At 38.6% G+C, this 120001-nt stretch overlaps 6 protein-coding genes across 23 annotated transcripts; 2 read left to right on the top strand and 4 right to left on the bottom strand.

Annotated features, from left to right (window-relative positions):
• The first annotated feature begins 1045 nt into the window (after nucleotides 1-1045).
• FBXW2 (F-box and WD repeat domain containing 2) lies at nucleotides 1046-11014 on the top strand. 6 transcript variants are annotated; one of them, XM_039730700.1, is made up of 7 exons: nucleotides 1046-1182; nucleotides 2670-3179; nucleotides 4392-4586; nucleotides 5385-5518; nucleotides 6111-6197; nucleotides 6840-6939; nucleotides 8447-11014. In XM_039730700.1, the coding sequence occupies exons 2-7, from the start codon at nucleotides 2690-2692 to the stop codon at nucleotides 8536-8538; spliced, it is 1098 nt and encodes a 365-aa protein (XP_039586634.1). In that variant the 5' UTR covers nucleotides 1046-1182; nucleotides 2670-2689; the 3' UTR covers nucleotides 8539-11014. The 6 variants fall into 6 exon arrangements, with proteins under 6 accessions (XP_039586634.1, XP_039586630.1, XP_039586636.1 ...); XM_039730696.1 differs by having other exon boundaries at nucleotides 6840-7009; XM_039730702.1 differs by having other exon boundaries at nucleotides 1053-1182; nucleotides 2762-3179; nucleotides 6840-7009.
• LOC120512417 lies at nucleotides 9700-18708 on the bottom strand. 3 transcript variants are annotated; one of them, XM_039730704.1, is made up of 4 exons: nucleotides 18569-18708; nucleotides 17994-18254; nucleotides 14901-14980; nucleotides 9700-13117 (listed from the first exon to the last, which is right to left on the bottom strand). In XM_039730704.1, exon 4 carries the CDS (start codon nucleotides 13055-13057, stop codon nucleotides 11750-11752), a length of 1308 nt encoding a protein of 435 aa, XP_039586638.1. In that variant the 5' UTR covers nucleotides 13058-13117; nucleotides 14901-14980; nucleotides 17994-18254; nucleotides 18569-18708; the 3' UTR covers nucleotides 9700-11749. The 3 variants fall into 3 exon arrangements, with proteins under 3 accessions (XP_039586638.1, XP_039586637.1, XP_039586639.1); XM_039730703.1 differs by lacking the exon at nucleotides 14901-14980; XM_039730705.1 differs by lacking the exons at nucleotides 14901-14980; nucleotides 17994-18254 and having other exon boundaries at nucleotides 18569-18674.
• Nucleotides 18709-21416: 2708 nt separating this feature from the next.
• RALGPS1 (Ral GEF with PH domain and SH3 binding motif 1) lies at nucleotides 21417-85612 on the bottom strand. 6 transcript variants are annotated; one of them, XM_039730692.1, is made up of 23 exons: nucleotides 85487-85612; nucleotides 83309-83425; nucleotides 81160-81347; nucleotides 80752-80891; nucleotides 79253-79375; nucleotides 78771-78878; nucleotides 78334-78384; nucleotides 75302-75385; nucleotides 74728-74817; nucleotides 73055-73147; nucleotides 71096-71222; nucleotides 51136-51273; nucleotides 50304-50397; nucleotides 41735-41802; nucleotides 30110-30236; nucleotides 29402-29553; nucleotides 28163-28214; nucleotides 27808-27888; nucleotides 26915-27020; nucleotides 25754-25846; nucleotides 25474-25579; nucleotides 23999-24090; nucleotides 21417-23609 (listed from the first exon to the last, which is right to left on the bottom strand). In XM_039730692.1, exons 5-23 carry the CDS (start codon nucleotides 79307-79309, stop codon nucleotides 23580-23582), a joined length of 1749 nt encoding a protein of 582 aa, XP_039586626.1. In that variant the 5' UTR covers nucleotides 79310-79375; nucleotides 80752-80891; nucleotides 81160-81347; nucleotides 83309-83425; nucleotides 85487-85612; the 3' UTR covers nucleotides 21417-23579. The 6 variants fall into 6 exon arrangements, 4 of the variants coding, with proteins under 4 accessions (XP_039586626.1, XP_039586625.1, XP_039586628.1 ...); XR_005629999.1 differs by lacking the exon at nucleotides 80752-80891 and adding an exon at nucleotides 24698-24818 and having other exon boundaries at nucleotides 23562-23609; XM_039730691.1 differs by lacking the exon at nucleotides 80752-80891.
• ANGPTL2 (angiopoietin like 2) lies at nucleotides 58289-70430 on the top strand. Its single transcript, XM_039730695.1, has 5 exons — nucleotides 58289-58645; nucleotides 62540-63396; nucleotides 67629-67822; nucleotides 68059-68329; nucleotides 68840-70430. The coding sequence occupies exons 2-5, from the start codon at nucleotides 62589-62591 to the stop codon at nucleotides 69037-69039; spliced, it is 1473 nt and encodes a 490-aa protein (XP_039586629.1). The 5' UTR covers nucleotides 58289-58645; nucleotides 62540-62588; the 3' UTR covers nucleotides 69040-70430.
• A 3033-nt stretch (nucleotides 85613-88645) lies between the features above and the next one.
• ZBTB34 (zinc finger and BTB domain containing 34) lies at nucleotides 88646-102711 on the bottom strand. Of its 3 annotated transcripts, none has more exons than XM_039730824.1 (3): nucleotides 96508-101386; nucleotides 95446-95560; nucleotides 88646-94816 (listed from the first exon to the last, which is right to left on the bottom strand). In XM_039730824.1, exons 2-3 carry the CDS (start codon nucleotides 95484-95486, stop codon nucleotides 93295-93297), a joined length of 1563 nt encoding a protein of 520 aa, XP_039586758.1. In that variant the 5' UTR covers nucleotides 95487-95560; nucleotides 96508-101386; the 3' UTR covers nucleotides 88646-93294. The 3 variants fall into 3 exon arrangements, with proteins under 3 accessions (XP_039586758.1, XP_039586756.1, XP_039586755.1); XM_039730822.1 differs by having other exon boundaries at nucleotides 101284-101386; XM_039730821.1 differs by lacking the exon at nucleotides 95446-95560 and having other exon boundaries at nucleotides 101284-102711.
• A 139-nt stretch (nucleotides 102712-102850) lies between these two features.
• On the bottom strand, nucleotides 102851-111757 carry ZBTB43 (zinc finger and BTB domain containing 43). 4 transcript variants are annotated; one of them, XM_039730827.1, is made up of 2 exons: nucleotides 111642-111757; nucleotides 102851-109762 (listed from the first exon to the last, which is right to left on the bottom strand). In XM_039730827.1, the coding sequence occupies exon 2, from the start codon at nucleotides 109737-109739 to the stop codon at nucleotides 108345-108347; it is 1395 nt and encodes a 464-aa protein (XP_039586761.1). In that variant the 5' UTR covers nucleotides 109740-109762; nucleotides 111642-111757; the 3' UTR covers nucleotides 102851-108344. The 4 variants fall into 4 exon arrangements, with proteins under 4 accessions (XP_039586761.1, XP_039586760.1, XP_039586762.1 ...); XM_039730826.1 differs by lacking the exon at nucleotides 111642-111757 and adding an exon at nucleotides 111182-111611; XM_039730828.1 differs by lacking the exon at nucleotides 111642-111757 and adding an exon at nucleotides 111118-111140.
• Between the last annotated feature and the right edge of the window lie 8244 nt (nucleotides 111758-120001).

The raw sequence follows: 120001 nt of genomic DNA, 5'->3' as shown, positions 1-120001 counted from the left end.
CTTACTGTTTCCAAGACTTCGCAATTCCTTTTGAAAAAGCAATCATCTTTCCTGAAGTATTAGTGACATTCTTTTAAGAGCTACAACCCTTCTTGTGATTTAAATGTATTCTTAGCCACCTTGACAATAGGAAAAAAAACTTAAATCCATGAAAGTCAAGAATTCATCTCCATTTGGGATTAAGACAATTTTGTGGTCAGAATGAACAGAAATAACAGCCACACAAACATCAAATACTGCAGTCTGAAACTAACATTACCCAGGCTATGTTGTGCACCATAAGGAAAAGCAAGAAAATTTTATTTATTTATAAAATTAGATTTTATTTTACATCTTAGAAAAAAAAGATACTGACCCCAATACAATTAATATTCTCACATGGGCATTACAGTCAGTACACTAGGTTAAAAGAACACATGAACTGAAGAAATGAGTGCAATTCACGATGCTTACTATAAAATCCCGAAATTCTTTGGACCCAGGCAAAGGCAAAACCTGCAATTACAAGGTGAAGACAATAAATGCAAGTTAAGTAAGAAAAAGTAAATTATGTCCAGATTAATCAAGTAAGGGGGATGCAGTTTTCACGTTAGATTTGTGCATGGTTCCACCAACACCGTACCTCTGCCAGAAGGAGAGAGAATACTTGATTTTAAGTCAGTATGATAAACACTAGTGCATTTTTCATCATAATAACTACAGGAATATTCTTAACAAACAGAACTTGCTAAAACCTCGGGTACGAGTGGGAAGCGGCGGAACCCAGCAGGCAGCGGGATTCCTGTGCGAAGCGCCCGGCCCGTCCCCGGCGGCCTCTGGCCGGGCCGGCGGAAGCGGCGGGGCACGATGACGCTGGGGTGCGCCGGAAGCCGCCTGACCGTGAGAGCGACGCGTCGGGGAGCGCCTTCTCTCCGGTGCCGGCGGATCGCCCAGCGCGGGCTTGGCCCAGCCCTCCCTCCCTTCAGCGCCGAGCGGTCGTGAGGCCCTAGTCTCGTCTTGAGAGCGACCCTTCTGTCGTGGGTGCCTGGAGGTTGTGGCGCGGGCTGCGGAAGCGCTGAGAGCCGGTCCTGCCGTGGGAGCGATGGCCGCAGGGAAGCACCCGGCCGTGCTGGACTCCGGGAGTCCGCGCAAGCCGTGGCGACTGCCCGCCGACGGACACCCCGCAGCGGGCTGCTACCTGAGGTGAGCGACGCGGAGCTGCCGGCGGGAGCGGCGCTGAGTCTGCAGTCCTCGCCGTGCTCTTTGCGTGCGGAGGTATATTGGGAGCGGGCGGGGAGAGCGGATAGGGCTGGCTGCGTAGCACCTGGAAAAGAGGCTCGAGCACCGGCTTCAGCGGCCTCACAGCAGCCCTTGATTTCAGTAATAGCTTCACGTATTGAATACAGCAAATGCCTTGGGGCTCACGGAGTTTCTATTCGTAGCCGGCCTATTAGAATTTTTTACTTGCTTTAAAGAGAACACGTGCCTGTTTCAACAGCAACTGTATTCACTGCCATATGTGCTGAGGAAAGCCGGTAAGTGCTGTCTGCAGTAAAAGTTACTGTAATGAATCAACATAGTGATTTAATAGGAGCCGCTGCTTCTGTGCATTTGACATCCAGAATCTTCTTGTTTGTTTTATCAACAATTGCATGCCATGTGCAGCCTTTTACATTGGTGACTGTAATTTTCTGTACTCCTATGCCCTGTTAAGAGGTGTACTCTAAGATCTTCTATGATGGTAAAATGTCTGTATAGAAGTAAGCATGCTGTTGAGTCCCACTCAAATACCTCAGTTCTTTCAGTTTGGTAGTGCTGTGAAATTCAGACAGTTATCTAATGAATTAGACCTTCCAGAAAAAATAAATGTATGTTATTTTTTAACTGTTTACCTGATGTTTAACTTCTTAATCAATGTCCCAGGTCACTGAAGGAACTTGAGATGTCACAGGATAGTATAAGTGCTTTCAGGGAGTGGTATTCAATTTCACAGTTAAGTCTCAGTGGAAATAAACTGAGAAAATAGGAAAAAAAATACAACAACAGGATTTTTAAAATGCATTTAGGTCAAAGTGGTGCAGACTCATCAAAACTGATGCTACACCAGCACAAGTTCAGGTCTTTACCTGCGCCAAATAGAAAGATTAGAAAGACTAACGTATCCTCCAACGCAGTTTGTCAGACATCTCTGTATACTTTTTTAAAAACTAACTAGTTACCTGCTTTATATTTAAAATAGTTCAGGAGGAAGGTATGAGTAAATTATGTTAGCAACTAGCTTATCGCTCTGCTTATGTGTTTTGTTTTTTCCTTTTATCAGAATAATCCATGAGTGAACTCTAAGATAGTGTTTATTGGCTGTAATAGGTGTAAAATGTAAACTAACTCCTACCTTATTGGACTCAGAATTTGAAAGTGTTAATCTGAAACAAGAGATATGTTAACATTCATAATGAATGCTAACATTCACTAGCTACATACAATTTACTTGTAAGTCTGCTGTGGGACAAATGATAGTTCAGGGTGCATGCAAAGGCTGAGTCCTAACCTAAAGAATATTTTGAAAGGCATTTGGTCGCTTCAATCTGTGTGTTAACATGCCATTTGGAATACTTATGTACCAGTAATGAAGATGTGATTCATACCTTATTTTCTGAACGGAACTAATACAGTATTTTGATGTATCACAGGTAAATTTTTCCATAACCTTATGGAGAAAAAGGACTTTGAAGCATGGCTTGATAACATTTCTATTGCATTTCTTTCTCTGACGGACTTGCAGAAAAATGAAACTCTGGATCACCTGATTAGCTTGAGTGGAGCAGTCCAGCTCAGGCACCTCTCCAATAATCTAGAGATTCTACTCAAGAGGGATTTCCTCAAACTTCTTCCATTGGAACTTAGTTTTTATCTGTTAAAATGGCTTGATCCACAGACCTTACTCACATGTTGCCTCGTCTCTAAGCAGTGGAACAAGGTTATAAGTGCCTGTACAGAGGTGTGGCAGACTGCGTGTAAGAATTTGGGTTGGCAGATAGATGATTCTGTTCAGGATCCTCTACATTGGAAGAAGGTTTACCTAAAAGCTATTTTAAGGATGAAGCAACTGAAGGACCACGAAGCCTTTGAGACATCCTCTTTAATTGGACACAGTGCCAGAGTATATGCACTTTACTATAAAGATGGACTTCTGTGTACAGGTAGGAAGGACAGACAACTTGGAAGTCTTAAAATTCTTTGTTTTCTCTTCCCCCTCATAAGATTAATGACAATTTGCTTTTCTTTTACCAGACAAATTATTTTCATAGTGTGAATACAGATGATGATTCAAAATTACTTAATTTTTCTATTTTTTAAACATCTGGTGTACTAATAAACTCATTAGTCACTTTACTAAGAACACAAGGAGACCGATGTCTTTGTTGGATAAAGAAATAGTAACAGTAGGGATCATTGTCCCTGCCAATGGCACGGTGGTTGGAACTAAATGATTTTTAAGGGCCCTTCCAGATTGCTCTATGATTTTTATCATGCTGTTACTTTAAGTAAGCCCATTTGAGAAGTACGGGTATGTTAGCTGTCCTCTTAGACGATAGCTTTCAATTAAAAGGACTTCGGGCTGTGAGAGAACTTCCGTCTCCCAGAGCATGGAAGAAAAAGTCATGTCTTCTTTGAAACAAGGCTGTAAGCACTTTCAGTTCCTAACATAAGTGTTTTATGAAGTGCTGTAAAACTAGATTTAACCTTGCTAGTAGTCTGACTTGCACATAATTTCAGCTTCCTCCCTGAAGAGATTTCAATATTTCAGTTTAAACTTAAGTTACAGACAGAACATAAATGAAAGAATAATAACAGAGTTACAGTGAATCGCTGTCAGAGCATGTTCCAAGGATTTTCCAATCATTTGGTATGACAGTGTTATTCTCAATGTAAGTTGGGAATACTGACTTCAGTCGGTCATTTGCTGGTACATTAGGATTCTTACTAGAAGCCAACAACTAGATTCTAGCCAGTGTTTCACTTACCTACTCAGCAGTGAATGTTATACACAGAAAACAGCATTGTCAAAACTTTCTGACAACTTTTGTACTGAAATCCCCAGGAGAGGAAGCAGATGTAAGGAGTCCAGGGTTTTATTTTGCTCTCCAAAGCTAGCAGTTGAAAAAAGAGGAGCTTCAGGCAGAGAAAAGAAAGTGGCAGGATATGAGGCCTGGTATTCATCTATATTTCAAGGTTTGCTGGAACCCTTTCCTTCCTGGAAGAAACTAAAGTTTGCTGTATAGTCAGTGGCTCTGCAAACCTGAGTAATGTGTCACGTGAACTTCCATGCATCTGTTTCAGTAGACACTATCAGTAACAGGTAGTGCCAGAATCTACCAATCTTGCATTTATCCCATTGTTTTATATTCTAGGATCAGATGACTTGTCTGCAAAACTGTGGGATGTAAGCACAGGTCAGTGCATATATGGTATCCAGACACACACGTGTGCTGCAGTGAAGTTTGATGAACAGAAGCTTGTAACAGGATCTTTCGATAACACAGTAGCCTGTTGGGAATGGAGCTCTGGGGCAAAGACACAACATTTCAGAGGACATACTGGTGCAGGTATGTTGAAATTTGAAAATTGTAATTTCACCAGTGAAGTAAGATATATTGTCATCAAACAAAATATAATTTCAGTTAGCTTTTTGCACATTAGCTTTTTTGGTTTGTTCAGCCTCTGTTCTCTGTCACCTGAGTCCCCTCAGTTGCCATCGACAGGGAGTGACTAGAACAGATATACACTTGTCCTTGAATATGCTAAAGCTTAGCCATGTAGCATTTTGCAATTGCATGGGAGTAACAATAAATGCCATGGTTATTCAGTAGCTTCATGTCTCAAACAGGTGCAGATCTCAGGTAGCAGGGCATACATGGCCACGGCCATTTTTTCTGTTCCCACATTGGACATGAGCTTAAAACGAAGAGCAAAATAGGACCTGGGAATTTGTATTTGCATTGCCCTCATAATTAAATTATTTGTCATGTACTTAGAAATACTGTCAGCTCAGCTGTAGTTTGTTTTTTTTTTTTTCCTTGTCTTTATAAAATACACTAATCCTGTGGAATTGTCTTACTAAAACTCTGGAAATAGGAACCACCTTAAGTTACACTTTGCTACAATCCAGCCATAAAGGAAGCACTGATATACATGCTCTTAATTTGGGCAAAAAACCAGTAATTTCACAATGTAAACTTAGGCATCCAGAGCAATAATTCATTTATATAGTTCAAGAACAATTAAAGATGTAGTAGCATATGAATTTAGAAGCTGCTGAATTCATATAGATACTACTAGTGTCTCAGAGAAAAATGCATGCATAGAGACTGGTAGTCCTTATTTAGTTCCTTCTTTGCTTGAAGTTTTTAGCGTGGATTACAATGATGAACTTGATATTCTGGTCAGTGGCTCTGCAGACTTCACTGTGAAAGTGTGGGCCTTATCAACAGGAACGTGCCTGAATACCCTTACTGGACACACAGAATGGGTCACTAAGGTGGGAATATTGATTTATAATTAAATTTTCCACTAAATTTGTAACATGTTCTAAATTTTTATTTCCTAATCCTAATCCTGCATGTAAATTTAGAATCTGAAGAACATCTGGAAATACTACAAAATAACATTTCAACAGAAAAAATATTTAAGCTGTAATTGAACCTTTCAGACCATTGAAGGTATTTCAATTCCAAAGCTGCTGGGCTAATACTAGGAAGCAGTGTTTTGATTCAAAGACTGAATAAAAACTGGTTCTGAAAGAAGAACGGCTTTAAAAGTTTTGTAAAAAATTGGATTATCTTGATAACAAAAATCTGATCATGAAACAATATTTTTCCTCTGGTTATTTCAGAACTTGAAAGATGAAGGGTGTGACTGTAGAGGTGAAATATGTATGTTTGCTTATTAGTACAGTAAATTATCTCTAGTAGGAACAAGAGGAGTGTAAACTGTAGTTTTCCTTCAGTTGCTAAAAAGTATTTGTACTGCCTTTATACACTATGCAGGTGGTCAGTGAAATGAAAAATGCAAATGAAAATTTTGTTTATTTAACAGCATCAACATAAATCATTACTATCCTTCAATTACAGGTCGTTTTGCAGAAATGCAAAGTAAAATCTCTTATGCATAGTCCTGGGGATTATATTCTCCTAAGTGCAGATAAGTATGAAATCAAGGTATGTACCATATATCATGCATGTATTATTTGGTACATTGGGAAACAAAAAGCTTGAGTGATTTGCTAAAGTTTACAAACAATAGAAGGATTTAGTTTTTCCCCACATTTCCCGCTTTAGAGGCTGCATGCAGAACATGTAACTCTTTGGAAGCTAATTTTTCAATGCTAGCCTTAGCATTTAGTTTTAAATGATAGCTCTACAACAATGGTAATGCAGAGAATCTGTGCTTCCAGGTCATGTCAGTGAAGCAGGTAAATGCAAATACTGTTACTGTTGAGGACTTTGGGCTTGGAAAGTGCTGTAAGTTTGTGGCTATAGAAGTGCTTCATAACTGAAGCACTGTTACATTTGTGTCCCAGTTGGATGGTTGATTTTTTTTTCCCATTCTTTAAAGTACCCATTTTCACTGGGAATTTTTTTTGCTAGTAACATGTGCTGCACCAATACTGTAAGACAAGTCACTTGATGTTTGAGGAATTGATGTTCCTACATGAAAAACATAAATATTTCTGAAAAAAACTCATGCACACATTTACCTGATGCTTAAAAAAAGACTGTGAGGCTTGCTCTATTTATGTGACAGTTTTTATGGGTTATAATATGAAGTTTTTATGGTCTTAAACTGTGTTTTAATTGTAGATTTGGCCTATTGGAAGGGAAATAAACTGCAAATGCTTAAGAACACTGTCTGTTTCTGAAGACCGCAGCATCTCCCTACAGCCCAGGCTGCACTTTGATGGTAAATACATAGTGTGCAGTTCAGCACTAGGATTATACCAGTGGGACTTTGCCAGCTATGATATTCTCAGGTAAACTGTTCAGTTTAGGATCAGTCTTCATTAAATAAAAAAGAAGTAATTTACCAGTTTTAATTTACCTTAAATGTGGACCAAAAGCATCTTGAATAAAATCCTGTAAACATTTTGCTTTACACATATCGAGTGGTTTAATTCTAATCTTGTCATTTGATAATATGAATCATTTCATTGTTGTTTTGGTTTCTGGCCACATGCTAGTTCTCTTCCGTATTTTCATTCTGTAAGCTGAAGTGTTTCTGTATAGACTTAAACCAGACTGCAATACTGTAGTTGGGAATGTGGAAATGTAGTGATGCAGAGCTAATGTTACCATGGAGACTGCTATACAGAGAACCAAGCAGGAATTTCTGGGGGTACTTTGATGGGACAAGAAATTAAAAAGACTCTTTTTCCTTATAGTACTACTGATCTGTCACTTCTTCTAATGTTGTGGAATGACAGTGAAATCTATCAGACTGCAATAAGGGACCAAACATGATGGCATTCCATTTCCACATAAAGAATCAGGCTGTATGAGTTGGAAATGGTGGCATCAAAGATAGTTACTAACTAAAGAAAAAAAAAAGCATTTTAGAACTGCTAGCAGACTTCTTAATTCAAATAGCCTGAATAATTGTGGATATTTGAAAGATCTCCAGAAATGCTTCTTATGAGTAAGAATAACTGAGTAATTTCACCTCTTAGTTTACCCTCCCATCTTTCAAAACAGAAAGATGGTCTCTTACTGCTGAGAGCAGATTTTCATCCCCACACATTTTGCTGCCTCAGTTCTTTGCTTTATGGTATGATCAAACATGCAGGCAGTTGTGGAAGACTCAACTCTTCAGTTTCTGTTCCAAGTTTTATTTATTAAGGGAAGACATCATAAAGGTGTTGGGGAACTTAAAAATACTTTTATTTCTCCCCATGGTTAATTTAACATAAAACATCAGTAAAACAGCACTCTAAGGACCAGTCTTGGATGATTTATCTGACCTGCTTATCACAAGAAGGCGTGTCTATGTTTCACTTCTGCCTTTTACAGGGGTGATCAAAAGAATATTAACAGCTTTTACCTCTTAGTGTAAAGATACTGAGGCATGAAATCCCTATGGAAATTTACTGTAAAACACAAGTACATTTGCTCTTTCATTTGTATGTGGAAATGGCTGTTTTTTTCTTGAGCTCTGCAGAATAATCCGCTTCAAACCTTAGCTTTCACTTATGTTCAGATGGGTCTGTCCTGAATGCATAAAGTCAGAAGTGAAACCACAGGCCCTGACTGTGGCTAAGTGTTCAGTTGCTTAAGTTGAAAGATTTGCATACAGTTCTTTCTAAATTACTTCAGAATGATGAATTTAGACGCATTTTTTGTAGACACACAGGATTTGCTTTAGTAATTCAAGCTCATGACAAGGGAGATTCTAACACTGTTTTCTTGTCTTCTAGGGTTATCAAACCTCCAGACTTCTCAAATGTGTCGTTGCTGGGCTTTGGAGAGATATTTGCTCTACTGTTTGACAACAGATACCTGTACATAATGGACTTGAGGACAGAAAAACTGATAAGCCGCTGGCCTTTACCAGAATATAGAAAGTCAAAGAGAGGTTCAAGCTTCTTGGCTGGTGAAATGTCTTGGTTAAATGGACTAAATGGCCAAAATGATACGGGCTTGGTTTTTGCCACCAGTATGCCAGACCATAGTATCCATTTGGTGTTATGGAAAGAACATGGCTGAAAAGCTCACACATACAGAATCTTCAGGAATTGATGGCCTATCAGCAGTGTGTCCATAAAACAAGACTTTGCATGAACCAAAGTTGCACATCCAATGGTATCATCATGCAATGCACAATCATTTACTTTTATGTGGGCATTTGGGAATGGGTTGTTTTGGAAATAATGCAATGCAGCATGCTAACAGTATTCACCACAAATTTTTGTCTATATTCATGTTTAAATATACCTATTTGGGCTCTGAAGTATAGCTTGTAATGTTTAAACCATTCAAATCTACTACCAAGTCTGAAATCAAGTTGTGCTTGACCTGACTTCTGACCTTTTTTTTTGTTGTTGAAACAGAAGGTGAAGCTACTGTTTTAGAACCATAGGCTTTTGTACGTCTAACAGCAAATACTGGTTGCAGTGCATGGCTGCTTAACAAAAATGAGAAAACAGCAAACCCTCTCTCTCTCCAGAATCTTTGTCTTCAAAATGTTTTTCCATATGATAGCTTTAAATACTTAGCCTTTGACACAGAAGAATCAAACAAGTCCTTTAACAAATATTTTTCCACATTTTTGTGCTATTTGACATGTCGTTAAAAGTTGTATCTACATCACATGCTTTAGAAATGCTTTAGGTTGACCTACCTTCCTTCCTGCCTTCCCTCCCTCCCGCCTTAATGTCATTTGTTTTTTACACAACTTGAAAACATGGGTTTTCATGAAAATTGGTTCATGCCCTTGAAAAGACAAAATTGTCTAGCATTACTAGTGTGATTTTTTTCTTCCCATTATTCAAGGAGACCTGATTTCATACTTAATACTGAATGAAGGCCACAATTCCCAAATGTATGTGGTATTAATTACACCAGTGAAGGAGAGTTCTCATATGCAAGAATTAGGATTTGAGGATGCGATAGGAGTTGCTTAAAGTCACAGTGGAACAATCTCTTAAATACAAAGCCAGACTCTTAAGCATTCAGTTTTTCCACCTTTACTCACATCAATTTACGTTGAAAAATGTTGTCTGTACTCAAGAATTTTATCAAGCAGAAGCCAAATTCACAACTCCATTCAAACTGCACTGTGTGGGGCATAAATGATGAGCTCACAAAAGTGAGCTTTTTTTGTCTCACTCCTAAGTGAAGAAAGCCTCCGTGAAAAAGAATGTTTTCAGTAACTTAACTTCAATAATTTATCTTGAAACCCAGTTCTCATCATTCTTATTGTGGGAGTAACATTACAGTATCATTGTGATGTGTGCTTCTGAAGGAACCACCTATACAGCACTGCATTAACTTTGAAAGACTGAGGCATGCCAGAAATGTCCTTGTTTCCAAATCAGCAAATCAGAAAAACTTGGTTAACTACTTCTTTTAGTGACCTTGATTATACAGAGTCCACAGAGAGGTGGAGTGCAAGATGGCTGAGAAACAGACCTAAGCTGAGCCCTCCAGATGGGAAAATGGTGGGCATGGGATGGGGAGGCACTGCTACTGTCTCCAGCTAACTAGTAAATGATAAAGAAATCAGTGTCAGACTGATTTTGGCATCTTGCAGCAAGACAATGGTCAATGGTTCTTGTGACAAGAGGAATTCTCCACAGTGAGTTTATTTTAAGACTGAAACAGGTTGCTCAGCCTTCCTAGACAATGCCAGGGAGTTGGACTTTCAGATGCCCCTTCTAAACAATGAGTCTGAAATTTTACATGGACCTGTTGCCACACAAGATTGTATGACTGATAGCAGCAGGTATCTCATATCCTAACACAGCTGCCAGTTTGTTGATAAAGACTGGGAGATGCTACAGTCACTGTGCATCGAAGTAAAAGTTACCTTTGGACATAGATAAAGGAACGACAGCATGAAACTAATGTAGAAATTTTAAAAAGCATACTTGCTCTCACACACTTCTGTCTGACACCAGTGTCAGGCTATTGCTGCCTTCAGATGTACCTTCAGTAGGAAGGTATGAGTATATTGCCACAACACATGCAATGCATGTAGTTCTGGGGGCTTGTCAAACTGAAACTGAAACTGAAACTGTGAAACAGAAGTGAGCAAATGGCTCTTCTGTTTGCTTCGGTTTCCACCTAGCCCTTCAGCAAAAGTCACTACTTAGCACTATTTCCAGACAGAGGCTGGAAAAAATGCAGCTTCTATACCCTCACACCTACTAAGGAAGCAATATAAATCAACTTACCTATCACATAAAGGACTAAAATCCAACTTGTGTCTAAATTTCATATAACATTTTCTAATGAGGCTTCAAGATGCCAGAAAAAAAAAAAAACCCAACAAAATATTACATTTCATAAAAGTTGTTTGGCCATCTATTTTTTCCTCCTTGAAATAGGTTCTTTTTGGTTCACAAAATTATCTTTTTCATTAAGATGAATCTCTGTCCCTTTCCTCTACACAACTCAGCACTTACCGCTTCAGTAATTCAGAACAGGTGCAATCACTCTTCTCAAACTTACATGTCTCCAAAGCCCAGTAGAACAAGACATTTTTTATCAGCAAAACTCCAACTGCTGTGTTTAGTGTTACAATCCATCACATTTTTAACATACACTATTTCCAAGAATATAAGGGGTGGTTTTTTCACAATTGAAAGAAAGATTGTACTCAATTACTTGTCTACTTTTTACTCAAATTGACGCATACAAATTTAGTACACAGTGACATACAAACTGCAAGAATTAAGCAATGCTACCTTTAATACTAGTGATTGTATTTGTACTTTTTGTACATAGGTTGAAAATGGTATTGCATTATTTGAATCAGTTGACAAATACTGATTTTAATTATTTACTGAAAACAAATTGTACATTTCTCAGAAGAGGTATTGCAATCTGCATTGATCATTGGTATCATTAAATGATTCATGGCTTTGCTACAGATTCCCTAAATAATTGCAGAAAAATGTAGACTCCATGTGGAAATCAATGTCATGTGATTTTTAAATTATATCCTGTCTTCCCACAATACAGGTAGCCCTCCACTTTCACTCCCTATAACTGAAGTTTCAATTTTGAGTTTGCAGCATGGTTTGAGATAGAACCTTGTTAACATTCATGATTAATGATGAGTTATATCTCCACAGTGTTGTATCCCTGATGAGAGATTCTCGGGGAAGGTTTTCTTGAAGGCCCTTCCGACAGTGATAAATGAGGGCAACATCCATGGGAACATTCACACTGTTCCCATAAGCACGTAGGACAGAATGGACTGAAGTCTGAATCACCTTTCGTGGATCAACTATCATTTTCCTGGGATTGATTACATCTTTCCTGTCAGGCTCTCTGTATACATGCTGTAATATGTTAACACCTGGCAGAGTATTCCAAGATGAAATGTTGAACATGTGAGAAAATACAGTTTCTGGGAAGATATGGTTCTCAAAGAGGAAAACACTAGTCCCTGGGTTTTGCTCCTGAAGACTGTTCATCATTGTTTTCCAGTCTGGGTGTTTAAGGGGAAGAATTATTTCATCAGCATCATTAAGGACCACAAACTTGCTCTTTTCCATGTTACGGTATATACAGTCATTTAGAGCCGTGATTTGTCCATAGTAGCCAATGTGTGTCCCGTCCTGCATGTAGCGCCAATTAGAAGAAACCCTGAGGTGTGAGTTTATTGGCCAGGGAATTACCTCAACAGTTCCTTCTTCTATATAAAACTTCAAGACTTTCTCCATCAGATGGCTACAGTTGTTCTTATAGATCACCACTTTCTGTACTCCAAGAATCTTATACATTTCCATACTCTGTATAAACTGCAAGACATTGTTGTAGTTTCCAAACATGGCAGAAATGCACACGGTGAAGTCAACAGAAAAGGTCTCAGGCTCGCGATTCTTAATTTCAAACCTCGGCAGCTGGTCAATATTTCCATATGGAGACTGATGAATTGATACATGTGTTGGATCACAATTTTTAGGTTCCAAACAAACTATATCTGTTGCACCATAAGGGAATCCAAATCTGTCTGAGTGAACATCAATTTTTGCTTTTGATACATATATCTTTCCATTGCCCTGACAGCAGAACCAGCAGTACAGCTGTTTTACATCTTCATGGTGAACAATCCCAATCACACGAGTGACTTTGCTTTCTCTGTCATCAAAGTATGGGGATATAATAAAAGTTTTGTTACCTTCTAATGCTGTTATTGTGCTAATGGCAATTTTCCCTCTACATCTTCTACCTTCTTGAATTACTTTTGGCTGATGAGAAAGTCTCTGTAACTTCAGATAAGAAACTGCAAGCATTGAAGTTACAGTCATAATGCACACAGCTGCAGCAAAGTAAGATTTTTTCCCAGCACACAACATTTTGAACGTATCTAAATGTCCATGCAAATTTCGTTGTCCTTGTACTTTATGCTGCCTTATCTGCAGAAAAGAAAAGGCTGTATGAGATAATACTGACCCACGATCATTGCTCAAGAATTTCACAAACAAGATGGGGGTAAGTCTCTATCACAGTGCACTGACTTACTCAGAGACCCAGCTACTGTGTTTTTATAAAAAAACAGACAGAGAACATGCATTTAATGATATGTACGATATGTGACACTGAATGCCTCTATTTGTCAAATGTGTGGAGCAGTTTCTCTACATGGAGGGTTCTGTAGAAGAATATAACAGAGGTCTATATACAGCAATACAAGGAGTATTTTTTTTTTCAAGAAACCAAATTTTAGAGTATCCAATTTAATAACTAGGCAGTAATTCTTAAAGCAAAGCAAAACTTTTCTTTTTTTCCACCTACACTGTATGTATGTAAATTATGTTTAAAAAAACCAAACTCAACCAGACTTCTCATAGACAAGAATTAATCAAGTTCATAATAAATAGGCTAATTAGGAATTACATGATGGTCCAGATATAATCACAAATTTATGAATTCCCAAACTTTCAGATCACCACAGATGAGACCATACACACAGAGGAAAGTCAATTCATACAATCTAGCAAGGGCAGGTGAAATCAATGCAGGTGTAAAACTCAGTTTGCCACTCTACCCTACATAACCCTGTACGAGGCAGGAGCTGCAGGAAAGGTCATCTCATATTAATGCTTACTAGAGATCTGAGCCTCTTCACACTGGATCAATGCTGTCTCAGCTCCTGGCGTGATTTGGGGGTGAGGGCTTAAAACTCTTGCTGCTGCAGGAACAGGTAGGCAGTCCTGAGTGACTGGATAACCGAAGTCTTCAGCAGCATTTGTGCTAGCAAGTGCCAGCGCCTGAGTGGGAGTTTATGCCACTCTCAAGCACTAATTTCTGCAAGTGGAGCCTAGATAAAAGTTTTCTCTACAAATTCATCTTTAGGTACTCAGATATGATCCATAAACAGACAAGTCTCCTCAAAGGCCTGCTTGTACCACAGAGATTCTTGGGGAAAAAAGGTGTCCCAGATTAATTAAATTCATGTCAGATCAGAAAACTGCATTGGTAGAAGAGAGTTTCCCCAACTGCCAGCAGGAAGTGTGTAGTAAAATGCCAGGATGGAATGAACTGATGCTATTGCATAAGACGACAAAAATGTTTCTAGCAGGTGAAAAATAATTGCCTGTGCCCTCAAAATAATGTACCACATTTTCACAATTGCTATTTCATGAAAAAGTGAACTAGGAAGAACCACAGTTACAACACACTCCTGAAAATGTCCCATATGCCAAGGCTGAAGTGATTTACAGCAGCCTTTGCTAGCTACCAAGAAACTGCTTTTCAGAAGAGAATAGTCATAGGGGCACTGAAAATCTCACTACATCACACTAGGCACCAAGCAGAAAAGAAAGCACTGACTCTTCTATCTCTGAAATGGAGATAGTATCCCCATAAGGCCTTAAAATTGACAGCAGAACAGCAAATACATGGTAAGAATCTGCTACTGCCATACGACTTCCAGCTGGAGATTTGTGACTGAAAGCAACTCAAACATTTTAAGTCTTTTTATGATACGTTCTGAAGTACACGTTTCCCCCAAGCATTCTTATTCCAAGGTTGTTATATATTTTAGCGTTTTTACAAAGAGAAGGTCACTTTTAACATTCTTCCCCTTGGTTTCATCTATTTATGACTTAATATATTGATCTATCTTACAGAATAACTATTTTTAATTAAAGAAATATCAAAACACATCAACAGTAAATAACAAAATAAATGTATTACCTGTTCTTTCTTCTGCTTTTTCTAGCAATAAATAACAAGAAAAAAAAATATCTTTTCAATTGCATTTCGAACAGCAAACACTGGAAAGGAAAAAGTACCTTTTATAGTAGCAGAGTGGGGCTCTGTTTAGTCCTCCCTTCATTTTTTTTGCTAAGTTATTTTGCTAAAGTAATCTACTAATTGTTTATTTTAAACAGATAAAAACTTAAATACTTTTAAGGTAAATTGCAGTAATTGTTCAATACAGAACAATACTGTGAGGATAAAAACTGGCACAATACCTAAGATACTTCCTGGCACATTTTATTTCACATAGCTGTTGCTCTTTTAATGTCAGTAACAGCCACACCTACCAGAAAAACAAGTTTCCCTTCTCTTGAGCAAAGTACACACAGTTGTGTTGCAATAACTTAATGCAAGTTACAAATGAGTATGGAGATGTTGAAGAAAATCAAACATTTTTCATGGATTTTTTAAGGCTACTTAAGTTTTCTTCTGAAAATTAATCATGAATGTTGATATAAACCCAGTTCACACACATACTTAAAAAGAACTAGAAAAATAGACTATATATATCTGCATTTCTTGGACAAATATTTTTTTCATAACATGCTATAAGGCCTAGCTAGAACATGTAGATACAAATTCTGATTAGGAACTGTGAGAGTGCTGAAACAACAGTGAGTTCTAGAAGCTAAGAAAAAGAGCAAAATCAAGAGTTCAAAGACACACAGAGCACTGACTCTTAAAGAAAAGAAATATGTAGTTATTTGATGAATGAAATTCATGGTTTCCTCAACACAACTCATTAATTTTGCTCTCCTGAAATAAACAGCAGAAATATGCAGTCATAAAATACATTAAGTCAGTATAATTAAAAACATTACATTTATATTTCCTCACTATAGAAAGGGTAAAATGGCAAATTTTAACTTTAAAAGTATGCTTTCAGTATATTTAAATGCTCTTCTTTTATAGTAACAATTAATTTAGATTTTGCATTTTTTAATTCCAATTACTATACAAGTAAGCATGACACAAATTATGCAGATTTGCTTGAATACTAAATTTACCTAATGGTATCGATGGCTTCTTTGCAGCATTCCAAATAACTGTAAACAGACTTTCTTCCTCCCCACCGCCCTGACAGACTGCAGTAGTATTACCTCCTCATCTTCATGTTCATTACCTTTTGATTCAACACCATTGTTTCTTATGACATGGTTTTACCTTTCATTGAACTGTCTTCCTTCACCAACTGTTTCTCTGCAGTTGGCTCAGTTTCCATTACTCTCTAGTACAGGAGACTAGAAATGTCTGTACCTTATCCATTTGAGTGTGGCAAGTTAACAAGCCCTCATCATTGTTAGAAATTTTCCTTCTTAATGTGTGCTAGGATTACATTTTTTGGAGATGCAACATATTGCACAGATACATCTGAGCTTGTCATCAGCCTACAACTGATATATCTGCCCAGTCAGTCAGGCAAGTGCAGTTACACAATGTTTTCTTCTGCAGCAAGGTCATAATAAAGAGCTCTTGTCACGGTTAGAATCACAGAATGGCTTGGGTTGGACAGGACTTTAAAATATCTAGTCCAAATCCCCTTGCTGTAGGTGAGATCTTTTGCTAGACTGAGCTGCTCAAATTAATAATGTTTCTCCGTATTTTGTTGGTCACAGTCCTGCTAAAATGTACTCTAAAACCTTGTATGGGACCAAGAACACACTTTAAAACTTTCATATATTGAAATCATCTTTATTTCCCCATCCTAAACCAAGGAATCACTCATGCTCTAGCCACACTGTACCACTATGCTCACAACACATTTATTAATCTCCCATTACAGGTTCTTCCAATAGCTTGTCTTTTTAGAATTTTGAAATTCTTTTTTTTTTTTTTGTATCGCCTTCAAATTGGATGTTGCTATTACCTTTGCTGTCCAACTTCTATTTTCAGACCTTCCTTTCCAACATCTTTCTAAAACCCTCCACAACTAGCACTGTCCTTACTGAAAGCTGGTACCAATTGCTAATTTAGCTCAAGAATCATTCCTGAGAAATAATTAATCTCCCTCACATGCTCTATGCATTATGGCCTTCCTTTGTTTTGTTCGCATGGAGAAGGCTGCCAACTATTTATGCTGCTCATTTCAATATCTTGACAACGTTTACATTGTATTAAGTTTTTCATAACTCTCATCTTATTACTTTATCTCCCAATCTAGGGTAAGGATAGAGGGCAAGTAACAAGAGGTGACTGCAGTTTGAGTTGTTAATATGAAGTATTAGCTTTAGCAGTATAAGAACAATAAACAACCTAATCCTTGTTTATCCAGGGTCCAATTAAAAACCCCCCACCAGAAAAACAGGCTTACAAAACTTACCATTTTTGAAAAAATATTATTCTCTATAGTTTATGATTTTTGTCAAAGGCAAAACCACAGATCACTGTGTTATTAACACAGCGTTAATATTAACAAATATGAACAATAATTTACCATCTTTATCTCAACTGCCTGTTGTTAATCTTTTGATAGCTTACTTTTTTCAGAAAGGTTCTTTGACACACCAGGTGTCCTTCCTCTCTTATAAGATCCAAAGTCCAAAGCATATTGTTTGAAGGATTAAACTGAACGCAGTATTTTTCCACCAATAAAATACTATTCTAAAAAAATTAGTGTCTATTTATATTCTAAATACAAAGACAGTAAGCCAGAACAATATACAGTGTTGTCATACAACTGTCAACATACAGTTTTTTTACTTATTTTGTGCTATTAGAACTGACAAACGCCACACTTCCTGTATACTCAGAAACTTCCCCATTATAATCTGCTGTACATCCGTAAGCCAAACTCCTCCTATTGTAAACATTTAAACTTTGTGTCCTTTGAAAATCAAACACATTGGGCAAAACAAAAACTACATGACATTTCAAAGACTGTTATTTCAAATTTTTTCTTTCACACTCTGCTTTTTTAGCTGGGGCCGAGTTAACTTTCTTCCTAGTAGCTAGCAGGGTGCTGTGTTCTGAGACCAAAGCAAGTGCTTCAAACACACTGATGTTTAGCTATCACTGAATAGTACTTACACAGAGTCAAGGCCACCTCTGCTTCTCCTGTGGCTCCTGTCCCAGGAATTGGATGGCACAAGAAGTTTGCATGGAACACAGCCGGGACTTCTGAACCAACCAACCAAAGACCTATTCCACACCGCATGATGCCATGCTCAACCATCTAAGCTGGAGGAAGGAGAAAGGAGGAAACACACGACATGACGGCATAGGGCTTCCCGAGTCACTGCTAAACCGGATGAAGTCGTGCTTTCCTGGAAATGGCTAGAAACATGCCTGCTAAGAGGACACAATGGATAGATTACACATTCTATTTTACATGCTGCTTTGCTTTACCCTTTATCCTGTCTTTATCTCAGGGGAAACCCACAGGATTTCCCACGTCTGCCTTTCTGATTCTATCCCCATCCCACTGCAAGAGGAAGGGTGAGCCTTGAGCTGCCTGCCCGGATTAACTCACAACACACACTGGAACTATGCTTTGGAGGAGTTTTGCATTCTTCAAATCTAAAGTTAACCTCCACCCTCAGTACGAATTCAGACAGAGACTCAGAAAACCTGCTTTGGACAATTAATAGGTACCTTTAACTTACCGTTAAGCGGTTAACCCCACTACTGAAAAATAATGCTACAGCTGATCACCATCCTCCTATTTCTTGAGTGGAAATAAAAGCCCGAATCCGTCGCGCCTCTCCCGCGAGCGCTGCCAGCCACAGGACGCCGAGCAGGCGCCGCTGCCCGAGCTGCGCTTCGGCGGCGGCAGGTTCACCGCGCTCGCAGAGCCGGCAGCGCGCCGCTTCCCGTCCCGCGGGGCCCGCCCCTCCGGCGCGGGGCGTGGGCGGCGGCGCCGGAGCCCCGTGCGGAGCTGGCTCGGCGCCGTTGGAGCCCCTGTGTCTCGTACCTGGGTCCCTCTGCGGTACCGACAGCAGCACCCACAACACGGCTCCGCGGCCCGGTTGTGGCGGGAGCGCTGCGTCCTCTCACCTCTCACCCGGGAAGGCAGCGGCGGCCGTGGCCGCGGAGACCCCGGCCGTACCTCAGGTAGAGCCCCCGCCCGGCGTGGTCCGGGCGGGGCCGATCGCGCTTGGAGCGGCTTCTCGTCGCTTCGAACCGCGGTGGCGCCTCCGCGACTTGCTGTGCACCGTCGGTGGGCGAGCGGCCCCGCCGCAGCGCGGCTCCGGGGGTCTTGTTCGGCGAGCGACGGGGAGTCCGCCTCGGACGGAGGGATCCCCACTGGCGCGGGCGGCAGCCTCCCCCACCACGCCTCTGGCCTCTCCGCCACTCCCAGGTGCCCCGAGGCTTTGGTGACGGAGGCCCCCTGTAAGACCACGAATGGGGAACGCGGCGGCCCCTGGACGCTAATGCATCTTGGAGAGCAGAGCCTGCCCGTCCCGCCGCAGATCCGCACGCCAGCGGCTCCGGAGCGCTGATTACTCAGGTCCACAGGCTGTGCCCGGGGGGAACGCTCCCACACACCACATCCTGGAAATGAACGGCATAGGCGGCACAAGTGCAAAAGAAGAACATCAGCAGTGGTGCACTGTTCTCGAGGAGGTCTCTGGATTCGACCCCGACGCCTGTCAAATTAACTTTTATAAAATGCAGAAACACAAACTAGCCATTATATTTTCAAAATGCAAGTCAATTTTTAAAAAGTACAGGGAAATTGATAATTACACAATGATAAAAATCCAGTAGCTTACTGGAGTCCTGTCTGCTTTTAGAGATAGATGTGACAGCTGAATAATTTCTACAATAAAATACAAAGTTGGCATTCGTAGGAGCTCTGTGGTGGGATTTTCTTTTCTAGTGCCAAAGGCCATAAGGCCACAGACCTTTTTTCCAGTTATAGAGACCTCACACATAGAGTGTCTTTATTTCTGGGGAGAACACAGGAATAAAATGCTTACTACAATCAAATGCTTTAAATTTCATTATTACATTTAAAACTGTAGCATACCCAGCACAGCTCTCTTTCAGAGCCAAAGCTGTGTATCTCCCAAGGGATGGATCCTTGATAAGAGGTCTGTCACACCAGTTTCCTGCAAAGACCTGAACGGTGCTATTAGGCACTTCCCAACCAGCTGCAAATACCTGTAGAAAACAGCAGACTGAGGCCTCAACCATCCTATGTGGACCAAATAATTTTTTCCAATTTGAAAGAATATCTTTCCTAGATACATTGATCCAGTTCACAACAGGTTCACATCTTTCCTACCAAGGACTTGAGAGCTGGATGAAGCACTCCACGTGAGATCTCACGTGAGCTGAGTGGAGTGAGGGGCAGAATCACCTCTGTCACCTGCTGCCCACACTGCTTTTGATGCAGCCCAGGACATGGCTGGCTTCTGAGCTGCCAGCACACATGGCCAGGACATGTCCAGCCTCTCATACAACAGGACCCCCAAGTCCTTCTCAGCAGAGTTTCTCTTGATCTGTTCGTTAGAATTATGTCAGCCCAAGCCACTTATCAAGCTTGTCCAGACCCCAGTCGTCAGGTGTGGCAACTGTATCACTCAGTCTGGTGTCATCTGCAAACCTGCTGTGTTAAAATTTAAAGTGCAAAGAAATTTGTCTCTACTTTTTTTGACTTTCAAAATCTCACTTGAAAAAGCTGCAAATTTGTAGGCTTTTTCATTTTTATCCTAGAAAGGTTCATTCTGTTGTATTTATACTACTAAATGGCTAGACTCTGTGCTCCATAAAGTCTGTTCAATTATATTACCATTCATTCACAAATAAAACATGCATGCTGCCTTTGAGCTAAAACATTCCTTCTGTACCTCTGCTATTCTTTTTCATAATATTTTATTGTCAACAGCATACATACCCTGCACATTTTTAAACTTACCACCAATGCTATTACTGTTGTAGTAAACAAACTTTTTTTTACATTAAAGTATTTAATTAGCAAAACAATCATTATTATCAATGTAACAAACTGAAAAATGCAGCAACTCGATACAAGACTGAGGTAACAAAATTGCCAAAAACCTAGATTTCAACACCAGAGTTCTTACAGGTGAGACAGTTCACAAGAATTATAGAAAGAATCCTTTACACAAATGGCATGCAGTGGACTGCTGGAAAACACAGCCAAATTTAGTGCAACAGTTTCCACACAAAACAAACCAAAATTTTGAAATTGATTAACATTATAGTGTGACAAATCAGTCTCACTTTGAAAACTAGTTTCTTTGCCTCATTTTAGTGCTATTTGGAAAAACATGCATTTTGGCACTGAATGACATAAAAATTAATTAAATAAATAAAAATAAATAATGGTTAATTAAATAATAAAAATTAAAAATTAATTAATTAATACATTCAATAAACGAATAATATTACCTATAGTTATTATATCTTCACAATTCTGAAAATGGTAATTATGAGATAATGTTTACTTTTACATAACTATTGTAGTTGTTCTCTTTGATGGAGAAAAAACTTGTACGGCTTGTGATTTTTTTTTTTTGTGGATATGCTGTAACAATCAGTAGTGACAGGCAACCTATTATATTTCAATAGCAGCTTTCAATTAACCATAGAACTACCTGGTAATAGCAAATAGTACCAAATGGCATTGTTACACCTCTAATCAGCAGCTACAAACTGTTTAATACTTGAAGACTAATTTAAAATTGTTTTAAGATGTTTTACTAGTATTCTTTCACTGCCATCAATCCGAATTTCTCAATACTGTGCAGAAATTTCACAGTTGTGCTATACGGAAAAGATGTTTAATCTCATTGATGACTAATCACAAAAATCCACAGGTGCAGAACAATTCAGACTATATCATTGCCTAACAGTATGAAGTCATTCACTGCTGTCAGGATGTTACCACATTCAAAAGCTTCTACACCATCTCTAATGGTGTTCGATGCTCTGCCCTTGCAGATAACCATGTTTTCCCTAGTTCCAAGTTAAGTTAGCAAAGAAAGAGAAAAATAATACAAATATATATTTTAATTACCACTCTTTTCACACAGTTCCTCAGTTATCAAACAAATTTTATCAACTTTACATACACTTTCTCATGTCCCAGGATCTAAATGCAGTTGTCATCAGGAGCTGTTTTTCTTGAACACCTGGTATATATTAGGCTTTCAGGATTGTAACATGAACTCTTAAAAGAACAATAAATTTACTTTTGACCTACATTTAACAATACAGTTTTTTTTCTCCTTGTTGTTAGAGAAATTTCAAAATTAAAACAGAAAAAATCATGGAAGTCCACAGAATACATACTGCTAATGCCAGGGAGCTTGTTCTAGTAGAGGTTCTGTTCACTTAAACTGACTTTCATGGTGTTCCTGGTTTGTAAATTAGAGGCTGGCTTGCTAATTTCTCCTCTACGCAATCTTAGGAAAGTCAGAAGAGGTTCTCTGGTGATTGATGAAGTCGGAATAATGATACTATATGGCAACAGAGTTTCAAAAAGAAAAAGTGATGAATTTAACATACGAACAGAAAACGATTCTGACTGCAGGAGTGCCAGGGTACAGCAGGAATACAGCACAGAGAGAGTTCCTTCAGAGGAGAAGATGCAGTGACATTTCTTTTGTTTGTTTGCTTATTCTCTGCATATAGATGTGGAGTTGTACTTGCTCCACTGTTACACAGTCTTTCACTGCCATCACAATTTTATAATAGCAGTACTATCTACCAGTACTAATGTCCTGAAGTCACAACACATACTGGAATTGAGTGGAGCCAAGTCGTCCACAGAAGGACAGAACAGAAACAATGATATGGAGTCATTCTGAGGAGCCAGGACCATGTGATATAAAACACATGATTACCTGCTTCCCTGTGCTAAGGGATTTGAAATGAACAACCAAACACCAAATTTATAAGCAAGTATGCCATTGGTAAAAGAACAAAAGACAAACTTCAGTACAATATAAATTTTAACAGCCTTAAATCTATTACCAGTGTATTCCTGACCAAAATAACTGAATGAAAAAGAAAACCAACTGTCCTATGCCAAAACACTTTTTCCCAAATAGCTCAAATATGAACAGCATATTGTCCAGAGATTTGATAGAAAATTTGAGGCAGCCACATTGCTAAGCAACTCAGTGCACTTAGATTATAAAAATGTTGTTCCACAATTTTCTATTCTAATTGACACTTTGGAGCAAGTTAACACTGTCAATCATTCTGTGCATTAGAAAGAATTGAAACCCAACATGGGCCAAATATTCTTCAGTCACACAAAGCAGCTTAACAATAAAAAGAACCATTTGAAAAAGAACAGGCAGAAGATATAATGCTCAGTTTGCGGCCAAACACCATTTCATGCAGTCTCTGACCACAAATAGTTGAGGGCTCTAGAATCCTGCAGGAGTCAGGATTAATCTTCTGTCCATCTAACTTGTCTGTTTTCACTCAGTGCATGAGACTTTATCTGGTCCTAGGGATAACATTCACTTTCTGCTTTTAAAAGCTGTGTCAGAGTCACTTTCAAGTTACATAGGAAAGTGCTGAAATATCTGAGGCTGGCTCATGTCAGGAAAATCATTCTCCTCTTCCTCCTTAGAGAACAATAACCTGTTTCTTCAGTTTGGCACTTGAAGTCACACCAGGTAGGAGAGGAAATTATTCGAATGACATTAGATTAGCAGGTACCTGGAAGAGATTGTAAATTACTCATAGAATCATTACATTTGGGAAAGATCTCTAAGATCATTGAGTCCATCCTAGTATGGTTGCTTTCATTTTCCATGCAACAGTCCTTCTAAAGAAGAGACGAGGTTATCTTGCTTGAAGCAACTGAGAGTAGAGGTTATATGCTCTTAAGGTAACCAAGCCAATAGCTAGACCTGCACAAAACCTGATTCTCTAATTTTAAATAATCTTTCTTTCTGCTATTGAAAAAATGGATCAGTATACAGAATGAGGAATTATGTCTGTCCCAACAGGAATGCGTATGCACACAGATTGAAAGAGCTTTTCAAGTAAGGATTCTCTGGAAAATAGGAAAAATAAATAGGTAGAAATAGTTTTCACCACCTTACCTGAGGCTTGTTGCTTTTGCACGCGTCATCCAGATGTTTATGCCATAATATTGCATGAAACCTTGAACCAGTCTGAAACTTGTAAACATTGCCTACAAGAACAAGAAAATGAAAGACTCAGAATTTGCAGACAGACATGTAGTTTCAAAGGACTCTGATTTCTGTGCAGAAGCCAAAGTCCTGAAGTAAACTCTTACAGTAATTTGCACCTCAAATGCTCAAATTTGATGCTGCTAATATAACAGAGCCCATGTGAGGCATGTACCCAGCAGTTCTTGGGTGAAGCAAGTATGAGAACATATGTGGCCTCATAGGCAGAAAGGCTGAATTACAGCCACAGAAAAGACCATGTAGGTCGGTGTGTGGCAAGAAAACAAAGAACACTTAGTAATAAGAGAACAAAGCCTGCTTGGTTAAGAAGAACCAGAACTATTCAGTCAAGGCATGACAGATGTAACAAAGTTTCTAAAATGTAACAGACAGCAGAACCTCAGTAGTTGGCAGAAAAAAACTGTTATACAAGCACTGGATTTAAAGAAAAAATGCTGACGTGAATACTAGGAATGTGATCCCTTAAATTATTGGTTAGCAGACGCATGAACAGTTACAGTATTGGCTATCCAGGCGTGTGATATTCTAATCTGATACTGAAAATATTATAAAGCTATATACACTTTTAATAAATGTTTCTGGTTATACCACAACTGGGGACTCTGCATCATTCATACGCCGCAGGTCAGATCTAATTTAATCCTGGCTTTCTTCTCAGCAAGGCTTCTGTAAACTTAGTTTTCTTCAATGTCCTACTGCAAATTGTTTCCTGCAATCAAATATTTTGTGCATTTTAGTTAACACCCAGATGATGCACTTCACAGAATAGATGGGACTCCATATCCAGCACCAAAGCTGAAAACATGGAAACTGAAGAAAGCCTCAAGAACCTGTAAGCAGCCACTCAAAGTGCAAAATAACTCCAGGAGTTTTCTTATCTTTTGAAGTTTTGGAAGTTTAATCAAGGGAAATGAGTTATGGCATTGCAAAATTAATTATTAAAAAGTGATAATTACTTAGCAGACTTACTTTGGTAAATGGCTTGATATTTTAATTTGCCTCAGTGTAAGTCAAGATTTGATACTGACTGATTTTAAGGAAGCTATTCAGAGACTTGGAGATCAATGTATGGAGATATATGGACGTGCTGCAATCTCATATTAGCTGAGGAATTTCTGCGAAACTTACAGTAACTGTCAAAAGAAAGGAATCTCTGCAGGCAGCACAGAAGCACCACAGCATATTGTAGAAATACGTTCCATTTAATTTGTACGCTCCCTGGAAAATTCTGTATTGAAGAGCTCCCTCTTCAGTATTTATGAGTGCCATTGCAAGTTCTGTAATCTACAAGCTCATTAATAGACATTAATCTACTTCCTGTCACAGAAATGTAATGCAGACATTGTCCATCTTGCAATATCTACCTTTGTCAGGGTTATTTAGCTGGAAAATATCAGGATGCTCTGGGTCATCAGGCAGTGCCACCATCCAGCCTACAATGGAGACTTTTTTCCCAGGTGTAGATTTATACTGGAAAAGAAAGACAAATCAGTCATAGCTGAGACTGTAGTAGAGATTAACTTTTGACTGTAGAAGTTGTGCAGAAATATGGCTTAGTCTGGAACAGAAAGTACACTTTGGATGCCCTTCCAGATCTAGTTATGAGTATTCAATATTTGGTTTTAGAATAAATTTAAAACTTACATGTTTTCTTTCAGTGCCTCTTAAAGCTTTTGCTCCGAAGTACAAAAGAGTTGATCCTGAAAGCATAACCCAGTATCTAGTCCATGAGGAGAGCTGAATGAAAAAAGAAAAGAATTAGGAAAAACTCTGCATACCTCTGACATTTCAAAAATTTATTCACAGGCAAGTCCAAGTGGTACCAAAGTTAATTTCAGAAGCAAAGAATGGAGATAAAGAGTATCTCCTGATGTAAATCAGCCCAGCTACCTAAAGCTTGATGGCTGGCTGTGAATACAATCATTCTTTGTTGGGTATCTCATGGAAGTACCAGTACTGATTGTTTAGAGAAGAACAGTGTGCAGCCTTCTCCTATACAGATCTTAGGCTTTTGATTTAAAAAAAAAAATTGAGTTGACAACTCTGCAATTCTTCAAATCTTTTAGCTCTGTACTAAATCTTTAGAACTGTACTGGGTTGCATGAGAAATACATAAATCAACTCTACAGAAAATAAATAAATTATCAAATGCATAGGACAAGAACCATGTGAAACCCTTGAATTCAAATTAACTATGAATTGCCATGACTTTGGTGCTATGGGTGGCTGATCTGCAGCTGTTCCATTTTAATGTGATATCTCAAAAGCACCAAAATATATTGTAGAACTATGATCAATTGTATTTGTACCCTCCCTTGAAAATTCTGTATTGAAGAGCTCCCTCTTCAGTCTTTATGAGTGCCATTGCAAGTTCTGTAATCTACAAGCTCATGAATAGATATTAATCTACTTCCTGTCACAGAAATGTAATGCAGACATTGTCCATCTTGCAATATCTGCCTTTGTCAGGGTTATTTAGCTGGAAAGTATCAGGATGCTCTGGGTCATCAGGCAGTGCCGCAAGATTTATTTCTGCCCTCACAACACTGCTTGTTGGTTACACAATTGCTTCACTCCTGCTCTGCTGTCACAGTTAGAAACCTGACTTGCAAACTGCTGTATATCAAATGACACACAAAGGTTGCAACCTCCTTACAACCTGGTTATAACTTTGATCAGAAAATTACAACTGATAAAACCATTGTTTTGTGTGGTATCAAGCTGCAGGTTTAATATAATTCTGAAAATTAAACCAGCCACTAATGAATTAGGGCCATAGGAATAATTATAATTAGAATCACTTACAGTAGGTTTCTTGCCTTCTTTGAGCAGTGTTTTTCTTCTTAAAGGCCCTTCCATGGTAATGACTCCTGTGGAACCACCTGCTGTGCAGCTGCATGCACCTGTTAGGCTGGAGAGACAAAGCATTCCTCTACTTGAGCAGACAAATAAGGATGACAAGTAAGAAATATAATTTAGCTCTAAATATATCTTATCCTGCACTGCTTTATGTATATTGTATAAACTGAAATGTGACTCTAGAATATGTGTTTTCATAACCTAGGTATCAAATAGGAACCAAGATCTTTCAAAAAGGTTTCTATTCTGGGGGCTTAGACATGAAAAAATAAAACAGAATAAATACTGAAACCCAAAGTCAAAGTGAAAACAGGCACCACTTCTCAGTGACTAGCAACATTGTGAGCACCTACATATGGCTTGTGGATGTTCCCTCTCTTACTTGAGGTCCAAGGTCCAACCCTTTTACTGAACAAAATCAACACACTACACAGACATGGAAAGATATCATGGGTAGCTGTCTGGTAAATCAAGATTGTGGGAAAGGGTCAAGAAGGCATTCTTCTAACATCATCATTTGTAACAGGAGTCAAAGATGGCCTTCATGACAAACCTGCTTCCATAAAGGTTTCATAAAACCCCAAGTAAAGCCTAGTTTTCTGCAAAATGGGAGCCAGACATCATTAGTTAAATCAACAGCTAAACTGAATTTCATCTGAATGGGCCATAACCCTGCTTTATCATTAACAGGAATTCTTACAAGCAGGAGGGGGAAACTTCGTAAATTGTTATGGTCATACAAGGATATTTGGACACAAAATACATTACACTAGGAAAGCATAAAGACCCAAATTGAAGTTTAGCACCTTACAATGAAAGAAGCAGACCCTGAACTGTACCTGTAGACACAGCTTCGACTCCGAGGAGAATTCCTGATTGGTACCCTCCAGTTAGGTCCCAGTGTGGCATATAAACGACCCCTGTTTGTGAATGCAAATATCTGATGAGGGATATTCTAGTTTGAGACTTCAATAGTTAGGGTTTGGTAAACATGACAGAGATAGTTCCCAATCTTTTCAGGTCCAATACCTTTACAGTGCTTTATTTCAAAATGTTTGCCATTTTTTTCCTAACTAATCAATAATTTGATAAAAATAACTATTGATTTAGGGCTTACCTATGTATGGGATCATTTGTGAATGTCTTAGCTAAGTCTGTAGAGTGCTCAGTGAGTGTACATGAAGACTAACTCACCTTTCAAGCCCTGACGGCAGCTCCTCACTAAATTCTGAGCTTTCACTGCTATCTAGAAAGAGAGTAGTACAGAGAAGGAGTAAGAAAACCACCCATGTGAAAATACAAAGCCAATGTATGTGGATCACCAGAATACTCTTTTGTATAGTACCATGGACACCACTTACTCAAATCATGTTTTGAAGAAGTGTTTAGAGTTCATGGTAAAATCTTTAGTTGGAGGAGACCTACATGAGCCTCACCATTTATATTATCTCACTCTTAATTCATGTTATTGCTGTGTTTTAATACCATTACTTTAATTTTCATCATGCTTTTACTTCAGAAGCTGAGCACTTCACGTACATAAAATCCAGCTCCTTTGTAAGACAATATTTCTACCACAATATCCATAAGTGAATTGAAGTTATTAGGTATGGTATCATGGTTTATTTTCAAGAAGCAAACACACCTCTAATAGAGGATCTATCAGCTGTATGCTGCTGCTAGGAGTTAATAAAAAATATATATATATATATATATATATATATATATGATGGTATTCACAACTAAAGTTCCTATCTCTCCTTCAAGCCCATCACCTATCTGTCCCTTTTAATTTGCCCAGGACTGATCTTCTAATGCTCAGTTTTAATACAGTGAGCTGTTCCTGTATTTTCAGAAGTGCAAAGATCATCTCAGTGTCCAACTCTTGGTCAAGAAATGTGCTATCTTTTACAGTCAATTATTCTAGAAATTGCCCAAGTCTCTTAAAAGGTGGCTTTCTCTTGCTTAGAACACAGATTCTTCATCACTTTTTTGATATTATAATAATTGCTTTATTTATTGTAATATCATAATGTGTTCATTTTATGTTTCTTTGTAAGTCTTAGAGAGTACTACCAAACAAATCCCCTAGCTTCTAAAACATATAGTCAAAATTAAAGCTTTCTTTGTGTAAAGGTAGCTTTTAAAATACATATCCACTTTCCCTGTGGTAAAAGCTGACAAACGCTTTGTGTCACACACCGAGCATCTACAAAACCAAACTTCATGCCACTTTTACCAAAAGCATCAGTGGATAACCGAGGAAAGCTGATGTAACATTGACCAGGTAGCAGTTCTGGTCAACTTTCATCCATGAAAACAATCAGTCTTTGCAAGGGAACTAATAATCCGCCTAACTCTCTGCTTTCAGACAGTGAGTCTGCAGCGTCCTGGGGACAGGAGCGCGGCTGTCACTCCCCAGGCACACGGTACCTATGGAGAGGCCGTTGGCAAGGCGCGTGCCGGGCGTGTGGCCGCGCGCGGGGCTGTGACACTCCAGGACACTGTCATCCAGCAGGTGCCGCGGCCGCTCCGTCGGGAAGGTGGCGCTTTTGCTCTCCACGACGCTCAACTGACACATCATACTGGAACATGGAAGAAGAGAAAAGCATGAAAGCCCTCTTATGTCATCTAACAGCAACCCTTGGCTCACATTATTTCCACTCAGCCTCTGCCTCATCAGCAGGTTATTAAGGAGCAGGCAATTATACGCTACCATGTACTGTACATATGCTCCTTTACTACCAAAATGAGTTTCAGATTTTACTTCTCTTTGTCAGTAACAATTACTAAATTTCTGCAGCTGGGAAGTTGTAAATGTTTTAACTCCTCCATATAAAACCTGAACATCCTTGGTGGCAGCAAAAGCAGAAACCAAGAAAAAGGAGACATACCAGGAATCCACAGACCAAAGTGGATAAGCAGCTTTCAAGTATTGCCAGTGCCTGGCACTAGCAGAGAATAGAGTCAGCAAAACTAACAAAAGTGTAAAGAGAAAACCTAGAGAATACATAGTAGAGCCTGAAACATTTTTGCAATACAAGAATTTGAAAGGACAAATACTAGTACGTTCTCTGCTGCTATCTTAAATTTTTGTGACACACGTAACTGCCTGAGCATGAGACAGCTAAGATTACACACTTGTTTCCTAAGCTGTGACTCTTCCGGTGCCTTGGTACAGGAGGTGTAGGTAGACTTGCTGCTACTGAGGCATCAGGACATGTGGGTCTCCTGCTGAATTTCATAACTGCTGATATATCAGACGGACCTAAAAGACAGAGATATTTAATACTAGACTGATGCAAATTCCAGAAATTTCATTGGCTGGTGTGTTTAGGAACTGATTAAAATTAATTTTTACAGATAACCGAAAGGCACCATTTCTGAAGCACTGTTTCTTGCCCATTAGGGTTACGCCATCCATTTTTGTTATAAATTCATCTCCATAATCTTGAACTCCCTGGAGTAATTTTTTTAAAAGTTTTGCTCATACTTTTAACAATGAACTACAAAATCTCTCAGTATCCTTACAACAGCTGGATGTGCCAAAGCATAATATGCAGAGCCATAAAGTCAGTTTGTACTTCAGGTGTGAACAGGAATGTTCACGTGTGTTTTGAATTTTGTTCACAACTTCATGTTGTGAATAAACTGTAAACAATCTGCTCATGCTGACTCACAGCTTGAGCATGTAAGAAAAACCAAGGGCTCTTCATATACCTAATGGACAGACAGATGTATTACTTAAACATCTATGAGCTCTAGAGATGTCTCACTGCAATCATTCTTCCTCTCAATTTACAGGATTTATGAGGCCTCACATGAAACATGGACAAGCTGGTTTTGTTCCAGCTCCTTGATGCTGTTCACGAAAGGCAAGCAGTGACCTTTGTAATACAGTGGAAAACACGGACTATCATCATCTTTAGTAAATGCCAGGCTCTTCTTGGCTTCACAGCAAACAGTTGAGATTTCACTTTTAAACACTTAGTTATGGCATTGGTGTTTGTGATGAAAGTGGGAACAGTGGTCATGAAAGTCTCCATCTGCCCCATATCTTTCTCCTTGGGACAGTCCAGGTACTAGCAGAACAGATTTTCCTCTACATTACAAAAATCACTTCTTGGAGGTTCCAGCAACCTCAGCTTAGTCAGCTTCTGGACTCTTACCAAAACCCACTCATTAAGAGGTTGACACAAGAAGAAACTTTGTGATGTGAAAAGCCATGTACAATCATCATCAGAATCTTTACAAAAGTGTCTGGAATCAAATAAGTAATAAACTGAAAGAACAAAAAAAAAAACCCTCAAAACCAATCCAAAACACCAACATTCCACGGCACAGTTTGACAACAGGATGTGAACATGAACTTTTAACAGAAACAGTTCTGAGAGACAAGACTTCCCAGGGAAGTGGCCATGGCACCAAGCCTGTCAGAGCACAAGGTGAGTCTGGTTATATCACAACACTCTTAGTGATATAATGTAGTTTTATGTAGCCCTGCCAGGAGCAGGAAGTTGGACTCAATGATCCTTACAGGTCTCTCCTTATTTGAGACATTTTATTTGTTATACAGGCTGCTCCCTCTATCCTGACACACCCTGAAGGAAGGTATCAACTTCTTGATACTTGAAAGCCTTGCCTTGAACTGGGGATTCATGAGACACAAGAAGAAATAGGAGAAACAGTAATGAGTTTGTCTTCAAAAAGAGGACAAAAAAAAAAAAAAAAAAAAAAAAGAAAAAGGACAAAAAGTAAGAGGCAAAAAAACCCCAAATAAATGCAAGATGCTTTCCTGCCCATACTCACTCGGCAATATAGACTTAATCAAGTTGTAGGAAACATAGAAATTAATTCCAAATTATCTGTATTTTTATTTCGCCCTAGCCCAGACTCTGGAATCTCACTGTGAACTGGATTGTAACTAGGAAAAATTGCAAAGGGTTTTCCCTAGCAGTAAGGGGAAAGATTTAATCCACAGAGTATTCTGCACATTTGAGCAAACAGTTCATTATGTTGATTAATTAATAATGAAGGGAGCCCCAAGACAAGCAAAAAGACACAATTTCTTTTAGCAATACAGAGAGGAGGGACAAGTTTGTTAGAGGAACCATCAGTAGTATTATTCATCACACCATCAATTTAGTAGGAGAACAAAGACAAAACAGTTTCTAAGCATGTTTTCTGCCTCATTCATATATACCATCAGGACAGCATTTTTCCCTGCCCACCTTTGCTACCAACACACAACTGCAAATCTGTGAAACACAACAGTCATAGCATCAGTCACTGGCATATGCAGCTTCAGAGAAGGTCTTATACATAATGGCCACATGCAGTTTAAAAAAATGCACTTCAGTCATTACTTCATCCAGAGATTCACCTAAAGACACACATCTGGGATGTTGGAGAGGGCCCAGTACAACGTTCTTGCTGCACATGCAACTAAAATGTTGATGCATTTGGGCTGTAACACAACACAGGAAGCTTCTTCCCTAAAACCAAAGCAGTTCATCTTCCATTTCTGCCATGGAGTTGAAGCACAAATTAGGACAGAAAAAGTATGATTATGAATGCAATTATGTGTTGCCTAGTTTAATGTAAAAACTGTATGGATTCCTGGATTTCAGACCTATGGATTAGGTCTGAAAAATCTTATCTGCTGCATTAGTATCAAGAATATACATTTCACTAAAGTCTTTTACCATGGATTTTCATTACAAATTCAAATTTATGCAGAGACAAAACAAATGCCTTCAGAATTTTCAGAAATTTTTACAAGTTCTTTTTTTTACAAGTTTGAAAACCTCCAGTTCTTCTGATGAACTAGGTTCCCAAAAAGGAAGTTTGCTCTACATGCTCTCTTTGTAGTGCCTTTCCATCAGATATTTTTCATCTTGTGAACAGGAAAATACATAGGACTATTAAGATATTTATTACCTGCTAAGAAGTCTAAAATATATTGGAATTGAAACCCAGGATAAAAACAGTGGCAGCTAAAAAAGAATTTCCCTGAAAATTATGAGCATTTATCAGCAAGAGTTTAATCTGAAACTGAGCATAAACCTCAGTGTTAATATGCCTACTCTGAGGCTTGTCCCTTAATTTGTTGCAGGACTTGTTCATTTTTATATTGCTTCCTGCTGTGTCATTCAGGTGTTTCTGAGGCCAGTTCTCAATCCTGGTTTACATTAAGTTTTTTTCAAGTGGATGACATTAAGTTCTTTTAAGTTCACTGAATGCCACTGAAGTATTATTTTTAACAAGTTACTGAAACCACAGCCTGTGAAATAGTAGCAATCTTAAGGCATAGCCCTAGAGGATTATCAGTATAGTTCAGTGCTTTTTCACATAGACATTGAACCACATGTAGAAACACCTGTTAAATTTTGTAAACATAATAGTTTAATGGTTAAGTTTCTCACTGGGGAGAATCAGGGACCTGAAAGCAGTTTGATTAATTGTGTTCCAAAGCACTGATATGCAACAAAACAAAAGCATGAGACTGCATAAAAATTACTTTATCAGAAAGAACAGCAAAATAACAAGTCCACTGCTGACACAATCAAGTTATTACAAAATCAAAGCTGGCTGGATTTGACTCCAGGTAGGTTCAAATGTTACTATCAAAACCACAAAGAGTAAGAGACATTATCTAGCAAGAAATCATAGTTTGATACTTTTCACTCTACGCTCCCTTTTTTTCTCCCTCTCTTTAGGGAGTATGGACTGAAATTTACTCTCATATGATTGCAACACGAAACTATCTAAAGATTGATCATTATAAAGATGATAATTACTTGATTGAGGCAAGAGCTTTTATTTCCTGAACAGCTTTAGAACAGAAGAAGTTTGATAAACTGTCACCCTCCCCCTGAAACAAATTATGTAGCATGTCTAAAAGGACTCCACATTTCAGATTATAATATAATAATAGAGAATATTATGAATAATATAAAAATAATATTAGGGATTAAAATTTCAGTTGACATAAAAATATTGCCAGGCTTAAGGTGTGACATGTCAAGGGTGACAGTTTGTGGAAATAGGTGTAAGAGTCTTACAACTTAAGACAACAGTCCAACTTGGCTTCCTTGCTATTATATATGGCAATCACAATTGCTTGCACCAGTCCTGTCAAAGAAGGAAATGGATCTGGGTTGACAGACCACTGGAACAGGCTGCCTAGAGAGAGCTTGTGGAGCTTCCTTCATTGGAGGCATTCCAGAGCCATCTGACACAATCCTGTGCCATGTGCTGTAGGATGACCCTACTTGAGCAGGGAGCCTGGACTAGATGACCCACTGTGGTCTCTTCCAACTATGCTGTGATTCTGCAACTTATTCAAATTCCTAGTCAGTGAAGATTCTGATGGCAGAAAACAGAATGCTTGTGGGATCAGATGAAAACAGAAATATCATCTGTGCTGGTATTATTATGGTTGGACTGACCATTTTCAATGCAGTTCTGCATTCTCCTCCAAGGAGTGAAGGAAATCCATACAGTTTAGCTCTGTTAGCCCTGTGCTAAGGTAATAAGAACCTGAACTTAAACACCTTTACATAGTCTTTGTATCTGCTCTGCTGCCAAATGTCTATGAAGAAGAATGGTGAAGTTTATAGAGTTCTCCTCAGCTAGCTACACTTAGAAGCAAGAAATCTGGGGTACAGTGAGTGTCAGCATGAGTTATAAGGCATCGAGCAGATGACCTCATTTCTGTAAAGGAGTAAGAGACAAAGAGAGCCCATGTCAAGAAGGATGCCAAGAGGGTAAGCAGTGAGATACTGGTGACAACTGCACAGACCAAAGGGATGTTTATGGACATACCAGACTGCTGAGCAATTAGCTGGGGAAGTTATGCTTGATACTGCTGATAACAAAATTCCAATACTTAAATTCATTTGGGATTGAGTTATTTCGCCCCTTTTTTCCAATAAGTGAAGTCATCTGCTACTGCTAAATCTTGTCTTTACTCTTCTGGCTCCACTCCTAGTGCATACTGTTACCATGATTGCTATTCTGTTATTTTGCCTTTCATGGAGACAAAGCACTCTTAGCAGGATTTTCCAGTCAGCTGGCATGAACAAGGGTTAGTTTGGTTTTCATTATTTCTCAGCATCATTTTCAAGATTATGCTGACATGCACAGGAATGATGTATAAAAATATTAAAATGTTATTAAAAATGTGTTTGCATTAGGGAACGTGAGACAACTTCATCAGAGCAAGTCAAATGCTGTTCAGAGATCTGTGGCAAGAACATTTGGAAAAGTTTACACATATCCCAAAGGATCTCACTGTTTTTTCCTTTGCATAATTTTTCCATGAATAATCCTTCAAATGTTATAAATGAATGTTACTTTTGCAATCCTTCAGTAAAACATGTGAACATTTACAGTCTCCAGAGCTTTTAAAAAAAGCAGCAGGGTGAGGGAGTTACAGTTCACAATTTTTCTCCACTAAAAAGCTATCAATAAACCAGTACTAGATATCCAAACTAAAAACTGAAAATGTATTGCAGATTATATGATGAAGAACTGAGTGATTTTTCAGGAAAGTAGAACAGTCTCAACTATTCACTATTTTTTGGTGAGCAGTTAAGAAGTAAAACTTACCAGCTCTGTTTCTAAAAAATAAAGACATTCCAAACTACAGACTCTCTAGTTAAATTTTTACTGGAAATTTTTACTACTCTGTTTCCATTGTAACCAGTATGTGATAATTAAAACTTTCAAAGAGAAAGACCTAGAAACACGCAATAAATAACTTTAGATTAATTGTGTGCACAGAATCAAGAATGACAGAAAAAAATTACACCTAGAATGATGGCTATTATAAAAGAGCAGTTTTAATTTTCAGAGTATTGCTTTACAATTCAACAGAAGGTTACTAATGCATACAACATGTAAGAGACATTAGGTTATGGCTGCTTCTCAGACAAGAACAAACTAAAAACAAGAATCTGAGTTGTTGACTGCACTTCCCTGTGCTCCTCCAAGGTCCCTAAAAGCTGTCACACACACACACACACGTACTTCTGATTGCACAGTAAGCACACTTGAGTGTATTTCCTTCAAATGCTTCCTGTATAGAAGTGATATTTTCGATTTGAACTGTCACTTTTATGGAATCACTAATTGTCAGCATTTGTGTTATTTATTCTGTACCAGTGGAATGCGCAAACCCCAGACTTACACTTCAGCAAAAATGCTGACGTTTTTGCAGTTGGATCTACAAGGCAGTATATGGGCTTGGGTGACATCAAGATTGGCAATGAAGACATAGACATTGTGGGAGCACAGCCGCAGGGAGACTAAAGTTTGGATTCAACCAAATACATTAATCAATCAGTCAAAACAAACAACAACAACAAAAAAAACAAAACAACAAGATTTTACAGAAACTACTTCAGGTGACTGCTGTGAAAAAAAAGTCAAAACCAAAAGAACAAAACCAACTAAACTTCCAAAAAACAAGGCAGAAAAGCCCTTTGTCCTCTGGCTGGTCTATATTTGCAACATTCCTCAGGATAATAGCTTGGTAGTTAAAATAAGCATCAATGAACTAGGACATTAGACTTGTTTGGTAAGGAAGTCACAGAAAGTAATAGAAAGCGAGGAAGTTAAAAACTGAGCACAATCATTCTCTCCATGGAAAATTCATATTTGTTTTGACAGAATATTCTTCTGCAATTTTTGTGAAGCTTTGGTATGTTAAGAAAAAACCCACAGTACACTAATTCCAGCTGGATTTAGTGGCTGATAACGTGAATCCACAGATTTGTCTGGTATTGATTTGTTTCAAAAATACTCCAGTGAGTTGTAAAAGTTTTTCAGGAAAGTATCACAGACTAAGAGAATGTAAACCAAAGAGTAAAGTTTTCTGGACAGTCTGTAAATTTATATGAAGAAAACTTAGTTCTTCCATTTCTACCCTAAGTCCTGTGTAAGAAAAGCAGACATGGTGCACATGAAGCAATGACCAAGAACTTTCACAAGGATTAGACAATCCTCATTTCCACAGAATGACTGGCTGCTAAAGCACTTAGCACAAACTATTTATTAGTTGCCAAAGCAACCAGTAAAACAAATGGCAAAACTAAATGTCAAACTCAGTGTTTACATGGAAAATGATAGTGTGGGGTATTTTTATTATAAAATGCTGTAACTGCTGCAGAGATATCACGAATGTAGTACAGTTAGTTCAGAGGGTTACAAATGTGCAAACATCCCCAGTCTTTCCTCCTTCTGTTTCTAGATTTTCAATTCCTATATATCACATATTCTACATCCAATAATTGATCTCTTCTAATTAATTAAAATATATACTCTAAGTTTGTTATGAGCTAGCTCTCAAAGCTGAATGGACTTGGCAATATGGGTTGAATTTTACCCCAGTAACAAAGAAGAGAATATACCTGTTTCAGATTAATTATTCCACATTCCTGGTATGATGGTAACAGAAAACCTCTGGTCTAATTATTTTCCCCTCAAGAATTACACCAAGACCTACTTGGGGGAAAAAACAAAAAGGAAAAAAAAAACAAAAGGAGAGGTGAAGGTCCATCTCTGACTACTGCATAACAAATCCCCCAAAATAAGGGCTACCCACAGCAGAGGCCTGTCTGCTGCTAAATTTTAATGCTAGGTGTTAATTTTAATGAAAGGGTTAATTACAAATCACAGAATTGTTAAGACCAGTCTTTGAGTCACTTAGTATTAGATATAATTTTCTGGATATGGTAATTATTTTACCATTATTTTAACTTTTTATATTGTTTTTCAAGACAGAGCAAATATGCTATATTCCAGAGAACAAGTAACCACTTTGTATGTTCTGCTTAGCACTGCACCCTGAACTTTTCCAAATAACATGATGAGAAAGAGTATGCATAAGAGAACATTTCTCTACTGAGCTACACTTGGTGTGCAAATTCTGAGGAACTTCAGTTGCTTAGAAGGGTTACATTTACCATATATTGCATTAAATCTTTTCCTTTGTTGTGGGAAAATTTATTGAGTTACACCTTCCAAAACAACCTAACAGCCATACCATAAATGACAAGCACCTTTCAGCTAACACTGCAGGAACAGAGATGTCTTTTACAGCTAATTCAACTAGAAACTGTGAACAGTTAGCATACTATAAGCCCTCCAGCTACATTCTCTCTCTCTCTCTCTCAAACCACAGCAAGGCAGAATGAACAGACGTAAGTTGCTGCCAAGGAAGTTGTGTGAATCACACGGTTCCCAAAAGCATTCAACTGAACTGCTTAAAGCTCCTTCTTAAATTATACTTGCGAGGGACAAGAATCTCTGCAGCATTATGGAAGACATTAAATCTTCCTGTGAAAGCACTATTCACAATTATATATGCATTTGGTAATTAAATGAGACCCTCTTAGCCACTAATATACAAAACATAGCTTGTTGTGAGACAGTCACTTTAATCAGATGCCTGCCTCCTGTTTGAATTTACTGGAAAACTAGTTGGCAAAAGAAGTGGAAAATGGACACATGGTTTTCTCCAGCACTTTGCAAATAGAAATGCTGCAGAACTTAACTGTTTTCATTGAGCCTCACACTCATAAAGATATTTCAAGGGGAAAAAAGAAACCCACAATGTCTCTGGCTACAGTAAACTGTTAATATTTTTTTGAAAGAGAGAAAACTGGGTAGAAGATAAATTCACAGTGCTGGCAAGTAAAATCCATTTCCGTCATCAATGCATGCAATTATATTTTAGAACACAAAGATGACACTAATCCCTGCACTTAATCCCATTATAGGCTTTGGAATTATTACCAATGACATTGAACTTTTTTTGTGTCTCTGGAAACACATGCTGATCTCTAAGGAGGCAGCATGTCACAGGCAAAACTCAACTAGACTTATTGCTATTAGTAATGTATTAACCTTTGTACTATCGGGACAACTGAACTGATGACTGGCCTTATGGGCTAAGAACTTTTAACTTTAAATCACTATTATCAGACTCCCATGCCTTAAACCATTAACTAGAACATTAAACTACTGCCCAAAGTATTATCATCTATTATCATTGTAGCTTACTGCCTGCAAAGGACTTACTTCTGGTATACAATGTCCAAAGTGGAATTAATTTCAAGGTGTAATTTGGATCCAAATAAAATTGAGAGCAATACCTGTAAATGTGCTATTTTTAATTCTCCATGTTCAAATATCTCCTTACTAATATTTGAGTATTTTTGTCCAGAATTATTCAAAACTAACATATGGCAATACTCCTATTTATTAATGTTGTGAAATAAACAATAAATTATTGCCTTCATGCTTAGTTAGATTTCTATTTAAATTCATGCTAACTAATAAACCTTCTCCAGGAATAAAGTTTTCAGTAAAACTTATTTTCAGTAAAATGTACTGGATTCCATTTAGTAGCATTTTTCCAGCCACACAGGTGCAGCTCACTGAAAAATTCCCGTGGGTATTACAAAATGCCGATGGCATTCATTGTCTAACTGGCAGTAAGTGAGAACTCTCTAGCTGAGCAAGAAATAAATACAGCAATCCACAAAAGGGTCAAGCTTTCGAAGGAAATACTAACAGAATAATGGAGCAATAGGAATGACTCAGCACTTGGTTTCTAGTCATCACATTAATTTTCACTCTGAGTAAAGCAACCTTACATAGCACTGAAGGGCACTGCAGATTCAGAAGGGAAAATTCACCCTAATACTACCAGATACTATAGGATGACATATTCAATGAAGTAGGTACTACTGAACATTGTCCAAATCATTTTTTGTGGACCCCAGCTGAGCTCACTGCAGTATCATGCTGTATGCCTTGCCTAGATCAGACAAGTTCAAAATTCTTGTTTCCAGCTTAGGAACTGTATTTTTAATTGCCTTCCATTAGAGTTCTAATAAGGTCTCAGCCATTGATTAAGACTTACAGAGTACTGGTGATGATCATATGCCATGCTGCTATGACTGAAATTGTATTCCTTAATCATACAAATGAAGTGCTTCAACATCAAAGTTCAAGAGTTGAACATGCAGACGTGAGTAATACAAAGTAAAAGCCAGAAAACAAAAAGAGTTTACTTCTCTGGTTTATATATGTAAGAAAGATGTAATCAAATGAGAGGCAATGACTTCATTTCAAGTCTCTAGTATGAAAAATCAAATCCACACAAAAGCAGAAGAAAATGAGGCATGATGCAGTCAGTTGACTTTCATGGGCTGTCAGTACCCCCCATCCTTCCCAGGACAAGGTGAAGAAAATAAGATACAAAACCTTTGTGGGCTGAGATAAAGGCAAATTAATTTTAAAAAGCAACAACTGTGTGCAGAAGCAAAAGAAATCAAAAGAAAAATTTATCGTCTACTTCCCATCAGCGGGCAATAAGAAGCTACGGCCTAACCCAAGCATTGTAGCACATACTTAGGAAGATAAACACCTTAATAATAAATGCCTCACTCCCCCCTTTTTCTTAGCTTTTATTGATGAGTGTATCATATAGTATAGAATATCTCTTTGGGCAGCTTAAATCAGCTGTCCTGGCTATGTACCCTCCCAACCTCTTGCCCGTCCCCAGCCCACTGGCCTTTTTGGCAGGGGGTTGGGTTTGGAGAGATAGCCTTAATGCAGTGGGCACTGCTTAGCAGAAGCCTGGTAACTTATCAACACCTTTCCAGACACAGATACAGAGAGCAACACTGTGATGGCTCCTGTGGGGAAGTAAACTTCCAAATGCATTTCTGTATGAAGAAAGTATTCATTACGAACTATTATTGAACTCATCTAATAACAAACCAAAATATCCTGTGAACCATTCCTTTATGCAGCAATGAATAATACTGAGCATTAAGCAGGGAAAGGAAAAGCACCTTCCTAAAGAAACTGAAGACCATGTCAAATGTTTTTCTGACTCTGGACATAGCAATCACAAAACAAGGACAAACAACAGGTTCCCTATAAATAACAGGTCATTTGACAGCAGCCAACATAAAGAGCTGGGAGGCAGAAGAAAAACACATGAAATTTTTCCTTGTTTTATATTTATCATGTTCCTTTTTCTTTTTCTCAGTTACTGTGCCTTTCATTGGTGAGAAAAAAAGACAGTTTGAACGTCAATTAATGTCAGATGTGGTCTGGACTCCTTGGGGTTTTTACATTCACACACGTTTCACATAATGAGACAGAAAATTGACCATTCAGGTTCAAGAGATTAAAACGGAACAGCTTTTGATATAATGGCTCATATAGCAGGAAGTACATTTCACATAGCCTGATGTTTGTTTAGTCTGGTCATAGCAATAAACAGCAGATTAGCATTTGTCAACTTATGGATGGTACTCTAGTTTTCCTGATATTGCTAGAAGCTACTGTTGCTACAAATCTTTTGTCCTCTTGCTGTCCACAATGAAATTGTCTCAAATGTATGTGATCACACAGAGACCTGAAGGAAGAATTTCCTGTGTTATTCACTGCATTGTTTGTTGTTTTTTTTTTTAAATACTGCAAGAGGGCTCTTTTTCTTCACTTATTAAATAATGATGAAAACACAAGCATTGTAAAAAAATCCCATAATCTGACACCTGTTCTAACACTAGCAAACACTCTGTGACGTCCCTTGAACTGGAACTGCTTTTATACAAGTCAGCAATCTTTCTTGTTGATTCATGCTACTGATGTACCTCTGGGTTTTCCCATATACTACAGTAGAGGATTTCTGTAATTAAAATTATTTCCTTACTCAAATTTTCAAATGATGTTTTATACCTGCAAGATCTTCTTTGGAGGAAACCAGTCGAGGAGAGCTGTTACCTGGCTCAATTCTTAAAGATAATCTGGAAAAACAAGTTTTTAGAGAAATTAACAAAAAAAAAATTCTCAATAAAAGTTGAAAGAAATTGAAGAAGTAATTATTTTGGCAGTGCTAACTAAGAATTTTACCTTCTTGGAAGTGTAGTTATTTATTCTATGATGTAACAAAACAATTATTTTTTTGAAGTAAATCACTACCTGTCAGAACCAAGAAAGAAACTCTGAGGGAAGTCTATGAAAGCAGAAAGAGAAATCATTATTTAATTCTCCCTCTCAATTCAAAAACGTAATCCAGTCTTTTGCCTTGGGAAAAAAAAAACCAAACTAAAAAAGTTATTAATTTAGATATAAACCGAACATTTTATTCCCTCTAAACATGAAAGCAAATTTACTGTTACCATGTCAAAATGTACACACAGAAATAGCTATTTTGTTACTGTGATTTATAGAAAAGAAGCTTAATACTTAATAATACACTTAATAATAAAGAAAGTAATTAGAAGAAAGTATTATATGCCACGCTGCCTCACTCCATGTGTTTTATTATGTACTCACTCTTGTGCTCTCAGCACTCCAACAAATCTCAATGTCCCAATGCACATCACTTCTGCAATTTCTCAAGTTTAGGCAGTCTTAACTTGACATTCATGGGTCCTTTGCTCTGTACCAGTCTAACAAAAAGGTATGAAGGACTACAATGTTAAGTAAATTTTAACGGAATAGGCATAAATCCAAAGGAAATAACTGCTGTCATTGCCCAGCAGTGAACACACACAAAAGCTGGGAAGTTTCCAGCTGCAGCACCCTGCTGTGCACCCCAAGGAAAGGCTTTCTAACTTCAGATAAAAACATGCAACAGGGTGGAGGGAGAAACCTATGACAGCATTTCAAAATATCATGTATGGCTCAGCCATCACCCTCCTTATTACTCTTTATCGGGAATACCTTTCAGTTCCTTCTCTACAGTATTCCAACATTGTCAATTACATTTTAGTGTGAAGTCAGTTAACAAAGCCACAGTTCTTTTCATGTTTTTGAATTTCTATTCTTCTGACAGTACTAGATTCTTTTAACTACTCAAAAGTAATGTATTTCAAGTAGGTAATGAATCATTCCTTTCCAGACTACTTTTCTTTCTGTCCACTTGATTTCTGCAACCAGGGAGCAGTAACATAACACTCCTAGAGAGTTACAACAATACAAGTCAGTGCACGATTCAAATGTTGATCACATGGGAATATGGAAAAAAGGCAAAATAATTAAGTTCTTAATGAAGATTTAAGGCAAGTGCATTCTTACACCTTCTTTAGTGACAAAAGCAAGCAGGATCAACTTCCATGCAACTACTTGCACTATACTATTTCTCTCTCTGTCTAAAATTATTCTTGTGAGGAAGAAAAGAGGAACACAACAGCAGGAACAAAAGCTTAATATATTTATGCTTTTAACAAGGTTTTAGAAAGAGCTATGCTATGATTACACCCCCTAGAAAGCACGCGTGTTGTGTTGCTGCACTTAGAAATTTACTAAGAGAGCAACAAATGAGTCTCCAGTGCTATCAAATGAGATTACATCACTCTCCACTGGTCATCTCCCCAGAATATGTGAGGTTAGATAATGCTGGTTATCTGTTTGGTTATGTTAAACTGTACTCTGAATCTTAGCCCTTTCTAAGTTTCTGACAGCTTGGATGTCAACTTCCATGATGCCAGAATTCTGCAATGTTTCCAGAAAAACTAGAATGCAATTCATCTACTTTCAACCACCCAAATTAAATTTTGCAATTCCTGTGACATTCCATTTTCCATGGAACAGCACAAGTTCCACACAAGCACACACATGCTCAGTGTTTCCCAAAGAGGACTCCTAGAGCCACTCTCTGTGGCCCCTGAGAGGCTTAGTGTGATACTTTCAATAGATCAGTGCATGGAGACCTGAAGCGCTTACCACCAACAAGCATCATCCATATCCTCACACACCTAACGACATTCTCAGAGCTGAATGTTCAATGTCAATCACTAGCATTACTTTAAGTAAAAAACTACCTTGGTTCCAGCATGCCTAACAATCCACTCATAAGGCATAAAGACACTTTGTTTTGTGTTTGCCCCTGCGTATCATCAGAAATTCATCTCGGAAGTCACTATATTCATCCAATATCACAGTATTGTTAGGATTTATTTTTGTTTCAGGAAACCTTTTCAAAAAACAAATCTTTGTTTTACCATGGTAAGGAAGCCTAGTTTTAGTGCATGGTCTAAATGTCGACATATGAAATTCCAACATTCCAAATTTATACTGCAAGAGCTCAGCTAAGAGACACATCAGCATAAATCCTAGCTATCAGCCTCAGAAACTGCCCACAAGAAACTGAAACTTCAAAACTGAGGAGTTAGTATTAATAATCTAAGGTCAAACAAGAATTGAAAGTAAAATCTCTAGGAAAAAAATCAGCATAGGGATTCGCTGAATTAACAAATACCAACCCACCATTGGAAATTAAGACAAAGTTTCTACAGTAACAGGCACAGGAAGAGTATCTGAAGGCTTTGTTCTTGGATTGTAGCAAGATGGCTGAACAATTTCTGGTTGTTTAAGCCTGATACTCAAAATATTTTCTGGAACATGTTAGAGCAGGTATGCTCTGGAAAGTAAGATGGACAGAGTTCTATTTCAACCTAGTTTTAAATAACACTTTGCTACTGGGCCATACAGCTCATTTTAGAGTAACCTTCCTAGCAAGCAGGAAAAGAGGAACCTAACATAACGCAGAAAATAAAACAGGGAGTCAGTCTTGAACATAGTTCTTTCTCATGGGAGTATGCTCTCCAGTACAGGATGGAACTACTGCTAGGACAGTACAGGCACTGTAACTCAATTTTTCTTGTATCAAGCAAGTGAATGAAGACAAAGAATAGTCTTTCACAGAAGTTTAGCTGCTCCAGGAGGAGGCTGAACAAAACTTATTAATCTTTGGTGAAACAAGGATGATGTTAGTTGCACCAAAGCAGTGCAGTCCTCAAAGCTGTCCCTTAAGGCATTTCTGACCATTACTTGTGTACCAAACAAGATGGGTCTGGCAGATCTGGAACATTCTGAGCTGCCAGTCTAGCATTTAAACACTAGGTCCTGTGACAGTAGGTCAAGCAACAGTAGGTTGCTGGGACCTTCTGCTGGAAGGATACCGTCCCCAAGTATCCCCCAATTTTCTCCTGGAGAGGCTGCAGCCCATGGCTTGGACAAGTGGACTCTTCACTGGGAAACACCTGGTTGGATGACTCGGCCTAGAGAGTGGTGGGGAATGGTGCCACATCCAGTTGGGGCCAGTCCCTAATGGGGTTCCCCATGGCTCAGTCTTGGGCACGGTCCTATTTAATATCATTGTTGATGATCTGGACAAGAAGTTTGAGTGCACTCTTGGTAAGTTCATGGATGACAGTAAGCTGGGTGGGAGTGTTGATGTGTTGGAGGGTAGGAATGCTCTGCAGAAGGATCTGGACAGGCTGGACTGATGGGCTGAGATCAATGATATGAGGTTCAACAAGATGAAATGCTAGTTCCTGCAATTCAGTTACAACAACCCCATGCATTGCTACAGGATGGGAAAGAGTGGCTGGAGAGTGCTCCAGGAGAAAGGGACCTAGGGATGCTGATCAACAACAGCTGAGCATAAGCTCATGTATGCCCAGGTGGGCAAGAAGGCCAATGGCATCCTGGCCTGTATCAAAAGTACTATGGCCAGCAGGTCTAGGGAAGTGATTGTCCCTCTGTACTGGTGAGGCCAAAACTTGAATCCTGGATTCAGCTCTGGGAACCTTGCTGCAGGAAAGACATTGACGCACTGGAGCATGCCCAGAGAAGGGCAACAAAGCTGAGAAAGGACCTAAAAGGATAAGGCATTTGAGGAGCAGCTCATGGAGATGGTGCAGCCTAGCCTGGGTAAAAAGAGGCACGGGGGGACTTTCTCTGCAATTGCCTGACTGGAGGGTACAGCCAGCTGGGGGGTCAGCCTCTTCTCCCAGGCAACCAGCAACAGGTCAAGAAGCAATAGTCTCAAACTGTGCCAGGGGAGGTTCAGGACGGACATCAGGAAGAATTTCTCCACAGAACGGGTTGTCAGGCATTGGGAAAGGGCTGACCAGGCAGGTAGTGAAATTATCCCTGGAACTGTTCAAGAAACAACTGGATGTGGCACTCAGTTTACCTAGTGTAGTTGACAAGGCGGTGATCAGTCAAAGGTTGAACTTGATGATCTTGGAGGTCTTTTCCAACCTTAGTGATTCCATGCTTCTGTGATTCTATTTTGTCTATAATAGTCCTGTGGAAGGGGGCAGTCAAACCACAATTACAGCTACTGAACCATATGGCCACTGGATCCCTATGAATCTCAGACTAACAGTGAAGGTTTTCTCCACCCCACCTTTCACCACAATTCTTGATGGAAAAGATCCAGAGAATATAGCTGCCTGGGAGGCTTACTGAAGACAAACTGCAACAAAGGTTCACTGCTGCAAGTACTAATTTAAGTACTAATACTTACTATAAGTACTAAGCACCTGGCATTTAATACTTATTCCCTTAGGACTGGAACTAACACAGTACAGCTAGGACTTCTATAGCACCATCATTGCTAGGAATCAGTATAGCCTTTTAATTGCCGATCAATTTCTCTTGAATGTTTTCCCATAGCATCTTGCCTATCTGAACCTAAATTTGAACTGATTTTTCTGTAAGTCATCTTATTACAATATTGCCTAATATGCACTGAAAAACCAAACCCCCGTCCACACTAATAATAGTATAATACAAATAACAGTCTTCACACTGGTTCCACTCAAAAAACAACTGTGAGAATACAAGGCCTGACCTAACGATGTCAAAAGGTCAGGAAAAAATTTATAGGAATGGCTGCAAGGTATGTCTGGTCAGGAGATGATGTAGCATTGCGCCACAATGCTACATACTGTTAAAACTGAGCAGCTTCTGCAGAAAACAGTATTTGGGCTGACCAAGAAAGATCTGTTATTTTTAGGATATGACATCATTGTCAGGGGTTTTCTGGAGCATTCCTACTTGCTGACAAGCACAAACCTAAAGGAAGCAATTGGACTGGCACAAAAAAATTGTAGAGAAAAGCTTTGTTTATATAAAGTGGCTGCCATATTTTCCTTTCCAGTGTAATTGAGGTTCTCATTTGGCAAAACACGTGCTGGGATTCTGCCAATACATTTTAGGACAACTATCTAAGCGTCTCTCCCTGACAGCCTGGTACTGAGATAGTTCTGTTCTTCATGCCAAAGGTGACACACACTTCTCTGCAGAGAGCACTAATGCTGTCCCTGGCTCAAAAAGAGCAGTCACTGCAAAGAAAAAGACAGAAGAGATTCTTACCCACTCTAAAAACTTAGTACTCCCTGCATTTTTAAAGCTTACAGTTTCCTCTGGCAGGAGACCAAAAAATGCTATGAAACTAAAGGGAAACTAAGAGGAAAATGTGAAATCACTCAAAACAAAATCCAAAAACTTCTTACCCAGTGTAAAAATGGAAGAGGAAGGAGAGTTTTCTTTAAGGGTAGATCTGACAAGTTTTGATGAATTAATTAAATTAATTATTTTAAAAATTAAAGTTTTATTCTGATGGTAGAAAAAGATCAAAGTTCTCCAATGTATATAAGCTGTAGCAAATTTCCTGTGGTAAGAATCAAATCTTTCCCTCTTTTCAATACCTTTTGTGACTTTAGTCCAGTTTTTCCTTGCCACAGTGGAAGCCTGGCAAGAAAACCACTAATCTGGATTGAATTAATCTCACAAATAACTAATTTTTTTTAAAAGGATTAAATTATCTTTAAGATATATCAAATACCTTTAAGCCTTATTAGTAAGGTTGCTACTAAAGTTACAATAATATTCAAATTTAAAATGGAATTACTTCTAGTTTTTACAAATATTATATTATGGTATCATATGTTTGTGGAAAACACTTGTTTAATTAATTTTTTTCTGAAATAGTACAGGTCATGAAAGCTGTTGTATACATGGTGTTAACACTGTTGCACCATCAGGAAACTCCATCTAAAAATCAATTGAACAATATGAAGTTTCTTTAATCCAATCCAGGGGTTGTAAAGCCTCTCCTAACTACAGTTCTTCACCTTTACTAATGACTGCTTAGTTTAATTTTTCTGTCTTCACAACTTTAACGAAGCACAGAAGCATGTGTGAAATTAGTAAGAATTTACACATTCAACCATAGTACTCTGGCAGGAATTCTCATTCTGTGGAGCAGATACATTTTGCTATCAGAACAATAAACACTTTCTTTTTTTTTCCAAATTATTTTCCTAGAGAAAAATCACTATTCTTAGTTTCTGTGGTCAACCAGACACAAAAGCACAAACATCTCAAATCATCATCAAGCACAGGCTTTTGAAGTGAATGACCCAATGGTCTTTCAGCTTCTTTTTGAAGTGAATGACCCAGTGCCCAGCTTCGTTTGCAGAAGTTTAGCCTAAGCAAGGGGACAAATTTTAGACATTTTATCTCTATTTGAAGTATGATAATACTGATAATACTTTGAGAAGTTCCAAAAGAACACCTTATCTGAATGCTTTTACTTTTAGAACTGTTCTCTCAGGGAAAGCAAAGTTCCACGCAAATTAATCACAAGAATTCCTATCAGATCTGGTCAAGGTATAGTCCTGCATGCGCTGTGGCTGGAGCCAGAGCTCAGAGGAACAGCTGGAGTTACCACCAACTGCAGCTCTATTCAAAATTGAAAATACAAACTGTCTGAATCATGTTATGCTAAAACATGGGTTGTTTTGTCTCTGTTATGATGACACCTTTTCTTCCATCTCAGTAGGAGGTTGCATCTGTATGCCAGCAGCGTCAGCAGTAATTGCAGCAAAATGTACATGGTTGGTGTAAGTCACTCTTCACATGCATGTGTACATGACTCCACACAGTAATGCAGTCTTCTGATTACTGAATATGCTCTTCTCTTCTCACAAACACTAAATGGTAGCCTTCACTTCATTAACTGATCAGGTTTCAACTTAAAATTATTTTATTATTTGTCTCACTACTCCAAATAAGAAGAGGTTCGAGAATTCCATTACCCTGATAGTTACAAACCACATTTCAACATTTAGCTTCTACAAATTTTCTATGTGTTTTATCTTTGTGATGTCATTACAATTTCATTTAAATTTCTTTCTGGCCTCTCCATTTTCTTCCAGCTGTGTTTATACATAGTGATTCCCTTACCTAAGCTTCTTCTTTCCCAGGTTAAGGCCCAACCTAGTTCTTTACATCTAGGATTAGAAGATACATTTTATTCACCTGATTGCACCATAATTTACTTAAACCCTCAAGCATGCAAGCATAGATGGCCAGAACTGCACACATGCTCCATGTAAGCTCTCACCAGCTCCTTCTGAAGTAGTATAAACAACTCTATTTTTTCACAGAAACACTATATTTGATAAGCAATAGGGATGAATACTTTCATGGCTGTAGCTCACTCGTGATAGCTTTCTACAGATCAACACCGTAAACTAATGTTAGAATAATTACATAACATTCTGGGGTTGGTGGCACTATCATTTTAGTCATCAAATTCATTATTTGTGATATCCAAACCACGTTCTATTTCAATGAACCCTTCCATCACTGTTTTATTAGCACACAGTTTAAGTACACATAAATTCTGAGAGAAAATTCTTAAATTAAGTATTTCACAAAACTGGTAACAAGACTGGTTTTAAGAAAGTTCATTACCAACCCTGCTCTCTAAAACATATGCTAAAATATTTTATACTAGCATTGTATGATTGAACATATGTTTGCTTTGAATACTTCAAATTCTGCTCACCTAAATAGTTCCTCTATTTGTCAATAGCTAATTGTATAGCATTGCAACTAGCTTGGTTGAGCTATTTAAAACCTTCGTTCCTTAGCCTATGACTTAATTTGCTAGCTCTCTCAGAATTACTGGCCAGGGATTATCACTTCTTTTAACTAGAGTACATTCACATATTGACTAATGTGCTCTGCTTCAAACCTCTGTGTGGGTTAACTCTTCTCCAGGTCTTTTGTAAATATTGTTTTAATACACTCAAACCCCCAAAACTTAAACCCCCAAATCATAAGTATTAACTTATTAAAACTAATAACTTGAAATTAGTATATATTCTCAATGTATTATTCATAATACTATAGAGTCAATGCTGGACATCTTGGAGATTACTTTAGTGTTACTGAACAAAATTCTCAGAACACAATCATCCTGTGATAGAATAAAGACTAGATTTTCATCTACTCTAAACTGTTACTTTTCACTAGTGTATTTCACTTTGTAAATTTGCTTACAGTCAAAGAAAGACAGTCATTCTGGATTTTACTTAGCAAAAACACCCTAAAACATCTTCAGCCAAGAGCTTTTTGCTCAGCTCTTAATAAAACTAAGGACTAAGTAATCTTTCTGTTACATTTCCCAATGCCTGAAGAAAACAGCAGTACTTACTTGTAATTGTCATCTTCTACAAACTTCTGAAGTTCTTCAATGTAACGGACAGACTTCAAATACTTTTGTACATGGGGAAGTGTTGTGAGATGATCTGTGGAGTGTTCAAACAAACAAACAAAATGTCAACCAAAATTATAATTTTTTCAGGTTTTTTTTTCTGGTTCTTATGATACCTTCATGGAAACAGAATTTGAACCTCCCTAAAAAATAAACTGGGCAGAAATATTACTCTGACTCTAAAAAGGTGTTAAAGACTTGACTGAGCAAAAGTGATGCTCTCAGTTGTTAAAGAAAACACAGATGCATTTCATCATCATGAAACCTGGTGGATTTTATTAGGTGCTATCTTACAGGTGGAAAAAAATTATCTGCTGCAAAACTGCTTGAATTTTTCGTTCATTGTTCTGGGGAAAATCAAAGCCTGTAGCTATAGGTATTAGTGGTTCTCATATGTCCAAGAACTGAAGAGACTTAAAAGTTATTAAATAGCTAATTAAGAATTACAATATCAGGAATGAAAGACACTAAGTTCAGAATGACAGAAAAACCTCTTGACACATGGTGCATGGACAGGAACATGCCTTTTAGTACCTAATAGGTAACAGGAAACTCTACACAACCTCTGTTATAGCTCTTACAATTTCAAATACATGCTTATTTGCCCAATTTACTGGTAAGACTGAAGCTACACAGAAGTGGAAGCTACATCACTTACTAGTGTTCAACTCTACCAACATTTGCCTCTTGTGTTCTCTCAAAATCTGCTTCCACAATTTCACACTAAAGAAATTTTAGTTAAGGCTTGATAGGCATAACAAAATTTACCAACCATAGTTGCAGGATACTTGCAGATCAGCTATTATTCGGAGAATATTGTTCATTTGATTGGATCTTTGTTCATTCTCCATTATGCTGTCTGAAGCAGGATATGCAGAATCTATGTAGATTAAATCCAAGAGATAAATTCCTGAAACAAACAAATCAATCAACCAATTGATCTAGTGTTTCAAACAGAAACAGTTGCAATTTTTAATGAATATAGCAGCCAGAAGCTGTTTATCCACCCTGTGCTCTGTAAAATTAAGTTTTATGATTTTTATTTTAATCTTGGCAGTGATGTTTTAAACTGTTCTATATATATGATGTGATAGTAGGCATAGATAAGAAGCAGTTCATTTTGCACAGAGGAATGACAAAATTATTCCCTTCAGCAAAAGACTTCAAGACCCGTTTCTCAAAGGAAAGCCTCAGGGCTGCCCCATGCCAAAGCAAACACACAGCACTAGCTTTTCAAACTTTGGCTCACATTTGTGCTACTGTGCACTGAAAAAAACTAGGATGTGAGGCCACCGGGATATTTTCCAGAGGGTGAGCTCATGGGCAGCTTCTTCCACAGGCAAGCATCATTTTCCACTGATACTCACTTTTCTCTATTGTCACCAGAACTAATTTTTCAGCTGGATATTGTATGCAGACAACAGTGTTCACTAGTTTATGGTCCCATGGAAGTAATAACACATGCTGAGGAAAAGCACAGCCAAATAATCCAGGACTACATTTATTAATGAAAATCACTCTGTGTAAAGGGGACAAATAATTTTTACGTTGGTAAAAAAAACCCCAGACCTGTAATACCAAGCTTTTAATCTTCTACTGGAGAATTCAAACAAAGAAGCAATATTAGTAACAGTTTAAAGACAGGAAAACATTAATACGGCAAAAAAGTGAACTTCAAATGTAGCAGTCAATGCCACCCGGTTAGCACATTTTGAATCCTCCATCCACCAGACAACAATTTCCAAGGATAAATTTTACTGAAAAAAATATTTATGGAGAACTGCAGTGTCCAGCAGCATGCAAACCTAGGTCTGTATACTTGTGTCTTGATTTACAGTTAAGCTTCTCCTATTATTTTCTTTATTCAATACTCAAGGCTTCTGAGAAAGTAGCACTGAGGCAGATAATAAATAAGCATACTTTGGAGTTGATGGGTACTAACAAAAAGATCCCAATAAAAATACTCCCAAGCCCTTGAAAAATCAGTGACTATTCAGCTTCACTCAGTTCTGAAGAACCTGAATTGGAGAATGTACGCTTTAAAATGTTCATGAACAACTATGGTGCGCAGTTTTTTCCTCGTTATGAAAGACTGACATAACATGCTATGAAAGACAAAACACTTTCAGTCAAGTAAACCACATGTACAAATTTATACTAATGAGAAAAGCTGAGCAGGTATTACTTTAAATAGCAGTAACAGAAACAAAGAGAAATTGGTTTTTTTTAAGGCATTTTCCTGCAAATTAAAAAGTTTTCTGTTCTGCCACAGATTTCTTTTACCTGAGCAGCACTATTTATTCTTAACAATTCAGAATTTGGGGGGTTTATGACAATTTGAAGGCATGAGGTGTAATCCAAAACTTACAGCACCTAAAATTGTTTCACAAATATACACTGTTGCAAAACTGATCATAAAAAACATCTGTGCAGATAAAGACTGAAAACCTGCATAATTATCAAATTATTATAAAACTGTACTGAAAGATAGTAGGGCTACACACAACCAAAAATTAGGTGGTTAAACCACACCACTACTGCATACTTGATGTATACTTTCATGCATAGTGCTCTGTTAAGGGTCTGCCCAATTCTGCAAGTGCAAGTAAGCTAGGAAACAGCCGATGTATGATATTTTTGTCAGTCAGACATTCCCTACTTTGCAACAAAAAATAATTAGCTGATAGAGAAGTATTTCACACAAACCTGAGGACTCCAATGTATTATTCTTAGGTAACATTTTGATCAAGTACTATAATTAAACCATTACAGTTATTTGGTAAATTGTACTATTACTGTGAAAACCACAAACACATGCTGTAAAAGGAAGTAAAAAAAAAAAAGTTAAATGTTTTAATGAACAATTTAGTTCCCTACTTACAATCATGTACACTTCTAAAGATATTCACAGCCCCTAAATGCACATATGCTGCTGTGTAACACAGATGTCTGGGCATAGAGCATTCCTCCAGTACAGGAAGCAGAGTCTGCAAGACACGCAGTAGCTGGCACACATAACAGAAGAGAATCTTTGGAAAGTAATTATTTTCCATTTTTGCTCCTCACAAATTGAATAGTGACACTGGTGTGACTGGAGGGCCAGAAGAGACAAGGATGTATATCCAATTTGTAGTCAACTATATTTATGAAAGCATTTTCCTACATACAGTAGTGTGGTTGTATCACACTAAACAGAGCAGAGGACAGAGGGACAGTAACTTATCAATTAGCTATGTGGTAGAAAGTCCAAACTACTACAGTCAGCAGTTTGTAAAACCAAAGACACCATTGTTAGGAGATTAGCTCATAGGCAAAAAAGCCAACTGTTTTGTGGTATTGCTGGTTTCAAGAAGACTGGATATTTTCCAAGGATTAAGGGCTGGAAAAATTTTCTACAAAACCAAATGTATATACTGGTTAACCTTGGTAGGATTTGGAATAGTCTAAAAAAATCTGAAGACAAACCTTTGTTAAGGCAACACCATGTGATTTGTAACACACAGAAATGTATTCATCATAAAATGTCTCAAGAGAGACTTTACACATTTATGACATGGTCCCATGGACGGCCGTCAAAGTGATTACAGGATTGGAAAGCTTGCCATATGAAAAAAGGCTAAAGGAATTGGGTTTGCTCAGCTTAGAGAAGTGAAGGGGCAGGAAGGAAACCTAACAGCTCTTCCAGTACACACAGAGCAGTCACAGGGAAGATGGAAATCCACTCTCCAGAGTGATAGCAACGGGTCAAGAAGTGATGGGGAGCATTCTATCTGCATATAAGCAAATTTCTTCTCTGTGAATACACTTAAATATTGAAATAGGTTTCCCAGAGGAGGACAGCAATTTCCCTTGCTGGAAATACTCAAGATATGGCTTGACTGGACACTGGGTAACCTAATTTATGGCCCTGCTTTCCACAGAAGGTAGACCAGATAATCTCTAGGGGTCTCTTCAAGCCACAACTGTACTGTTCTATGACAAGTTTGAAAAAAATGTGCTGGCCTATACCTGCATATCTATTATTGAAGGGGATTTTGAAGTACAGCAGTTACATGGACTAATTTGCAGCAGCAGGAAGGCTCTGTATGTACAAGCAGACAATGGATCCTGATTTTAACTCTGAATAAAGCGAGTACTTCAAGCAATCTCTTTTATCATGTGATATAAGCAAAATTTACCTTATAAAAATGTAGAGCTAGAGAGGGCACATTATTTTGGTTCAATCTGTCTCAGCAACATCAACTAACAAAATTAAAATTTGATGTTGATCCCATGGTCTTTCCTGAGTAATCTCACCATATTCAACCCTGGGAATTAATCATCCCACATTTGCCACCACAGAGATGAAGCTTAATATAAAAAAAAAAAACAAAAACAGATCAATCAGTGCAACAAAACCCAAGGAACTTTCAAACTAAGATACCAGTTGGTGAAAGAAAATGTTACCAAGAACTCAACTAGAATTACATTCAAGAAGCTGTACTGTGAATCATCTCTGACTGGTGTAAATCATTTTGTTATCTTCTGAAACAGGCTAAAAAATTCTGAAGCTGTCTGGAGCTTTCTACCAAAGCTTTCCCCCTAAACAAATCAGATTTTCTCCAGAATACTGTCTTTTTTTTTTTTTTTCATTTTCCCCCAAAACCCAGCTATTTCCTAATACTTTTCCCATGAATCAGGAAAAATACATTACAGAAGATTAAACTCTTTAAGAGTGATGCATTTTAATATTTTTAAACATACGTCATCCTATGTCAGAAAGCAGAAAATGCTTCAAAAACGACTATAGGAAAAAGGCAAAGGTACAATAGCTGTTTTCCAGATGTTGCTTCCTGTCAGCAGCAAGTGGTGGTTAGGGACTTCCTGAGACAGATCTTACATAAACACTTTCGGGTTTAAGTCTGGGTGGTCATTTTTCTTTACAATGTTTTTTCTCTGGATCTATCAATTTTTTCTTTTTCCTGCTATTCCTACAAGACGACTTATCCTTTTTTAACTTTTGGGTTTGAAAGATCTTGTGGCAAATGAATCTGGCAATTGAACTGCACCCTGCCTGGAAAAACAATGTTTGATTTCTCAAAGTTTACCTTTTTAAGATTGGCATATTCTTATCTCTTTCTGCTTGTCTTGAAATTCTGGTCACTGACTCAAAGTTAATTTCTATGACCAGATGTTTTATAGTATTTTCACTCATTCTCAAAGCCAAGTCTTTCAAAGCACTCCTCGCCAACTGTATTACATTGCTGAAGACAACTGTCAGACTTCACAGCCAGAAATAACTGGATGTTAGTACCTTTCTGCTAGTAGGGTGTTTTATTCTTTAATCATAGACTTTAATACAAGCTCATCACCGAGATTCTCAGGATGAAGGACAAATCAACTATGAAATCTTTTGCAAATCACATCACTCAGCCTAAAGCCTCTTAAAAAAAACAGTGAACTGCACTTCACAGCATTACAAAAAGTATGTCCATTTGGTCCAAGCAGAATGCCCACACAAAGGCAAATCCTGTTTTTTCTCTTCAGTCCTTCCAAAGGAGGAAACAACTATTGTTATCCAAACAATTCAGTTATGTTACAAACACCTGGCACATCCAAATAAAAGCTCCCTTTATCAAGTTGGCACAACTTCTCTTTTACCCTGTAGACAAAACTGCAACAGGTTGAAGAAATAAGCTTTGTCATGTGCTATTTGGAATAACCCATACACAAAAGCTTACAGGTTATTTAGAGAGCTTTTAAAAGACAAATAAAGCACTCAGTACTTAATCAAAAGGTTGATCTGTGTAAAAATATGTTTCTTGTTCAACAAAGAGGACAGTCAAAGAAACAGAGTTTGGCTAATTTTGATTTTTCAAGTATTTTATTTATAACATATAAGAGAACACTGTAAGAGAACACTAATGACTAAAAAAAAACACCACAAGAGAAGTCTCTAGGCTCCTTCAATGAGTAAAAATTTTAGGTATTTAACTGCATTTATTTAAGTGCCCTAAAGTCAATGCACCTAAACTATATGTTAAAGAGCTTAGAAGTATTTATGGATACTTTATAAATATAGGCCTAAATCAACAACCTCATCATTAGGAATAGTTTTTTTCAAAAACCTTGGTGCTGCGGGGCATAACTTCAAGTTAGAAACGGGTATTTTCCTACAAAAGCGAAGAATCTAAAACTATTAATTTTTAAATGAAAACTAAATACTCCACCCAAGTAGTAATCTAGCTAGAGAATCACTTACAAGTAATTAGGAACTGTAGAAACTGATCAGGAAACGACGACAGGAAACAATCACTCTAATATCCTGACAAACACTCATGACAACCCACTCCCTTCGCCCTTCCTGCTCCCACTTCCCTCCCTTGAGCAGCTCTGTCTATCCTGGGCTGAAAAAGCACCTTGGGAAGGAAGGAGTGTGAATCATACACATGTTGAAAGAAAGTTTAATGGGAATATTGCTAAATTGGTCAAAAATTAACAGAATTATCACTTTCTTGTTCCAGCTTTTTCAGTATAAAACTGGTACACTGGAAAAACTTTGGGCTGCTTTAATCCCAAGCATCCAGACTATGCTCCTAACTAGCACTGAAAGGGCCACTCCAGTCAGTGGTGCTCTCTCTTTAGAATAGAAATAACCTTCTGAGTTAAAACAGAAAATAATTAACAATAGTAAGTTAAAGTAATCACAGGCCATATAGGAAAGGAAATAAGGAAAAACTTTAAAAGCCTAAAGCATATTGAATAGTGTATTGTTAGTGTATTGATAGCATATTGATAGTGTAATATAGTTAGACATGGGGTTTTTTCTGACATTCACTTTTACAATGGAAATAATTTATCATTATAATAACAACTACTTGTTCATGTTTTAACTTCAACAGAACTAGTTTTAATACAGTATCTTTAAATCTCTTTATTTGTCCTCTGGTTAACTCAATGCCCTCATATTGGTTTTGTCCAATTCTACAAAACCCAAATCTCTTCAAAACTGACAAATTGCAAACAAGCCCATTATTACAATACTATACAGCTTTCCTATGATGTCAATGATATACAGCAACTGAAACAACCATTTGGTTTCCTAAACTGCAATAAAAAAAAAAAATTATGTTGCAAAGTTTCACTTTTAATTTTGCTCATTTCTTTGCAGGATCCCCAGCAAGTTATCAAGGCAGATTTTAAATTCATTCATTCATTTGACAAATCTTTTTTAAACCCAGAGATAACAGCTAATAACCAAAAACATTCTACACACACAGAGTTCCATAATAGCAAATTTTCAGAGGTTCTAGGAAAGTTGCAGGAATTCCCATCATTCAAATGAGAAACAAGCTTTAGATTACCAGGACAAGTATGAAGAATCATTCAAAATGCACGGAGGTTCAGCCAAACAATGAATTCTCAATCTGCATTAGAATGCTTTAAGAGCTTGCTTGGACAATTTTCTTGTCCATTATTTCTGTTTTCGAGCTGTTGCCTGACAAAGACGACCTAGGAAGTACTAAGAAAGGAGCCCCTCAGCGCTACGCTGAGCGTGTCTGCTGGCTCCGCTGGCGCCCGCCCGAGCGCCTGGGATGAGCATCCAACCCTGCATCCCCGAGCACGCCGTGCCGAGCGCCGAGGGCAGGAAGTGTCCCCCGGCCCCCGACATTTTGGGGCCGAGTCCCATGCAGTCAGCCACCCTCACCGCCGCTAGAGCCAACAGAGCGTTCCTCGCGGCCCCCCCAGCTGCCCCTCAACCCCGGCATTAGCGTTGTTTGGCGACTGGAACTCGGCTTCCCCCGAGGCCGGGTCCCGCAGCCCCCGCCGGGCTGGCCGAGGCACGAAGCTCCTCCCGGCAGCGCCGCTGCCGCGGCCCGGGGGCGGAGGCAGCTCGCCCGTCCAACCAGCGCCCGGCAGCTCGCCGCTGCTTTGCCTTCTCTCCCCCTTCCCAGCCAGGACAAGCCTGCCACAAAGAGCAGGGGTTCAAATGAGGCAGCTCCGGGCCGCCTGAAGGGACGGCCGGGAGCGCCGCGCGCCCCGCGGAACGTGCCTCTTCGGACGTGGGACGCAGCCCAGAACGCTCTTGAGCAAGAAAAACGCAGGAGAGGAAAAGAATTGTGCCTCTCGCCCCAGCACGTCCCGTCTGGTCCCAGCACGACACACGCGGACCCCGGGTCGCCGAGGCGATGTCACCGCGGTCGGGCCGCGGCGGCAGCTGCTGAGGGAGCGGCCGGGGAGCCGAGCAGCCGCGTAAGCACGGGCACTGCCGGGGAGCGCAGCGGAGGAGCCGAGCAGCCGCGGTAAGCACGGGCACTGCCGGACGGGCGCGGCGGGTTCCGCACGCGCGGCTCCGAGCTCCCGCTGCACGGAGCTACCCAGCCAAGGCGAGCTTAGCCGAGTAGGGCTGCTCCCTAGGACAGAGCAGCAAGCCTGCTTTCTGACTTCAAAAGAACAAAAAATATCCCCGACCCCAAACAAAAATCCGCCACATATTAAAATAAAAGTTGTAAAGATAGCTGAGACATTACGTGCCAGGCAGCAAAAGCCTTGGTATTATTTTCAAGAATACGATTTTATTTTTTTAAAAAATCTTACTTATTTTTGCACGCAACTTTAATATTCACACTTCCTTAAACTTGCCATCCAAGAATTTTTCTAGGACATACTATTTTCTAAGGGACGATCTGTCTTAATTTTATGTCTTAATTTTATGAAACCTCCATTCAGTCTTTTTTACACTCATGTCTGATTAGGGAGATAGAAAACTTTCTGATACTTTAACAGTCTATAACATAAATTTTTAAAGTATTTTTAAAAAACTTAATTTTAAAAAGAAACTAGCATTATGAGTACATTCATGTAGGCATCAAAGTATTACATGGTCTAACTGCTATTTTTCATGGGTAAAATGAGTCACATTTATTAAAATACGACTCTTTAAAGGCTGTTATGGACAATGTGCATGCACATTATGAGCACACACAGTATGAGCGCTTTCTGGTAGTGATTGGATTAAGTGAAAATAAGGTGAGGCCGCTGTTAAGGGAAGCAACAACAAAAGCAGTGCTTTCTTTCAGTAATTACATTCCACATGTATGACAGAACTTTAGTAAAGCACAAAGAACAATCCACAAACAACTAAAATTCTTGGTAATCAAGAAGAAAATTTGTATTTCTGGTAACTAAAGTTTTTGCCAAAACTTTTAAGAAAGCTACATGGCAACAAAAGATACATAAACTTCTGCAGTTTCTTGCAGCAACTGACAGTATTTCAAAACAAAAGTTCTCCAAGACCTCATGAAGACACTCTCGTTCTGATGTGTTGCTTAATCATCCATTTCCGTCATTAGAAAAAGCATTACCTTTCAAGAAAACTGAACTTGTGCTTGAACTAAAATTTCACTTTAAAGTGGGCAGAAAATCTGACAAGAGAATGTATTCTAACACAAGTATCTTAAAGGAATTAATTGGTTAATGCCAGTGTGGCACTTTTTACAATGGAAGTAAGTAACTAGTGGCAAAACTGCAAAAGTGATTCCCTTCGTAAGTTTGGAGTTAAATTTTTCAATTCAGTTTAGTATCATGTTTTCATAACTAGCACTGCATGCTACTATGTGTCAGCCCTTTCCTATGTATTTACTTTAAAACTTATAGCCCAACTTTAAAGTTTTTTTTAATGCATGTGGTCTACATATTACTGTGCTGTATTATCACTGTGAACTGCTGTTTCCTTTTACAAAACAAAACCAAAAAACATCACTATATAGATTTTTCACAGCAATGCTTTTCATCTAAAAGTTAAGACGTGAGTTCATTCTAAAAGAAATCCTGCAGCAGTGGAAGTCCCTTCTCTTAGAAAAGAGCAAACTTCACATGAAGTTTGAAGATTACTTTTGAGAGGTAAAAATTGACAGGCTAATTTAACATAATTCCATGGAAGAAAATATGTGAAGGAGTAAAAAACAGAGCATGAGCTCTAAGACGAGGGACAGGGAGTAGGAAAGCAAATTCAAGCACATTCAAAAAATTCATGCTTGTCTGTCTTATCACAATGGTGTTGTGAAATCCAGATCATATTACTGGCTTGGTGCCTGGAACATGCCAGCTAACTGTAAGTCCACAAACACGGGCTATCAAAGGGTTCTGTAGAAGCAAAAACCCAAATTTTTTTTAAAAAATGCAAAACCAAGCCTTCTGATATTTTCATAGCAGGATTTTACATTTTCAACACCCTTGCTTCATTTGTTTTTATAATGCAATAAAAATGTAAAAGTGCACTAACATAAAAATAACTTTCATTATCAAAGACAAAAGTGTTAAACAGTGAAGATGTGTTGCTAGCTGTTCCTGTTTCTTCTTTAAAATGCAAAGCTATCAAATTAAGTATGAATTCACAATAAAATACAGCAGTTTATCTTCTAGAGAATAAATGCTGTCTTAGCTAACACTATGCCTTTTGTGAACATGCTTTCCTTTATATGCCTCAGTGCCTGAGGACTCTGCACAGGAGATGGCATATCAGAGGTACAGAGGAAAAGACAGCCCATCATAAGGACTCCTGGCCTCATTTTATTAAATATGACCAGCACAAAAAACAGTGATTAACAGTGGTTTAGCATAGCTGAATGAGCTCATTTGTATCTACAGTATCATTTTTTATTCATAGTCAAAGCAACCATTTCAGAAAATATGAGTGTTATGCAAAAGGGTGCGTGTGTTGTCCTTTTTATATATGTGTTTTCACCTATCTGGGCATTATAAAAGGCTTTGATGTGTGAGAGTAATTACAGTGCATTCAGTTCTGGCACATTGGACCTACATGAACTCCTAACAATCCAGCCTCTAGACTGTAAGCCCTTCCTCAATCAGAACAATTTGTAGAGATAGAAATAAATGCTGAGTGTTGGATCTTGCCTATCCACTCTTTAATTAAGTGGCAGTCACCTATTACAAAAAAAACCCAACCCACACCACAGAAATAAAACCCTGCACAGAAAATGGAGTGAAATAGTAAAAGAAATTAACCCCCACAATCCTGAAATTAACTTCTGAGATATACTCTGGGAGCCTTTTTAGGGAGGCTGAGTGACAATGATTATTGTAAAAACAACAGTTGTTATCCCAAAGATGCACGACTTAAATGGAGAATCCTGTTTTAGTTTAACAGCTTCTGATCATTCTGCTTGAGTAAGTCACATAGGAAACCTACCGCATCATAGCCCAGGAAATTTAATGCCTCCTTAGTTCCTCAGCTGCAGCATTCAAGCCACTAAAAATATTTTCTAAGTTGTTCAAGTTTGCTGCTGTCTGCTTCATATGAAGCAGGTTCTCACTATCAGTTCCACAAACCAAACAGGTAATGTTTGTTATTATCTTTGCAGTAAACTCAATTATACTGCAATCCAAATAGCTCCTCAAGTCCCCCGAAAATGCACTGACAGCCTGCCATATGCAGCCATTGGTCAAACCCAAGAACAGGCTTTCTAGAGAGGGGTCACTCATATGCTCAGGCAGTGGGACTAGATAATTGTTAAGATGATACATTATAATGAGGCTGACGAACTCTGGCCCATTGTTTTTTGAGAGATTGTGAAGGCTTCAGCTGTCCACCTTGAATATGAATCTGCATGGAGAACTAAGTTAGGACAATTTCACCAAAGGGCAACTGTTGCAGTATGTCAGTAGACAGTAGCAGCTGATTTAAATCACCAGGCATTATCACTGTCCACCATGCACATATGCAGCTATTTTTCCCCTTTCAAGAACGGACTCTGAAGTGAGATGACTAGGCTGAGTGTAGAGACAGTGTCTCCAGTGAGAGTCACAGTAAATGTTTCAGTTATAAGTTCTACAAGTCTAGAAAAGTAGATTTTACTGCCTATAATGTCTGAGTAGTAGAGTTTTTAACTTAGTTATTAAGGACCAATGTAAAATAAGTTTTTTCTTTTTTAAGCAATGGAGGTTCTTATGGTTCTTGGCAGGCTTTAGATGAACTAGCAACTAGTAACTACAGTTCTGACCATAGAAAGATACAACTATTCCCCATTATGTCCCCTTTAATCAACAAAAGTTGATGCTGGGCCTCATTTGTACATGTACTTACTATGTACTGTTTTATAAGTTTTAGAAGAGTTGACAATTTGTAAATCCACACTGATTTCCTACTCATTACTGTTAAATTTATTTTAAAACAGATTTTACGAAGTTCTTTGCAGAAGACTATTTGACGGGAACTAGAGGATCATGATGACAACAAGATTCATCTGTTTAATACTACTGACTGTTGTGGGAGTTACTGCAAGTGAAACACAGGAATTGGAAGGCAATGACAAGGAAAAAGCTCAAGAATTCATTTATATGAATAGATATAAGCGTTCCAGTGACACACAGGACAAATGCACTTACACCTTTATTGTACCTCAGCAGAGAGTGACAGGTGCCATTTGTGTTAATTCTAAGGAGCCTGAAGTTCTGCTTGAAAACAGGGTAAATAAACAAGAATTACAGTTACTTAACAATGAACTTCTTAAACAAAAGAGACAAATAGAAACTCTCCAGCAACTGGTAGAGGTGGATGGTGGAATTGTTAATGAAGTTAAACTCTTAAGAAAAGAGAGCAGAAATATGAATTCTCGTGTCACACAACTCTACATGCAGCTATTACATGAAATTATCCGAAAACGCGATAACGCCTTAGAACTTTCTCAACTTGAAAATAAGATTTTGAACCAAACTGCAGACATGTTGCAGCTTGCAAACAAATACAAAGACTTAGAGCACAAGTATCAACATTTGATGTCAATTGCTAATAATCAGACAATAATAATTGCCCAGCTGGAAGAACATTGTCAAAGAATGCCATCCATAAAGCCACTGCCACAAACTCCACAACCACCAATTAAAGTGTACCAGCCTCCTACTTACAATCGCATTAATAACCAGATATCTACTAATGAGATTCAAAGTGATCAGAACTTAAAGGTTCTGCCACCTACCTTACCAACCATGCCTGCAGTTACTAGTATTCCAACTTCAACTGATAAACCATCTGGTAAGTAATATTATTGATACATTTACATTAGTTTATGCTCATATGCAGAGGGCAACATTTTGATTGTAATATCAAAAATGCAGTCAGAATTTATTTAGCTAGTGAATTTTACATACATGCCATAACAGAAACACAAAGAAAAAAACAAAACAACTGTGACTGTCTAAGACAGACACACTAGCCCCACATATTTTTCTCCAGTTACTTTGCTAAGACAAACCCATAATTTATATTACATGTATGAGATACAGGACTTTCAGAAGAATCTTACAATTCAAGTCATTTAAATTTTATTTACCTTTGATCAAGACTGAACTGCTCCAATTCATGTCATCTGAAGGAGTTTGACACTGTGCAAACATGAAATTATTACACGTTTTTTTGATCTAGCATCTGTTAATGTGCTTGTGTGATTAAAAAAGGAGTATCTGCTCTGTACCTTACATGGGGCACCTGTGCTGTAGACAGGAGCAAAAGGAAGCAAGTGGAGGAATAGTAACAGGATATTATACAGCCTTATTAAGAGTCTTAGAAGTTCTGCCACAAGCATGATTTGATGGTGTGAAATCACATTAGAAATCAACTGATCTACGTGATAACAAAAATAACAGGTGAAGAACTCAGTTTCACCTATGGTCCCACATTTGGGAAAAAAAACCAAAAAAAAACCAAAACAAAAAAAACCACCACCAAAGCAGTTCAGGTATGTGTTCCATACTACTCTTCACTGTGTGGACAACACATACTTTCTTCAGAAAAAATATAGAGAGTCACAGATCTCTGAACTCAGAACTAACTGAAATACAGTGCAGGGAAACTGCACTCAATATATTTCATGGCTATTTGCAAAATATTCCAAAGGACATCAACAAACTTTTTAGGATTATCCAATAATGTAACTGCCACATGTTAAAAACTCAACAACCCCTGTATTATTTCTCCATGGAAATACTCACAATGAAAGAAACTTGAGCAAGTACACACTGAGTCTCTTAAGTCTATAAGTCTCTAAAACATTTTGCTACAAAGCAGTATTTTCACAGAATTGCCAAAGATAGTGCACCAAAGCCTGCTTTGTGGCATGCAAAACCTCTGCCAGAAATATCATGATGCTGATGTACTATGTAAGGAAAAATTCTCAGAAGAAAATCATGTCTACTACAACTCTTTTGGAGCAATAAACCATGGCCTCTCTAATAATTACATTTTTACTGCAATCTCAAAGTAGGTTCAAGCTTGGAACAGTATTCCCCCATCTTTCGGGAAGTGAAATACCTTTCCCCTTCATTCCCTTACACTCTTTAAAAATGTGTTAATTAGTCCACATTCTCCTTGTGCTTTCTAGTCCTTAAACTGGAGCCGAGGATTCACTATCAAACAGCAGAACAGAAAAGTTACTTCCAGTCCACAGTACTTTTGCTGATCTAGCCTCATATGTTTTCCTGCTTTTGAAAAGTAAAACGCTCATTCCAAACTAGTTTGCAACCCTGTAGAACTCCCAGATCTTCACCTGAGGAAATGCTGGTTATCCAGCAATTTTTCACATTGATCTCCAGAGGTTCCTTTGGCAGTCCACAATTCTAAGATAGATTTCACATCTGTTTCTTCTCCCTGGATCACCTCACTTATCAGAAAAAGAAGTTTCATGTTTCTTCTGCACAAATTGATTATAATAGTCTCTCATTTTCTCACTTGCAGCTTTTTATTTGTTCAAGTGAGTTTCCAACCACTGAAGTTAAACTAATTAAGCTTTTATTTCCAGGGTATCCTCCTTCCCCTCTCCTCACGTTTCTTTTCAGTCAAGAAACATTTCATACCTTTTCCTCATCCTCCAGAATGTTCTCCATTCATGAACCACATCTCAAACAAAACCCCTCCTTAAAATTAATGCCATACATGATACTTTAGTCAGATGTCTGGAGGGAACTAGAAAAAGCCTGCAAAAAGACACCCATAAACAACATCCTACAAAACAAACAAAACCCACCACCACAACTGCCCAGCCAGAGGGAAAAATCCACCCATACTTTATCCAGTCCTTTCCATACTATATGTTGAGTTCTTATCCAAAACTCCTGGCTGAACTAACCATGTGATCACAGCCAACCTGTGCAATGAAAACAGAAGCAAAATACAAGAAAAATAGTAAATGTCTTCTATTAACCTGTTGACAGTCTCCCTTTCTCAAAAAGTAGTAGACTACTATTCTCTCTTCATCACAGACTTACTACAGTCTTTCTAGTCTCAGTAGCTTCACTATTAACTTTGTCCACACTGTTTGTTTTCTGGTTGTGGTTTTTTTGGTAGGTGCCCCATTCCTGGAAGTGTCAAAGACCAGGCTGGATGGGGCTTGGAGCAACCTGGTCTAGTGGAAGATGTCCACTGTGCCTGTGGAAAGGAGGTGGACTAAAACAAACTTTAAGATCCCTTCCAACCAAGTCTTTCTGTGATTCTGCAGCTCCCTAGAGACAGTTTTATCAAAACTACCTACCTTAAAAGTCAGGGTGCTCTCGCTTTTTCAAGAGAAAATATCCTGGTTAAACTTTTCAAAAGTTACTATCTGACAAAAAAGCACTTGTCACAAAAAAGTAGCAGCAAATTCTACTTTGATGTACTTCTAATAGTTCATCTTAAATCACTTTCAGAAAAAAGAATCATGTGTTGTAGAGCACTGCTACCATGTGCCATAAAAGAAACTGCAAGATTAGACCAGTGTAAATACTACATTGCATGCTGCTATATATTGTTTTACAAAGACAAGCTCAAAGCTGTTTGACTGTTTTAGAACTTCTTCAATAATGACTTTTTTTATTTTTAGTAAGTGCCACTACATACATATTGTGATAAAATAAACCAGAGCAATTTAAATTATTAGTGCTCATTAACATTTTTTCCCATCTCTCAATGAGCCATGCAATGGTGTAACAAGAGCATGGCATCTGTATCTTATCTGCCAGAAATCTAAACAGTTAGCCTCAAAAGAAATGGAGACGAGGCTTATAAGCACAGCTCCAGGTACAGTCTCTGATTGTGACTGAGGCAACAAGAACACAGCATCCACAGAACAAAGACTTGGATTGCCTCTTTGTACACTGACTTGCTGATTAAAATAGTTAAAAATACCAAAACCTCAGTGTTTTAATCTCCAAAACACTGAGATTATTTCTATAAAACTAATTTATTTGCATTTGCTGAGTACCTTTAGTAGTGTTTGACAATGAATTATGACAAACCATAGGACGGAAATAATTTAAAACATAAATTACTTTGACAGCAGTATATGCTTCAGTAAGGCTCCTACTCAGAAGATCTGACATGCCTTGCTCCTTCAGTGGGGAGGGAAAATCAATCCAGGGGCTCTAATCTCTAATCCTGAGGATTCTTGTTGACTTCACTCTGCTGCTGCGGAAGCAAAGCAGCTGGGGGAGCATGTCTGCAGATATCAACAAAAGCCTATAAATCATTTCTATCCGAATTTATAAATAATTTATTTCTGAATAGCTCAGATTCTGTTTTAATGAAACTATCTTACCACTGGAGAAAATTTCTTGAAAAAACAGGAATACAGGATACCTTCAAAAAGCGTAAGTTCTTTATGGACTCTGTTGAACTGAAGGAAAAAAAATGCATTCTCCTTCTGAAAACAAGACTGTGTTAACTGCAATTTCTTTGATTTCAAAGTATATTAACAGCCCTCTCATTTATGTAAAGTTTCTCTCACAAGCACCTTATGTTAAATTCGTAATTTCTGTGTTATGTTGTAATTTATTAAGGTGGCAGCAGTAAAACCTACAATCGGAATTTATGTTGTTGCTTCCACTGTTAATGCCCATGCCAATGACACGTTTGGGGACCTAAAAAGCTGAATTTCTCAAAGATAGAATCAAGGTCAAACTTACTGTTTTGTTTTCTAAAGGAAATTCTTATTTATCTATGGAGTCAATTGAAATACATAATTGTTGGTAAAAGTACCAGTACAGCTGCCTTAAAAAAAACTGTTTCCAAAAGCTACCTTTACCAATAACTCATTGTGAAATGTTCCAGAAATAAAGTTACAATAAATAGATCTGTTTGAAAACACCTGGTGGATACTCATCCTTTAATAAAAGGAAAAACAAATATGCTACTCAGTGAAACCAAACTAGTACAAAAAGCTACCAACTCAAATACTGCCCTGCATTAAAGAAATGCTCAGCAGCAGTTTGATGCAGAGCCTTTCTGTTTTGGCACAGGGCCCTGGAGAGACTGCCTACAAGCATTAGAAGACGGCCATGATACAAGCTCCATCTATCTTGTAAAACCAGAAAACACAAACCAGCTTATGCAGGTCTGGTGTGACCAACGGCATGACCCTGGTGGCTGGACTGTCATTCAGAGACGGCTGGACGGCTCTGTCAACTTTTTCAGGAACTGGGAGACATACAAGGTTAGGACAAGAGAGCTGATTTATGTTTTCCACCCTCTAGAACCTACTGATAAAGTTAAAGGGTGCTTTTAGAGTTTGGCCAAGAGCCTACTTGAACAAGAACTTGCGTGTTTACCCTTCCAGAAGAGGAAGTCTCTATAAAATAAGTTACTGCGGTTTTCTACTTAAGAATACACTCAGATTTACCACTAACACAGATGCAGGATATTAATATGCTTCTCTTGCTTCCTTTACAGCAAGGATTTGGTAATATAGATGGAGAATACTGGCTTGGATTAGAAAACATTTATTGGTTAACAAATCAAGGCAACTACAAACTGCTCATAACAATGGAAGACTGGTCAGGTCGAAAAGTATTTGCTGAGTATGCCAGCTTCAGACTGGAGCCAGAGAGTGAGTACTACAAGCTGAGACTGGGACGCTACAACGGCAACGCAGGAGATTCTTTCACGTGGCACAATGGCAAACAGTTCACCACGCTAGACCGGGACCACGACGTATACACAGGTAGGTCCCTCTCAGCTGCCTTGCCATTTTTGCCTTTACATCCCCATCCCCACCTTTTTTACCTCTTTCTTTTGAAAAAGGAAAAATACTTATGGTCATACATTAAAAAAAAAAAATTCTACTTGCAAAGGGATTTGTCAATTAGCACCTTATGAAATACAAACTGATGTGTCAACCCTTATATACTAACACCAAAATTAAAAGTTTTTACACTATACAACGGTCTGTAAAAGATACTAAGAAGGGTTATTTGAGACAGTAACACTCAATGATTTTCAGGCAAGAGAAAGAAAAAAACCAAAAAGGATTCTATCTGTAGAACCTAACTACTTAGCTGGTTCCTGAAGAAGCCTAAGTTCACTTTGTACCACAGGATATTTACATGTTAAACATACAGTTACCAAAAAAAAAAAAGCCCAGAACAACCAACCAATGAAGTTTTGTACTTTGGTTGCTCGCTTTAAGATTTTTCATTTACTTCTCAGCCTGAACTGGAGCTTTCTTTTGCAGGTAACTGTGCTCATTACCAGAAGGGAGGATGGTGGTACAATGCATGTGCTCACTCAAATCTCAATGGAGTCTGGTATCGTGGAGGACACTACCGCAGTCGATATCAGGATGGTGTTTACTGGGCTGAATTCCGGGGAGGATCGTATTCACTAAAGAAAGTTGTTATGATGATAAGACCTAACCCTAACACATTTCATTGAAATAACTCTTCTCTTGGTTTGCTTTGTTGTTCTAAATAAAAATCACATAAAGCTATGATTTTATTACCTGAAATTATCTTTTCAGAAATGAGGAATGTAAGATACTGTACATTTATTGGTAAGGTATGAGAGCTTGTATATTATATTTTCAAGAATCATCCCAGGAAAAAGAGCTGAAGAAAAGGAACTGTAATAACATTCAGAACACCTCTTGGTCCTATTAGAACTTGCAGTTTAGATGAAAACCGTAGATAAACTCCCTGGTTTTTATTCCCTGTAAATTAAGTTTGGATGATAAAAAATATTGCCACCACATTTAAGTATTTTTGTATGTTATGTATAAATATTCTCAAATACAGGAAATATTACAAACTGTACAGCAAGAGTTTTATTATTGTTATGGTTATTATAAGCAATCATTTGACACAGGAATCATATCCTTTGAAATATGTAGCTGGTATATGTACATTAGTGTGATGATTATGTACTCTTTGTTAACTACCATGAATAAAGTTAGCACTATATAATGCTGTTTTGGGAGCAGATACTCAAACCATTACTGTCCTGGTAAATCTGGCCTTTTCCCTTCACTAAGTGCATTTAAACAATCTGCTCCTATAAATGCTCACCATTAATTAAAATATTTTAGATTAAAAACATGAATTATTTTTTACCAAAATGAAGTAGCTACTTGCATATGGAAATTAATCCAGATTCATAATAGGTATTATGTGCTCTATAGCCAACATGTTATACTACACAATTGTTACCATATTTTGTACCTGACTTCAGTGATTACCTGCTGTGTAGCCTCTATAATCAGAAATGGCTGGATATAAGTTAAAGGGTCTATCCAACTTTGCAGGCAAATGATGGATACCAATTTATAAGCTATTTAATAGCCTTTAGCTAAAAAAATTATATAGAGAACTTATCAGTAGCAAAAAAGTTATTTTAAACATATTTCACAATTATTACTGTCAAATTACTAAACAGATTTACTCATTTATATTTAGAGGTCAGTCACACTTATGAAATACAGACTGGCATAACTCTAATACTCTTCTGAGATAGGTTTCTATAACAGACTGTTAACACACCCATTACAAACAAACTACTACAAAAATACAAGTTAAAGAATGCATCAAAGAGGCAGAGTGAAAACCTCTAGAAGTTCAACATATTTTTTGGTCAGCCTGTATGACACTTGAGTGTTTGTGTGTGTGTGTTTGCATACTTTTCCCTTATTACCTCATCACATCTTTACCACAGTATGGTGTGTGATGTAGCATGTGCTGTATATAACTGAAAGTAGGGTTTTTAATATATTAGATCACCCCTGTAATACTGTAACCCTTAATAAAGTACCAAATATTATTTTGATATGTTGAGATTTCATCTTGTTGTAGTTCAGATTACTGATTACTACACAACAGTCTGCATCTGATTCAAACAAATTCTGATATGCAACCACTGTTGATGTGCGTGAAGTGTGGAAATATTATAACACAAAAAAGCAAAACAGTTTTCAGATTAAAACAATACAGAATTTCCACACAGGCCAAGGAGGAACAACTTTTTGTAAGTTATATGAAACACCCACATTTTTCAAACAGTATTCAACCTTTATCTTCCATGGGGTTATCTACTGAATTCTAGAAAATATTTGTATTTTACATTAGAAATATTAAATGTACCTACTGGCCCTAAAGCCTGGCTGCAGTACTCTTACAATTAGTAGCATTAAGGCTACTTCATGCTTGGCTTGAGGAAAGAACACAGAACATCCAGTATCCATCGTGCAGATCTCAAGAATGAGGCATTCCCTAGAAAAGCTATTAGCAGTTGCTCTTCTGTAGCTGGAGATATGGCTGGAAATACATCTTTATAGTACATACACATAATAGGCTTTAAACCCATGTTCAAGCTGACAGTCTTTTGTTAAAATAATCATGTTTCTTAGCCTTTTTGCCTAAAAGGTGAGTCATTTACCTAGATACATTAGCACTTGTCTGTCAATGAGCTACAGATAAATAAGGTAATTGTTCACACTCACCTAAATATGGAATTGTAGGAACCATTTTTAAGCTTCTGATGTACTCTCGTGTCCTTTTATAATTATCTTCCTTAGACAGCAAATAGTCTAACTTCTCAAAGGTGGTCTTGTCTTTCCGATTCAAAAGCTACAGAGGAAAGGGAGATCATAAAATTTTCAAAGACAAATCCACACAAAATTAACAGTCAGTAACTTCTTGAATTGCCCTGAGTAAAGGAGAGCATAGTCTAGTTAATATTACATTTAATCATCATCATCCAAAGCAGCACAATGTTTGAAAACATGCTACCTGTTTAAAAAAAAAAGGCCATTTAGTGTAGGTTTTAAGCTATGAAAAATCATGACCACTATTTCTGACTAATTTGTCAGTGATTCTCACATCGCTAAGTTAGTTTTGAATAACCTCAGCAATATTACATTTTTAGAGAAAAAGTATGTTATAATACAGTCACCAATATTCTCATAACTTAGCAGAGTTGCTAAAAATCCTCTAAACTTAAAAGTACAAACAGCAATGGAAATGCTCTAAATAAATGCAAATTGTGCTATTTTAACAGTACCTTATTAAAAGTATGACTTTTCAGAAAAAAGTATATCATTGTGATATTAAATCCATGTTTTCTACTTATTATACTTATTACAGAAATCTAGAAAAAACATTTCGGAATGCAAAAATCCTAGACACAGGACGCTGAAAAGTAAACATAAAATATACAACTGTAGCTAAAAGAACACATTTTCTGTTTCATCTCTTTTAAGAAACCCCAGCAATATTTTTAGATGGTCTTAAAAGCCAATTGAGCTGGGAGTGAGTGGAGGAGAATGATGCCACTGTACACTGGCTTCTTGCATGTGTCCTTTCTGACAACAGACAACTGCTCCATAGCACATTCTTTCATACACATTTTTCCTCTGGAAAATTCCAGATCTTGTACTGCTTAGCTTTTAAGTCTAGTTGTGGATAAAAAAATTAGCAAGGATAGAAATGAATATATCAGAATAATTTTGCTGTTTTCTTTTTAGCAGCACTGAGAATGGCTTGAGGCCCTCCCACTACAATGTATTGTACTTTTGAACTACTGTGCCTACAAAGAGCCTGGCACCTCTTTAGGTCTAAGTCAAATTAGTCACATACTTCATTTCACACATGAGCAATTCTCCCTATTTATTTCCAGCTTCATCGAGCTGCTCAAAACATCAGGCACTTACTTTTTTATTATATTTTAACCTCATTCTGACCAATTAAATAATAAAATAGTTGCAAGCATTTTAAAAGCTTGATAAACCTAAGACTTAAGTATAGCCATCTTTACTTAAAAGGTCTGAACAGTCAATGTGATCCATGGTGTGTGGAATACTTAATTGATGAGAATTACCCAAACCTTTGTATAGTTAAATATTACATAGAGTAGAAATAACCTGTAATTGTGTATTCCTCTTTAAAGAAATATTTAAATTTACTCTAAGTTTGGCTAAGAAATTCTACCTTCCAGAGATGGAGTTTCTAAAAATAGAATTATCAATGCTTTTAATTTCTAACATAAATAAAAACTGATGCATCACACAATAATCAGAAAATTAATGCTTGTATATTTGTAACATGCATTTTTCCTTCCTTTTAGATAATGTATTAAATTATACGCTATGTTTTGGATAAGGGGACACTGATACACGTTCTGTACAAGGGTGTTCTAAGATCACTTATCAACAGAAGTCTTCTTGAGCATACAACCAGTGGCTTCTAGAACACAGTGAAAAAGGAAATTTACAGGAAAATAGATGCAGCCAAAACTCTACTTTTCACAGAACATGTAACAGACCACTGCTTCTGCTGGTACCACAGTACCACAAAAATAAGAACATAGAAGCATATTCCTCCAGAGTTTACAATATAACAAATTCCAAAGAACCTCAGAATTCAAACAAGACAGAAGGGACAAGGGTGAAGGCAACACTTACAGCCCAAGTTTTAGTCAGCCTGAAGATAGGTGCACTTTGCAGTGCTGACACCACAGACATAAGGGAATGAAGATTGTTCAGTTCTAGAAGCTTCTGAAAAAAGGGAATAGCTTTTAGCACATTTGAAAGTTAAGCAGGATTAATTAATATAAAAGTTGCACTAATAAACTATTATTTTTTCATTAATAAAATACAAAGTTTTCATCTATGACTGCAGACAAAATATTATCCCAATGCTGTCATGTGCATGATTCTTAAGACCACTTTAAAAGCTGCTAATTTTACAAGTATACCCATCAATATAATAGGCATTTCAGTTTAGAGAATACAAACAGTACTTGATTTGTTTGTTATTTTCTAAGGCTATTCCTTCAGGAAGAGAAAACAGGAAAAAAGTACTTGATGCATTGTTCTTGAAGTCATGTAATTTTAGAAATTAAATATTTAATCAAGCAAAAACCTTACACAAAGATGCTGACAACCTTCTCAGAATTAACACAATTTTTACCTCTGTAATCTGTTTTATAGGAAAAATTTACCTCACTTCAATGTATTTTGAATTAACTCTGTGTCGACAATTACTCAAAACACACTGATCACAGGCAGACAATACTTTGGAATAAAGCTGTCAAGATGATAATGCTTGCTACAACAAGCATAAAAATGTAAAATAGAAAAATGAGAACTGTGTCACGTAGCTTCTTTGTAAAGCTTAATAAGAGGCGGGATTCATCCTTGACTGATCCATTTACTCACTGCTCAGAAGCATTTAAGGAAGATCTGGACTTTATGGTCGGAAAAGCAGGAAAAGTAAAACAGCAAGAGAAGAAAAGAGGGCAGTGTTCCCCCTCATGCAGGCTAAAAAATACCCAAACACCACAACTCTTATTTCTAAGAACAACCTAGGACCTCCTAGTCAAACATTCTCCTATTATTTGGACTATTTTTTTTGTGCCAGTAACTTACCCAGATAAATTTTCTTCTAAAAGTACAAAACTGCTAAGAAAATTGATTAGAAATACGCAATACAAAAATTGTTTTGTACTACATGGAAAATATTTTAATTACCTACACACATATGCAATTTCACACATACAAAATTTGCACTTGGGACTTTGATCCAAGTACTGTCTCACTCAGGGTCATATAAAACAGAATGACTGCAGGTCATGAAAGAGATAAATATTTTTAAATTTGTTTCTTTTAAAGTTAAGAGTAAAATGCAGTGCTCAAACTCAATAAAATAACTGAGCTTTAACAGCAGTGCTTTATACCAGCAACTACAAATTGCATGCAGGAATACAAATCTCATAATAGCTATTTTAGAAGCAAGGAATTTATTTTCATAAAAGTTAAGTTAGAAAATGGTGGGAGACAAAAACCACATTTGATGTTGTTAACACACAATTAGACACCAATAACCCAAACAACTTTTAAACTTGATAGATAGAGGTACAGGATGAGTCCCACTGAACTGGGTAAGTTCATCTAACCAAGCAGAAAAGAACAGTTCTCGTTCCTTTCCTTTATCTTAATCATGTAGTACAACATAACATATGTGCTAAAACAGAATTGTTACCCTCTGCAATCCAACAAGTGCTCACAGGAGTAGTGCAGAAACAAACACAAAGGAATTAAGGTTTTCAATGACAGTGTAAGAAATCTGCACTTACTTTAGCTATTTTCACAAAGTGGCTCAGTATTTCTGCCCTTATTTTTAAGGTCTGTGCTGTTAATATTTCTCGTACAACCCAAAAACTGACCTATAAAGTAAACACATACAACTTTAATTTATTACAAAAAAATTTACTTTATTATTCTATTAGATTAAATATTTGCAAACTCCCACAATGGTCCAGGAAGAAAACAGGGTAAGGAAAGAAAAGATTTCTGATTGCTTGAATTCTCATCTGTATCACTGCAATTGCCCTGAAGCATTACCAGCATAAGAGGTAGAGAAGTGAGACAACACCAAGATAACTGAATGAGCAAGTGAAACCCAGAAAAAAAAATTGCTAATGTTGCACCATAGCAAAACAAATCAGGAACTAATAATTAGGAACAAATGGTCTACAGGAACAACATGAAAATGTGGACAAAGCAATTAAAAACAGGATTTGTAATTTAAAAATCTTAATCCTCATTTGGAAAAATAGGTTTTAATTCACATGAGTAGTTCTGTTTAACTTTATACTCAAAGACAACTGTCAAATAGCACCTGTACATGGCAGTAATCAAATTATATACCTGGTTAAACCTCCTAGTAAAGGCAACAATATTTGGAGCAAGGGTGTGTTTTTCTTTCTTATTCCATCCACAGCTGGCTAGTTCCTAGGAAACACATTTAAAAATTGTTTTAAAAAACTGATATTGAGTTCTCCTTAACACTAATTCTAAATCACTCTTTTGTTTTTAGAACCGCAAGTCTCAATTTCAATCAAAATGTTGTTCAACTTTCCAAATGTACACTACTAATTTCAGACACCTTTATATGAAAAGGCAGAGTCAGCCAAAGAGAATTCTGCCTCTGAAAAGCACTTTGTAATGCTGATAAATGGAACACACTCTAGAGATCTGTACATGCCTGTGCGAGCAGCAGGAAAAGCACTTCCTGCTCCAAGCACATTTTGAATCCCCATCTCCAGCACCTAAAACTTCTGCAGATCAAAATACCAATATGCATCTGTCAGGACACAGATTCTCCACATGAACAGTCCATGTCTAGTCTTATGATACTAGAAATCTTATGTTTATGTGGAAAAAAAAATCTCAGACACTCTACTTAGGACAGCAAAACTTACCTTTGTCAGAAAAGTGGAAGAGATCAGTAAACTAAGGATATTAAGCGGTTGCAAGAGGGCTAGTGAGTAACCATGCAAAATCCTGTGTATGGAAAAATCATTTGACTAGGTTTAAACTCAGACTGAATAGGAAGGTTGATAAAAGAGAGTGATTCAAAATGCCCCTGCTGATTTTTTTAATACTGCTACAATATACTGTGTTCAAGAATTACACTTCATCTTTTTTTTTTTTTTTTTGTATGGAGGGATGCTGAATTTTCTCAACATGCACAGTCACAGAAAACATTCCCATCAAGTGTGCAAAACCCTGAAATTTGTGGAGATTGCAATTTCAGGACTTGGGAAAAAATCTAAATAAAGTCACACAGAAATCTAAAATGTAAGCATAATTATTTCTGCTGGAGAACAAAGAATTGTTAACTACACATCCTCTTTCTAAACTCTGCAAAGTAAAATGCAGATGTGTTTTTTAGTAATAGCTGGTGAAAAGCAGGAAAAAGCCTCAGCAAATACGACACTTAAAGGATGTTTGTGTGTTTGAGATAAGACTTAGCAACCAAAACTCCAAAATCTTAGGTATTTCCATCCATGCATAAGGTCATGTTAAAATAATAAAACCTTAAATTTCAACTAGAAAATGTTAACTTTCTTAGTCTAATAACTTACCTAATAGCAAGGGACAGTTTCACGACAAATACACCAACTATTTCTTGCTTTAAAACCTAGTCCTACAGTTGTCAGAATTTCAGGATAGAAACAGTTGCTTATTTTTGGCAAACAAACTATATTGATGATGCCCATAAAATGAAAATCAGAAAGCACAATTAACAACTAATAGTTCATTGTAACTGCTACATATTCAAATATCTATATTCTAGCAGAAGCTAAAAATACAATAGTTTTCCTTCTGATCACTCCTCAGTGAGTTACATCTATTTGCCAGAGTTCTTCAACTTCAGGAAATTTCATTTCCAAAAGGCAAAATGAAGCAATTGCAAAGGAAAAGAAGAACAGCGAATCAATTGTTTTGGCGTATTTTTTGCTATAAAATTCCATGGCACAGGTTTCATAGCAACTAAAGTAAATGTAAAATTTGCTTTAAAAATTAACATCTATAGTTTTGTATTTTATTTTTTAGTTCATTCATCTCCTCAGAGTGTGACATTACTTCTGCTTTTGGCAAAGGTAGTTAGAATAAAAAAACCCACCCAATTTGTTCTGGTATTTGTCTAAACAAAACTTCCTCATGGAAAAGTATCTATGTATCAATTTGTACATATTGAAAATTTTTTGCCAGCAGATTTTTCTATGGGCATTGCTAATTTTTTATTGCATTGTTTCTTTGCCATTTTCTTCCCCACAGGAAAAAAGTCTCCCCAACTGCCTAGAGCACACATGTAATTTCAGAAGCATGAAAGTGTTTTCAGCTATAAAACTGTCTTGGTGTTCTTGAGGGAAAAAAGGTAATTATCTGACAGGAAGGACAGACAACAGATAGACAAATTTTTTACTTCCTTCCTATATTTTCTCAAAATAGAAGTCTGCTAATCTCTCTGAACTATTGTAATGAATGATGACTTGTTTTGTTAGTGACCTAATTAGCTGGCTAGAGCTTCCACTAAAAACCTTCTAAACTTGACTGCCCTGATGTTGCCAGAAATTCAGTTCTGCTGACATTATGGGGGAGCATGGGCTGCCCTTTATATAACCTTGATATTCCAGCCTTAGGACAAGAAGACAACAAACCACAATGGATACATGCTCTTGTATTCAAAAACACCTGAAGCAGGAGTCATGTGATTCTTGTACCTTTAGCAGTAAATAAATTTATCATACTTTTATGCAAATTTGTCATATTCTGACAACTACTTTTATTTGTCATTTCTCAATTTCTTATTACTGATTTTCAAATGTCTATGTTAACTTCGACTGCTGTTCTTCAACAGGCCTCAAGTTCCCTTCTGTGTCTTTCTTAAAAGGTTAAAATCTTAAAAGACTATAATACACTAACTTTTAAGGGCTGGGGCTGATTTAATCCCAGCATTTATTATTCTGAATCTTAAAAATGATTGTACAAATTAAGAAGCTTATAAAGCAGTTGATGCAGTCTAAAATTGAGACTATGAGCAGAGGCAGGAGTCAAAAGTCTGGAATCAGATATTAATTGAAAAACGGCAGCAGAAGGGAGAACAGAAAATTTTTACACTTGATAAACTTATCCTGAAGAAACACTCCTCTCAAAGCAAGACAAGAAGACTTCCAGAAAAGCATAGTTATCCCCTTTGGCAACAGGTGACCAAACAAAGTAACTAATGCTGGATTACAGATTCACAGTACTAACAGGGAATATACCTAGAAAAACATTAAGGCAGTGCAAGAAGGTGAGCATTTTGGATCAAAAAAAGCATTCTTTGAATCGTCACATTTCCTCAGGCACTGAATTCCAAAGATGTAAGCAGATGGTTTAAGAAAACCTACCTCAGGCTGTATAGCTTTAAATACTGGCATATCCATCAATGTTATCTGGCTCTGAAACAAAGACAGAATTTTACATCACGTAATATGAAGAGCTAACAGTGACGTATTTCTATCTGCCCTTCATTAACTACAAACCATACACATATTCCTCACTAACCAGAACTCACCTATGCTAGGGTAACTTAAAGACTTTAAAAAATGCAAATTACTTTATACAGTAAAACAAATATGCTATGTCAGGTCAGTACTAAATTATTAAATCCCAAGACAGGATTATTTTATTGAAGTTGATAAAGTCAGAAATTTGTTTTCAAAAACACTGGAGGTTTATTTAAAAGTTGGGTTTTTTTAAAGAAAGAATATTTCATGCATTTTTTAGTACTCTGCAAGTCTGAGTATTATGCAAGCTTAAATGCAAAAACAACATTTATACTTACAGCAAACTCCTCAGGAGTTACTTTCAACACATCAAATACAACTGCATCATAGCTTTTATTGGCATAATCCGAACTTCGCCCTTCCAGAGAATCTGAGCTGCTACTACCCTACAAAGAAAAAATAGTAGGCTTATCTGCAGAATGATTAATTTCATCTCAAAAAGACTGACTCCATTTTGATGGTATATTACATTGCTCTGAACTCACCAATAATACATGGCTGCTCTAAGTTACAGAGCAACAGGTCAAAAGTGTTATTTAAAAGTAAACAAAATTAGTAATCATTAACAATAACAATAAAAAACGTGGCTGTGAACACCAAAAACCATGGAGTGTTCTACAATTACTCTCTTGCCTTGTTAGTTCCTTTTCTTACAATTTGTGTGATATTTGATTAGTAGTGGAAAGGGATTCTGTGAAAGCTGAAACAAGCCAAAATTTCCATTTTGATACAGGAGCTAATAAAACCCAATGAACTGTACCTCTGGAGTGGGGGAGGTGACCATCACACTGGCCATGAGGTCATTCCTTTTATACATGCTCTCCACAAGATGTGGGAAGTTTCAGCTCAGCCAGCACTGGTTGAAAACAGAAAACAGAAATTCCTGCAAAGCAAATTATTTGTGGAATAAATCAAATTTATTTAAAAATCCAAAATGCACAAAGAAAATAACCCAGCAATACAAGATATTTAATTTTTCCTACTCAAAGAAAAGGACTTAGGAAACAATATTATCTTAGGAGATACATGCTGTTTTCCAGGTACCACCTGTGAAGGAGTACAATTGAAGATTGCTAAAGCCATGCCAAGTCCTTACCCTTACCTCCACTTAACTCAAGAAATGCAGGGGGGAAAAAAGTTAATATAACCATGATATTTGTCATTCATGTTGAATTAAGTTTTATATAAAGTCTCTCCCAGACAGGACAAAGTCTCAGAAACTGCAGGCTACCATAAACTGCTTACAGAACTAGCAACTCAGCTCAAGCCCTGATTCTCTTTAACTGAGCAAACAGCATGGTTGCACCATCATTCCCCACAACACACACAGATGAGCCCATGGCAGGCACTGCCACTGATTCCTGTAAATGGACTCTTTCAGCAAAATCTGTAGTTGGTCATATGTGCAGCAAGGGATACTGCCACATCTCCCTCTGCGTCCTTGTATCCCCTCCCACAACACTGAGTGCACCAACAGAAAGATTCTGAAAAAAACAGAACAGCTAAGAATAAAAACTTATTTTACTCTCTTTAGAAAGATGAAGTCTTCACTTCTCATTCCTACAATGACAAACAGTTCTCCCCAGGATCTCGCATGAAACAAGTCACTAATTTTGCTTCAAATAATGCCAAAATCTTCTCTGCTAAACAAGGCATGAGTCAATTCCTTTTACATTTTCTCCTGATAAGGTTAACTCATTTTGAGCACTAACAGGCTGCTAAGTATTTCTAGATCTGGAGTTGCTCTTCTTAACACTCCTTACAATCCTGAAGTGGAAAGTAATTCTGTAGATGTAATTTCTTTAACATGTGGCATTTACATTAAGGCCACAAAAATATTCTTGTGTCCTCCATCCCTGCCTTTCTGAATATGTTTTCCAGGGCATGAGGAATCAATAACGATGTGAAAGGGGAAAGAAAAATCCCATATGTGAACTTGTATCATGCCCAAGTTCAGTTTTACACCAAGTTTTAATGTTCATTATATCAAAGTGAGACAAAAATGCTTTAATACCTAAACCCAAAAGCACTAATATCCTTTTTCCTTTCACCATTCAGCATGTGCATAAATCTTGCAAGGCTAGAAACTTTCATTCTAGACAGGATCAAAATAGATTTCCCTTGCCTTAGCCCTTCCCCCCAAAATGTTCCAAATATAACACAAGCATTAAAAATGCACTGCTTTTTCCTATGTGCAGATTTCTCCAAGATTCACATCTATGAAAAAATGCTTCTCTACACACCCACTTGTTTTTCTACCTTCGTGAAAGTCATAGGAAGCAATTATCCTTTTAAGTCAAGTCCAGTTGATCATTTGAAGTGTTTCCCCACCTGCAGAAAGCATCACTCTGCATACAAAGTCAGACAGGAGCTAATACTATGCCCATGGTATGAAGAGGCTGTCAGACAACATAGAGAAAGATATCAAAAATAATATTCCCCTGTACTTGCCATATTTCACACCAACAAGAATAAGAAGAAATCTCTCAAATCCCAGAAATTATCAAAGGTCCAAAATGTTGGCAATAAAATGTAAGAAGTCACTTGAATGACATACAACTTCTTTTCACAGCTTTTGATTAATACAATTTCTTTCAACTTGCTCAGGTTAATCATTAAAATGATGCATTACACAAACAGCACTAAAAATCAAAACTAAGGAAACACCTTATCTGTTTGCATGGGAGGTTCACAGGCACACTGCAGTAGAGCTCCTTCATAGGCTGCCAGAAGCAAAGTGGATAAATCAGGATGCAACAGACACCAGAGGTTGTCTGTTCTTCGTTGCCAGTATGACAAACCCATTTAGATATGGAGCGCTCTTTGAAGCAAAACTGAAGACAGTGCAAAAACAACTGGAAAAAAACCCAAAAATACCACCATCAAAACCAAGCACAGAAACAAACCTTAGAGGCATTATTTTACCAGCATTTGTCTATTCTTGTTATTTATGCCACAGAAGCAACATTCTCTGAAAGCAAAATGCAAATTTTATATTGCTGTAATATGCATGTAATAAAATCGAAGTGCCCGTAAGTTCAGTCTCAGTACTAGTTACCCAACTCACAAGAAAGTCAGAGACTCTTAAGCACAGAAAACCACTTCTGGCCAACAAAGTCCACGCGCTCTCATTTCTGAATGCTAGCAGAGCAATCTGAGGAAGTTCAGACTGACTGTTCACATCACTTTCACCAAATACAAAGATAACCACGTCAGCAATCACTGATGACTGTTGCTCTTATTGATTTTTTTCACTGTAGGGAAAAATAGTGAGCTGTATGTGCTTCTTACCAGTCCTAATTCAGCCATTCCAGACTTAACAAGTCAACTGGCTTAGCTGATTTCAAAAACCATTTACTTACTACTTTCATTAGTTGATTATGGTTTTCCTAATACCACCACATCATGAACTGAGAGCTGCAACATGCTTTTATGAAAATATGCTTCAGCATTCTACCAAAAGATAAATGTTCTTTCTTAAGCTTAAATTAGCTGGACAACTGGTTCAGTGAGAACAATCAAAGTGCCCTAGGGCCCTACCTGGGCACTGATAAACTTGGTAGAACCAACAGAAGTAACCAGCAGGGTTTGCAGTTTTTAAAAAATAAATTTAGAAGGGAAACACAAACCGCAAAAGCACTGAGCAACACTGATCCAATACCATTTAACTCCTGACAGCATCCTCTCCCAAAAGTACAAACACCATGTGTCTTCATTTGTGCCCCATTCAGTAAGTATCACCTCTCAAACTCCATTTCTCATCCCCTCACGTATGATTCCTACAAAGTGGAGGGGAAAAGGACCATATCTCCTAGAGTAATTATAGAAAATACCCATGTAAACCCCACTTCCTTCATAAAATAATTATCTGAGCCCTTTTATGATAGCCACTTCATGTACAAACACAGATATGAGACCAGACAGTTAAGCTGTGTTAATGGTCATACTGCTTTATATGAAAAATCTCTTAATTTCAAAAAGTCCTTTTGACGTAATTAAACAATAGACCTTGGTGGACATTAGGACAACATGAAAAATTCTAGAGCATTTGAAAGCCTGGATTTAAATAACTGCCTACCAACATTTTATTAAGAACAAAGCAATTACACTACAGAAGATTAGTCACAGAAATGTAATGGCTTTTTAAAGCTCTTACAAAGCAAACACTTGTGTATTTTCAGTATCCATTTCACCAGGAAGTCCCCAGGATATTTCACTGTGCTTTAGGCAACAGTACCACCTATAGATAAAATACACTATGAACAATTTAGCAGTTTCATGCATAACGTTTTCTCAGAAACTTCTTACTGTATTTAGTGAAGAATAATTAAAATGTAACAGAAATAAAATGGCCTGTGGATTAATTCAGCTGACCATAAACTGAGATCAAGACAAGAAATACAGTACAGGTTTCAAATCATTAGAAACCATTTGAAGAACTTTGCATAGACTGGAATTTTATCCGTGTCTTGAAACCTTTACATCAAGGTTCCATATCATGACAGAGCTTCAGTGCTCTCTCCAGCAGAAGTCCTCCTTCAAAAGTCATTACCCTTCAAGCAAGTCTGCAAACTTGAATATCTTAGAAGACCAAGATACATGTTTAGGGAAGTTTTACTTTAAGGGAATCTTCATGAAAGGAAAAAATCTTCAGTTACAGGAAAAGAAACATGTACCTGTAAACTATAGTAAAATACTACCACAACTCAAGTTCTCTAAACAGAAGAGAACTGACAGACACTTCTGTAATTTCTGGTTATCAAATATAGGTGAAAACGTGAAATACCTGTAACTTTAAATACAATTGCATACTTACGGTGGAATAAGGCAGCTGTGCTCTCAACCCATTTTGCTGCACACCTCCATTAGTTTGTTGCTGGGTCTAGCTCTGGCCTTTCAGCAGTTTTATCTCTTGTTTAAAATCATAACATTCCTATAAATACCAGGAAACAGGATTATGGTGACATTTATTTTACAACTCGATTCTTTTCAAACTGTGCACTCCACACCTGAAACACGTGCTCTGGTATATTTATTCTTACCTCTCCCTCACAACTTTCATTGTTAATTCCCCATTCTAGTTTCATCGGTATTTAACAAATTCCCAAACTCAAAAGAACTACATCTACATCACAGAGAGAAGAGCAATGGATTATAAGTTTCAGAGCTAAATATACTCCAGATATGTGCTTGTAACTCCCCCTCACTCTGTCAATCAACACAAGGTCCAAGCCAACATGCATTATTTATTGGTTTCACTCACTTTTTTCAAGGTGCTTTATAAATTGTAAATGCTACTCATCCGCACACCATTTTCTTCAAGGCTTAACTAAACAAAGCAAAATGGACACAAATCCAAATACAGTAATTCTTTTACCTCTGTATCAGCAAATAAAGCCATAGCTTTTCCAACAAACGTGATCAGCTACAAACCTGAGAAAAATACTGCTTAGACAACTAATTTTGGTGATATTTACATTAGACATAGCCCTTCCCTTTTCTCTTCTTTTGCCTTATACCAACTTCTATAAAACCTAATGTTTAATAAAACTACACATGAAATGAGAAGAAAATAATTTCTAAGACAGCTTACTTTATATAGATTGACATGAAAATCTCATTAAAGCCCATGTTGCTTTGATAAAGGTAAAAATCACTGCAGGTCAATTCATGTTACAACTGTGCCACTACTACAGTTTTTATTTTCGTTCTACCACTAGGGAACCTGCCCCTTAAAAAAGTCTGTCTTCTAGACTATAACTATACACAATTCCTACTGGTGTCAAAGCAAGCTATCTTTTGCTAGAAAAGCAGTATTCTTTTGACACACCCAAAACTCATCCAATAGACACTCCTTGCATGAGTACATGATCCTAGTTTATAAAATAATCAAAATGACAAGTTCAAAATGGGTTAGTATCTACCTAAATATTTCAATCAAATTACAGACATGATGCCTGCCCTGCATCAGACTGCATTCTAGTGAAGGGCAAACTTTGTAATTACTACGCACCTGAACTTCTGGATGTCTTTGCTTCACTAAAATAAGGCAAATAAACAGAAAAAACTAATAAAATAACTTGGTTTGAAAGTGTTTTGTACTTATTTTTCTTCAAACTGGTGCTACTTCATGCAGGATGGGCAACATACAGAAAACGAACAAGCAAGTGTGTGTAGTTCTGCCCTTTACAGCAGCTTCCTGCCCCTCTCAGACATGAAGAATATCTACCAGGCATGGCATGAATGGTCAACAGGAGAAAAAGTATCTAACTATCAAAGTTAGACATAAACATATTGCAGCATTTGTAGATAAGGTTTAGGATGCAAGGAATAGTCTTCTGTATTTCAGAGACACCAATGCATTTCAATTTTTTCAATAATTGGTATGACAAGAATACATATGCTCCATTTAGTTGGGTTCAGAACAACAAACTACAGACAAAAGGCATGATGTTCTTCTATAACCAAGAATTTCAAAATCCATTCCTCCATCCACTACATGCCAAAGCCCCAGGCTGACACAAGCCTGCAGAAGCTAGACCAAGAACTATCTGAAGCGATTTGAAAAGAGGTCGCAGTCAAGCCTCTCAAACAAGACCCGCACGGTTTCATCCACACGATACGCAAACAATTTTCAAATGTATTCCTATAGACACAGGAGGACGTGGCCAACCCCAGGCGGTTTCCATCTGCTCCCACACCCGTACCGCGGCAGCTCCCGCTGCCCGCCCGGCCCCGCGCCGCGCAGCACCGACCGCACGTGCCCGCCGCGCCGATGCGGCAGCACCCCCGCCGCCCCCGGGGAGCCGGCAGCCGCCGGCCTCCCTCCCGCAAGCGGCGCCTCCGGAGGGCGAGCGCCCGTCTGGGCCTCTCGCCGCAGAGCTCCGCCCGCAACACACGCCGGAGCGGGAACGGCAGAAGGCGGACGGACGAGGGGCGGTGGCGGCCTGTCCCAGCCTTTGTGCCGGACACGCGGGGCTCATCCGCGGCTCACCTGTTCGGGACGCGACGCCCCCAGCGACGCCCACGACCCCGCTCGGGGAGAGGCAGGCGCCCTCAGCGCCGCCGGGGACGAGGCCCGGCCCGGCTGGGGACCGCGGGGCGGGGCCGCGACTCGCGGGGGCAGGGTTTCCGAACAGCCCGAGCGTCCCTCCCGGTCGCGGCTCGGCCCCGAGCAGCGGATCTGGTCGCTCCCGGAGGAGTCAGCGAAGTGCCGGCCGTTCGCGTCGCCTCGCCGCATCATGGGCTGTGCCTCTCCCTTGCCGGTGCATCGACGAAACTAAAAGTGGGCTCAGGTTCAGGTCCGGGTGATGATGCTGCGGGTCAGTGACCGTGTGTGTTCTTCCGAGGCAATCAAATAGAGCTTTGTGGGCTTCTTGGTAATTGAGAGTGGTACTTGAAGCAACGAGTCAAAAGGATGGTGCACCTTTCTCTGATTTACAGCTTCTCTAAAAGCACCATTCAGGCACAGTGCGCAGGCATCGCTACAGGAAAACATAGACTCTGTGGAGTGGTAAGGTACATGCAGGATTCCACGCAGCCCATCGGACTGGCCTGCAGGTTTGCATGTTAGAGAACAAAAGCCTAGTGAGGGTATGCAGAGGAAGCTTTGAGACACTGCATGATGCCCCAAATACATTTATAAGGTGTCTTTCCAATTTCCTGGTTATCAAAGGTTTTCAGTACCTATCAAACTCAGAGCACTTTAAGCATCTTCAGACATCACAACTAAATGTGTATGAGTGTGCTTTTCAAAGCAGAAAAATTCAATTTGATAATAAACTGTAAAAATAACTTTAAACATAGATTTGAAATCTGCTTACAAGTCCTGATGCTCACAACACCAATAACTATATCAAAGCCAAAGGCACTTGAGGTAGTACAGTAGTACACAGAAGATATTCTCCCTACACTTTCCTCCCCATCAGAAAGGCTAAAGAAAATTAATTTCATATGAATCTCCAATAATTTAATTATTATTTGAGTTTATCCTATTGCTGTACTGCCAAGCAACACACTTTCCTCTAATACGTATAGCATCAGTTCCCACTAGAGCAAAAGTACAGAATTCTCTGACAAAATGTTTTCTTCTCTGTCCTGTATCACTATGCCAGGACATTAAAACAGCATTCCATGTGTTACAGTCTTTGAAAATATACATCGGTTACTGGTATTTCTAGAGGAATTTGGGAAAAAACTATCTGAAAACAAGTTAACTTCTTATCCAAATTATGAGATTCTGACAGTTACCAAACTGATGCTTAACTAAAATGGTGGTGTCACTGCCTAGATAGGTCTCATGCAGCACAGCAGGACAGCCTCTGAAATCCTGGGTACAAACACTGCTCTGCTAATAATGGAATCACCCAGCACCTGCTCCTCTTGAAGGTGTCATAATGAGGACTGGAAACATCTTTTTTTGTTCCTATTTTAGGCTTCTGCTATGTAGAGAGCCTTAAATGACCCCTACATAATGTATTTTTAAAAATCAGCCAGCACCCTCTGGTGGAAAAGAATGCATAGACAAGTAAATTTACTTTAGACAATGCCATCAGCCATAAAATTTCCCTAAATTTTAATGAAATGTTTCTGTCTATAATTCAACTGACTTTTGACATAATATTCAATTTAATTTTTTTCTAAAACCATGCACAATACAAATGAACTATGCTATTTCATATAGCTCATGAAATGTAGCATCCATGGGATTCGGCTTCATTTTCTCTACATGATTATTGCAGGAAGTATAAATTCCGTATGCGACGTTCATTGGCTATTCTGCCTTCCCCTCAACCTGTTTTCAAGAAGTTTGCATTATGAAAAGTTAAGCAATGGAGCCTGTATCTGCATGTACACAAAGATCAGGTGAACAGAACTGGTCATTTTTAACCTAAACCAATTTTTTTCCTTAGCCATCTTAAAAAACTTTTTCACAAAATCTTTGTCTTCTGTTTTCTGCCTTGCTGAAAGTTGTATTTCACAGCATTTTTTAAACAAGTATCCAGTCTCTGGGTCTGTTTTTCCCTTGATGCTGAATTCAGATGTGCCAGCTACAATGAGAGAAATTCAGGTATTTCAGAACGCTCATAGGATCAGAATGATTTGGGTTGGAAGGGACTTAAAAGCTCAACTCATTCCACCTCCCTGCCATGGGCAGAGAGACCTTCCACTGCACCAGGTTGCTTCAAGCCTGGTCGTCTGGCCTTGAACACTACAGGGATGGGGCAGCCCCAGCTGCTCTGGGCACCCTGTGCCAGGGTCCAGCCACCCTCCCAGGGAAAAATTCCTGCCCAATATCCCATCTAACCCTGCCCTCTGGCAGTGGGAAGCACTCCAGGCCCTTGTCAAAAGTCCCTCTCCAGCTCTCCTGGAGCCCCTTTAGATGCCTCTGAGGTTTCCCCAGACCCTTCTCTTCCCCAGGTGAGCACCCCCCAGCCCTTCCAGCCTGGCTCCAGAGCAGAGATGCTCCAGACACCTGATCACCTCAGTGGCCTGGATTCCAGTGCAACAGTATGTTTACCCCACTCCTAACAGTCAGGTCTTGTTTACCCCATTCCGCAGTACTTGAAGTTTCAGACCTTATAAGAAAGGGATGTGAAGGGAGGTTTTTCTGGAATAGGTACTCTGACACCAACAGGGACTCAGGGACTCACCCACTCAACTCCAGTCCCTCCAAATCCCACTGCCAGTCAAGACAACCATGCCTACAGCTGCACTGGGGCTGCTCCTGTTAAATTCAATGTTGTGGGTGAGGAGGAGTGTACCTACACTTGCTGGGAGCAGCATTACCCCTACTGATGTATGTGGCAGAATATAAAACATAAAAGCTGCTGGAAGAACGAATCAGGATGTCCCTCCTCGAGAGACTGGCCTTGGAATGGCATGGATGGATTGACACCACCTGGCTGAGTTTTTTGTTTTGCTCTGAAAGTTGGGTGAGGTTTTGGAGCACACAACTCAAGTGATCGTCTGTTCTGAACGGAGCAATTAATGCTGGCAAAACAGAGAAACTTCGAGTAATTGTCTCTGAAGACTTTTGATTTCTAGTTGGTAGATCAGTATTAAAATGCTTCTTGTAACACTTCAGTAATAGCACCTAAAATGCAAGCTCCTCAGTAATTAAAAATCTAAATGTAGACACTGACACCACAGATTTGCTCTAGAAGCATTTTAATTTACAAACAGCAATTCCGATTGACTTTATACCATAAAAAAGGCAATTTACAAGCAAGAAACAAATTCATCAGAACAAAATAAAGCAGCACAGAAATATTCATGTCACAAATCTAAAAACAAAGTGAATACAAGAGTAAAATATCATTTGAATAAATATTTTAAAGTTCATGCTGTAAAATAATCCTTAATGGCAAGTTACTAAATCTTACAGCATCAGCTTAGCTAGCTTCATTTACTTCACGTGGCGATGAAGTGCGGAGGTGTGAGGTTCCCGGTTTATATTGCAAGATAATGACACCAAGTCAAGTCATTCAAACTGTTCAATTATTTATCTTGAAAAATAACCATACAAATAAAATTTATTTAACAATACAAATTTTCAGTCAGAAACAAACACTGTTAAAATCGTGCAAGAGCTCTACCTCTAACCAGATCTACAACCAGAGGTTCTCAGGCGGAGTTCAAAGGCTGAATCCCTGGCCTGTGGGAATGGGAGTCAGCAGTTCTGTATCTGCCATAGCAGGAGTGAGCTACAGGAGCAGGAAGCAACCCTGCTCAGTCAGTGATACGTGGCTTCACATACCCTGAAGAAATACTGGAACACATGTCCCAGGCTTACTTATTTGTTTAGCTTTTTTTTTTTTTTTTTAAATGTAAACTTGCGTAACTTTAAGTTAATGCTGCCACAGGGATGTGCAAGTAGTATTAAATCTACAACATTAAATACAAGTATTCTGGCACTTGATAAAATATATGTAAAATGCACACAGATTATAAAGTTTGAACATTTTGAATGACTTTACTAAACTTCCAATTTGATCACTGAGTATTATGAAATTTACAATTCATGAAATAAAGAGATTCATATAAAGAATTTACATAATTCCCCAAATACTTTCAAATATAAAATTTAATAAATAACCCTGACCAGTCAAAAAGCACCATTCAAGGGTAAAATTCCCTTGGAAAATAGATTAGGTGTTGCATATTTGAGTCCCTTTCAATGGTTTCATGTAAAACCTGTTTAGAAAAATGACAATAAAAGAATCACAGTAAACTAATACAAAAATTAAAATAATATATATATATTTAAAGGTAAAGCTTATTCAATATTTTCCCAGCCCTTGACTTTATTCCTGTTGTTCTTCCCATAATTCAGCCTAAACATATTAAGAGGCCTCATTGTTTTGTCTAAAGTAAACCAAAGGCTTCAGCATAAAACATGAATTTATGCTGGGGAAGACTGCATTAAAACTCTCAATTTAGGCCTACAGTCTCCCCTGCTGACAGTGAACTGACAGTATCCTTTATGCTACAGAAAGATTTCACACTCAAAAAGCAGAGCCAATCTTGAGGCCTTAGTGACCAAACTGAACTTTTAATACACTGTAAGTATTTACAAAGCTATTTTGTAAATGTATTTACAAGTTTAAAAGAAGTAATATGGAAGATAACTGATAAAGAAAACTAAAATCATAGTTTGAAACCAGAAACATTAGCAAAGGTATAAAATCCTTTATTTTCACAGTTTGTCAGAATAGGTTAAGCATCTAGAGGAAAGGACACTGTCACTGTTTTCACATTTGTCTAGAATTAAAAAGGTAGATTAAGAAGAGACTCAATTATGAACCAGCCTGTATAATTTCATTACTTATTTTGCTGTCAAATATTTCTTCACATATTCTATTGACTTTTGCATTTATTGTAAATGAAATGCGTAACAGCTCTGTGCTGAGAACTGCACAGACACGAGACACTGTACAGTGCTTCCACCCTTTGCTAAAGTAACGGCCTCCTGCTCGGTGGGCTGGTGACATGAAGTCCATCAGGTGACCTCGTGTGTGTGACAGTGCTGATCCTGGCACCCCGCTGTGACAAGGCACGCTGGCAGTGCTGCTGCCCGCTGGCAGTGCTGCTGCCCGGGGTGACGCTGGTGGCCGCAGAGCCCGCAGAGCTGACTATGGCTTGGAGGCAAGAACGGGGAGGGACACACACTGCTCAATCACGGCTTATAGAAAAATGCATCATTTCCTGCCCCTTAACAGTCTGTTACAATGTTTTGAACCTGAACCTGTACAATCAACGTGATGTTGTTTTCTTGTTTGCTTTTGTCTGAGACAATTTTGGATAAGTCACTCTTTGGTAAACTCAAACCATTTTAATACATTTAAAAATACAAAGAACTAGATTTAAATAATGCTAAGATTGTGACACAGAGAAATTCAAGAAATATAAATTTGTACCCATATCCTGCTATCCTCAAGTCATCCTTCCAGGGAAAAAGTCACACCAAAGGCACCACAGCACAGGTTCAAGATAAAGGGTTAAGAATAACTGTACATTTCTTGGATTTTGCATGTCTCAAACTTAATTTACCAAAACACACTTTTTGCATTTAATTACTTAAAACAAACACTCAAGGAAAAAACTGTATCAGGACCAGCATGTTTTAGGTGGGTAAACATTCAGACAACCTGCCTTTAGACACAGACTATCCCTTCCCTTACTGGAAACAAAATTACTGTTGTTGCTTCAAGGAGAGAAACATCTCCCCACCCCCTGCCTCCTTATTTAGGCAGTTTTAGGACAAAGAGGCAGATGATGTACTTAATTTAACAGAAACTGCTCCAATGGAGCAGGTGGGGGTTATACTGTAAATCTATATTTGAGACATTAATTCTTATTGCAGCGTGTCATAATATTAAGAACTAGTGTATTTAATAAAGCCACTGCACAAATATGCCCCAGCTTCACAGAGGCCAAAAAGTTTTAAAAGATATCAAACCTACCTTTTTCTTTTGAATAATTTAGAGAAGAGCATTTATTTTCTAATTTTTGGGAGTTAAACAACATGTTCACAAATGGATTTTCAGTATCAGCTAAACAAACATAAGACCCAATAATATAAAACCTGTATTCTAAAGAAGTATGTGATTAGTTTAATAATTAATTCTGTTCATCAGGTAGAATGTTAAACAGTAGTGTTTGCCAGCCCATGCTTTTGAGGTCTTTTAGGCCTTTTTTTTTTTTTGGGGTTTGGGGTTGGGTTTTTTTTTTTTTTTTTTTTAATTTTTTTTTTTTTTTTTTTTTTTTTCCCTGTTTGGTTGGGATTTTGGGGGAGTTGGTTTGTGTAGGGGGGGGCCTTTGTTTGCCTGTTTTTGGGGATTTCTTTTCCTTGACCATTATGTTTCACATGTTATATATTATACTGACCTAAATTATGAAGTTAGCACCATATTAAAAACATATATTTGGTGAAACAAAAAAGATTTAGAGTATTTTTAAAGTTGTTGGTAGCTCCTTTATAGAGGAAAAAACCACTGAAAAAACAGAGAGGCCATAGCAACTCTGTAATACTCACACATGAAATAACATATTGCTCAAAATTCCCATAAAGTATTTGTTTTTCTATACAAAAAAAGTACAAATTCCAAGTGCTGGCATGTCACTCGGAGATTTAAGTAGGAAGCCAACGTGCACCTGAAAACAGCTCTCTGTGAAGAGACCTATTAAAATACTGCTTGGAAATACTGTGGTTTAAACTACATCTCTCTCATGTTTTAGCCAACCATGAAGAGTGATGAAGTTAAGTTTAATTACCTGGTATGGTTCTACAGTACAAAATGAAGGTAGATTCTGAGGCCAGTAAAAACACATTTTAGACCACAATGCTACTTTTAGGTTTGCTAATATTTTTTTTAATATATAGATATATATATATGTGTGTATATCTATATATATATATATAGATATATCTATCTCTATATATATAAAAAGGTCAGCACCACAGGTTGTCCAGCTTGCATCCTAGACAACTAACAAAACCTTTCAACAATTTAACCATAGTTTAATAGATTTATGGCATTTGGTTTACATATGTTATAAAGCAAAGCTATTAAAACAAGGTAATTCACTTTGCTCACTTTTGCACACAAAGTAATAGTTTAATAAAATGAAAACCAAACAACATTTGTTTAAAACCAAAACCATCCTCCCAAAGTCCAAAGTTCTAAACTCTAAGCAGAGAGGAGTCCTAATGGTTGATAGAGTGGCATATGGTATTAGCCTTGACACAGAACAGGTAAAGTGAAAGCATTTTATATATATAAAGCAAATTTATATATATAAACAGTCTCACTACCAAAACCAGTTAGTAAGAGTGAACATTGTGACAGGAGAGGAATCACAGCTGTAATATTCTCTCTCCCAACTGCTGTGTAACTCATTACCAGCAACAGGATTTAAGAAATAAAGGAAATTACAGCTTCTTTGAGCATTCAGCAGAGCTGCCAATCTTATTCTAATATCTTTCTCCACTGGCATTTGCATCTCACCAGATCAATCAGCAGGGACACTTCACCAGACTCTTCCTAGACTTTCCCCAGTACACTGTCTTTATACTCTGAGCATCTTCAAATATAAAAAAACAAACTCTGAACAATTCAGCCTCCTTCAAAACCAAAGAATACTTCTGAAGTCTTCTCCAGAAACCATTTCTAACTGATTTCCAGAAGGTGAGGAAAATGAAAAGGCTGTTACACTTGTACTGAAGATTACTAAAATAATAAAATACTTTAAAAATACATTAGTAATGTGCTTGTCTGTGTTTCACTTAGATGTATGATTTTAATCAGATGTGTTAGACATTGCATGAATTTCCATACTAGAATCCATGGCTTCAGAAGCTGAAGCATCATTATCTACTTTCTGTTCCACAAACGATTCTGTTCTGTCTGGAGACTCAACCCTGTTTCTCACTTCTGTAACCCCTGGGTGATTTTTTCGCAAGTGCTGGTTTAGTGTACCCTGGAAAGGAAAACATTTTCCACAGATCTCACAGCGAAAGGGTTTGTCATCTGTGTGACCACGAATATGATACTCAAGTTGGTCCTTACGGGTATATTTCTTTCCACAAAACTTGCACACAAAAGGAGTTATTCCCATGTGCAATCGCATGTGTCGATCAAGGCTCCCTTTCTGGTTGAAAGACTTGCCACAGTAAATACAAATTAACCTCTCATTGTATGGATACCAATGACCTCTTGCATTTCTTTCCCGTGGACTATTTTCATATCCTGGATTACTCACCATGGATTCACTGTCAGCCCCTTGCACCAAGCCCTGGACATCACTATGCAAGTGACCCGTAGGTACTCGTTTTTGGCGTGCACGACCCCCTCTGAAACAGCTCAGCATTGACCTTGAAGGACTTGTATTGCTCATGCTTCCAAAGGTTTCTGACACACCTGTAGCCTGTGATGAGGCATGAGTAAATGAATAAACATGTTGTAAGACAGACCCATAGGAACCAACGTTTACCGCCACCACCTGCTCTCCATCCACCATTTCAGTGTGATATCCATCATCACCAAGGGAAGAGCTATCAGAGCAGCTTGGTCTGTCAGACTTTTCCATTTTAACTTTCACCTCTGCAATCTGACTTTCCCTTACTATCAGGTCTCCTTGCTCATGATCACCTTCAATCTGAATCTCATATTCAGAGATACTCCCGCTGCTCCCTCGGTCTGAATGCCCTTCTTCTTGCAGACGACTACGAAGAGTTTTGCCTGGAGTAGTTTCCATCCGAAGATCACTGCCTGCTGTTGACTGTCGCACCTGAGAGCAATAGGGAGGAGATATCTCAATAGGGTTGGCAAAGTAGCTGCTGTCTTTAACGCCATTACGATTCTCTGAATTTTCTTCAGCACCAACAGTAACAGAATCAACATCACCAACACTGATCTTTGAATGAATACTCTCCAGTATCTGTGTGCACTTGTCAATGACGCACTGCATCTGTAGGAAGCTAGCTGCAGTCAGAAAACTGACAACATCCTTCAGTTGCAAGGACATCCTTCCAGTGTAACAAAAAGAAAGCAACTGTTCAAAAACATTGGGGTTTTTAATTACTGATATAGATAGGCCACTCATGGTGCTTAATGCTGAATGGTCGCGGAAATAGGGAGAGCTGGCAGCTAAGACAGCTTTATGGGCACGGAACGGCTGACCCTGGATGTGCACGATTATGTCACAGAGTTTCCCTTGCAAGCGGAGTTCGTTTAACTGGCTCAGAACAGTGTTGCTGTACTCCGGCACATCAAACTGAATGAAACTGCTGCTGTCCATTTCTACAGATGTAAAGAGTAATCTGAAAGAAAAAATTGGAAGATTTAAAACAGAGAATGAATACAGAGTTTTCCATTTCAAAAACAAATGCTTGCAAATGTTTACGTCACATCACCCCACTGATCTGTTAAAGGTGCATTACAACAAAACATTTAGCATAAATACTCCGTATAATAAAAAAGCACAGTCTTAATCCGAAAGATTTGAAAGAAAAATGTTTGAGCCACCCATGGACTTTCAATTTAAAAAAAAAAAAAGTCTCTTGTGATTTTAGTTTTTGGGTTTTTTTAACAAACCATGGTGTGAACTTTGAAGCTCATCTGACACAGCAGATTTCCTAGCTAGAATAATTTGACATTTAAATTCTAACCTAAGTTAAAAGCCATGGGTACTTAAACAGCAGGAAAGGATATTCAAAGAAGCCTTAAAGAAATGTACAGCACTCCAAACAAAAGCTAAAGAAAAGCACTTTTCACAGATTACTATTGTAAAAAGCACACACACACTATCAGCCTGAGAATGTTGATCTGCATCATTACCCTACATTTCCAAGACTGAACACTAATCAAGTGCCCAAGAACCCTCAGATTTTTATTGCTATTCTAGTTTTTATTAATGCAGAAGTCTAAAGACATAATATTGCCACCGTACCTGCTTTTCCAATTGAACAAACAGATCTCAACATCATCCATTGACTTCAGATGCAGGAAGCATATCCAATGTATCACAATATACTAGTGGATTTTTTTTTCTATTATGTTACATGCTGTAATGGGACACAGGAACAATTTAAATCAAATTATGAAAATTCAGGTATTCTAAAAAGAAAACTGACAGGTAGAAATAGGATTAAAAGCCTAAAAGGAAGCACTGGAGCTCTATCAGCTGACCCTCACTTAAAACTAACATTCACAACCTTCAAAAATGGAACTTCTTTTCAGCAGACACAAGAAAGCCAGCTTCCTGTCTGGACATTATGTTTGACTTAGAAAACTGGCAAAAACTCTCACAGAACATTCAAAATCAAGTTATCAGACTTGCTAAATATGTTCACTAACTCACCAGTGTCATTACCCATTAAAATAAGTAAATTGGAATAAATTTGAGGTTTTTTGGCTGAGAGGTATAAGTGAGAAAAAAGACATTTTCTAGGCTCTTACATCTGAGGTGAGAAATAAGGACTGCAAAATGGCTACTAGAAGTGACATGTCTGCAGCAATCCCTTCAGAGATGGCTTTGGCTGGACAGTTCTTTCATTCAGCAAACAAAGGTACAAAACAGTCCAGAGTTATGAGCTGATATAAGTAAAAAATAAAACAGCACAACACATAACCTATCCCAGCTGTGGGGCAGTTACATGGCAAGATTGACTTTGCTTTTCTGAGCATCCCTGCCTGTTGTGCAGAGAATCACTATCCCAGTCCTATGCAGAAGACAGGAGTATCAGCAGTTGGATGCATGTCTGTGTCACGAATGAGTGTTTTAAGGTCACTTAAGGAATCACCGGGGGGAGGGAATGCACCATCACAATCTGTCACCTTCACTTGTGTCTGACAGGGCAGCAAGCTCCTTAGAAACCCAGCACAGGAAACCTTTAATTTGTGGGGCTTTTAGCTATGCACAGATGCAACATCAGCCATTCGTGATTAAGTTTCTGTGCTAAATGGAGGAAGAGTTTGTGTTGACTTGAAGTGACATGAATAGACAAGTTACCTGGGTCAGGGACTCTGTACAAACCAAAAGACCAGCCACCAGCAACAATAATCTGGCATTCTAGCCTAGGATGTACAGAAAGTTTGTCACATATAGACAGTGGAGTTCCTCCTTGTCCCATACTTCCCCCTAAGGGCTCTTACCCAGCAAAATGGAGAATAACTTACTCCTGGAGAAAGTATTAAAATATAAATTGTCACCACTAACTCTGGTTCAGACAGAAGGAATTAATTAAGGGTAGGTACCTGAGAAGAAAGAACATGGACATTTTATGCCTTATGATAGAGGGGGAAAAGATGATACTCTTTTCATCATAGCATCTCTAGAGGAATTCATGGTCCCTGGGGCACAGCCACACACTGAAAATGGACTGTAAACACATACCAGAGAAAGCATGAGAAGCAGAAAGTCACCAAGGAGACAGGAATCCACTGTGATCCTTGCCTATCATGACTGTTAGAACACTCCATTATATCCATATGCATATACATATCTGTAAGTAACTCTTAGAGTCTGGGAACCTGTTTACAATTAGATCTTCTCTTAACCTTTCCTCAAAAGTAGGTCAAAGTGTTTAAGGTTTTCATAACTATTATGTATCCAAGAAACTGGCTGAAGGCACAGGCCAAAACTCCACACCAAGCTCACTAAGTCCTAGAAGGGCTCTGTGTTGAGCCTCACATCTATTTTGTAGCAGATGATGCAGTCACATTCAAAAGAATCATATAAATTCTCTTTGCACCTGCAAAGAGAATTACACTTATTCGTCAGGGTTTTATACAGCAAATATAGCCCGCAAAATGGCTTTAGTAGTAGTGGATCGCTGCCCTATGGCTTCAAAGAAAAGTGTTCATTGAAGTACCTCTGAACACCAGAGGGATAACATTTCTTATTAGATTTCAAAATAAATTTCCTTTAAAAATTATGTTCTAGGAAAATGCTTATTTAATTTATAAAACAAGAATAGATGTTGACAAACCACATTAGGTATTTAATTTTACTGACATCATACAGTAGCAGTGGAGAAGCATCATATAACTATAACACGAAGCTGTGTGTCTGCCAACATAGTATTAGTTTCTGCTTCTAAGTCTGCACCTGTTTAATTTCCTTCACTCACTGAAGTATGATTCACCATTCCCACAGACAGGTGAATGACACAAATTATACTCATTTTAACTCACACTAAGGTGTGAGAAAAGATCCCTTACATTTTCTTAAATTAGCTCAGCAACAAGGAATCCTTGGAAAAAAAACCCACATTACAAACCATTACTGTTGTAGCACATCTGAGAACAGAAATGCATAGGAGGGTCATAATGAAAGTTAAGACAAAACCAAAACAAAGTACTCCATGACACCAAAAATGCCTCTACCAGGCAACAAGTGATAGGACAAGAGGAAACAACCTGCAGCAAGGGAGGCTCAGGTTGGAAATTGGGAAGAATTTCTTCACTGAAAGGGTTGTTAAGCATGGAAACAGGCTGCCCAGGGAGGGGGTGGAGTCACCATCCCTGGAGGAGTTACAGAAATGACGCATGTGGCACTCAGTGCCCTGGCCTGGTTGACAATGCGGCGATCAGTTAGACTGGACTCGATGATCTTGGAGGTCTTTTCAACTTCAGTATGATACTTCCTCCACACATTACTGCTCAGAATACAGAGAAAGGGCAAGAAAATAAACAGGTATTTGTATAAATCAGTGCACTCCTCCCTTGCATTTTGTAGGACCTAGTATCTGCACCATCTGTGTGAGAACTCAGGACATCATCACTGCAAATATCATTCAAGTGAATTTTAACCTAGGAAAGTTACCTTATCAGCTATGATCGTGGAAGTTTTTGGGTAAAAGTCTTCATCACTCTTATTCTTTTCAGACTGCATTTGCATCACTCTTCAAATTTACAAAAGCCACAGTAATTAACACTAGCTGTATCAAAGGAAAACTGCCATCAAGTATGTCACAGGCTAGGGGGAGGTCTCCAAGACACTCTTGAAATAATCTTTGAAAATAGGGGAGCAAATGATCATAGAACATTTTAACAGTTTATACCTCTCATAACAGTGAAATACTAATTATCCTTTAAAAGTCGATATACAGTGCTCTTGGATGGCCTTAAATAGCATGCCACACAGCACGGCTGCTGTACTGAAACTCCATCCCCAAAGCAGGGGGACCTACCCCACTGATAAAAAACAGAGTTTAATTTTGCAGCCAATAAAAAACCCAAAACTAAAGGAGGGTAAGAAACCCACATAATCTCCTAACAACTGTGAACATTTTGAAGTTCAACAAATTTCTAATAATACAAGCAGCACTATGCAAATATGCAGAATGGGTTTTTGCATTAATTCTTCACTTCCTCCAAAATGCCCATTGGAATCAAAGAAGATAGAGGCAGTTTGCCTAAATTATCTGCAGGAAAGCACACACAAAAGGTGCATGTGGCATATTATTAATTGGAAAACAGTTAGTCTTGAAAGTTAGTCTGCTTCATGTCTGGTTTGGACTCCAATACAAAATCTGTTAGGTGACAACTACACAGCAATTTAAAACTTTATTACTTTACCTCCTAAAAATGCAGGAAATGCCCACTTCCTCAGAAACACAAGCCAGTTAATACAGGCTGAACTGTAGTTGCTAGAAAACTTAGCTCTTACATTCTTGCATCCGTAGGTATCAGACCACTCCAGTGAAACTAATTATTTCTTCTCTGCAGCCAAACAGGCCACATTCTACCCAAAGTACTGAACAGCTGCAGTGAAACCACAAGCAAAGCTCCTGCCTGGCAGGTGAGGTCTCTGGCAGTGCTGTGGGACACAACCTCACTAACTGCCTGGGGAGCAAAGCAGTAACCCCTGACACTCAGTTCAGTAAAGCTTTACTAATTCAGACATTTGTCTAACAAAAATTTTAAAGTATTCATTTTTAACTAACCAAGATTCACAACATGATGTACAGAAAATTACTTCAAAGAGTGGATGATTTTAGCATCAAAATAAAATAAATTTATTTAGATGTATGTACATACATGGACATGCATACAGAAGCACATGCCAATACCAGCAACACTGCAAACTCATTCTCAGTGGTCTGCATGGTGCAGCGGAGATGTTGTTGGAACTGCATATTTAGGATTTTATAGAAAAAAAAGGACCCTTTTATTTGAGCAAGTATCCACAGAAAGCAGATATGAAACTGAAGTCCAAGTGACACCTTAGTCCCTTATTCTCTTAACTGTCCTCTTCAAACTGCTTGCCTGTGTGGAAGTGATTGAAAAGGAAAAAATGAAACACCTATCAATGCATAAAAATAGTTTCACCTAAGAATTAGAAACCTCAATAGGAATAATCTCTAAATCTTGACTGCAAAAATCAAATTGCCATAACAGTAGTTGCAGGTACGCATCTATTTCTGAATGCAAAAAAATAGTTACCAGGAGGCAAACTGGAGATAAGCCAAGATCAAAAGGTGCCTTCCAAATAAAACTATTCTATGTGTCTATGATTCCAGTATCAACAAATGTATTGTGCCAGACAAACAAAACAAAGGGGCATGTTGATGATACATACACATCAAAGCAAGATCTTACAAGTAATGATCAAAAGCTTTTATTTTGTGCACAAATTTCACAATATCCCCATAATGTAATGCAAAATAGCCACATTTTCTGAATACCTAACAACTTTGAGATGTCACTACCATTAAAAAAAAAAATCCAGCCGGTATTTTGAGAGTGAGGATATATACATAGCTGGAACTTTCACAAAGTGGGAAGAGAGTTCTTGAACCTTCTGATATTATAATTTTATTTACTATCAAGGTAGTACTTGATCACTATTGTGCATTTTAATCTGTCCACTTTCTTTTTTGTTTTTGGTGGGGCTTTGTTTGTTTGTTTTTTAACAGTAGCCATTCTTCATCAAATTGTTGACTTTTTGGCTCTGATGTTTCTTTACCGTAATGAAGTGGCTATGTTCTCTAGATATCAGCAACGTTTTTTGCAGTAGATTTACAATAGCTGCAAAGAGCACATTTTCGTGGTATTTTCCTAGCACACGACTTGGGACAGATGGAACTGTTTGGAGCTGTCCCTGGACAGGCAATGAAACACAGGCACATTCTGATCCAGATGTTGAGTATTCTCTAACATGTAACAACTGCAGTGCAGCTAATCCCATAGCACTTTGTTTTCCCTTGGAAACCAGGCTCACCCACATCTATGTTTCTAAGACTGTTCTGGCTCGTTCCAAATTAACTCTCGACTCTGATTTACTCTAAGCCAATTCCAATCCTACGTGCTGTGCACACCTGCCGGGATTTGGAAAGACCTTTGCATTACGGAGATTGCGGTTTCCCTAGACCTTCCACCGGACGGAACAGCAGCAGCTGAAAGGTCCCGCAGCTCCCGGCAATGAACACCTCCCCGCACGGGGCCAGGTTCGTTCCGCCCCAGTCCGCCGTGCCGAGGATTCCACGCCTCGCTCGGGTTAACAGCGGACCCCGTCACAGGCGCGTCCGCCCTCCCTGCCCGCACGCCAAGGCTGCACCAGAGCCGCCGACTCGGCTTACGCGACAGCTCCTGCCCAGGCACGGCCGGGCGAAAGCCGCCTCGACGAAGCCGCTGCCGCCGCTCCAGGCAGCCGGACCGAGCCACGGCCCGCCGGGCCGCGGTCGCCGCCCCGCGGGGCCTGTCAGGCGCCGGGAGCCCTCCTGAGCACGGCCCGTCCCACCGGGGAGCGCCGCGCCGCCCCGGCCGAGCGCCCCTCGCTCACCTGGGGCTGTCCGGGGCTCTCACATGGCGGATCCCGGCCGGCCCGGGCCGCTCCCAGCGCCGCTTCCCGCCCGCTCCCACAGCCACTCGCACCCGGAACTGATTGCGCTGGCGGCCGTTCCGCTTCCTGGCGACGCCCCGGCGGCGGGCGGTGCCGCGGGCCGCTCGGCAGCGCGGGCGCTGCCCCCGCCCGGCGGGCGCGGCCGCCCCGGCAGCGCGCTCCTCGCCAAGGCAGGAGGCTTGGGCACGGGCTGGAGCCGCTGCGTGCGCGGGCAGAGCTCTTCCGAGAACTCGCACGGCGTGCAGCTCCAGAAGAGAACCCAGAGTCATGCCCCCATGGGCAGTCGCAGATACAGCGAGGGGGTTTTTGGGGGAGGACATCCCCCGCTCCAGCTGTTAACTGCCACCTTTATTGAGCAAAGAATTCAAAAGTTCACCTGTGTTATACTGGCCTTGTCACTCACAGAAATCACTTCAGCAAGCATGTGCTAACTTTTTTTTTGCGTTATCCTGCATATGCTTGTAGGTCAGGTAGTGCAAGGATTCAGTTTATGAACCAGACAGTTCGTGTACTGGTTATCACGTAGAAAACAGTCAGAGTGACTGGTGCCAGTAGGTCCTGCTGGGATATCCACCCGGTCCAACCAGACACCACATTCTGTCTTCTGGAGGTATGTCTTTCTCTCCCTTTAAGATACAGAACAGAATCTTCACACGTTAGGCATTGAATGCTGATCAAATAAAGCAGCAGCCTGAGAAGCATCCTGGCCAGGGCACAAATAACAGAGTTAAAGAACACAGAGACAAACTGTATTTGTTCACTCAGATAAAAAACACTCAAACAAGTAATTCTGAACAGACAGAAAACTTTGGGCTTATTCTTCTGTGTTCAGTAAATGTAACCAAAATAGAAAATTAATCTTCTTGTACCATATTCCATTTGAATTTGATGAAGACTGTGTCACATAAATATTGACTTCTCTGGGTACTGACTGAACATACTTTCAGTGAGAACGAGTTCATTTTTTGCTTACATAGTAAGCAGGGGCTGGGACAGTTCCACAAGGACTGAGCAGATGGAGGCTGGACAAAATCAAGTGTTCAGTATAAGTATCTAAATTTAGTGAAGGAGAGAAAGAAGCCTCACAGGAAGGTAAGGGAAACTTAATCTTTAATACTTTTCACAGCAAGAAATTTCCTTCATACTTAGTCAAGAAAAAAAAATCCATGTTATCTTTGCTTACTCCAACTGTACCAAGAGGCCTTTTGGACATGTGGCTGCTGCAACTATGAAGTGAGTGTTCTGGAATTTTTCTACCAGCATGTACATTCTCTATTGTAACTTCAGAGATCATCGTTCTGCAAAAAAAACCAGTTACAACAAAACCTGTTTGACAAATTTGAACTAGCATGGAAGCCAATTACCTAAAGCAGCAAAGAAATGGGTCTAATTCCACAAATTCATCAAACTTACTGTGTCATAAAAATCAGGTTTTAGTTTAATGTTATCTTAGACTAGGCTGGCATGTTATCATTATTTCAAGAAGACACATTACTAGATAGATACACTTTTTAATATATTTAATAAAGTTATATATCAACAACTTTTGGATTTTTACTTTTGAGCACTTATTTTGGCAAAGTGAAATATTAAATACTAGTACTAGACATGCATTCCTTTCATTCAAGCTTAAGAAAACATTTACAAAGTTGACAGATAACATTTATTAAAACATGTTATAGAAAAAAAGGGGCATGGGACTCTTCTATAAGAAGAAAATATTGAACAGTAACATTAAATTAAAACCATGCTGTACAATTAGGACAGCAATATTTATAGACAAAACTATCCAACCTCTGCAATACAGGCATAACATCTCACAAAATATCAAGATATGCAAATTTACTATTATAAATGACTTGTTTAGAATAAAAACTTATAGCTCATTAAGGAAGATTCACTTGACTTGCATAAACAGTTACATTTCTGAAAGAAATATGGAATCCCATGAATTAAAAAAAAGGAGCAGCAATCGACAGACACAGGCTTCAAGCAAAAATCAGAACTTGCAATTTAATCACATTAAAAATATACCATCTTCTTTTCCAGCATCTTCCCCTAGGCCACTGACAGTTTACAGCTAATAGCTAAAGAAGCCAAGCTACCCAATGAAGCATTTAAAAGACAAAAAAACCCCAACTTTCCTTTGTTGCTTTGAGAAGGGTCCTAATTCTGTTATAGCAAAACACTCAATGTACTGCTGTGGGCTCTCATAATTCAGAGACAGGTCATCTTGCTGGTACCCACACAAAAGCATTGAAATTACAAATCCTGATATGCCTCCTTTCTTTCATGATCAGTAACACTGGAACACTCCATACATAAGCCTTTGATCATCTGCCTTGCTTATGATACAGGATGGTTTCTCAACCTTAGACACACCTCAGATGAAAAAAGCTGTGACCAAAAATTGTACTGACAATATCTTCTAGGGTCTATCTGCTCACCCATAAAACTAACAAGGAAAGTTTAAAAAATGAAACAACAAAAAAGCACCCCGCAAACCAACACTGGTGTGTGAAACAGGAACCTTCTCCCTCAAAAGGGTCCAATATACACCTCAGCAGATTTTAACCCTGCTAACAGTTGAATTTTCAGAATGGCAGTTACACAGATTCCATGGTAATTAACATCATAGTTACAAAATGGAATGAAAAGGAACTTAGCTGTAGTATTATTAAGTCTTCTTACCACTGCTAGGACAATGAATGGCTTCAAAGCAGCAGGAAAGTCTGAAAGCCACCTGGGTATACAATATGGCTGGTTCTCAGAAGACACTCACTTTACTACAGCCAACAGCCACATCATCAAAGGTAATGAAGCATATGGGAAGATTAGTGAAATTCATCATATACATATGCAGTCATATTATATATATACATATATATGGATTGCTTCCCTCCTCCCCACAAATAAGAAATAATTTTTCATACCTTGAACAAGACCACTCCATTAGCAAAGATCAGAAGCTTGACAGAAGCTGCATCTGTATGTCTTGGCTTGCTATGTTCAACTGCACTGGCCACCAGTGGCAGGGACTGCAGGGGTGACACGTGGCTAGTTTGCAGGCTGCCCTGCACTAGTCAAAAGAAGTTCAGTGTGCACAAAAAATGGATGTGAACAATCCACTGTAAGCCAAAATCTCAACCAGAGGTGCACAAAATGCTTCTGCTAAATACACTTAAGGAAGAGTGGCAGCTGCTAGCAAGAGGTGCATGGAGACACATGGAGAAGATACTCCGGGATACAGGTGAAGAGACTGAAGAGCTGCTCTTGGGAAAACACCTGAAGAAGTCACTGAGAACATGTATAGACACACTCACAGAAGGACACACTCCCTGCCTGAGGAGATTCACTTCTAAGATGACTTTGGCCTACAGCTAAGCCCTGCTAGAGCAGGTACACCTCTGAAATAACTGAGTTCCACAGAAGAACCAAGCCGGAACAGACACATACATCCCTGAAGGGACTGTGGCCCAGTGTCACCATGAATAGTGACACTGACCAGGCCAAAGCACCAGAGGACACCCACTAAGAAATGAAAAGCATCAGACAAGGAAGTGTGCATATGACCCCAACCTCCTCTGTGACCTGTCACCTTACTAAAGGAAATGGCAGGAACTGAGTACAACTCTTGGTGAAAGCAAGAAAACTGAGAATACAAAGGCAGGGAGAAGAGGCAGGGAGAAGAGACTTAAGCTGAGCCTGAGGAAGATGGTTTAAGTGATATTTTATCTTTCCCCCAGTACCTGAACTGGTGATTAGAAGTTTGACAAAGGGCAATAAACTGAGTTCAAGAAAAATACCACAAGACAACTGTTTCACCTGTGACATGCAAATGTAAGAATTTTAGACATGTATCTCACGCTATCCTTAAATCATCAATCCTCTCAACCTGATCTCATGACAATCAGATCAGTATTTTCCTGCAATCAATTTGTTTTGTGTAAATTAACAGCAGAAAGCCAAGTGCTACAAAAATCACTGGAGCAACATTTGCTGGACTTTCAAGACAATGCCATAATATGGAGTAAAACAGCAAGAGGCAAATACTAAAAAGTTACTATTCATGCTAAGTCGTTTAAAAAGGACATGGTTCTATAATATGATCTACTGAACCTGTTATAAAATCTTTAAAGTGTCTCTCGCAGTACATTTGATTTTAAAGCTCTATTTCAAAGTAATCTAACTGCAAATAGAAGTAACATTAAACCTTGAAATATTCCATATAAAAGTCATTCCAAGCTGGTAAAAGAAACAGTTTTGCTGGCAGCTCTGTAGGATGGTCTGAGTTCAACTTTTTTTTTTTTTTTTTTGACCACAGTTTTCAGACTGGTGTTTCTGTCCAGCCCTTTTATGGTTAAATCGAAAGAGGCACCCTTAACCTTTTTATGCAAAACTAAAGCAACAATTGGAAAGGGGCTGAGAACCAATGTAATATACAAGATCATTCTTGAAATGAGTATGAGAATAAACATCCTGGACATGTTCAAGGCCAGGCTGGATGGGGCTCTGAGCAACCTGGCCTAGCTGAAGGTGTCCGTGCTTATGGCAAAAGGGTTGGAAGTAGATGACCTTCAAAGTCTCCTTCCAACTCAAACCATTCCATGATTCTAATGCCTTCCTTCAAATGTGATGATGGTACTTACAGAAATGACACCATGTATGTGGTAAGGCCTTGGAGAATGGAAAAATAGGGCCACCGAGTGCGAGAACCCTTTCCTCTACCCTCATGTAAACAGGCAAGCATTATAGTATTTTTTAGTATTAAAAAGGACAGTGTTAGCAGTGTGTAAACAAACCATAGAGGGAATATAATTTCTAAGTTTAAAAAACATACTTATAAAGTATTATGGTTTGGTTTTTCTGTTGTTTTTGTTTTCGGAGGGGTTTTTTTTGTCTGTTTTTTGGGGGGTTTTTTTGTGGTTTTTTTTTTTTTTTGGTTTTGTTTAGTTTAAATACAAAGTGCTATACATTAAGCAGGTTACAGTGTTAGTGAGCAAAATCCCTGTTTTGGTACCTTGATCACAAAGGTTAAACATGGCCACCATGTTATTTGTAGAGTTCAATTAAGTGCGAAGAACTGGAACTCTGTGGTGCTGAGCATTCATACCCATTGCCAGCAATGGGTTCATTGTACTTGGGAACATCTGTTTTAACAAAATTCCATATGAAAAAATATTTGAAGCATTAGAAGATTAATAATTAAGAGCCTCTTAAAAAATCATGTTTTTAAGTAGAATGCCAGTAAAGCAATTACAGTAATTACAGCTCACCGAGTAGAAAACCCTCAGCTTGCAGCAGACATTCAGGATACAGTTCAGTTGTATCTTAAGACAATTTGCAACAGGGAGTTCAAAAAAGAATCTGAAGTGTAATAATCTTTGTGTGGTTTTGCTTCACCATACAGGGTCATCTGTTCAGTACATTATCCTGCACACAACAGTACCTAATACAGAAACTGGGGTCAGATAGTCTTAGGTCTTTAATGCTGGTTAACTTTTTCCCCATGTGGACAGCACTGTACTTGGTTATCACCTCTTTCTATTATTTTCTATGTATGTTCTTTCCTTGTCATATTTCAGTAAGCTACAAAGAAGCTTTTGCTTACTAAGAAGCAATTGCTTTTGCATTGGACTGCATTAAGCTTTCAACCCCAAAATCCTGTTGTCACCTTTACAACTGATGCCTTTACTCAATCTGCAGAGCTGGCAGCATCTCTTAGAACTATACACACTCCTCCATCTATCTCCATGAATGAGAGCCCTGCACACAGATCCTCATCTTAACACAGAACAAGTGTCACTTTCCCAGCAAAAATACCAGCTTCAGACGTAAGCATGGTACCATGTTCTGCAGTACCATTAGAAGATCCCAAATCACATACTTCCTACTTTTTTCCACAAGCAACTTCAAGGAAGCAAACAACTCTGCTTGTGATCACCAGTCACAGTAGTTCAGTACCAAGAATCAGTATTATATACTATTCAAATAGTAAAGAATTAAAAGTATAAATACCTATCAATGACTATGTAATTTTCCTAAAGCAGGTTTCTAAAACTAGATAGAAGTTCTCAAAGAAGTTTTTGTACCAATAACAAGTCAGTTCATTAATCCAGAGTTTGGTACTTGCTACTGTACTAAGCCACAAAAATTTGAACAGAAATTTACACTTTAAATATTTGATTATTTTGACTGAGTTCCAAATGTTACATTTTACTTTTAGTTGGTGTCTTATTTTTTAATAAGACATACTTATTACACACACTTCTAGAAGCTCTCACAACTTAGTAATTAAAATCTAATGAAGTCAAGAGTCATACAGCATTAGACCCTAGAACAGCGAGTATACTTAATATATACTGAAGTTTATATAGTGAAAACTGTAAGTGCATTACAGACTCTAAACACAAATCAGCACAAAATTAGACATCTGGTTTACTGAAGATAAATTTTAAAAAAAGAAGATGGATAACAGAAAACCAAACCACCTTTACCACTGCCTCTCATTAAGCAATACAACAAAGGCTACTGAATGATGCACACTACCTAATGATGCTTCACCTTGAAGTGGAATTCTCTTTTTTTTTCCTTCATTTAAATGTGAATCATATAAGCCAGTTTGGTCGTCTTAGTTTTCTTTTCCATTAAGGAGTACTACCTGAATTTCTCATCCATCTAAGTATTTTCAGGATTTTTGTCAATTTAGAGCTGAGTTTTACTGTGAATTTAGATGACCTGGAAATACAAGATGGCTTCTAGATACTGCTGTGATTACAATCAATCTCAGACCTCATTTTGCAGGCACCTTTCAGATTAACCACATGCACTTCCCACAATAAACACCTGGAGTAATACTGCAGGAAGCAAAATACATTTGATCTGTTTATACCAGCGTACTTATTAAAACTTTTGAGAACATACAATAGCAAGTACCAGACATTATTTGCATAATTAGTTTATTTTTCTTACTCTACTAAACAAATGTAAGCACTAATGTCTTAGTTCATCTCAGTAGTACTCTGCTCAGCTTTAGAAGCCTGATAGGACTTGGTACAAGAGGTCACATGCCGATGAAAACTGTCCCGCCACATAAATCTTTTCCCACAGATGTTACACTCATACGGTTTTATGCCTGTATGAATTTTCATATGGCCTACAAGATGGTGTTTCATTTTGAATTTCTTACCACAGACACCACAGCCATAAGGTCGAAGACCAAGGTGCATACTCATATGCCGATCTCTCTGACTTTTGTGTGTAAAGCTTTTTCCACACTGACAAGGATAGAGCTTATCGGCATGGGAGAATCCAGTGAGAGATGTTTCTTCTTTAATCCCGGTGGCCATATCAATGCTTTCACCATAGCCTGCTGCCATCATAAGATCCTGTCTGTGAGCACTTAAATTTCCATCTGCCCTTTCACCGGAAAATTCTTCCATAGACGAGCCATAGAAGTCAACTTGTTCATCATAATTACTTTCATCTGCCTGTTCATCAAATTCTGCTTCCATCTTTTTGTCACCTATGTGAAAATCTTCAACACCTGAAGACTGGATTGAGTGATCTGCCTGGATGGTATTCATGGATTCAGAAACTTGGTGTTCATCATAAGGATTATCAACGCCTTCACAGTCTTGTTCAAACCTTTCTGGTTTCACATGGATCCACCGCTTGTGAGACATGATACTGGGTTTGCTATACATTGGTCTGCTATACTGGTACTCTGCACTATCACTAGTTCCCTCTTCCCCATCCTGACTGGTCATTCCAGTGCTAAGTCTGTCATGTTCTGTTGAAGAATTACTGGGAAGGTACTCGTGTTCTGTCAGCTGACATGACAGTTCATCTTTAGAGCTCTCTTCTTCATTTTCACCATCCCTTAGTTCCTGCACTTTGTGGAATTCTGTCTGTCCTCCAGAGCCAAGTTCAAAGGTTTCAACAAGGCCGTTGTAGCTACTACTGCTTGGGGACTGATGGTCACTGCCATGATTCATCTTCTGACACAGAACCGTTGGGTTTCCCTCAAGCACTTCTGTGCACTTATCCACTACGTGCCACATCTGAAGGAAACTTGCTGCTGTCAGATAACTAACAATTTCTGGTGCAGGCATTACCAGCCGGCCTGTATAGGTAGACAGAAGAATGTTTTCAAATACTCTGGGATTCATCACATCAGGCAGGACTATTCGCCTGCTGTTTTTCAGGAGAACCTGATCACAGAAGTAAGGTGAACTAGCTGCAAGAACAGCTTTATGGGCTCTGAAGAGATGGCCCTGAACCACAATGGACACATCACATAATTGTCCTTGCTGGCGCTGCTGGTTTAACTTCTGCAGAATGGTGCTAGAAAAATCTGGAAATTCCACTCGAAAGGAGCTTGACCCAGACTCCATTTCATTACAAATTTAGTGTTGTGCTGCAAGAAAAAAATATATATAAAAAAAAGAAATAAAATTAGAAATTCTGATTGGTCAGTTACCGAGCTTTCCATTTTCTTCTACGTTTTTTTCTTTTTTCTTAACAGACTCACATGGAACTCAACCTTTTGCCACTGTTGTATTTCCCTCAAGCCACCTCATTTCTCTCTTCTGACAGCTGTATTAAGGCCATAAATTGCTATTCCAGCATATTTTGTTGTGTTTCTTCTCTTCAAGAGGACTCATCAACTACAGCAGGAGCTACAAACAGCAAGCTATCCAGTTAGGATAGACTAAGCATTTCAAACATGAGTTTAGGCTGATGAAACTGTTATTTCACAGAATTATACAGTAGAGTTCTAACTCCAGGATGTCCCACAGTTTGTACCAGCATACAAAAGATTTTATATTTCAAATGCCAACAAAAACAACTCATTTATCCCCAACAAACACTGATTTTACTCATTAAATATTTCACTTAACATCAATTTTTCAAAAGCAACTGCATCAACTGACAGGATGACACTGGAAGCACAGGCAGAACCCCACTAAGAGTGAGGCTTATGACCCTTCTCATGTATTCCCCTACTGTTTCACTAACTGAAAGGTGGAACAGCAACAGCTTGTACAGTTTTTAATTCCAAGCTTATTGAGTTATTTGGGTTAGTACTAGGATTATAATGTTCCTTTTAGAGAAATTACATAGAATTTAAAGGATCAATCAAGAAATTGATACCTTTGCTGCACAGAACTTTTCCTGCTTGCTCCTCATGGATTTGTAATGACATAACAATTACATGACAAAATGTCAGCTAAGAGCTCCCAGATTTTCACATCTGTATTCTCACATAATCCAGATGTTTTACCAAAAGATTAACAGCCCTTTTAGCAGTAAAGCAACCTTATCAAATGCATACTTGAAGTTTTAAATTGAAATTAAGAAAAATTTGCATGTTACTATAATTAGAAATGGCAGAAATTTAAATGCCACTATGAAAAACCAATATTAACTGCTTGAGTAAGTTAAACCTGTGCAATTTTTCTATTTGATAATGTGCAAATGGAGTGCTGTAGGATTCCTGAAGAGCCATGGAGCAGCAAGTGGTTTCTGTGGTCAAGTTCCATGAAGTTGCCACCCACATAATTGCAGAAGACCACCTTTAAATTTACTGTCTTCAGCACTCCTTAGGTTCTTTTCCTCAAAGCACAAACCTCTTCAGAACTGAATCAGCTGCCAATACTTTTCTGGTGAGCAACAGAATACTGCGCCTGCCAGTTCAATTGTTAATTTTTCCTACCACTTTGCTTAAAACAATTTGACATAATTATTTAAGTATTTCAAGTGATCTTATACCTTGTGTATATTACATCCATTATTCTAAGCAATCAGATTTTCTTCTACAGATGCAGTTCCTTACCTCCCTTCAGAATACTCTCGCAATTAAGATTCTATTTTTCAATATTTGCCTACAAAAAAAAATAAGCCTTCAGAAGATGTTTAACTGAAGTTTAAAGACAGATGCCTGTAGAATTCATACACAATTACTGATAATCTAAACTGCCGTCTTTCAGCAGGGAGCTAGCATGTCACCACAAAAACATTTCCAGATGACAGCAGACTTTTTTGTATTCTCAGTTGCTATGCAGACATAATGCAAGTAAAATATTTTCAATTAGCAAAGCCATACAAGTCAAGCAAAGCAGTTTTCCAAAGGGGTATCACTCCCTCCTTCTACAATCCGCTTTGTTTTGCACTTTTACTCCAAACTCACGAAGAATAATGTCTTTCTAATTAAATGATTAATAATTAAAAAAACAATATCCATGCTGGAGCGTTGAGTAGAACACACAAGTCCCATTTAAGCTGCTTTACAATACCATTATCTCTAATAAGTGGCAGGGAGCTCCCTCCCCTCTCGGCGCGCAGGCCTGCGGATCTCGCTCTCACGCCCGCGCCCCGCCGGGCCCCGCTCCAGCCGCGGGCGCCGTCCGCGCGGCCCCGGCCCGGCCCTGCCCGCGCCCACCCCGGCCCGCACCGGAAGCGGCTGCCCCCCTTCCGGCAGGCGCTTCCGCGTCCCGGTCACGTGGCGCTGGCCCAGCCCTTCCGCCCCGCGCCCGCGGGGACTCTGGGCCGGGCAGCGCCCCCTGCTGGCTGCGCTCGGAGCGGAGCGGTTTGGCCGGGGCGCTCCGTGGGAAGGGTGCGCACCCCAAACCCCGGGCCCGAGCTGTCCCGTGCGGGCCCGCCCGCCCTCTGCGCCGCAGCTGCTCCCCGCGGCAGTGCTCTCAGCGCTGCTGTGAGCACCGCCAGGAGGGGGCCGCCAGACAGTACAGCGAAGCCCACAGCGTGTTCCGCACTGGTGCCTGCTGTGCTGGGGCACGGGGCTTGTCCCACAGCCGCTCCAGCGGGCACAGCCGTGTGGGACCCCTGGCACAGCTCGGCTCGGGCCCGCAGGGGGCGCCGCTCCCCGCCCCGGCCCCAAATCCGCCCCTCTCTGCGGGAAAACGCCCCAAATAAACTGATTAAAATGAGTATAAATTATGCTTAATCTTTAATGTTTTTAAATAAAACGGACGACAATATGTCAGTTTTTAAATGCATCACAAAGACTTCAGCTGGGCCGTCGATGCAGCCCGGGCTGGCTCCGTGTGCGGCGGCAGCAGCCTCGGCAGGGCTCCGGGCCGCAGCGTGAGGGTGTGATCTGAACAGCAGCGTGAGGGTCTGCTCGGGACAGCAGCGCGAGGGTCTGCTCTGGTTCTGCTCCAAACAGCAGCACAAAGTTCTGCTCTGGTCCTGCTCTGGTTCTGCCCTGAGCAGCAGCACGAGGTTCTGTGGGGCAGAGCTGTCCCGGCTCACAGCTCGTGTCCCTGGAAATCTCACCGTGTGAAGGCCATAGAGGTTCCTGTGGCTGAGCTGGAGCAAGAGAGAGTGCTAAAGCCCTGGGGTAGGAGGGAGAGCAAGCATTTCCTGGGAGTGAAAGAGCTCTCCTAGAGAGAAGCCATCCCCGCTTTAGCAAATACTATATCTGAACCGAATTTGATCTCTTGCCTGTATTTTCATCTCTGATAGTGCACATTCACATATTAAGTAAATATCCTTCCTACATTAATAGGACTGGAATCCTAATAAAAACCGTAATACACAAATGAGAAAAGAGAAGGATGATGTTTAACATAACACAGTTATGTAGTTTTCTCTTACAGGCATTATGAGAATACATGACTTTTGCTATCTTTTTCTTCTTTCTGGCATTTTTTTCAGGAAAAAAATTCATGTTTTTAAAGGTAAAATCTGCCACAGTACCAGTTATAATTAAACATGAGTGTGGCATGAAAAGCACTTTGGATTTCCTTCACGTGATCAGTTCTGCAGTCATGATGTGATAACACTGACTGCAGGAGCAGGGCTGCAGGGTCAAGGTTAGTTTGTTAAATCAAAATTTATGTTTCACAAAGGAAGCAAATGGAAACAGCATTAACTAATGTTTGTATGTTTTACCTTTTCCTGAGTTTATGGAAGTTTGGATCAAATTCATGAATGATCATTCAGCTAATCTTAGAGACTATATTTTTTCTCCCTTGAATGCTTTTCTTATTATAGTATGTTTTTTAACTCCTCTGTACTCCCTGCTGTGATTCATTTAAATAATTTCTTTTTAAGGCAGTGGGTTTCATACCTTTTCTGTTATAGCAAGAAATGCAGTGTTCTAATAAGTGAGCTAAAAGGGAATTTTTTCTTGCCATTTGATAGGCTGACACAAATGTCTCTCCAAAGCATACTTGTTTGGATTTTGAAATGGAGATAGTCTGCATCACCTTGTCTTTGTAAACAAAAGGTCTCTGTAGTTCTTGCATGACAAGATTCTACAATTTTATGAGAACAACAGTGCTTTAGCTTCACTCTGATGGTGAAAAAATGTCTTTAGGTCTGTCCCATATTGTTCATATATTCTGAAAGTTTGTATTCTTGGTACATCTAGTAAGATGACAGTGGTTATTCTTTGCTGTATGAGTCAGACTTTAATTACCAAACTACTCAGAAGGGCAAACCAGTACTTGTGGATTCTGTGTAGTTACATAGAAAAGTTTTCTTCTGCAGAAAACTTGAGGTTCAATGCCACAGACCCTGCTCACATAAACCTGTTGCTGATTTTCAGTGCTGGAGAACTTGTCTCAGAGACAAATAGGGAGGGTATTTTTTTCTTTAATCGGCTTCTTCAGAGTTTTAAAATTTCTTCCTCTAAGTGAGTAGAAAAAATTGATACAGCTGTAATTATGTAGGGTAGGTCATTTGTATGTTGTTAGTTTTGATTTTACATTTGTATAAAATTTTATATTTCAACAGACAGACACTGTCACAAAATGCATTGTAGCACTACAGCTCAGAAATAAAATAATCTATTAATCTCACCATTATATTATTGAGGAATTAAAAAACCAGTGAGCATTGATGGAAGTCTAGGAAATAATTATGTGTGTATCAAATATTTATTGTTTGCTCATAAAAAAGGGAATGCCACAATGATAAGACAGATACACTTTAAAATGTAACAAAAAGAATTGTAAAATTTTATAGCACTCATCAAGAACAGGAAAGTATTCAGTTCCACAACACCTTTAAATTTTAAACAGACACACATTGCAAAATCCCTTGAGCAAAGCTTAAATAATACATTATAAAAATATAAATTTCATTCTGCTTCTCCCCAAAAAGGGACGCCTGTGTGTTGAGAAGACCATCCTGTGTTGAAAATAGACCCCAACATTGATGTGTGCAGAAAACAAACCAACCAAACAAACCTCCATTTATGATCCAGCTATAGACTTGTTTTTATTGTACTTATAAAATATACATAGCCTTTTATTGAATTGCCTGCTGTCGAAATCTGCAAGAATTTTATTGCTTTTTACTGTCCTGGAGAGGAATAAAGCAGCAGCCTCTGTGTAATTTCATAAGAAGCAAGGACACTAAATCTAATTTTGCTGGATATAGGCTCAATCATAAAAAACCACGCAAGGACCAAAATTTAGAATTTTGGAGTATGGAGTATCTGTATGTTTCTCCTCATTTGTATTTTCAAAAAAAAAAAATTCCATTATATTTATATCTGAACACAGACTGCATTACAGTGCTTTATATTGTAAGCTTTGCATTTATTTATCTCTCATGATGGGTGCATGAGTCTGTTCCAGTATTACATCAGAGTCTGCGCACTTTAAAGCAGTATCTCCTTTCTTTCACTTTGAAATGGGGTGGTAGACTCTGCAATACCATGGGAATAAGGTGGACTTGGCTGTTGAACAAAATGCTTCCCTTTATCTTTTGTCACCTTTTCTCAGAACTTTTTGAGGGATCAAAGCATGACACGCCCAGACTGTCTCCAGAGAAGCCACTATGCTTGAACCTGAAAATTGGGATATAATTTTTAAGTAAAATGTGTAGCTTAGGAACTTCTCAACAAGATTCACAATATGCTTCTGTTGGCTGTGTTTCCAGTCTTGGGATCCAATGTGTCTTTCCCAAATTTCCCAGATATCTGAGAGAATATTCGACCAATATATGCCTAGTTGTTTATCACATACTTGCAGGGGTGAAATAAAACTCTTGAAAAATTATTTGACCTCTTATTTGCCAAATAATGGTGTTGAGCGACAAGGTCAGTTCAACAGTTCAAGAAAAAAAGTAGGAAGAAAAAGTACTTTTCTATTAAAAGCTCAGTAGATTTACATGAGGAAAGGACATGCAGGAGCTGATACTACCAGGCACGGTCCATCTGCTCTTGCTCTGGAGGGTCCCAAAGACTTCACACTTTAAAGTTCTGATGCAGCTTTGACCTAAGTCCTTGAAACTTTGATCACTGGGAATTGAAGATGTTCAGAATCAAACTGTTAAATTAATAGCATTCCAGGACAGGCAGTCAAGAAGAAATAGTAATTCTACTGAAAGTTTTGAATGCAAGGTGGTATGAAAGGAGAAAATTTACAGAAGAAGCAGTATTGCACACAGATTGCTGAGAAAAAAAAAAATCATCTTCTCAACATAGGACATATGAGTAAGGGACTGTTTCTGTTTCTGCTACCAGAGGACTACAGCATCTCAGTCACAATAAAGCATGGAATGGCCTGGAAGCAGGATTTTCTTTTACCGCAATATGAAAAGCCCCTCAGTCATAATAAGACCTGCCTGTGAGTCATAAACTTGTTTCTATCTCAAGTGCTGAAAATCTTTACTGATCTTTTAATCTAAATTTTGTTTGTAAAGCCCATTGAAGTTTAAATTAATTATGTTTTCATGTAAAAATAGTGAATTTCATCCCAGGGAGAAACCTGAAGAAAGCTCTCAGGGGAAACAGTTGGGCTTCATTTGAGTAAACAGAATAAACACTCCTTAGGATGAATTTGAGCATCATCACAAAATTCTTTAAAAAGAAGCTAGTGCCTGTATGGGAAAATTCATTGAGAAAAGTCTACAAAGCAGAAAAACATTTTAGCTCGGCTTTGACAGAGCAGCTAGGGGGAGGATGCATCTCTGATGTCGAGGTATTTGGCCAGTATGTGTTTTTCCTGCCCATCACTGGTGATGGATGGAGCCCATTTCAGGCAGGCAGCAGAGCCAGCACTGAGAAACCCTGTGGGACAGGCATGTTGAGGTGCTGGGCATGTGGGCTGTCCTATCCCACCCTGGTAAAGGCACTGCATGGAAAGTGCAGATGTAGTTTGAAGTACTTCAAAAATTACTACTAAATTGTGGTGGTTGTTATAGAGGTTTTCTGAGAGGTAAAAAGAAAATTTTGTGTCACATGTCTCAAAAAATGTGCCTTATTCTCAGATATTTCTTTACACAATGTGTTTGCATTCTATCTGAATTTCTTTTGGTCCTGGTTTTTTTGAACTGCACAGGCACTTATGAGGAGATATCTCTCTGGAAGCACCTTGGACAAAAAAAAAAAAAGTAAAAAATTATTTGGCAATGTGCTATATCTTGGTATTTTCAAGAAGCAGCTTGATGCCAATGACTGCAAGTGGACACATATTTTGGAATAAACTGACACCAGACTCCTGCAGGAATCATTTGTTATCAGATGCTGGCTCTTTAAAGCTCTTAGATATTGGATACCTGCAAAAATTCAATTCATTCTTTCTTGTGCAGCAATCTGATTCTAAGTGTTTTACTGTCTAAGTTCTGTCACAAGGCCAGGAATGAGACATAGGGCTTTGTGCATGTACTGGTGCTGTCTATTCTTTCAGCAACCTCAATGCAAAAGGAACTCAAATGGAGCTTGAACATGTAGTTACAGAGGAAAAAAAGCCATGTTAACCTTTCCTCAGATGTGCAGGCATGGGAGTTATCCAAAAATTAAGGGCTACAACTTTGAGCATGTCACTGGTAGAGGGTCAAAAAGGGTCAGAAAGGGTCAGCCCTGCAAAAATTGACTCTGGGTGGATCCTCTGAAACTCCTGCTCTATTCCTAAAAGCATATCTCTGGAGAACTGCTCAGACTGGGGTATGCTGGGATGTGCTCATGCAGGGCAGGTTCTGTGTGGCTGTGTGAATGGGCTCATGGGCAGGGCCAAGAGCCAGCTGGGCACCCTAGCAACTCGTGTGTGGGTCCAAAACCTGCAACAACCCCAGAGCTGGTGCTGGGGAAAGCAGGTCATTTCCCAAGGCTAAATAGTTTCAGAGGCCAAAGTAAGTGTTGCCAGCCAGTTTGGCAATGCAATTGCATATTTTTAATTTTTTTTTTTTCTGGAATGCGAACTACTGCCTTTAAAATCAGTCTATTTGGAGATTGGTGGTGGTGTCAGTCTTGCTTTTGTGAGGCTACAACTCTACTGCCCATAAAGAGTTTTTGTTGACATGTGGCCGAGTCTCAGGCAGGACAGCACACAGCCAGGGCTTTCTGCTGTGACTCAGCTGATTAACGCCATAGATCACCCTTGCTGTGATGGAATCAATGGCTGTGGCTAAAGGTCTCTTAAAGGGTTTTTCCAGTAATGAGTTTGTAACAAAGCTGCCACCAAATAGTTTAGTGCCATGTGATTTCTCCTTTATTGATTTCAATAAAAAGGCTAATTTGGAGATATGCTGGATTGTCATTACTGGGTGGAGGGTGGTTAATATAACTAACGGCACTGCTGTGGCACAATGGAGACATCGACCCTGACACACAGAGAACAGAGGGAGTTTAGCAGGCAAAGAAAGGTGTTCCAAGCCCATATCCTGGGCTTGACAAGACATGGCAGCTACTCAGCTGCATGCTGGTGGAAGTGCCTGTAAAAACCACAGCCAGATCAGCCAGGCTCTTGCTTGTTCTAAAAACCAGCACCGGTGTCCAGCCAGCCCCTGGCCATGGCGTGGCTGCCAGCCACTGGGGCTGTCAAGGGACAAGGCCACCTGGGCTGAGCAGTGCAGGGGACGGAGCCAGCCTGGCGCTCCAGGGTCTGAGCCCAGCCTGGAGCAGAGCGTGGCCAGTGCCCATGGGGGAGCCAGCTCTGCCAAAAGGGAGACCACAGGTGTGGACATGGTACTGGCCTGCCCCAGACCCTGGCTGTGACCAGGGTGAACCTCCAGAACCACAGGGACATTCAGACCAAAGCTGCTCCCCTCTGTGCTCCCAGACCATGGTAGCGTTTGCAGGGTCAAGCAATCTCTGTGCAAGGAGCTGCCCAATCCTCTGAGCCAGGAGATCATGGAGGGCCCCTGAGCACAGCCAGGGGGGCTTCTTCACCCCTGCATGCTGCTAGAATTCACAGAGATTATTTCTTCTGGGCTCAAGTTTCCTTGGGTTCAGATCCTAATCTGTTCACTGCATCATCTCATAAGTGTTAGGATTATAAATTCTAATGCTTTTCAGAGTGCCAGGACTATGCTCAGAAGAAGGCTGCTGTCAGAAGTTGATGCAAGATTTGCCACAATAGTTTAAAAACATAGAACTTGCTTAGACAAAAAAATACTTCAGTGTCAAACTCTGAAGTACATGGCTCTGAGCCATTTGAGATTGTGCCCGTAGCTTTTTAAAGAATTCTGGCTTTGGAAATATTAGCTTAAGTAGTTCAATAAGAGCAATACTTCAGGAAAGTATTATATTGGCTTTAGCTACTATAAGTCCAGCATTAGTAACAAAACTCCAGTTAAATACTTGATGAAAAAAAAAACATTCTCAAAAAACTGGATCTGTTTAAAAGCGGTATCCACTTTGGTTATATAAAAAGTTCCCTTATTTCAAAAGAAAAGGATTAAACCAATTTTTTAAAAACCCACCAAACTAAACATTGTTTGACAATGAAGAAAGCCTCTTTAGCTGTCATCTCTTCTAAATACTAACCTCCATTCAGTGCAACATAATGGGAGCCTGCAGCTGCCTGCTGAGGCTCTGTGGTTTGTGATGGAAGGTGAGTTAGTCCCAGCACTAGCTGCTCGAGCACCAGTTGCTTAGCACAATGCAGCCAGTGGAAGAACTCACACTCATTTCCACTCTCTGTCCTCTCATCAGCTCTGATCTTTGTCTTTCTCCTCCCATACCTCCCAGTCCTTCCTCTCTTAGGGAAGTGCTGGTAACTTCTGAGACTCTGGGGTACTAAAAGTAAATTGGTAGTCTTGTTTCCAAGCAAGAGTGTGTCCAGTCGCTCTAGTCTGTAGCTTCTGCCTGTGTTTTAACTTGCTATGACCACAAATGAACTTCAACAATGTTATAATGCATTTGCTGCATGTTTAGCTTTTGCATGTGTTTACTCAAGGAAAAGTTAACTGCTTGGAAACCGGTATGTGTATGACACATGCATGTGCCAATCTGTGCACACACAAGGCTGCATCACAGGTGTGTAGAGATGAGCACATGGGGACCTTTCTTGTTTCACCTCCTTTTACTTTCACGAGTGGACACCACGCAGGTGCATATCTCTAGCTTCTGTGATCTGATAGGGGAGTTCTTCAGTTTTCATCTCTGCTTATAAATTAAATTGGTCAAATCACTGATATAAAAACACAGCAGAAGCTGCTCAGCTGAATGATTTTTAGCACAATATGAAGAAAAAAAATAGGTTCTGGCTTCTCTTTCAAATAAGTGCTGTGCTCTGCAGAGCAAAGATCAAGCCAAAGTTCACCTTATCAGCTGCTGTACCTCACCTGGGGCTCTGTTATTGATAGGTCTGTCATCCTCCCTAATATTGGAGGGGTAATAGCAGCCGATGATTAGGCCACTCTCAAGCTATTAACTACATTTCTTATCCCTTTTATAAGA

This window comes from Passer montanus, unplaced genomic scaffold (assembly GCF_014805655.1).
Source record: "Passer montanus isolate IOZ18808 unplaced genomic scaffold, ASM1480565v1 scaffold73, whole genome shotgun sequence".
Taxonomy (NCBI): Eukaryota; Metazoa; Chordata; class Aves; order Passeriformes; family Passeridae; genus Passer; species Passer montanus.
The sequence above is the reverse complement of the archived record's forward strand: the minus strand, read 5'-3'. Positions and strand labels throughout refer to the sequence as shown.

Coding starts and splice junctions, on each gene's coding strand:
- FBXW2 (XM_039730696.1), top strand. CDS start 2,690: ATGGAGAAAAAGGACTTTGAAGCATGGCTTGATAACATTTCTATTGCA. Junction 3,180..4,391: donor AGATGGACTTCTGTGTACAG/GTAGGAAGGACA, acceptor TTTATATTCTAG/GATCAGATGACTTGTCTGCA. Junction 4,587..5,384: donor CAGAGGACATACTGGTGCAG/GTATGTTGAAAT, acceptor CTTTGCTTGAAG/TTTTTAGCGTGGATTACAAT.
- LOC120512417 (XM_039730704.1), bottom strand. CDS start 13,057: ATGTTGTGTGCTGGGAAAAAATCTTACTTTGCTGCAGCTGTGTGCATT.
- ANGPTL2 (XM_039730695.1), top strand. CDS start 62,589: ATGATGACAACAAGATTCATCTGTTTAATACTACTGACTGTTGTGGGA. Junction 63,397..67,628: donor TTCAACTGATAAACCATCTG/GTAAGTAATATT, acceptor GTTTTGGCACAG/GGCCCTGGAGAGACTGCCTA. Junction 67,823..68,058: donor GGAACTGGGAGACATACAAG/GTTAGGACAAGA, acceptor CTTCCTTTACAG/CAAGGATTTGGTAATATAGA.
- RALGPS1 (XM_039730692.1), bottom strand. CDS start 79,309: ATGTATAAAAGGAATGACCTCATGGCCAGTGTGATGGTCACCTCCCCC. Junction 78,879..79,252: donor TCACCTCCCCCACTCCAGAG/GTACAGTTCATT, acceptor TTTTCTTTGTAG/GGTAGTAGCAGCTCAGATTC. Junction 29,554..30,109: donor AGTCACAGCTTAGGAAACAA/GTGTGTAATCTT, acceptor TCCATGTTCCAG/TATGATGTGTCAGTTGAGCG.
- ZBTB34 (XM_039730821.1), bottom strand. CDS start 101,663: ATGTCCTCCCCCAAAAACCCCCTCGCTGTATCTGCGACTGCCCATGGG. Junction 94,817..101,283: donor AGAGCCCCGGACAGCCCCAG/GTGAGCGAGGGG, acceptor TTTTTCTTTCAG/ATTACTCTTTACATCTGTAG.
- ZBTB43 (XM_039730827.1), bottom strand. CDS start 109,739: ATGGAGTCTGGGTCAAGCTCCTTTCGAGTGGAATTTCCAGATTTTTCT.